We start from the raw sequence: 144,179 nt of genomic DNA on the forward strand, positions 1-144,179 counted from the left end.
AGGAAGTCAGAGTGAAATCTAAGATGCTAATGTAAGCCACAAAAATACATATTTGAAAAATGGGCAAAGAAACCACACCAGGTGGGGGTCCCAGTATGATGGTGAAACTGAATTTGAATTAACTTAGGGAAGCAGATGAGGAATGGCTGGGACCAGAGTCTGGAATATAATCAGGCCTCTTTCCCTGCAATTCTTTCTCCTGGTGGTTCCATATTCTCTTATTTAATATCCGTTTTCTTTGTGTGGCAAGGAACAGTTTCATCAGCAAAGAGGAAAGGGCTTCTTTCTTCCAACTTATGAAAAGGGGAGACGGGAGCATGTTTCCATCCTTGGACTAAATACGGTGGCTAGGAAAAACAGGATAATGTAAAAAAACAAAACAAAACAAAACAAAAAAACAACAAAAACCCACCTGGGTGTGGTGGCTCTTGCCTGTAATCCCAGCACTTTGGGAGGCTGAGGCAGGTAGATCACAAGGTCAGAAGTTCAAGACAAGTCTGGCCAAGATGGTGAAACCCCATTTCTACTAAAAATACAAAAATTAGCTGGGCATGGTAGCGGCGCCTGTAATCCCAGCTGCTCAGGAGGCTGAGACAGAGAGTTGCTTGAACCCAGGAGGTGGAGGTTGCAGTGGGCCAAGATCATGCCACTGCACTCCAGCCTGGGCGACAGAGCGAGACTCCATCTCAAAAAACAAAAACAAAAACAAAAACAAAATCCCGCCCCCCCTCCCCGTGCCCCGCCAAAAAAAACCACACACATGTGGTTGGAAGTGAGAAGGGCGAGTCTCCCTAATTAGGATAACTTCTATAAACAGATGATGGTGATAGATAGTAAGGGGGTTGGACAAAATAATCGACATCCATTACAAAAAAAAAACCAGCTAAAAATATATGTTTACATAAACTATTGTACACAGATGCTATCCAGCAAAATGCTTATAGCTTTAATTTTTCCCGTACTTTGAAAATTTCCAAGTGCTTTCTTATCTTTTATGAAATAAAATTAGTAGGATACCTTTCTTTCTTTCTTTTTTTTTTGAGATGAAGTTTCACTCTTGTTGCTCAGGTTGGAGTGCAATGGTGCGATCTCGGCTCACTGCAACCTCTGCCTCCCAGGTTCAAGCGATTCTCCTGCCTCAGCCTCCCAAGTAGCTGGGATTACAGGCGCCCACCACCACACCGGGCTAATATTTGTATATTTAGTAGAGACGGGGTTTCACCGTGTTGACTAGGCTGGTCTTGAACTTCTGACCTCGGGTGATCCACCCACCTTGGCCTCCCAAAGTGATTGGATATCAGGCGTGAGCCATGGCGCACAGCCCCTTTTTTTTGTTAAGAGTAAATGGGCAGAACAGAATGTTGTTGGGTCTAGAAATTATACTCTATAATCATCAGTGGAATTGGAGAGAAGACCTAGGAAGAGACAGGCCAGCAGTCTTCAAATATCAGGCAATCATAGAGAGGAAGGACTGAATCAGCCTGGTTCTAGAGGGTGGAAGTGGGACTAGAAGGCAAACATTACAGAGAGGTGGTCTTCAGTTCAAGCCTAGACTACAACTGGACTGTTCTGTGACATAACAGATAACGCTATTAGTAGAAGTACAGGATTTGAGCTTGGGCTGGCTGACTGACAGTGTTCCTATTGAGAAAATTACTGAATAGTCCTGGAAACTTGACTGCCTGATTTTCAAGGAATCTTCCAACTCTAAGAAGATAGTAGGAGACAATTAATTATCTACTGCTCTATTCAACATAGGGAATTTGCATATAATGGGGGCATCTTTCTAATATTTGCCTATTTGTTAAATATTACTTTTCTGGATTCTTATATTTAATGCTATAGAGAACAGTTTTTAAGAAGAAAACCCCACACTAACTAAAGCCTAACTAAAGCATTTTGTAGACACTTTTTACTATGGTGGTAACCACAGATTCAGAATAAACAATTTGTGATAGTGAGTAGTATATCATGTTTTATGAAAAAAGAGAAACAAAAGTTTTAAAAAATTAAAATAAAGATTCCTAAAAAGTTATACACTTTAACAAAGACAAGTGTTAAGGATTCTTTAGAATAATAGTTTTTAATATGGAGAAAACAAAAAGGAGCTGTAAGCCCTTTGTCTTGGTATCTAAGAATAGCACACTAGATGGTGCTATAAGGCTGTCAGAAAGAGAGTTTTACCAGGCTAGTGTGGCATTCTGATGGTAGTTAAGTGTTCTGGAAACTTTCCACATACTTTCAGCTCCTGAGAGCCATTCCAGGTTTATATAAAAGTAATGGGAATCTCAACTGGATAAGCTTTAGCCCTAGGATGACATTAACTTAAAACTAAACCACAGGCTTAACACATTTAAAATAGTTTCATTATTTGACATTTCAATCTGATTCCACTGAAATAGAAATGTTAAAGTCATTAAAATGCCAATGTATTAATTTAAATGTATTGCTATTAATTTCACTTAGCTAGTCTTCCCATAAGCCAAGTTATATCCAACACTTAATGAATCTTTAAGTCAGTCTCAAGTGGCTTCCTGAAATTTTGAATTATCATTAAGCTGAACATACAAATCACTCTTTCATTTAGTATTGCGAATATATTAACACAAATACACGAAACATTATATTTGGAAATCACTCTATCAGTATACTATTTCTTATAAAAATAACATTTCATGATTTTTCCACATTACAATAAAAGCAGAAAAATTTTACTAAAGTGCAAAACAAAAATAAAGCTTTACTTTTATATTTCCATTTCACTTTCTTTTAAAAAGGTGAACAACAACAAAATGAACGAATAAAGATATAGCTTTTGCAACCTAAGACTCATTTGAGTTTTAAATTTTCAAAGACCTGAGATTTGTTTGTGATTTTTTTTCCTCCTTATCTTTCCAGTTCTGCTTCTAGAATTTCTCCCCATGTATCTGCATCCATTGGGTACATGGTTTTTTCTGGTAGGCTAATGGGAGAACAAATGTTGCTGTATCTGCCACTTAGCCATTCGTGTTTCACTTTACTCTTCTGGTAATTCCTCAGCAGTATTACCTGAAAGAGGTAAATCACCGTTAAAAAAGACTGTAGTTGGTGGTTGGTTAGTGAATGTGTTTAAAGCAAGAGAAACAGATTGACAGGGCTGAAAAAAAGAGTAAGTATTTACATTGATATACACATATTTTAATAAATGTATGTGTCTGTGTACGTGTGTGTATGTATATGTGTATTTATACAGAGTGCGCCATACAGTTTACTGGGGGTTTGGGATATGGTGAAGTGAAAAGAAGGAGCTAATTCCCTTCTGGTTAATAGAGGAAAATTCCCGAATTTAGAATTTAAGAAATGCAAAAGGATAAATGAAAGATAGTGTGGAAACAGTGTGGTTAGCAGGAAAAGGCTAATAACTTTAACTCATTTCCAAAAGTCAACACAGTTTATGTTATTCTGCATATGCAATTCTGTCTCCTCCAAGCATAAGTTACAACTGACTCAAACCTGCTATCCTAACACTGTCAACCACACCGCAGATCGCAAAGATTAAACTTACCCTCCAGGAATAACCACTTTCTAGATCATCATCTATTTCTCTTCGGCACACAGCTCTTACAGTCATGCAGTGAGGTTTCCATAAAGAGTCACTGTTTCTTATTGCGTAATTCCAGCTCCTGCATGTCAATGAAGCCCTGCACAAACTCCGAATGTCCAGCTGACTGAAAATTTTAAAAGTGAGTTCTTGAGGCAGCAGTTCAACAAAGTTGTTTTCACTCTCATTTTTTTCCTTCTCAGCATCCACAGAGTTCGCTTCTGTGTGAGAAACTCTTGGATTACTGTTTCTCTTGGAGTTTTTATGCATAGCTTAATGTTTTAGTAAACTATCCTCATATGTAACCTAAAAGGCAAGATTTAAACATGCTCAGTCTCCAAATAGGAGTAGAAATCCTACTTTGAGTCAGATGCTTTTTGGGTATAATTTAAGAACTCTTTCTTGACTTTTGGTTCTCAGTCTGTAAAATGGACCAATGCTGCCCCTTTCCTGAAAGTTCTTGCAAGGATTAACAGGGATAGTGTGTAAAACATCTAGTCTTGCTACATCTGAATTGCACATGGGAGGTACCTCAACATATTAGCTTCACTCTCACCCAGGCTGGAGTGCAGCTGTGTCATCATAGCTCACTGCAGCCTCAAACTCCAGCCTCAAGTGATTCTCTCGACTCAGCATCCCCCCATTTTTTTTAAACAAACAGAAAACCAAAAACTGTTTTTTGGAGAAATGGTTTTTGCTATGTTGCCCAGGCTGGTCTCGAACTCTTGTCCTCAACCAATCCTTCTGCCTCAGCCTCCCAGAGTGCTAGGATGACAGGTAGGAGCCACCACACCCGGTACTTTCATACCTTTGAAAATATGTATGAGTCAATCCTATTAAACTCCTGAATACTTGTTGTATATAGGAACTGATGCCTCATCATTAATTTGTAATTTGTGACTTAATCATTAACTAGATGGACTTCTAGTTGTATAAGAATTTTATCTACTTGTATCTAATGGGTAGGTAGGTGCTTACATTTGACACAAATACTATCTGAAATGGACAAGAAGATGAGATCTGGACTATGAAACAAAGTCTTAAATATTCAACTCAGTCATAAGAGTGGTGTTTTAAGAAATGGCCCCTTGAAGCTATCCTATATGCATAGTTAATTATGAGCTAAGGATAACAGTCACTGAAGACATCAAGCAACAGTGAGTGAAAACTGTAAACAATGCTGAGAACTCAGCTAGGTATAGTATGTGACTATTTGAAGCCCAGATATAAAGTCAGTTTCAGCTAATTTACCTAAGGTGAATGGTGTAGGCTTCCCAAATCAGTTGAAAGCATGACTGGGTAGATCACCACCCTTGAGTTACTTTTGTATATAAAGACAGCTTGTATTCACTTAAAATCAGTTTATTCCATTTTGCACTTCCTTTTATAATGGGGGTTGGATGTGCAAGAGGAGGGGTTTGAGATACAGCTAAATACTTCTTTTAACTCAGCTGAACACAAATCTCTTTTCTAGATGAGCTACTCAGCTATGTTTCTGGACTTGACAAGACCACGGTGGTTCCCATTCATGATCCAGATTAGCTGTGGTGGCTGGAACTGTAGTCTGTGTTCAACAGAGGTCGTCTTCTTGAGGGTTTGGGGAAGTAAGAAAGCAAACTGGTAAAAACGAGTGAGTCAAGAGCAAGTTTTTGCCATGCACCTTGGCCCCTTCCACCACCAATACAAACCAAAGCTAAACCACAAGGTTCTTGAAAAGAATCTCACATTAGGAAAACGTTACAGTGTATTTAAACGTTACTGTGTGTTTATCCACTTCTCCCAGGATCTTACTGGGAGAATAAAATGCCTCCCCTTGTGGAATTCCTGCAACGGGAATGAAGGTTTTTGAATTTCACAGCAGGGTATGCCTTCGCGAGGTTCTAAAATCCCACTAGGAATCTTTCTTCTACGTCCAGGTTCGCCTGGATGCCTGGAAACGACCCCTCTTCTGCCCTTTCTCCTTTATGAACCGAGTTTTGCTGAATTCTCTCTCAAGTGAGGTAAAAGCTCGTCTCCCTTTCAACTATCACTTGGAGGGATAGATTGGCGGCAGCGCAGAAGGAGGGGCGGGGAGCCCCACTCCGCCCACATCCCGCGGGTCAGGGCTAATCACCCCGCGTCCCATCTGAGCCACCCTCCTTGTGTCCCGCGCGGGTTGCAGCTGCTGGAACCCAAGAACACGGAGCACTGACAACTGACAACAACAACCGTCAGCGCTGTCACTGCGGCTCCAGGCCGCGGAGGGAAGGCTGAGCTTGCGTCAGGGCCGCGTCCCCGGGAGCGTAGACACCTAAGCCAACCGGAATGGAAGATCCTCCTACCTACTGGGCCGCGGTGGCTTCTCCTCCCGCGATTTAAATCCTCCGGAATTCGAATCTTTCCCCATAGCTCTTCTCTTCCCGCCCACCTGAGCCTCACCCTGCTGGCTCGGAACTCGCGCAGGCGCCGAGAGGGGCGCGCAGTGCCTTTAGGGATTGGTAGTTTTTTCCAGGGCGTCTGAGCTCGGGAAAGGAAGTGAAGAAAGGCGCCAGGACTACAAGGCCCGGCGTCCTCCAAGATGGGAGGGAGGTGAAAAGGGTGGTGGGGAATAAGCCGGGGTTTTTAAACAATAATTTTGAGGCGGCGTGACTGGGGAATCCCCGAATGCGTCATCAGTAGGCGTGGAGGTACGGGACTGCGCTGGGGCCGGGCTCTGACAGGACCGGCGCAGGCGTGTGGAACCTTTGCGGCCCTCTCCAGGTCAAGTGCTGGGCTTGCCCCGCGGAAACAGCGGAGGGGCCAGTCTCCTGGCGAAGGGGCCTAATCCTTGCCCGCCGTGTCCTGGGGCTTCGAGCTGCAGCCGCGGGACGGCGGTCCCCGGGTGGCCCTGGCGCCCGGGGAGACTGTGATCGGCCGCGGGCCGCTGCTGGGAGTAAGTGTGGGCGGGGGCTCGGCGGACCCCGAGAGCCGTGGAGGTCCGCTTTGGCTCCTGAAGACCGGCCCTAGTCCTAGTCCTATTCCCCACCGCGCTGGTCCGCCGGTCTGGATTTTATAAGTTTGGGGCCGCAGGTTTTTCAGTTACCTTTAAGCAATTCACAAGCATTTCTTTATGTTGCTTTAAAAACACTGACTGTATTACCATTATTATCTTATCCAGGGGTTGGCAAACTAGAGTCTGGGGGCCAAATCCAGCCTATGTTTGTATGGCCCCGTGAACTAAGAATGATTCTTAAATTCTAAAATGTAAAATGTAAACAAAAAACCCACCAATTTTTCCGAGAGAATATTACTGCAAGGGTTGAGGGTATTGTGGCTTGTCCTGTAAAGCCTACAGTATTTACGGTAGTCTCTGGCCCTTTACAGAAAAGTTTGCCAAATCGTGATATTATGCCTTCTAGGCTAATTTCTTTTAAGCTTTGGTCTCCTTTGCAGAGCTGTGTGGACCTTATTTATTTATTTGTATTATTTATTATTTCCAGTAAAATGAGTAGCTAATCCTTAATAAGGAATGTGTATAGCGTTCCAGTCATTGGTCTAAGGAGACATTACCTATACCACCATCTTTAACTGTCAGGTATTTTTATTATCCTCATTGTTCAGATGAGAAAATTGAGCCATACATACGTTATTTAAAGTCCATGCATAAGCTTTTGGACACATAATGCCACAAAACTAAATATTCTCTACCTTCTTTGGGAGGTTTAGGAATGAGAACATTTGCATATTGCATTCCAGAATTCTATAGAGCTCTTCTTAAGTACATCTAGTTTTTTATTTTTTTCTTTAACATTCAACATTTCTTGTTTAGTGCTCACTGTGTAGAACATTTTGCAGATTCTAGCACTGTGGGGCATACAAAGATGAATGGAACATGGGTCCCTGCCCTCTAGGAGTTTTCTCTTGGGACTGGGGAGACACCTGTGTCAGTGAGCTAACACCAAGGAGTAAGGAGTGTTTACTGTTATCCTGGTTAACTTCCAGAGTCTAAATGGAACCATTGGTACTTGCCTTAGGTCCCTTCTGGGAGCAGGGAAAGGAGTGGTAGTTTAAGGTTGTGTTATGGAAATTGGTCCTAAAGGGGTGTGTGTGTGTGTGGTGTGTGTTGTGTACATACACGTGTGCATGTAGTACGGTTATTGAGAAAGTAGATTCATTGCTGTTCTTTTTTTTAACTGGACAAGTGATTATTTAAATGTTTAACATCATTTCAATTTTTTTTTTCGTCGTTTATTAGCCTATACAAACACTGGAAGGAACTGTCTGGAGGCTTTATTTTTCTGTTTTTCTTTTAAATTCGTAGGTTAGAAACTTAGAGTATGTGTTTCATCTAGTAATCATATGTCTGATGACTAATGAGTTTTGACTTGCTTAAGAAATTGTCACCAGTAGAGTACCTGGGTCTGGTTAAAAGATGGATAAATTTTAGGGCTGTGTTTTATAAACTTGGCAACAGATTGCAGACCCTTTCATTATTTGTAGCTTGTTCTTTGTGTTGTCGACTTGCTAATGTGAGATGAGCCTATTTGGTATCTGTTTTTTAAAATGGTAGGGAGTGAAAGCTGGGCAATTATCTGGTTAAGATCTTGCTTTTCCTTTTAAAGTAACATTCAGGGATGAGATTCTATTGCCAAGGTTGGCAGGTATCAGAAGTGATTATGAATGACATCCTAAGTGAGTTAAAGGAAAAATTTGGAGAACAAACAAATCACCTTGTAGTTTCTTCGATTTTGGAGCTGACAGATGCACTCGATTCTTCTCTGCAGTGGTTAAAACACAATATAAGGGCTCCTGTTTCCAACAACAGAAATTCCAGTGAGACTTATTTTTGTATTGTGAGAGAGTGAAGACTGAGTTCTAAGTGGAAAACTCAGTAAGTTCATTGTAAATTGGTATACATTGGAAACGATTAATATAAATAAGGATGATTTTGAACTTTCTTAATTGGGCACATTTTTCTGAGACAAGCTTCACAAACCTTCATGGCCACACAAACATAAAAGTTTATAATCCCACTGTGTAAAATAGTCTTGGTAGTAAAACAGTTTGAGAATGAGAATATTTTTGTATTTTTTCGGTGGTAGGAAAACACAGAGAAACCTGTCACAAACAAAGGACAATGAAATTTAATCTTTCTTGTGCCCTTTGCTTTCACGTGAGTCATCAGAGAACCCCAGCTCTTTGTTTACTAGATTTTGATTCTGCTGCATGATTGGCATCAGTTAGATGGTTTTACAGCAGGATTTATCTTCAGAGAACTTAAGTTAAAACAGCCAATCCAAAAGATTACATATTGTGTGATTCTATTTATATAACATTATTGAAATTGCAGATTGCGACATTTCAAAAATAGAGAACAGATTAGTGGTTGCCAAAGGTTAAAAAATTAGGCAGGAGGGCAGAAGGGAATGGATATGGCTATAAAATAGCAACATGAGGGATATTTGTGGTGATAGAAATATGCTTTGTCTGGACTGTGTCAGTATCAATATCTTAGGTTGATGTATTGTACTGTAGTTTTGTAAGATGTTACCATTGGGGGAAACTGGATAAATAGTACAAGAGATATTTCTATGTTATATCTTTCAACTACATGTGAATCTACCATTATCTTAAGAAATTTTATTTAAAAGGGTTTTATAGACCAACATGTCAAGCACTGTTAGGCCAAAGTATTTGCTTTATGATTTTTAATTCAAGCTGTTACACTCTTAAATGAAATCTACTATTTTTGATTTCAGATTTTTCTTCTTTTGTTTTGACAGCAGGGATTATGAGACACATTTCCTTATGATCGATTTCCCTTCTAGGGATATCTAGTGAGACTTTCTCAATGTAGATGTAATTAAATTGGCTGCTTTGATTAAAAAGAGAAGAGTCCCCAGTTGGGGGAACAGGGAAGGTCGTAGGCTTCAGTATAGACTCTTCAGGTGGCATCAGTTCACCACTTCTAAGAATGTTGTAAATGTTCTACAAAGTTTACACAAAGTAACCATCCCCTGACCTGACAGCTCTATACTTGAACTGCTTATTGTAGAATCCTCCTGGCTGTCCTGGAATGCTGTTCCTACCTGCTCCAACATAGGTGTCTTCCCTGATACTTCTTTATTTCTAGATTTGCCCTTCCCTCATTTTATTATTTAGCCTACAACCAGTACCTAGCACATAGTAGGCCTTCAACACATGATTTCTTCTTCCTTCCATTTCTGCATCTCAGCCTCTCATTCACTCTACCCTCAAAAAGAGCCTATTTGTGACTTAGATATGAAAAAGGGTTATCATTCAGTTTTGAAGTGAATTTAAATATAGTAAAGATGCAGTCCTACCAACTGCTGAATCTTAAGGAGTAACATTCACAATGAATTAAGTTTTAACATTTTTCCTATTTTGTTGATTGATAATTCGCTAAATTCAGGAAATAGTTAATAAATAAATATTATGGTTGGATGGGAGGGAGTATAGGAGAAATAATGATGAATGAGAAACAAGTCCTTGCTCTCAAGAAACTTACAGTTTTGTAGGTTTGAGAGACAAATAAACAAGTATTAATAACTAAACAAGGTTACAACCTCACACGGGGACTGGAGCCAGGCTGACACTTGGAGTGAGCGAAATGGGAGGGAAGAAGAAGACAACATAGGGACAGTGATAAATGACAACAGTTCTGCCTCAGTGTTGGGAAGGCCACAAGGAGAGGGTCTCTGTGCAATCCCTGCTACTTTCCCCTATTCCCACTTGGTAACAGCGTGATATTGTTTTTTTAAGAATAGTAAGAAATTTGAATTTTTAGATATAATCCTTGATTTTTAAAAGGTCACATTTTATTAAAAGTTATGTTTAAATACCATGAGTCTGTTGATGAAGAGTTAAATTCTATAAAATTTTTCCAGAGATTTATTCGGAGCCAAATATGAGTGACCATGGCCCGTGACACAGCCCTCAGGAGGTCCTGAGAACATGTTCCCAAGGTGGTCAGGGTACAGCTTGGTTTTTATATATTTTAGGGAGGCATGAGACATCAATCAAATACATTTAAGAAATACATTGGTTTGGTTCAGAAAGGTGGGCCAACCCAAAGCAGGGGCTTCCAGGCTATAGGTAAATTTAAACATATTCTGGTTGACAATTGGTTAAGTTTATCTGAAGACCTGAGATCAAAGGAAATGTGCAGGTTAAGATAAAGGCTTATGGAGACCAAGTTTTATTGTGCAGAGCTCTCAGATCGCAGACTTTAGAGATAGCAGGTTGCAAAATGTTGCTTATCAGACAGGAAAGGGTTCCTGGCTCTTAATTGATTATCTCCTGGAACTGGAAAGGAAGGAAGAGAAACAAGGGGGAAAAGGGGATTCCCTGTAGAATGTGGATTTTTTCCCACAAGAGACTTTGCAGGGCAATTCCAAGATATGGCAAAGAAATATATTTTAGGGTAAAACATTTTGATTTTCTTCCTTGTTATGCCTGAGTCAGACTGGAAAGTAAGTCACGTTATACAGGGTTAAATAAAACTCATCTGATGAGAATTTATAGTTTGTAGGGCATGACTTCCCAGACCCCTTAGAAAGGAATTTGGGCAAGATTTAAAAAAAAAAAAAAAAAAAATCAGAGCTTAGTCCTCAAGCTAGACAGAATGATGTCACAGGGTACAGAGAAGTATAAGAAGGAACCTGAAGTTAAGAGGTGGGATCAGGGAAAGAAAGCTTCATGAACTTGGTAGCATGTTGAGTTTGACTGTGGTATGTTGGGACAGTTAGAATTTTGGTAGGTAAAGAGTGGGTGGTGTAAGGAAGGGCTTGTGTGGTTTAAGGCTCTAAGATATGGCGTGTTGGATAATTGGGTAAGTGTTGACCAGGCTTGTGGGATGATCATATTATGTCAATGATCCCATTTAACTTTTACAAACATTGTTTTTTAATATATTAGTTTTTAAAGTAGACTTTATTTTATGGAGCAGTTTTAGGTTCACAGCAAAACTGAGTGGAAAGTACAGAGAGTTCCCATATACTCTCTGCCCTCTTACATGTACAGCTTCCCCCACCATCAACATTCTGCACAGTGTGGTATATTTGTTGCAATTGATGAATCCACATTGACATGTCATTATCACCCAAAGTTCATAGTTTACACTGGGGTTAACTCTTGGTATTGCACATCCTGTGGGTTTTGACAAATGTATAATGCCATGTATCTACCATTGCAGTATAACACAGAATTGTTCCACTGCCCTAAAATTTTCTGTGCTCTGCCTGTTCATCCCCCAGAGGCTCCCTGGGATCCTGGAAACTACTGGACTCTTTTACTTTCTCCATAGTTTTGCCTTTTTCAGAATGTCATAGAGTTCTAGTCATATAGTACATAACTTTTTCAGGTTTCACTTAGTAATATGTATTTAAGGTTCCTCCAAGTCTTTTCATGGCTTGATAGCTCATTTCTTTTTAGTGATGAATAATATTCCATTGTCGGTTTATCCATTCACCTACTAAAGGTCATCTTGGTTGCTTTCAAGTTTTAGTGGTCGTGGATAATACAACTACAAACATTTGGGTGCAGATTTTTGTGTGGACATAGGTTTTCAGCTCATTTAGGTAAATACTAAGGAGCACAGTTGCTGGATTGGATAGTAAAGTTGTATAGTAATAGTATGTTTAGTGTTGTAAGAAACTGCCAAACTGTCTTCCAGAGCGGCTGTACTATTTGCATTCCCACCAGCAATGAATGACAGTTCTTGTCGCTGGACATCCTTATCAACATTTGGTGTTATCAGTGTTTTAAATTTTGATCATTCTAATAGATGTGAGATAAATAACTTTTCATATATATATTCTGAGTGGACAAAAATACAACAGTCAACACAGATGACTTCTGTGTCATCGAATATGTGGTGATTTCCCCCTACCAATGAGCAAGCAGTCACTTTTGCAGCAGACATCAACTGGGTGTCCTCTAATTCAATTTAATTCTGACACCATCTATCTGGAGATAGCATCAGCTCCCACAGGTTGAGGGCTCAGTTCCCAAGATTTCCCCCCACTTCTAATGCCAATTACAAGCCCCAAGTTGTTTTACCTGTGCTTCTGAACCACTGGCTGTAAACTGGGGATCCCATGGCCCTTTCCTTGGGCTCTATTAATTTGCTAGAGCAGCTCCTAGAACTGGTTTGTTATAAAGGATATGACAAACGATACAGATGAGGAGATGTGTAGGGTAAGCTATGGAAAGGGGTACTGAGCTTCCATGCCCTCAACAAGTGTGTCACCCTCCAGAAACCTCTACATGTTCACCTGTTTGGAAGCTTTCCTAACCCTGTCCCCTTTGGGTTTTTATGGAGTCATCATTATTTAGTCTTGATTGATTAAACCGTTGGCCATTAGTGATCAGCTAACCCTTCAGCACCTCTCATCTCCCTAGAGGAGGCTGGGACTTGGGGCTGAAAGTCCCAATTCTCTAATCATACCTTGGTCTTTCCAATGACTGGCTCCCACTCTGAAGCTATCTAGGGGCTGCTAGCTGTCACCTAACTCAGTATACAAAAAGACATCACTGGGGAGATTCTGAGGATTTTAGTGGTTATGCCAGGCAACAGGGACAAAGACTATATTTTACAATTAAATATATCTTCCCCTGAATTAATGCCTTCAAATTTTCATCCCCCATTTACTACTTATCATGAATATGCTATCTTCTCACATGTCTTCATACTTTTGTGTGAGTTCCTTTCTTTGGTAATTTGATTCTGTAGGTAGTGTCTGGGTATATGTATTTTTTTGAGATGGAGTTTTTTTCTCGTTGCCCAGGCTGGAGTTCAATAGTGTGATCTTGGCTCAGCACAACCTCCGCCTTCTGGGTTCAAGAGATTCTCCTGCCTCAGCCTCCCAAGTAGCTGGGATTACAGGCATGTGCCACCATGTCCGGCTGATTTTGTATTTTTAGTAGAGACAGGGTTTCTCCATGTTGATCAGGCTGGTCTCGAACTCCTGACCTTAGGTGATCTCCCCAGCCTCCCAAAGTGCTAAGATTACATGCGTGAGCCTCTGCTCCCAGGTGGGTATCTGTATTTTTAAAAGCTCTGAAGATGATTCTACTGCAAAGCCAGAGTTAAAAACCACTTCTAGACACACTAAGTAGAGTACTTGGCACAGAATGGGTCTTTAAGAAATGTCTGCTGAACCGAACTGAATAAGCAAAATAGCTACTTAGACACATTAATTTTCCAAAGTCCCAAGTGGTGCTTTAAACCCACTTTTATCTTCTTAAGCTCTCTTTATGTCTTTATTTACTGCGTTGCCTCTGTCATCATCTATTAATGATGAGGATGATGTTCTCACACTTGTGCAGCATTCACTGTGTAAGCAGCATTGCAAGCCAAACAGGTAGGATGAGTTGAAATTTCAGTGACATCTTGATAGTCAGCACAATTTCGTCATATTGGCTAACAATTCAGCAGCCTTGAATTCGAGCTTAAAAAGCATTGGATTTACTTTTTAAAATCTAAATGATCCATATTAATCAGTATTGTGAATTAGACAGGTGTTTGTGAGGTTGCCTGATAACCTACCATTTATACCATTATTCATATGGGAAAGCATATTCACAAGTTCCAAAGAACATTTCACATCAAATATATTAACCTTTTAAAGAGAACTTGATTTCTGAATTGAAGTGTGTATGGAGAGTCTCTGGACAAAATCAAGTCTATTTCTTCATACTTGCCCCTTTTTAACATCAGGAAGTTGGACTTTGATACATTCCAGATGCAATAATGTTAAACATCTTGTATCAACTACTTTTGCTCTATTGAGGAATAAGACTGACCTCTCATCAAATATTATGGCAGAGTCTCAGCATAGATGACTGAGCTCTGGAATGCATGCTTGACTTGGCACTGGGAAGATCACTAGATAAGAAAATTTTATGATTTGTAGACTTCTTTATAGTAACCAGTCTGGATTCAGTTTGAGTCTTTATATATATATGCTTTTTTTTTTTTTTTTTTTTTAGGTTTGTGCATTTCACCATAATACTGGCTCAAATCCTATACTAGATGACTTTCTGTTTTTCTCTACCATGAAAATTTGAATTTGTCTTTTTTTGTCTGTTGTTGATACAGAAACTAGATAATCTTTTGGGAAAGTACTGTAAATTGTGAAGTATTGTGTAATTTTTTTTTATGTATTATGCTCTTCCTCAATTTTGCAAGATTATATAGTCAGTGTAGAAAATGTAGGACTTTCGGCTGTAATCCCAGCACTTTGGGAGGCCGAGGCGGGCGGATCACCTGAGGTCAGGAGTTCGAGACCAGCCTGATCAGCATGATGAAAGCCCATCTCTACTAAAAATACAGAGATTAGCTGGGTGTGGTGGTTCACGCCTGTAATCCCAGCTACTTGGGAGGAGGAGGCAGGAAAATCGTTTGAACCTGGGAGGCAGAGGTTGCAGTGAGCTGAGATTGTGCCATTACACTCCAGCCTGGGCAGCAGAGTGAGACTAAAAAAAAAAAAAAAAAAAAGTAGGAATTTCACCAAAATCAAGTAAGCAGGAAGACAAAATAAGCACTTCGAAGTCAATTACCAAGCGATAAACACTGTAAACATTCAATGTAGTTCTTTCATATATTGAATCTCTGTACATAGGTATATATATTTTACTCAGTATATGTATTGTGCAATAGTTACCAATGATTTTTCATTAATATTATAACATAAATTTTGTTATTAATATTCTAAATAGTATTTTCAGTGCAACCTTCCAGTGGCTTACTGTCACACTTAAAACCCAAAGTCCTAATGGGTATGAGGTTTCCTTTTGGAGTGATGAATACATCCTGGAAATAGAAGTGATGGTTGCACAATTTTATGAATACAGTTAACCCTGAACAACATGGGTTTTGAACTGCATAGGTCCACTTCTATGCAGATTCAACAAATATATTGGAAAAGTTTTTGGAGATTTGTGACAATTTGAAAAAACTCACAAATCTGTATTTAAAAAACATTGAAAAATTAAGAAGATATGTAATGAATAAATAAAATATATGTAGGTAGTAGTCTAGCTTGTCATTTACTACCATAAAATATATTCAAATATATTGTAAAAAGGTAAAATTTATCAAAACATACACACACAAACAGAGTGTACATAGTGCCATTTGCAGTTGAGAGAAATGTAGACAAATGTAAAGCATAAAATTCACTGTAGTACATACTGTACTTCTGTAATAATTTCTAACCACTTCTTGTTGCTGTTTTGGTGAGCTTTACTGTTGCAGGTATCTGCTTACAACAACATGTGATGTGAATCATCTCAGCATAAGCAGTTCAACTCTCCAGTAAATTGTGTATCATAATAAAAATAGATCTCAGCTGGGTGTGGTGGTTCATGGGTGTAATCCTAGCACTTTGGGAGGCTGAAGGACTCCCAAAGGACTGTTTGAGCCTGGAGTTCAAGATCAGCCTGGACAACATAATGGGATTCCATCTCTACAAAAAGTAAATTAAAAAAAAAAATTAGCTGAGCATGGTGGTGCATGCCTGTAATCCCAGCTACTTGGAGGCTTAGATGGGAACCCTCACTTGAGCCTGCGAGATTGAGGCAGCAGTGAGCCATGATTGCACCATTATACTCCAGCCTGAGTGACAGAGTGAGACCCTGTCTGTATTAGTCTGTTCTCACACTGCTAATAAAGACATACCCAAAACTGGGTAATTTGTAAAAGAAAGAAGCTTAATTGACTCACAGTTCCATATGGCTGAGGAGGCCTCATAATCTTGGCGGAAGGCGAATGGGGAGCAAAGTCAAACGTCTTACATGGCATCAGGCAAGAGAGCTTGTGCAGGGGTGAGACTTATTTACTACCCTGAGAACAGTATGGGAGAAACTACCCCCTGATTCAGTTATCTCCACCTAGTCCTACCCTTGACATGTGGGATTATTACAGTACAAGGTGTGATTTGGGTGGGGACACAGCCAAACTATACTATATCAATGTCTTTAGAAAAAAAAAGGGGGGGATCTCTCATGAGTCTTATATTTTTCTGTTGTGTTTACTGCAATATCGTAAACCTTGATTAACACACCATGGGACCATGGGACCTATATGAAATACCACTACTGATGCTAGAAGTTCTCCCAAAAAGCAGAGAAAAATAATGGCAGAAAAAAAAAAAAGCAGAGAAAAATTAAGTTGAATTCCTTGATACATACAATAGATTAAGGTCTGCAGCTGTGTTGCCTGCCATTTCAAAATAAACGAATACAGTATATGGATGATTGTAAAAAAAAAGAAAAGGAAATTCATGAAGCTTTCACTGCAGCTATGCCAGCAGGTGGGAAAACCTTGCACTTTTTGTAAAACACCTTTTAATCTTGTACTGAAAATGCAATTTTTATGTGGATACAGGCTTGCTATAAGAAAAACATACCTATAGACTCTAATATGATTCAAGAAAAAGCAAAGTCATTATATGACAACTTAAAGCAAAAGGAGGGTAAAAGATCTAAAGCTGGAGAATTTAATGCCAGCAAAGAATGGTTTAATAATTTTAAAAAGATGTTTGGCTTTTAAAATGTCAAGGTAACAGAAAATGCAGTTTCTGCTGCCCAGGCAGCAGCAGATGTATTCCCAGATGTCATTAAGATAATCATTGAGGAGAAAGGATGTCTGTCTGAACAGGTTTTTTAATGTGGATCAAAGTGCCCTACTCTGGGGAAAAAAAAAAAAAAATGCCGCAAAGGACAGTTATTAGTAAGGAAGAGAAGTGAGCACTGGGATTTAAGGCAGGAAAGGATAGGCAGTTCTACTGTTTTGTGCTAATGCAGTTGGGTTTATGATTAGTACTGCCCTTATCTACAAAGGTGCTAACCCCTGAGCCTTGGAGGGAAAGGATAACCACCAGCTGCCATTCTTTTGGTTGTACAAAGAGAAAGTCTAGGCATGAAAATCCTTTTTCTGAATTGGTTCTATCAATGCTTTGTCTTTGAAGTCAGGAAGTACCTTGCCAGTAAGAGACTGCCTTTTAGAATTCTTTTGAACAATGCCTCTGGCCACTGAGAGCCCCATGAGTTCAGTAACGAAGGTGCTGAAGTGGTCTACTTTCCCCCAAACACAGCATCTCTAATTCAGCCACTAGATGAGGGAGTCATAAGGGCTTTTAAGGCTCATTATACACAGTACTCTATGGAAATGATTGTCAGGGTTATGGAAGAGAACCTCCCTAGAGAGAACATCACGAGTCCAGAAGGATTACACCATTGAAGATACCATTGTTGTTACAGAAAAAGTCATGAAAGCCATCAAGCCTGAAGCAGTGAATTCTTGCTGAAGAAAACTGTCCAGGTGATGTGCATGACTTCACAGGGTTTACGACAAAGTCAAGTCAAATAAATTATGAAAGAGATTGTGGATATGGCCAAAAAGTCGGGGGTGAAGGATTTCAAGGTATAGATATTGGAGAAATTCAAGAGCTAATAAACACTAATTAACAGAAGACAACTTGATGGAGACAAATGCTTCTGAACCAGTGCCAGAAATGAGGAAGACGATGTAGTAAAGGCAGCAGTGCCAGTAAACAAACCGACACTAAACACTCTGGCAGAAGGGTTATGTTTATTCAACACTGCTTTTCTTTTACAACATGGACCTTTCTATGATACAGACCCTGAAACTAAACAAATGGTAGAATAGGATTGGAAATGTATAAAAACTTCATTTTTTTTAAAGAAATGGAAAGCAAAAAAGTTAGGCAAGTAATCATGTATTTTCATAAAGTTACACCAAGTTTGTCTGCCTCTTCTTTTTCTTTTTTTTTTTTTTTTTTTTGAGATGGAGTCTCGCTCTGTCGCCCAGGCTGGAGTGCAGTGGCCGGATCTCAGCTCACTGCAAGCTCCGCCTCCCAGGTTCACGCTATTCTCCTACCTCAGCCTCCTGAGTAGCTGGGACTACAGGTGCCCGAGTAGCTGGGACTACAGGTGCCTGCCACCTCGCCCGGCTAGTTTTTTGTATTTTTTAGTAGAGACGGTTTCACCGTGTTAAGCCAGGATGGTCTTGATCTCCTGACCTCGTGATCTACCCGTCTCGGCCTCCCAAAGTGCTGGGATTACAGGCTTGAGCCACTGCGCCCGACCCCGTATGTCTGCCTTTCTTGCCTTCCCTTCTACCTCCTTTACCTTTTACACCTTTGCCACCCTGAGACAGCATGAGCAGCTCCTCCTATTCCTCCTCCTCAGCCTACTCAAGGTGAAGACAATGAAGATGAAGACCTGTATGATGATCCACTTCCACTTAATGAATAGTACATATATTTTCTGTTCCTTATGATTTTCTTAAAACATTCTCTTTTCTCTAGCTTACTTTATTATAAGAATACACTGTAAAATACATATAACATGCAAAATATGTGTTAAGCAATTATTTATAATTGATTAAGGCTTCCAGTCAACAGTAGGCTATTGGTAGTTAAGTTTTGGGGGAGTCAAGGTTGGTTCCCCTAAGCCCCATATTGTTTTAAGTTAAAGTATCCTGTAAGTTTATTGAATTTGTTTATCAGTTTTAAGAGTTCTTTTGGTGGAGTCTGTAGGTTTTTCTAGATGTGAGATCATGTTATCTACAAGCAGGGACAATTCAGCTTCCTCCTTTCCATTTAGATGCTCTTTTTTTGTTTTCTTTCTTTCTTTTTTTTTTTTTTTGAGATAGAGTGCTGGAGTGCAGTGGCATGATCTTGGCTCACTGCAACCTCCATCTCCTGGTTTCAAGCAGTTCTCTGCCTCAGCCTCCTGAGTAGCTGGGATTACAGGCACCCACCACCATGCCCAGCCAATTTTTGTATTTTTAGTAGAGATGGGGTTTCACTATCTTGACCAAGCTGGTCTTGAACTCCTGACCTTGTGACTCACCCGCCTTGGCCTCCCAAAGTGCTGGGATTACAGGTGTGAGCCACCATGCCCGGCTGATTTTTTTTTTCTTACTTAATTGCTCTGGCTAGGACTAGTAGTACTATATTTAATAAGAGTGGTAATAGTGGGGCATCCTTAGCTTGTTCCAATTCTTAGAAGAAAAGGTTTCATCTTTTCCCTTTTCCATATGATGTTAGCTGTGGGTTTGTCATATATACCCTTTATTGTGTTGAGGTATGTTTCTTCTGTACCTGATTTGTTGAGTGTTTATCATGAAGGGGTGTTGAATTATATCAAATACTTTTTCTGAATCTCTTGAGATCATATGGTTTTTGTCCTTAATTCTGTTGCTGTGTTATATCACATTTATTGATTTGTGTATGTTTGAACCATCATTGCATCCCTGGGATAAATTTCACTTGATCATGCTGTATAATCTTTTTAATGTGTTCTTGGATTCAGTTTGCTAGTATTTTTTTTTTGAGGATTTTTGAATCTATATGTTCATCAGGGATGTTGGCTTGTAATTTTCTTTTTTGTGTGTTTGTGTGTCCTTGTCTGGTTTTGGTTTCAGGGTAATACTGGCGTTATGTAATGAACTTGTAATAGTTCCTTTCCCTTTAATTTTTTGGAATAGGTTGAGAAGAATTGGTGTTAGTCTTTTTTAAAAATTTGGTAGAATTCAGCGTGAAGCCATGTAGTAACTCCTTTAAGTATTTCTTGTAGGGCTTGTTGAGTGGTGATGGAATTCCCTTTATTTTGCTTGTTTGGGAAAACTTCATTTCTAAAGGATAGCTTTACTGGGTATCCTACATCCTGGCTGGCAGTTTTGTTTTTTTTTTTTTCCCCTTTCAGCACTAAATATATCATCCCATTTTCTCAGCCTGTTAAAGTTTCTGCTGAGAAATCTGCTGTTAGTCTAATGGGCATTCCCTTTTATGTGACTTGATGATTTTTTCTTGTTGTTTGTAGAATTTTCTCATTGTCTTTGACTTTTGAAAATTTGACTATAAGTGCCTTGGAGAGGACCTTTTTGGACTGAATTTATTTGAGAACTTCTGTGCTTCCTGCATCTGGATGTCCTTCTGTCTCTCAAGACTTGGGAGGTTTTCAGCTATTATTTCATTAAGTAGGTTTTCTATGCCTTTTCCATATTTTCTTTTCCTGGAATTCTCATAATGTGAATATTTGTTCGCTTAATGGTGTCCCATAAGTTCAATCGGTTTTCTTCATTCTTTTAAATACTTTTTTCTTTGGTTTGGGTTATTTCAGAAGACTTAATCTTTAAGTTCAGAAGTTCTTCTGCTTGATATAGTCTGGTGAAGGCTTGATTTTATTTTTTCTTATTCTCTGAATTCCTCAGCTGTAAGATTTCTGTTTGGTTCTTTTTTATGATGTTTCTCTCTGTTGACTTTCTCATTTAGATAATGAATTATTGGGTTATCTACATTGTCTTCTATCTCGTTGACTTTCTTAAGGTTATTTTGAATTCTTTTTCTGGCATTTTATAAATTTCTTTTTTTTTGTGGAGTCTGCTGTTGGAGAATTAATGTGTTCCTTTGAAGGTGTCATGTTTTTTTTCATGTTTCTCGTGTCCCTATATTGATATCTGCTCATCTGGTAGAATAGTTGCCTCTTCTAATTTGTTGGAGTAGCTTTCACAGGGAAAGACCTATTCCTTTAGATGGGTCTTATGGTGTCTGATGGGTAGAGTGCATTGGCTTCGGTTCTGAGTGAGCACAGTAGTATGGTCTCTGTGCAGTTTCCTCAGCTGTAACCCATATTAGTAACGTTTGCAAGTTCCTCAATGGCCTAGGCTGTGGAAGTATGCGGTGGTGGTGGTGGTATGACTTTGCCAGAGATGGGCTCGCCAGGCTGGTTGTTGGGCCAGGGGTATGCATGTACACATAGTCAGCTGGCTTGGAGATTGGGTCACTGAGGGCAGGTCTACTAGGCTACTTCTCAGGCTGTGGGTGCTGGTGTGCAGCTGGTTGGTCAGCTCAGGGACTGGCTCTCTGGGCTGTTTATCAGACTTAGGGTGCAGACATGTTGTGGTTTGGCTGCTCAGGGTCTGGCTCACTGAGGAAAGAGCCACCAGGCTGTTTATCCAGCTAGGGCTGCAGGGGTGGGGCAGTTTGGCTGGTTTGTGGAGTATGTCCGCCTAGGGTGGTTCCACCAGACTGTGTCCTGAGTTGGGGGTATGGACACCCAATGATTAGGTCAGTTTGGTGGCATGCCCCCTGGGGGTGGACTGCTGTTTCTCTGGCTGGGATGTGAGCTCACAACTGGTTTGGCTAGCTTGGGGAAGGGCGTACCAGGGGTGGGCTGCTATGCTGTTTCTGCAGCTGGGGGCACAGGCATGTGGTGGTTTGGCCAGCCTGGGCTTGGCTTCCCCATTATGCAGTACCAGAGTCATGACTGTCCCTGGGCCCAGGCTCTCAGTAACCGGAGTCATTGCATTGCAGTCCTTCATGTGGTCTTTATGGAATGATGGTAGAGCCTCAAAGCTAGAGAGACACAGTGGCTACTGGCCCCCAGAGCAGGACACCCTCCAGCAGTGGCTCTGGTTTCAAGAAGGTGCTAATGCTGTAGCAGCTTAGGTTATGCAAGGGTGAGGAGTGCATAACATGAGCTCCTACTGTGGAGTAATGTAGCTTTGTAAATTCCAGGTAGCTCTCCAAACAGCTCAAGGCTTGTAAGGACTGTGGGATTCTCCTGCAGTAAGGACTGCAAGTTTCTGTGGTTGGGGCCCTGTGCTTACCATTACCCTGTAAGAAGTCCCTCCTGGCTCCCAGCCAGTGTCACTGGGGAGATGGGACAGCAGAGGCAGGGTGCATTGCACCTCTTTTCATCCGGCTTTTGTGCTCCACGGGGATCTTGCCACTCCCTTGCTGCACTTCAGCGCTCTCCCTCAGACACTCCAGTTGAATTGTAGTTGTTAATTCTGTGTTTGGGTCCCTTTTTGGGGGGCAAGGGCATGCATCGGGCACCTCTAGTCAGCCATTTTTCTGATTTTATTCATACAAGATAATTTTTATAAAATTAAAGTATAAAGTATCATATAATTATCTTAACCTTTCCTGTGTAATATAGTTTATACTGAAAAACAATTTGTACTATAATATACATCCTGTGTACTATATTTGTACTATAATAATATCCTGTGTAATATAGTTTATACTAAAAAACAATTTGTAATATAGTTTATACTGAAAAACGAACTATTTTCTGTTCTTATATTTACAGGAACCAAGTTACATGAGAACCTTGAATTAATATGATATATTATAACTGTCTATGATGTTCAGAAACTTGTCTAGAAAAACATTTTACAAAAAATTAACTTGTGTTGTCTATATTGTATATAGACAAAAAATGAAATGAAAGGTACCACCCTATTCTATTTCAAGATCCAGTAGCTTTTCTGCTTTTACCGTATTCAGGGTTGTTTCTTTAGTTTTTAGAATTTTGAGAATTGCAGTCAAACAAAGAGATCACAGACTTTGATTCAAAATAGCTAAGTATTTCTGCTCGTCACATCATAAGATAATTTCCATTTTGTTTGACTTCAAAAAATACATATTTGGTAACAAACAGATCATAAACAGTTCTTTTATGTTTTCATGTGTTTATCTTTTCTTCTGGTATAATCTTCATATCTTAAAACTAGAGAAGGGGCCTGTATGTATATTATAGTGGATGAAGTATTCTATTAATATTTAAAACCAGAAAGTCAAATATAAAGGATCCTCATGGTATCACTACAAAAGTGATGTAAGAATAGACAGACCTGTTCACATTCAAGAAACAATATTAAGAATTCAGTTTAGGGCTGGGCACGGTGGACTCACACCTGTAATCCCAGCACTTTGGGAGGCCGAGGTGGGTGGATCATTCAAGGTCAGGAGTTCGAGACCAGCCTGACCAACATGTTGAAACCCTGTCTCTACTAAATGTAAAAAAAAAATTTGCCAGGCATGGTGGTGCATGCATGTAATTCCAGCTACCTGGGAGACTGAGGCAGGAGAATCGCTTGAACTGGGGAGACGGAGTTTACAGTGAGCTTAGATTGTGCCATTGCACTCCAACCTGGGCAACAGAGTGAAGCTTAGTCTGAAAAAAAAAAAATAAAAAGAAGGCAGTTTAAGACCAGGCACAGTGACTCATGCCTGTAATTCCAGCACCTTGAGAGGCCCAGGTGGGCAGATCACTTGGAGCCAGGAGTTTGAGACCAGCCTGGCCAAAATGGGAAAGTCCCATCCCTAAAAAAAAATAAATATAACAATGGTTAGAGGAATGTGTATTAATCATAGTTGCTTTTGACTACAAGTAACAGAAATTTGACAAACAGCAATTTAATCAAATAAGGCATTGATTTTTCTTCTGTAATGTGCGTGTGTGTGTGTGTGTGTGCACGCGCACATTTTTTTCTTTCTCCTGAACACAGTTGAAAGTACATACATGCATTATGGCAGTTCATCACTAAATATGTCAACATGTGTCACCTAAGAATGAGGACATTTCTATATAGCTATATTCTGTTATTATATTCTAGAAATGTGTAACTGTGCCATAAATTTTAATGTTCCATACTCAGTTTTGTACATCGTTTTCAATAATGTGCTTTTTGCATTTTTTAAAAAAAATCATGATCCAGTTAAATTTTTTTGTATTTAATCTAGAATGGTTTTCTTGCCTTTTGTCTTTAATGACATCAGTGCTTCTGTGGGTCCAGGCCAATTATTCCTAGAGTGTCCCACAATTTTTGTTTGACTGTTTGTTTGCACATAATTTGATTCACATTAAACATTTTTGGTGAAAATATTAAGTAGGTGATGTTTATTCAGAGTACCGCATTAGGAAGCACATCTATCAGTTTGTCCTGTTGTGGTGATATGGTAAGTGTAATCACCTTGATAAGGTGGTATCTGCCGGATTTCACAGTTAATCTGCCATTTCCTTTGTCAGTAATCTGTGGAGTGATACTGAGACTTCATGAGTATTTTTTCCCAACAAACCTTTTAATTGTTAGGAAATAAACATCCTTTTATCCTTTCCTAACTTAATTTTTACATTGATAGTTTAAAAATAGTGATTTTTTTGGTTCTACCATTTTTTTCTACTTTAGCTGGCATTCTTTTATAAAGAAAAGCATCTCTCCCAGCCTTACCCTCTGATAATACTCGAATACAGCACATTGAATCAAAAAATAATCCATGATTCATATGGAATCTTTTTTATTATCTTTTTTTTTTTCTTTTTTTGAGACAGGGTCTCACCCTGTCCCCCAGGCTGGAGTGCAGTGGCATGATCATGGCTCACGGCAACCTTGACCTCCTGGGCTCAAGCAGTCTTCCTACTTCAGCCTCCTAAGTATTAATATTTGGGACTATAGGCACATGCCACCCTGTCCAACTAATTTTTTACTTTATGTGGATTGGTACGGAATCATGGATTATTTTGCGATTCAATTTGCTTGCTGTATTCCAGTATTATCACTATTTTGGTGCTCAAATCATTCTAAATTTGGTCAGTGAGAGTTTTTTCGCACTGGTTTCTCTGTCCTTCTGACATGCACCCATCAATTTTTGAGCATTTCTTTGTCCTCTGGCACAAGAAGATATCCTAGGTCCACATTATACTTTTTGTGCCTCAGACCTGGAATATGACATTTCTCAAAAGAGCTCTGGTTTCTTTTAGTGGGGAATGGTATTTTGAAGCCAAAATCTATACTATTGGATTTATTTTTTTCTTCCAAGTATCCTTCTTCTTTCTGAGAAGTGGTGTCTTTACTGCGCTTGCTATACCTGGTTCGACATATTTTTATGCCTCTCTTTTGGATTCTCTATTAGCTTGGCCTCTGTAATGTTGGATCTGAAATATGTTTTTAGTATTTCCCACTAAAAGTGTGACTTAATTTTTCTGAGAGTGATACCTGTGCTTCAGCACCCCTAGATTCCCACTCCCTCTCTCCTCCTTTTTTTTTTTTTTTTTTTTTTGAGACAGAGTCTCGCTCTGTCGCCCAGGCTGGAGTGCAGTGGCCGCGATCTCGGCTCACTGCAAGCTCCGCCCCCCAGGTTTACGCCATTCTCCTGCCTCAGCCTCCCGAGTAGCTGGGACTACAGGCGCCCGCCACCTCGCCCGGCTAGTTTTTTGTATTTTTTAGTAGAGACGGGGTTTCACTGTGTAGGCCAGGATGGTCTCGATCTCCTGACCTCGTGATCCACCCGTCTCGGCCTCCCAAAGTGCTGGGATTACAGGCTTGAGCCACCGTGCCCGGCCCTCTCTCCTCTTTTTCTGTCATTTGCCACCTGATTTTCTCTGCTCCAGCATAGGTTCTGGGGCTTGATCTTCTGAAATTGGCATTTCTCATCTCTCTTACATGTAAGTTAAAGTTTTTAGTAATCTCCGTCTCCTAGTTTTGCATTAGATATGGGATGAGATATGGGTAGTTTTATTTGCTCTATTTGTTGATTTATTTGAAGAATGTGTGTTGTGATTAGAATGTAGGTGACTATAATTCTATAAAAATTGGAATTCCTCAATTTAACTATTTTTATGGCTTTCTAAGATGTGAAATGTCTGACTTTCAGTTGAAGTTTTAATTTAAACTTGGTGATTAGTAATCAGTAAGTAAACTTGGGCAAGCCTTCAGTATATTTTGAAGTAATTTATGCCGTTTGTCCTACCCTAATGACCTCTAACCAGTGTATTCTTTTTGAGTCCTTGGGTTTCTTTGCTTTTTAGTAGGCTTTCTCTTTCCACTTGCAGACTAACATCAGTCATTTTCTCCTATTGTCAGTATGCTGTCTACTAAATCCTATCCACTTTACGAATAGAGAATTAAGAATTTGGATGACATATCTTGTTAGACTTAGGTATACCATTAGATAAGCAGGACCAAATGAAAGTCTGAGGTCCTCTTGGAGCTTTATTTAGGATCTGAATCTCTTCTGAATGTCTATTTGATTATTAAATAGCCATTTCTGCCTTATTTTCAGTTATTTACTATGTTCTAGTTTGACAGTTAAACTGGGTGAATCATCTTAAAAACTGAGGTTTTGCTTCAGGTTTCATGTAATGATATTGAAGGATGAGATACAACATTTAGAGCATGAATGGTTCTGGAATCTGATTCCTTAGGTGCAGATCCTGGCCCTACTACTTATTGGTTGTGTAACTGAGTAGTTACTTAAACTCTCTGTACTTCCATTTTCTCACCTATGAAGCGAAGTATAATAATAGTATCTTCTTCACAGGTTTTGTGAAGACTGAAAAAGATGATACATGACAAGTCTAGAACGGTGCTTTGCTCTGATAATTGATTGTTATTACAGTTGATATATTAATAAATAATAAAAATGTGTTGGATATTCACTCTGTATAAGGAGCAGTGATAGGCTGTTAAAGCAGATAATCAGATCTTTAGGATAATCTGTTTGTCACTTGCTCCCCACCTCTCTCCGTATATCAATCCTGAAATTAAAATGTTTTAATGATAATTTATTAAACCTTTACGCTTCCCATTGAGAAAATGCAAATGATTATTTTATCACGTATTCACTATTTAGGGGTTTACTTTAAAAGGAACACTATAAATGAGTGATGTTAATTTCAAAGACTGTTTATAGCATTCTTTTTGTATTCTATAAAGACACATAGCTTGTAGTGAAATTACACTGTTGTGGAGTTATGTGTCCACTAGAGGTCACATTATACTTTTATATTACTTAAAATGTCTTTATCTTCGTAGTGTCAGTGATGCCTACTTCAAAGAAAGACAGAGATAGGAAAAGTTCATTTATTGCTTCCTGAAAAAATACAGTTTAAAAGAGGAAAGAAGAAAGAGGAAAGAAAGATGGTGGACTGTTAAAGGAACCATCTTTATATGCCATAATTTTATATTTGATAGCTTATTACTCTGTTGGTTAGAAAATTGGTTTGTAGTATTGAAGTAACAATGAGATTTTGGTACCCAAGTCAGAAATAGGAACTGCTTACTCTCAGTCACAGAATAATGTGCATATTTTGAAATTACTTTTGAATGATTGCATGTAGGTATAGTCATGTATAAATGTGTTCTCACATTTATTACTTTTTTTTTTTTTTTTTTTTTTTTTGAGACAGGGTCTCATCCTTTCCCCTAGGCTGGAGTGCAGTGGTGCCGATCATGGCTCTACAACCTTGACCTCCTGGGTTCAAGCAGTCTTCCTACCTCAGCCTCCCAAGTATTAATATTTGGGACTATAGGCACATGCCACCCTGTCCAACTAATTTTTTACTTTATGTGGAGATGGGGGTCTCACTGTTTTGCCCAGGCTAGTCTTGAATTCCTGGGCTCAAGCGGTCCTTCCACTTCAGCCTACCAAAGTGCTGGGATTGCAGCCACCGCACCCTCCCTATTACCTATTTTTATTAAAAAGAGTGTGGCTTTGGAGTACTGCCTACTTGGAGAGTGACCTACCCAAGTTACCTAAATTCTCTGGACTTTGAATTTCTATGTAAAGTGTGAATAATAGCTATGTCAATGTTATGTTGAATCATAACATTTAAGCGAAAGTTCTGTGCAAATGATGCAATAAGTCATCAGATAACTGCTGTTGTTTTTAGCCTGCTAAGGTACATTCTGGGAAAAAAAAGGAATCTTTAAATTTTTAGCCTCTTTTTTTCTGAAAGAATAGATATTAGTTTGTACTTCTTGGATAGCCATTGTGGCTAACAATAGATTATGAAAAATTTATTCATGTGATACTCATTGTGATGCTTGATATTACTGTCTGTATGTCACAGCCTTAAGTGTGGAACTGCTATCTGGTTAAAAAAATGAGTACTGACTCCTGGCAGTTTCACATTTTTGTGGAACTAATAGGTTTAATTGAGTTTATGTGTTGGCATGGTCTATTTTTTACTGATGATTTTGGTCCTCATGCGGATAATGCCAGCATTCAAGTGCTAAATACCAAGGTTACCAAGAGATGGGGTCGGTAGTTATGGTGTTAGTGAAATTGGGGCTTAACATGTTTTCATTATCTATCAATCAACCATAAATAAAAAAGGCAGTTTTAACTATTGTGTTTACAGTGAAAAGGGAAAGCTTTGATTGGCACTGTCAGCATATAAATTGCAAACAATTTTTGAACTTTGGTATGCAGAAATTATTGTGAGCATAAGCAGAACACTGTTGGCTCAAAACAGGAAGCAAATAGATGTTTTTTAAAAATGCTGATTTCTTTCTTACTGCCAATGTTTGTTATTCACTATTCCGCTTCTTGCCTTCCTGAACTCGTAACTGCTGCTGATGGCCCCAGAGTTTGCATGCCGTTCTGCCTGATCTGGGTCTTTTTGACCCCAAAGCATACAGTCAGACTCTTTTACACTTACCAGATCCTTGAGCATGGGAATCTCTTCCTTTGAAAACCTTTATCATCGTTACATACTATATGTTTCTTGTATTTGAAATGTTTTCTGGTAAGTACATATTATATAGATACTTTTCCTATTTTTGAATTTTCTTGGTAATAATCTCTAGTAGATGTCTGTCATGAATGGAAACTATCATGCAAGGTTTTGAGATCTGTTAGATTCTAGGCTTGAGGCTCTGTTGTTGACTCTTCCATGACTTTGGGCAGAGTTTTTTAATCTCTGAGTTTCATTATTTGTTAAATGAGGACAATCATTTCAACATATAGTTATTGAATGAATGATGTATTTCATAGCTAGGCTACTGATTTCAGAAACGTTGACAGGGATTTTGTTTGGCTTTTTGTTTTGTTGCTTTTTAAGAAGGTGGCTATTCTTAATCTTTTAATTTTTTTACTGCATAGATAACAGACAAGAGAGTATCCAGAAGACATGCCATTCTTGAGGTGGCAGGTGGTCAGCTGCGAATCAAACTGGTAAATATGTTATTAATGATTCATTTTAACTTTTGTCTCTTACCCTTTCAGTTCCCAAGCAGAGGTGCCTATTTTCTAAGGTTATGGGAATAGGGAATTAATGTCAGAATATATCCTTCTCATTGCCAGAAAATAATTAGGAGATAAAGATCTAAACTATGAGTAAAACTATATATTTTCTCATAGGACAATGCCACATTTACATAATTAGAATTTTAATGAAAGATGACTGCCAGTTCATGTGTACATTACGATTTGGTTTAAAATTGAATACGCCAAATAATATCCAATAAGAAAGCCCGTAACTATGTAATGGTTGTTTTTTTGAGCTGGGGTAGTGACCAAAGTGACTTAAATGTTATAGGGATATTTTAACATATTCTCTATCACTGTGTGTAGAGTTGAATAGTTCTGAAATTTAGACCTTGTTCAACTTTGAGGTTTGAAAAATAATTTTAATTTGAAAGCTTTTGTTGAGGGCTAGAATTTTAATTGTTTGCTTTATAATTTCCTGCTGCAAAATCACTGATGATATGCGGTGACAGCCAGTTTCTAAGAATATACAATGTGATCATTCCTTTTCTTTTGCAGAGTCTATTGTGTAAGAGAATGAAATATGTGCATGAGGGTCCATTTATTTTAGACTAGATCGTATGGTGGTAAAATTTCATGGAATTAAATTCATTATAACCTTTTTAAACCAATTTGTATTTTCATATTTTATATACAACTGCCTGTTATAGCATTAGTTCCTTCTTTTACACAGATAGTACTTGCTTTTTTATCCTATGTTTAACTGTTTCCAAATTTGGAAAGCATCTTTTAAATTTTAGTACTTGGAAGTTTTTTGAATAAAAAATTATTCAATGTATTCACCTTATCACAGCCTTGAATAAATAATCTGTAAAAGGGTTTATGTCTCATCGTCATTCTGCATTATCTTAGTGTCTTGAAAAAGTGTTAATATCTGGAGTCAATACTCCTGTAGGAGCCACTTTATTTACCATTAGTTATTCATCTCTGTATCCTCTCCAGATAACTTATTCTTCTGAGATGACATACTGGATCACAAGGTCCTTGAATATAGGAACTCTGACTAATCTTTGTATCTCTAGTGTTTATAATAGTGCCTAAGACATAGTAGGTATTTAATTAATATTTGCTGAATGCATGAGTAAATGCTGTGGTGAGAACTATCTATGGCATATCTAGGAGTGGGAACATGATAGATTTTTACAAAAGTATGTTATTCTCTATTGCCCAATTTCTAACACCCTGCCAATGGACTACCATGGCTTAAAATAAGTTTTTTTTGTTGTTACTAAAGTATATTAAAGGAAAGAATAGAGAGATCTTGAAATTCTTATCCTACCTTTTCTAATAGAACGTGTTTATTAGATTTACTTTTTTCAAAATAGCAATTCTGGCTTAATATTACCCTTGGCTCCTCAAGTGAAGGAACCATTACTTACCACTGATTTTCTACATGATTTAAATTTATTGCTCTATAATTCATATTAACAAAAAGAGGAACTTAATAGCGAGTACTTAATTTTTTTTAAGTAGATCATTTAAATAGTCCTTAATGAGTGGATTTCTAGTTATTTTTTATGCTAAACCAGAAAGTATCAGCTCCTGCAGTAGATGAATAGACTTTTCTGGTTTGTGTTGTTAATATTCAAATCCTGCTGATAACTATGCAGATGTTATAGGAAAACAAATCAATAAACTAGTAGTACTTTTCACTCTGCTATGAAGGCAAGCTCTTGATTAATACCTGTTAACTCTTGTTATAGCTTTTTTTTTTTTACCTCTGCTTTTGCTCCAATGATATCTGAAAAATTTATAGTAGCATAATATTTGTAAATGGTGAGTGATTCATTTTAGGAACTTAACATATATAGAAATGATTATTTTTTATTTATATAGATTTAGGGAGTACAGTGCAGTTTTGTTACATGGTTATATTGTGAAATGGTGAAGTCTGGGCTTTTAGTGTAACCATTACCTGAATAGTATACATTGTACCCATTAGGTAATTTCTTAACCCTGTCCCACCTCTCGCACTACCACCCTTCTGAGTCTCCAGTGTCTGCTGTGCCACTGTGTCCATTTATTTTGTGAGCAAATTAACCAGTGGAATTGTGGACAACTCAGTAGATATCAGGTTTTCTCTTTACACTCTTTATTTACTCAATGATAAGAAGAAACCCTTATAACAAAATTGACATGGCATTAAATTTTTTTATATCAAAAATAGGTCATTAGAAAACTGTCATATGTACTAATGCATGAATATTTTGAACATTTACATTTTTTCTCAGTGTTAATCAAGGACATTTATATTTTAAAATGTTTTATAAATTGGCTTTAATAAAGGTGCTTAGTTGGAGTTGTGTCTATACTTGACTGAAAATTATTCAGTTATATTTTGTACTTCTGTGGCTATTCAAAAGAATACTAATAATGTAAAATAAGTATGCCCACATTAAAGATGATTTTATTAGTTGAAAATCTTATCTTGAGTTAAATTTTATCCAGTATGTAGTGAGCCAAATTTCCATGTGGGATTTTAGCAGTGTTCAGTTATAAAAAGGCTCATTTTTGAAAATACTCTTCACTTTTACTGAGTCTTTAATTAGATGGTACTCAGATCATAAAACCACTATGTATTACATTACCAGGTGTCTTTTGAGCACAAAACTGTAGTAGAAATAATGCTAGAAGCTAGAGCATAAATTCCTCATGAGACTAGATATAAAACTAAAATTTGGAATGATTTATTTAAGTTTTACCTCTGTTTGTGATCATTTAAATATTATTTAGTGTAATTTTCTAAACTTTCCCGTAAGTGTGATGTTTAGACATGGGAGAAAGGTAGATCTTTTTTATCCTTTTTTGAGTAACTTTTTTTTTTTGACAACTTAGAATGTCACAGCCTTCTGCAGAATGTCTGATCTTAAATACTCAGCAAATTCTAGAATGGGAATGAGAGCCCAGGTTCTTTGAACTCTGTGTAGTATTTTCTTGCTGTTATATTTCTGAAGTCAGGATTCTCTTGGCATTGGGTGTCTCTTCTTTAAAAAAATTTCTTTAAGTTACAACTAATTGATGTTCTATCTTAAGAAGTTTTAGTGCCTTCAGTTGAATAAAATTTTAGAACTGAAAGCAACCTTAGATTTGGACTTATGTGTGTGGAAATTGGATTGGGCCAGGGCTAGCACTGTGTGTCAGTGGGGAAGAGGAATTTTTATCAGTAAATGGTACTGGGACAGTTATCTGTTTGGAAAAAAAAATTAGACCCCTACTGCAGACGCAACAATCTACTCCAGGTAGATTAAATGTGAGAGTCCAACTATAAAACTCTTAGAATATAATATAGGGAAAAACCCTTAAGGCTTTAGAGTAGGGAAGGGTTTTTAAACAAGATATAAAAAGCATGAACCATAAAAACAGTTGGAAAAAGCCAATGAAATTAAAATAAGAAACTTCATTTATCACATTTTCATTATCACTATAATGAAAATGATAACTACAACAGAGAGAAGATGTTTAAAATACATGTAATTGGCACATGTAATTAGGCCATTCATGCATTGACATAAAGAAATACCTGAGACTGGGTAATTTATAAAGAAAAGAGATTTAGGCTGGGTGCAGTGGCTCACACCTGTAATCCCAACAATTTGGGAGGTGAAGGTGGGCAGATCACTTAAGGTCAGAAGTTCAAGACCAGCCTGGCCAACATGGTGAAACCATGTCTCTACTTAAAATACAAAAATTAGCCAGGCTTGGCCAGGCACGGTGGGTCACGCCTGTAATCCCAGCACTTTGGGAGGCTGAGGCAGGTGGATCACGAGGTCAGGAAATCGAGACCACCCTGGCTAACACGGTGAAACCCCGTCTCTACTAAAAATACAAAAAATTAGCCGGGCATGGTGGCAGGCGCCTGTAGTCCCAGCTCCTCGGGATGCTGAGACAGGAGAATGGCGTGAACCCGGGAGGCGGAGCTTGCAGTGAGCCGAGACCATGCCACTGCACTCCAGCCTGGGCGACAGAGCGAGACTCTGTCTCAAAAAAAAAAAAAAAAAAAATTAGCCTGGCGTGGTGGTGGGTGCCTGTAATCTCAGTTACTCTGGAGGCCAAGGCAGGAGAATTACTTGAACCCCAGGAGGACAGAGATTGCAGTGAGCTGAGATTGCACCACTGTACTCCAGCCTAGGAGACGGATGTCTCAAAAAAAGAAAAAAGAAAAATGGTTTAATTGGCTCATGGGTAGGCTTTACAGGAAGCATGGTGCCATCATCTGCTAGGTTTTTGGTGAAGCCTTAGGGAGCTTTCAATCATGGCAGAAGGCAAAGGGGAAATAGGCACGTCACATGTCGAAAGCAGGAGCAAGGGAGAGAGAGTGAGGGGAAGGTGCTACACACTTTTTTTCTTCTTTGACTTTTAAGTTCAGGGATACACGTGCAGGGTGTGCAGGTTTATTACGTAAGTAAACGTGTACCATGGTGGTTTACTATACAGATCATTCCATTATCCAGCTATTAAGCCCAGCATCCATTAGCTATTCTTCCTGATGTTCTCCCTCCTCCCACCCTCCACTCTTCAGTAGACCCCACTGTGTATTATTTCCCACCCTGTGTCCATATGTTCTCATCATTCAGCTCTCACTTATAAGTGAGAACATGCAGTATTTGGTTTTCTGTTCCTGCATTAGTTTGCTGAGGATAATGGCTTCCAACTCCATCCATGTCCCTTCAGAGGACATGATCTTACTCCTTTTTATGGCCGCATAGTATTCCATGGTGTGTGTGTGTGTATATATATATACACACACATACATATCACATTTTCTTTTTCCAGTCCATCATTGATGGGCATTTAGGTTAACTCCATGTCTTTGCTATTGTGAACAAGCCACACTTTTAAATTACGAGGTCTCACGAGAACTGATGCACTATTCAGAAGATAGCACCAAGCCATGAAGTATTCCCACCCTGTGATTAAAATACTTCCCACCAGGCCCCACCTCCAGCATTTATGGATTACAATTCACATGAGTTTCAGGTGGGGACAAATACCCAAACTATATCATTCTTTCCCTGACCTCTCGCACATCTCATATCCTTCTCACATTGCAAGATACAATCATACCTTCCCAATAATTCTCCAAAGTCTTAACTCATTCCAGCATTACCTCAGAAGTCCAAAGTCTCACCTGAGACAAGGCAAATCTCTTCTATTTATGAGCCTGTAAAATCAAAAGTTATTTACTTCTAAGAAACAATGGGAGTATAGGCATTGAGTAAACATCCCTGTTTCAAAACAAAGGGTCAGTAGGCCCAACACAAGTTCAAAACCCTTCAGGGCGGCCGGGCGCAGTGGCTGAAGCCTGTAATCCCAGCACTTTGGGAGGCCGAGACGGGCGGATCATGAGGTCAGGAGATCGAGACCATCCTGGCTAACACGGTGAAACCCCGTCTCTACTAAAAATACAAAAAACTAGCTGGGCGAGGTGGCGGGCTCCTGTAGTCCCAGCTACTCAGGAGGCTGAGGCAGGAGAATGGCGTAAACCCGGGAGGCAGAACTTGCAGTGAGCTGAGATCCGGCCACTGCACTCCAGCCTGGGTGACAGAGGAAGAGTCTGTCTCAAAAAAAACAAAAAACAAAACAAAACAAAAAACCCTTCAGGGCAGTCAGTAAATGTCAAAGCTCCAAAGTAATCTGACTCTATGTCCATATCCTGGGCACACTGATGCAAAGGGTGGGCTCCCAAGGCCTTTGGCAGCTCCACCCCTCTGGCTTTGCAGGGTACATCCCCTGAGGTTGCTCTCACAGGCTGGAGTTGGTAAATATACTATGTTTGGGTCTGGAGGATGGTGGCCCTCTTCTCACCGCTCTACTAGGCAGTGTCCCAAGTGAGGACGCTGTGTGGGACCTCCCACCCCACATTTATTCTCTGCACTGCCCTAGTAGAAGTTCTCTTGTAAGGGATTTGCCCTTGCAGCAGGCTTCTGCCTGGATACCCAGGCTTTTCCATACATCCTCTGAAATCTAGGTGGAAGCTGCCAAGAATCCACCACTCGAAGATGGCAGAATAGGAACAGCTCCAGTCTCCAACTCCCAGCGCGAGCGACACAGAAGACCGGTGATTTCTGCATTTTCAACTGAGGTACTGGGGTCATCTCACTGGGGAGTGCCGGACAATTGGTGCTGGTCAGCTGCTGCAGCCCGACCAGCGAGAGCTGAAGCAGGGAAGCGCTTCAGCTGGGAAGCGCAAGGGGGAAGGGAATCCCTTTTCCTAGCCAGGGGAACTGAGACACACAACACCTGGAAAATCGGGTGACTCCCACCCCAATACTGCGCTTTAAGCAAACAGGCACACCAGGAGATTATACCCAGACCTGGCCGGGAGGGTCCCACGGCCACGGAGCCTCCCTCATTGCTAGCACAGCAGTCTGCGATCTAACCGCAAGGCAGCAGCGAGGCTGGGGGAGGGGCGCCCGCCATTGCTGAGGCTTAAGTAGGTAAACAAAGCCCCTGGGAAGCTCGAACTGGGTGGAGCTCACAGCAGCTCAAGGAAACCTGCCTGTCTCTGTAGACTCCACCTCTGGGGACAGGGCACAGCTAAACAACAACAGGGGAAGCAGGAGAGGCCTGTGCAGACGTGAACGACTCTGTCTGACAGCTTTGAAGAGAGCAGTGGATCTCCCAACACAGAGGTTGAGATCTGAGAAGGGACAGACTGCCTGCTCAAGTGGGTCCCTGACCCCTGAGTAGCCTCACTGGGAGACATCCCCCACTAGGGGCAGTCTGACACCCCACACCTCACAGGGTGGAGTACAACCCTGAGAGGAAGCTTCCAAAGTAAGAATCAGACAGGTACACTCGCTGTTCAGCAATATTCTATCTTCTGCAACCTCTGCTGCTGATACCCAGGCAAACAGGGTCTGTAGTGGACCTCAAGCAATCTCCAACAGACCTACAGCTGAGGGTCCTGACTGTTAGAAGGAAAACTATCAAACAGGAAGGATACCTATACCAAAACCCCATCAGTACGTCACCATCATCAAAGACCAGAGGCAGGATAAAATCACAAAGATGGGGAAAAAGCAGGGCAGAAAAGCTGGAAATTCAAACAATAAGAGCGCATCTCCCCCTGCAGAGGAGCGCAGCCCATCGCCAGCAACGGATCGAAGCTGGTCAGAGAATGACTTTGACGAGATGAGAGAAGAAGGCTTCAGTCCATCAAACTTCTCAGAGCTAAAGGAGGAATTACATACCCAGCGCAAAGAAACTAACAATCTTGAAAAAAGAGTGGAAGAATTGATAGCTAGAATAATTAATGCAGAGAAGGTCATAAACGAAATGACAGAGATGAAAACCATGACACGAGAAATATGTGACAAATGCACAAGCTTCAGTAACCGATTTGATCAACTGGAAGAAAGAGTATCAGCGATTGAGGATCAAATGAATGAAATGAAGCGAGAAGAGAAACCAAAAGAAAAAAGAAGAAAAAGAAATGAACAAAGCCTGCAAGAAGTATGGGATTATGTAAGAAGACCAAATCTACGTCTGATTGGGGTGCCTGAAAGCGAGGAGGAAAATGGAACCAAGTTGGAAAACACTCTTCAGGATATCATCCAGGAGAACTTCCCCAACCTAGTAGGGCAGGCCAACATTCAAATTCAGGAAATACAGAGAACACCACAAAGATACTCCTCGAGAAGAGCAACTCCAAGACACCTAATTGCCAGATTCACCAAAGTTGAAATGAAGGAAAAAATCATAAGGGCAGCCAGAGAGAAAGGTCGGGTTACCCGCAAAGGGAAGCCCATCAGACTAACAGCAGATCTCTCGGCAGAAACTCTACAAGCCAGAAGAGAGTGGGGGCCAATATTCAACGTTCTTAAAGAAAAGAATTTTAAACCCAGAATTTCATATCCAGCCAAACTAAGTTTCATGAGTGAAGGAGAAATAAAATCCTTTACAGATAAGCAAATGCTTAGAGATTTTGTCACTACCAGGCCTGCCTTACAAGAGACCCTGAAGGAAGCCCTAAACATGGAGAGGAACAACCGGTACCAGCCATTGCAAAAACATGTCAAAATGTAAAGACCATCGAGGCTAGGAAGAAACTGCATCAACTAACCAGTTAATATCATAATGGCAGGATCAAGCTCACACATAACAATATTAACCTTAAATGTAAATGGACTAAATGCTCCAATTAAAAGACACAGACTGGCAAACTGGATAAAGAGTCAAGACCCATCAGTCTGCTGTATTCAGGAGACCCATCTCACATGCAGAGACATACATAGGCTCAAAATAAAGGGATGGAGGAAGATCTACCAAGCAAATGGAGAACAAAAAAAAGCAGGGGTTGCAATCCTAGTCTCTGATAAAACAGACTTTAAACCATCAAAGATCAAAAGAGACAAAGAAGGCCATTACATAATGGTAAAGGGATCAACAGGAAGAGCTAACTATCCTAAATATATATGCACCCAATACAGGAGCACCCAAATTCATAAAGCAAGTCCTTAGAGACTTACAAAGAGACTTAGACTCCCATACAATAATAATGGGAGACTTCAACACTCCACTGTCAACATTAGATCAACGAGACAGAAAGTTAACAAGGATATCCAGGAATTGAACTCATCCCTGCACCAAGCGGACCTAACAGACATCTATAGAACTCTCCACCCCAAATCAACAGAATATACATTCTTCTCAGCACCACATCGCACTTATTCCAAAATTGACCACATAATTGGAAGTAAAGCACTCCTTAGCAAATGTAAAAGAACAGAAATTATAACAAACTGTCTCTCAGACCACAGTGCAATCAAACTAGAACTCAGGACTAAGAAACTCAATCAAAACCGCTGAACTGCATGGAAAATGAACAACCTGCTCCTGAATGACTACTGGGTACATAACGAAATGAAGGCAGAAATAAAGATGTTCTTTGAAACCAATGAGAACAAAGATACAACATACCAGAATCTCTGGGACACATTTAAAGCAGTGTGTAGAGGGAAATTTATAGCACTAAATGCTCACAAGAGAAAGCTGGAAAGATCTAAAATTGACACTCTAACATCACAATTAGAAGAACTGGAGAAGCAAGAGCAAACACATTCAAAAGCTAGCAGAAGGCGAGAAATAGCTAAGATCAGAGCAGAACTGAAGGAGATAGAGACACAAAAAACCCTCCAAAACATCAATGAATCCAGGAGTTGGTTTTTTGAAAAAATTAACAAAATTGACAGACCGCTAGCAAGACTAATAAAGAGGAACAGAGAGAAGAATCAAATAGACACAATAAAAAATGATAAAGCAGATATCACCACGGACCCCACAGAAATACAGACTACCATCAGAGAATACTATAAACATCTCTACGCAAATCAACTAGAAAATCTAGAAGAAATGGATAATTTCCTGGGCACTTACACTCTTCCAAGACTAAACCAGGAAGAAGTTGAATCCCTGAATAGACCAATAGCAGGCTCTGAAATTGAGGCAATAATTAATAGCCTACCAACCAAAAAAAGTCCAGGACCAGGTGGATTCACAGCTGAATTCTACCAGAGGTACAAGGAGGAGCTGGTACCATTCCTTCTGAAACTATTCCAATCAATAGAAAAAGAGGGAATCCTCCCTAACTCATTTTATGAGGCCAACATCATCCTGATACCAAAGCCTGGCAGAGACACAGCAAAAAAAGAGAATTTTAGACCAATATCCCTGATGAACATCGGTGCAAAAATCCTCAATAAAATACTGGCAAACCAGATTCAGCAGCACATCAAAAAGCTTATCCACCATGATCAAGTGGGCTTCATCCCTGGGATGCAAGGCTGGTTCAACATTCGTAAATCAATAAACGTAATCCAGCATATAAACAGAACCAAAGACAAAAATCACATGATTATCTCAATAGATGCAGAAAAGGCTTTTGACAAAGTTCAACAGCCCTTCATGCTAAAAACACTCAATAAATTCGGTATTGATGGAGCGTACCTCAAAATAATAAGAGCTATTTATGACAAACCGACAGCCAATATCATACTGAACGGGCAAAAACTGGAAAAATTCCCTTTGAAAACTGGCACAAGACAGGGATGCCCTCTCTCACCACTCCTATTCAACATAGTGTTGGAAGTTCTGGCTAGGGCAATCAGGCAAGAGAAAGAAATCAAGGGTATCCAGTTAGGAAAAGAAGAAGTCAAATTGTCCCTGTTTGCAGATGACATGATTGTATATTTAGAAAACCCCATTGTCTCAGCCCAAAATCTCCTTAAGCTGATAAGCAACTTTAACAAAGTCTCAGAATACAAAATTAATGTGCAAAAATCACAAGCATTCTTATACACCAGTAACAGACAAACAGCCAAATCATGAATGAACTTCCATTCACAATTGCTTCAAAGAGAATAAAATACCTAGGAATCCAACTTACAAGGGATGTAAAGGACCTCTTCAAGGAGAACTACAAACCACTGCTCAGTGAAATAAAAGAGGACACTAACAAATGGAAGAACATACCATGCTCATGGATAGGAAGAATCAATATCATGAAAATGGCCATACTGCCCAAGGTTATTTATAGATTCAATGCCATCCCCATCAAGCTACCAATGAGTTTCTTCACAGAATTGGAAAAAACGGCTTTAAAGTTCATATGGAACCAAAAAAAAAGTCCGCATTGCCAAGACAATCCTAAGTCAAAAGAACAAAGCTGGAGGCATCACGCTACCTGACTTCAAACTATACTACAAGGCTACAGTAACCAAAACAGCATGGTACTGGTACCAAAACAGAGATATAGACCAATGGAACAGAACAGAGTCCTCAGAAATAATACCACACATCTACAGCCATCTGATCTTTGACAAACTTGAGAGAAACAAGAAATGGGGAAAGGATTCCCTATTTAATAAATGGTGCTGGGAAAATTGGCTAGCCGTAAGTAGAAAGCTGAAACTGGATCCTTTCCTTACTCCTTATATGAAGATTAATTCAAGATGGATTGGAGACTTAAATGTTAGACCTAATACCATAAAAACCCTAGAAGAAAATCTAGGTAGTACCATTCAGGACATAGGCATGGGCAAGGACTTCATGTCTAAAACACCTAAAGCAATGGCAGCAAAAGCCAAAATTGACAAATGGGATCTAATTAAACTAAAGAGCTTCTGCACAGCAAAAGAAACTACCATCAGAGTGAACAGGCAACCTACAGAATGGGAGAAAATTTTTGCAATCTACTTATCTGACAAAGGGCTAATATCCAGAATCTACAAAGAACTCAAACAAATTTACAAGAAAAAAACAAACAACCCCATCAAAAAGTGGGCAAAGGATATGAACAGACATTTCTCAAAAGAAGACATTCATACAGCCAACAGACACATGAAAAAATGCTCATCATCACTTGCCATCAGAGAAATGCAAATCAAAACCACAATGAGATACCATCTCACACCAGTTAGAATGGCAGTCATTAAAAAGTCAGGCAACAACAGGTGCTGGAGAGGATGTGGAGAAATAGGAACACTTTTACACTGTTGGTGGGATTGTAAACTAGTTCAACCATTATGGAAAACAGTATGGCAATTCCTCAAGGATCTAGAACTAGATGTACCATATGACCCAGCCATCCCACTACTGGGTATATACCCAAAGGATTATAAATCATGCTGCTATAAAGACACATGCACACGTATGTTTATTGCGGCACTATTCACAATAGCAAAGACTTGGAATCAACCCAAATGTCCATCTGTGACAGACTGGATTAAGAAAATGTGGCACATATGCACCATGGAATATTATGCAGCCATAAAAAAGGATGAGTTTGCATCCTTTGTAGGGACATGGATGCAGCTGGAAACCATCATTCTTAGCAAACTATCACAAGAACAGAAAACCAAACACCGCATGTTCTCACTCATAGGTGGGAACTGAACAATGACATCACTTGGACTCGGGAAGGGGAACATCACACATCGGGGCCTATTATGGGGAGGGGGCAGGGGGGAGGGATTGCATTGGGAGTTATACCTGATATAAATGATGAATTGATGGGTGCTGACGAGTTGATGGGTGCAGCACACCAACATGGCACAAGTATACATATATAACAAACCTGCACATTATGCACATGTACCGTAGAACTTAAAGTATAATAAAAAAATAAATTAAAAAAATTAAAATTAAAATTAAAATTAAAATTAAAAAAATATATTACCTTTCCTGGAGATAATGGGTAGTTACTGGAATCTGGAATGGGGAGATGGGTGCAGAGGGCTGTCTGACACAGCTCGAGTGGTGATATCTTCAGGCTGTTCCAGGTGTTGTATTTAATTTTGCTTTCACCTTTGTAGGTAGTCTCTTTCTTAGTCTGTCTTCAAATGAACCTATTTGGGTGCATCGTATGGGTCCTACCAGGACCCTACTTGATACAGAGTTAATCACAGTCTCATCTATGCCCCCGATATGATTTGGCTCTGTGTCCCCACCCAAATCTCATACCAAATTGTAATCCCCATGTGTTGAATGAAGAGCCTGGTGAGAGGTGATTGAATCAGGGGGATGGCTTCCCCCTTGCTGTTCTCGTGATATAATTCTCCCAAGATCTGGTTGTTTGGAAGTGTGTAGCACTTCCCCCTTCGCTCTCTCTCTCTCCTGGTCCACCATGGTAAAATGTGCTTGCTTCTCCTTTACCTTCCAACGTGATTGTAAGTTTCCTGATGCCTCCTAGGAGGGAAACTTAAAATCAGGCCTCCATGCTTCCTGTATAGCCTGCAGAACTGTGAGTCAATTAAACCTCCTTTCTTCATAAAAAAAAAAAAAAAAAAGAATCCACCACTCAAGTACTCTGTGCACCCACTGACTTAACACCATGTGAGAGCTGTCAAGGCTTATGGCGTGCATCCTCCAAAGTGGCAGCTCAAGCTGTATGTGGGTCCTTTGAGCCATGGCCGGAGCCAAAGCAGTGGGAATGTGGATAGAACTGTCCCAAGGACATGCAGGGCAACCGGGCCCTGGTACTGTCCCATGAAATCATGCTTCTCTCATAGGCCTCTGGGCCTGTCATAAGAGGGGCTTCCATGAAGGTCTCTGAAATGCATTTGAGGCCTTTTCTCCATTTTCTTGGATATTATAACTTGTTTGTTTGTTTTTTGAGATAGAGTCTTGCTCTGTCACCCAAGCTGGAGTGTAGTTGCATGATCTCAGCTCACTGCAACCTCTGCCTCCTGGGTTCAAGGTTCAACCTGCCTCAGCCTCCCAAGTAGCTGGGATTACAGTCACATGTCACCATGCCCAGCTAATTTTTTTGTAGTTTTAGTGGAGATGAGGTTTTGCCATGTTAACCAGCCTGGTCTCGAACTCCTGACCTCAGGTAATCCACCCGCCTTGGCCTCCCAAAGTACTGGGGTTACAGGTGTGAGCCACTGTGCCTAGCCTGACTTTTATTTTAGTTGTGCACATATCTCTAGCAAGTGGTTGCTTCACAGCCTCCTTGAATCCTTCTCCTGAAAAAGCTTTTTATTTCTCTGCCACATGGCTAGGCTACAAATTTATCAAGCTTTTGCACTCTGCTTCCTATTTAAATATGTGTCGCAACTTTAAGTCATTTCTTTGCTTATGCATTTGAGTGCAGGTTGTTAGAAGCAACCAGGCCACTTCTTGAACACTTTGCTGCTTAGAGGTTTCCTCTACCAGATTCCCTAAATCATCTTTCTTTAGGTAAGACTTCCACAGATCCCTAGGACATGAACCAAATGCAGCCAAGGTCTCTGCTAAGGCATAACATACTTGACCTTTGTTCTAGTTCCCAATAAGTTCCTCATTTCCATCTGAGACCTCCTTAGCCTGGACTTCCTTGTCCATATCACTATCAGCATTTTGGTCACAAATTTGCTGATCATTTGGTCATTTAACCAATCTCTTAGAAATTCCAAACTTTCTCTCATCTTCCTGTCTTCTCAGCCTTCCAAACTCTTCTAACTGCTGCCTGTTAGGCAGTTCTGAAGTCACTTCCACACTTTCAGGTATCTTTGTAGCAATGCCCCAATTCCAGTCCCAATTTTCTGTATTAGGCCATTCTTGTATTGCTATAAACTGAGACTGGGTAATTTATAAAAAGAGGTTTAACTGGCTCACAGTTTTGCAGACTTTACATGAAATGAAGCATGGTGCCGGCATCTGCTCGGATTCTAGGGAGGCCTCAGGAAGCTTACAATCATGGAAAAAGGCAAAGGGGGAACCAGCACATCATATGTTGAAAGCAGGAGCAAGCAAGAGAGAGTGGGAGGGTGATATGGTTTGGATTTGTGTTCCTGCCCAAATCTCGTGTCGAATTGTAATCTCCAGTGTTGGAGGAGTGGCCTGGTGGGAGGTGATTAGATCATGGTGGCATTGGATTTCCCCCTTGCTGTTCTCACGATAGTGAGTGAGTTCTCACGAGATCTGATTGTTTAAACGTTTGTAGCACCTCTCCCTTCTCTCTCTTTCTCCTGCTCCAGCAATATAGTATTTGCCTGCTTCCCCTTTGCCTTCCACCATGATTGAAAGTTTCCTGAGGCCTCCCCAGCCATGCTGTCTGTACAGGCTACAGAACTGTGGGTCAATTAAACCTCTTGTTGTGGTTGTTGTTTTTAATAAATTACCCAGTCTTAGGTGAAAACAGACTAATACAGAGTGGGAGGTGCCCGCTCTGTATTAGTTAAATGACCAGATCTCACGAGAACTCATTATCTTTAAGACAGCACCAAGCCATGAGGCATCTGCCCCTATAATCCAAGCACCTCCTGCCAGGCCCCACTTCCAGCATTATGGATTGCAATTCACCATGAGATTTGGCCAGTGACACATATCTGAGCTATATCAGGAAGGCTATCCAAAACATATGACAGATGCCTTTAATCAGTGAGAAAAAAATAAAGAATCCAGTAGAAAAATGGGCTAAAGACTTGAGTTGCACATTAGAAACCTGACTAGCTAATAACCTAGTTTATATTAATATGGTTTCAATAAAATGCCCATTATCTTGAAATAGATTGATATATTTATTCAGCAGCTTATTGTAGCTGCACTGTCTACAAGGTGCAATTTAAAGACATTTAGAGAATTTCTAACACTGATTTTAATTGTTAGTGGAAGTTTAAAGATCTTGAAAATCAGAATGAGATGGACAAGTGACTTCTAGTTCATTCATTTTATCTTAATGTTTGTCAAAAATCACTTATTCTCTGTTCCCTCATCAGTCACAAATTCTTTGATCTACTAAAGCAAGGTATCTATACAAGTGTAATGAAATGTCAAGAGGGAAATTTTAGTTAAAAATATTTGTAAAATTACATAAATGAATATAGCAAATGTTTTGTTATGATGATCCCATCTGTATACTGCATACCTCAAATTATATTTAAGTGATTAAATGTTTTTCTACTTTTCTTTAACTTGGAAATCCAAACTTACCACCAAATAAAAAAATAGCTTTGACAAGGAGAGTTGAATGCAATAGGGCAATTACTAATTTGTACTTTTACATTGGATGACTTTCTGCCTTTTTCCCTCTAATATGTCTCCTACAAAAAATGCTGTAGCTCTCCAGCAGTTCTTGGAAATGGTGCATGAGGAGATGGTGCTAGCTCATGAGGAGAGGATGTTAGCTTTTTTATATGTCATTTAAATTTAATCTACAGCCTAGTATCAGCAGAGAGAAAAGACATTACAAAGGCAGACTGATGATGATGTTCTTTGTAAATGACTGTATCACCAGTGATTGGTTATGCCCTCAGGGTAAATTCCTAGCTGTCGGTGCTTTTATTTCATTTTAATAAAATCTTACTCACTTGGGGTCTTGGATGATTGAGGCAGTAGCTCTATAACTACATATAAGTTGCAGTTTTTCTTTTTTGCCTTTTGTTATTGACTCTCAAAATATACGTCTTTGGGTGCTTGTTATTTTTTTTATTGCACAAAGTTCTTGAATTGAGATTGTTTTTCTTCTCTTGAAATTAAAAGTGTACTTGTGAAATATCTGGAAAATCCTATAATAATAGCCTTCCTCAACTTATTTTGTTAAAAAAAAAAGCTATCCAAATTAAAAAAAAAAAAACACTGAAAATAAGGTGCTTTTGGGGGGTATACATCTATCATTCTTTAATATTTAATGATAACTCTAAGAGAAAGCTGTAGGAAATTGATTTGTATTTTAGTTCCTTTTTGCAGGGATAACGCATCCTTTGCACCACTTCTAAAGTTATAGCATAACCTATTGAAGTTTGAATTTATAATCTCATGAATTTGTTAAAAGGCACACACCAACATTATGTCTCTCGTGTAGGTAGTTATATCTTTTAATCACAGTAGGGTTGGGTTTGCCAATATTTTTCTGCCCTTGTTTGCTTTTAGAATCAAAGTTAAACTTGTCTCATGAAGCAGTTGGGGATCCTTAACACTTTTGTGATATGAAGAAAAGTTTGAATATTCAGAAAAAGGGGTTTTGGCAGGGATTGAAAAGATTTTTAATTATTGATTGTACTTTTGAAATATTACAAGTCCAATTCAATCGCCTTTCCATAATAATTAAATACTCTCAAGCCAGGTGCAGAGGCTCATGCTTGTATTCCCAGCACTTTGGGAGGCCAAGGCAGGTAGATCACTTGAGGCCAGGAGTTTGAGGCCAGCCTGGCCAAGGTGGTGAAACCCCATCTCTACTAAAAATACAAAAATTAGCCAGTTGTGGTGGCGGGCGCCTGTAGTCCCAGTTGCTCAGGGGGCTGTGGCACGAGAATTGCTTGAACCTGGAGGCAGAGGTTGCAGTGAGTAGAGATCATGCCACTGCTCTCCAGCCTGGGTAACAGAGTGAGACTCTGTCTCAAAAAAAGAAAAAATAAATAAATACTTTCAAACAGGCTGCACATACATACACGTAAACATACTTTTAAAAAATCTATTTGGTGTTATTAGGTGATTGTCTATTTTGGCCATATTTACAAATGTATTGCTATGAAGTATTTACAGTATTCTGTTATTTTTCAAAACTTTTATTTTTTATGTAATTATGTCATTGTTTTCATTCCTAATTTTTTGGTGTGTAATCTTCCTTTTTGTTTATTAATATTGTTAGATTTTTGTATACTTTGTAACTTTTTAAAAACTACCTTTTGGACTTCATGTACGTGTAGCATTTTAGTTGGAGCATATGTAGTTTGACACTGATTTTTTAACTTATTCAGTGAGTAATACAAATTTAGGGTTTACGTTAGATGATCAAACATTAGACTTTAATGTCATTTTTACTCTTCATTTTGGAATCTCCTGCATGAACAGTATTAGGAAAAGGAAAAGATGATCATGGACCATACTCATGGGTTCACTTTCTTTGTGGCTGGATTTGCTGACTACCAATGTTTAACCAACTATAATTTAAATATTAAGTGCTTTCCACTGAGGAAAATATACTCAAACAGAATATTGCGTTATCTTTGGGTTTGTGATACCTTTGTAAAGAAATGTAGTTTCCTTAAGCCTTTTACCTTTTCCACTTTTACAGTTTTATGCCTTTGTATTTAACATTCTAGCCTTTGTAAGTTTGGGACTATGTCAGTATTTAACGTTGTTTAGAGACTCATCTGAATTTTTTAAATGCTCATGAATAAAAACATGGCCTTAGCCTATAATCAGAAGCAAGCCTCACTTAAAGAATATTCAGAGTTCAAACCAGAGCTATGTGGATTCCTGTTTTGACTCTTGCTTCTCCTGTTAGTTCAACATTCCTGACTCTGATGACCATGACATACTCAAGGAAAGGGAGCCTTTGCCCAAAAGGATGAGGAATACAGGGCACGATTCCCAAGTTCAGCAGTAGACACAAGCTCAGAGCCTGTGGATTTGTTATGTGCTTGTTGCACTCAAAAGCTTAACCTGCTAAGAGCCAGAGGACAGCTTTGAGAGAGAGAAATTAGGAGTGGCTGTTAGCATGGTGAAAGATTTCTAAACATTGTTAAAATTATAACTTGAATTTAAATATCAAACATTCACTACTCTTTTTAGGAATACAATATTGCATAAATCACACTGCATCTCCATTCTTATGCAATCTTGTGTATAGTTTGACTAATAAAATAATGGCCGACCAAATTTGTGTCATCTCTGTTTTAAATTTCTACCTCTGCTCTTTATCTTCAAGTTTTATTTTACTGCTTTCTTGTAACACAGATTTAAAGGATAGAAATATGATGTATGGCCAAATTCTCATGAAATTGAATGGTCAGAACCAGGTGGATTATATTCATTCTAGCTTCAGAGATGTGTCTTTTTTATTGTTGTTATTGCTCAGCATATGTCCATTCCCAGGGTGGTAATTACTTTGCTGTGATATCTCCAGAAAAAGTCTCATTTAAACTGATGAAATAGATAGAAGGAAGGGTAATAGAGATAGGTGCTCTATATAAGATTGTGCTTAAAAAAAAAAACAACAACACAAAGATCTGCACTATGTAGATTACCTTGTCATATCCTAAAGCTTATTTATTATAAAAACCCAGTGATATTGATGACAAAAAGACTATTTGACTCATGGAAATGGTCAATTTTAGCTTGAATCTGGTTAGAATTTTTAAGGCACCTCGTAATAGGTCTTTTTTGTTTTTTGAAGCAACTCTTGTTATCTTTGCTAACATGGAAATAGTGGCAAACATAATTTAAAATAGTGGATATTGCAATAGTTCTAACTTTGAGATCTCTTTACTACACTGATTTGAATGTGGATGATCTTCATAGTGGGAGTTTCATTTAAACAAATAAGATGATTCCTCTTTCAGGAGGTAGAAAGAAAGCCATGTTGTTTGTTTGAGAGATTTGATTAGAATCTTCCTTCCCATATGTCTTAGTTCATTTTGTGCTGCAATAACAGAATACCCGAGGCTGGGTAATTTATAATGAACAGACATTTATTTGGCTCACCGTTCTGGAACCTGTGAAGTCTAAAATGCCGGGGCCGCATCTGGTGAGAGCCTTTTTGCTGCATCATAATGTGGTGGAAGGCATTACATGGAGAGAGAGCATGCATGAGACAGTAAGCAAGAGAGGGCCAAACTTGCATTTATGACAGACCCGCTCTTGAGATAGCAAACTTGCTCCCAAGATAATGAATCCACTCTTGTGATAATGTCATTAATCCATCCATTCGTGAGGACATTTCCCTTATGACCTACATGTTAAAGGTCCTACTTGTCAGCACTGTTGCCTTAGGGTTGGAGTTTCCAACAAATGGACTTTGGGGGACACATTCAAACCATAGCATTGTAGTTTCTTATTTTTTAATTGTAGTAAGAAATTAGTAGGAGAAAATAAATGGTAAGGAAACTAGCCATTGTCAGGAAATTAGTACATTTTGGATATGGAAGTTGGGGGACTCAGTTTTTCCATACTAAGAATTATTTTTCATGTTTCTTCTTGTGATGTCCAGTTGTCTCTATTAAGCAAAATAGAAGACTCTTTTAACCAGTTAGTTGGTAACTTTGCTTTTTTTCTTTGATTCCTGGAGAAATGGGAGGTATACCATAGCTTCTTTTCTCTTTTATATATAAATAATAATTATGATACTCATAAGAGTTAGATTTATTAAACTTTTAAGTCTAAGTTTATGCTTAAATTGTTTTGATACCAAAGTTGTGAATTCATATTTAATTGTATTTTTGTCGTAATTTTGAGTTACAACATTATTGTATTATGTTCTTTTTAACATTTAATTATATTCTTTTTTAATTTGTTAGATACACACAAATCTGTGTTTTTATCAGTCTTCAGAGAAGAGTCAGCTCTTACCATTGAAGACAAATCTATGGTGCTGTTTGAATCCTGGAGACAGTTTTTCTTTGTTAGTTGACAAATACATTTTCCGCGTTCTCTCCATACCCTCTGAAGTGGAAATAGAATGTACCTTAAGGTAAGTCTTGATGAAATGAGAGTAAGAATGTTATTTTTAATCTAATTCCTCAGCCATCACAAATCCTTCGGTAGGAACCAGTAGAAACCGTTAAACTGGAGATAGAGTAGGTGTGTAATGTATGTGTTCACGTGTGTGTGTGCATGTATGTGTGTTTTGTGCACACGCACATGTGTATCTATTTCTGGAAAACATTTGACTTTGGAAACTTACTATGCCTTGATAGCAGTTGCTCCCATAGGTGGTGTCTTTTACCGTCTTATTCAGAATGTATTTTCCATCTAACAGTATTCAATATAGTTAATTTGAAATTGACTACCTTTTCCTCATTTTTTTACCTTTTTGAATTTTATTAAGGTATTAACTTCCGACTTACACTTGTCTAACTCCTCTTTCTTATAAAAATAGCAGAAAATATAGAACAGAGAAACTGAGGAAATGTATTAGAATAAATATACTGATGTCTGGCTTACAGTTAAAATTCATACACTAGGTTTTTTAGTTTCATTAGAAGATCACTTGGCTTCATTTCAGCTTTTAAATTATAGAATGCATAAACTAGACTTATAGAAGTAGATGGACAGAATTATACGGAGTATGTTCTCTGATAGCAATGGTATTAATTCAGAAACCATTAATAATAGCTACACAAATATACAAATATTTTGAAATTAAATAACACATTTCTAAATTACCCTTGGGTCAAAGAGAAGTCATAGGGAAATTGGAAAACATTTTGAACAGAGTGATATTGAAAACAGCATAAAAATTTGTGAGATGCAGCTAAATTGGCCCTTAGGGGGACGTTTATAGTCGAATGCCTGTATTAGAAGAGAAGACATCTATAAAACCAGTGATCTGTGCTTCTACTTTGGGAGGATAGACAAAAAGCAAATTAATCTCAAAGAAAATAGAAAAAAAGTAAGAAGTAGAAGTCAGTGAAATGGAAAATGAACAAAAAGCAAATCAGTAAAGCTATGGGCTGGTTTGGTGAAAAGATTAATAAAATTGATGAAACTGTAGTAAAGCCTCCCGAGAAAAAAGTGAGAAAACATAAATTATCAATATCAACAGTAGAAGAGGGGATATCATTACTGATACCATAGACCTTAGAAGAATAATGAGGAAATATTATATAAAACTTTATGCCAATGAATTTGGCAGTTGAAATGAATGGGTACATTTCTTAAAAAACAAAATGGATTCAGGAAAAATAGACATCTGATGAATTCTATATTTATTTTAAAAATTGAATTCATAATTTAGGTATTTCCCGTAAGGATCTTCACTGATGAATTCTGTTAAACTTACAAGGAAGAAATAATGCCAATGTTATTCTTTTTTCTCAAAAAATAGAAGAGGATATACTTCCCAGCTCATTTTAGGAAGCTTCTATAATTTAGACACTAAAATCAGATAAGATTTTACAAAAAACCCTCAAAACTGTGGACCAATATTCCTCATAATAAAGTATTTACAAATCAAATCCAGCAATATGTAAAAAGGATAATACTCTATTACCAAGTGGGGCTTGTCCAAGGGATACAAGGTTAGTTTATCATATAAAAATCAAAGCAGTTCACCATAACAGACTAAAGAACTATCATTTTAATAGATGCTCAAAAATAATTTTGACAAAATTCAACACCTCTTCATGATTTTTAAAATTTTTGAGAAAACAAGGAAAAGAAGGAAACTTTTTTCCTACAAAAAACCTATTAGTGAAATGTTGAAAGTTCTCCCCCTAAGATTGGGAATACAACAAAGATAAAATATGTCAGATTTGAAAAGAAGAAGTAAAACTGTGTTTATTTGCAGATGACATGGTTGTGTGTTTAGAAAATCCTGAGGAATCTACCAAAAAGAAAAGCAAGTCACAAAACGGTGTCTATTATATGATTACATTTATATTAAATTCTGTAATAAGTAAATTAATCTGTTAAATAGAAATTTAATCAATGGTTGTTTCCAAGGGGATTGACTAGTAAGAAGCTACAAAGGAACTTTGTGTTTGGCTTTGTTTCAGCTTTTAAACAAATATGGACATATTCTGTGTCTTGTTAAGGGTGCAGATTATGTGGGTGTATGCATTTGTCAAAACTAATCAAATTTCACACTTCAGATATGTGCATTTCTTTTTTTTTTTTTTTGAGACGGAGTCTTGCCGGGCTGGGGTGCAGTGGCCGGATCTCAGCTCACTGCAAGCTCTGCCTCACGGGTTCACGCCATTCTCCTGCCTCAGCCTCCCGAGTAGCTGGGACTATAGGCGCCCACCACCTCGCCCAGCTAATTTTTTGTATTTTTTAGTAGAGACGGAGTTTCACCGTGTTAGCCAGGATGGTCTCGGTCTCCTGACCTCGTGATCCGCCCGTCTCGGCCTCCCAAAGTGCGGGGATTACAGGCTTGAGCCACCGCGCCTGGCCCAGATATTTGCATTTCATATATAAATTATATCTAAAAAATGCTTAAATGTAAGTGGAAAAAAATGTCAGGAAGTTGCTTTTTAGTTAAATGAAATTCATTAACCATTGATTACTACATTAAAATACATGTCTTTTTCTCTTATACATGTATGAAGCATGCTATTTTAAACTAGCTGTTGAAATGAGACATGTAAAGAAGTGATTTTTTTGTTACAATAAACTTTCATAATAGAATTACATAATTTTTTCAAAAATTAGGAAAGCGTGCATCCTTATGAAACACAGTAAGGTCATTGCCTGATAACTTATTTAAACTATTAAATGTCTATTTAAATTTCATTTATATTGATTCAAATTAGCTTATTCCCTTAGCATGAAAGACCAGTGTCTTTAAGGCCAGTGTCATACTTTAAATGTATCAGGTTATGGGATTAGTGAATTTTGTATTTTTTCGTATTGGTGAAACTGAAAATAAACCCACTTTCACAGCACTGTGCTTTTCTCAGGCTATTTAAACCTTGGGTTCTGTCATTTGCTAGAAGGGCTCACAGAACTCAGGAACAGTTTACTTACTAGATTACTGATTTATTACAAGTGCTATATTACAGGATCTGAATTAACAGCCAGGTGAAGAGATACATAGGGTGAGGTCTAGAAGGGTCCCCAGCACAGAAGCTTCTGTTCCAGTGGAGTGTTGGGTTACACCACTGTCCCAGCACATGGACACACTTTGTCTTTTTGGGTTTTTATGGAGGCTTCATTACAAAGGCATGATTGAGTAAATCATTGGCCAATGTGATTAAGTCAATCTCCAGCCCCTCTTCCCTCCCTGGTGGTGAGGCTGGGAGTTCCTACCCTCTAATCATGATTGGTTTTCCTAACAACTAGCCCTTCATCTTTAGAGGCTTTCCAAAAGTCACCTCATTAACATACATTCAGGTACAAAAGATACACCTTTCATTTGTTTTGGAGCTCTAGCCAGGAACCAGAAATGAAGACCAAAATATGCACTTCTTACTGTATCACACCATTACAGGCACATTCTTGTGGTTTCTGTGAGTAGCTAGGTCCTGTAGCTTCTTAATGAGTATTTAGTTTCCTATTGAAGCAAGGACAGTACTTCTGTAGTCAGGTAATGATGAGGTAACCCTGGTTATTAGACTAGAAGCCATGAGGGAAGGTGGGGGCAGATCTTGAATTTGAGTATCATCATGAGAGATGTCTACCCAGGGGAGGCAGCTGCCTGATTTCCAGAGAGGGAGAGTCCATTGTATGCTAGCAAGGGGAAGTGGTATTAGATATGTATTAGATAGGAAGCATTGAAATACACTTTTAGACGTTTCTTGATATCATTGGGATTTTCCCGTTTTTTGAACTAGCTCTGTTTTGCAGGGTCGACCACATAAAAACACTGCTTACTGTTGTACAAGCTTTACATGTATGAACTTTTTATTCTCCATAATAATGTCTATGAGGACTAGGTATTGTTAATATCCCTATATGACAGATGAAGAAATTGGGACACAGAAGGATTAAGACTTGCCCAAGGTCACAGCTTAATACATGGCAGAGGTGGGATCCAAACTCAAGCCAACTGTTTCCAGAGTTGATGCTCTTACCAACTACCCCTTGCTGTATGAGAATGTTTACTATAGCACTCATTTGAATTGTGAAAACACCTGCAGAAAGGCTAAATGAATTTGGTGTAGTCCTATAATTATATGAAAGAGAATGAACTAAGAGAGAGCTCAGGTTAAAACATGGATAAATCTCCCCACCATAATATTGAGGTAAAAAAACCAAAAAGGTTATGAACATATAAAACATACGTAATTTCTATAAAATAATGGATGCATACATACAAATAATGAAAGTATAAAGACATGCATGGGAATAATAAGCATCAAATTCAGGTTAATGTTTACTTTTGGAGAAGGAATGGGAGGGAAAGGAGCAAGATTGAAGCTGGCATGGAGAGGGCTTGAATTGTATTTGTAATTAATCTGGGGCAAGTATGAGAAAATGTTTCTATTGGGGTGGTGGATACACAAGTATTTATATTCATAGATATGTAGATAGACTACATATATTCTCTGTATTTTTGCATGTTGAAATATTTAAGACATTAAAAAAGAATAGAAAAAAAGTTTATATGCTTTGTAGAAGTTGTTAGGACTCCTTTGCCGTAATTCTTTTCTTCCAACCGGTGTGAATTTAAGAGAGGGATCTGAACCATAAACCAACCGTAGAAAAGCTTGTCATTTCTTTAGTTTTTCCTTTTACTCACATTAAAATGTTTTTTATATGGTATTTAGATTCTGTATAATTAGTCCTACTCATTACCTATTTTGAAGGAACATTGAAGTCTATACATGTCAGTTCTAGTTTGTTCATTTTTCACTCTTTTCTCTACATATGTATCTGTGAAATTATTCTGCCAGGAGTACCAAAACCCACGCTTTTTTGAGAAGTCAAAGAGAAAACCAAATAAGAAAAAAAATAGTTGGTTTTATATTTTAGTAAATTAAATTATAGCACATTTCACTTAGAAGCACTAATATTAATTCTTCCTCCCCAATAGTGGGTGCTTAGTAAGTGTTGGTTTTTTGAATGCATTAATGAAATATCTGAGGATATTAAACTGAGTGATAATGTGATAAGTATAACATTTTGTTTTCAGAGCTGAATTTCATTGCTGATGAGGAAGTATGACCTTTTCACTCTAGGGAGATTATTTATTTTAAGACACTTATGAGGAAAGTAAAGTAAATCCTTTGCTATACTTAATTAGTTTTTTTTTTCAAATTGTTGAAAATCTAAGTACGTAGATTCCATATAAATACTAATTTTGATCACTGATATTGAAGAAACAACAAAATGTTAAGGAAAATGTCATGATAGTATGATAATATGCAAGTTTTGAATTCATTTATGATTATTTAAAATGTATTTTTAGATCCAGCTCATTTGTAATAGTAGCATATTTTATATTAAAGATATGAAAATGCATAACATATTTAAAAAAAATTTGGAATATATTTGAAAGACTTAAGAGTAACTTAATTGCCAAAACAATCTTAGAAAAGAAGAAAAGAGTTGGAGGGTTCACACTTCTTGATTTCAAAACCTACTATGAATCTACAGTAATCAGGACAGTCCTGGTGTAAAGAAAGACGTATAAATCAAGGAAATAGAATTGAGGGTCCAGAATTAAATCCCCACATTTAGGGCCAGTTGGTTTTTGACAAAGGTGTCAAGACAATTAAATGGGGGAAATAATAATCTTTTCAACAAATGATGCTGGGACAACTGGATATCCACATGCAAAAGAATGAAGTTAGACTCTCGCTGCATACTATATAAAAATTAACTTAAAATGGATCAGAGGCCTAAATATAAGTACTAAAACTATAAAACTCTTAGGAAAAAACAGGTATAAATCTTTGTGACCTTGCATTAGGTAATGGTTATAACACCAGAAACACAAGCAAACAAAGAAAAAGTAGATAAATTGGACTTCATTACACTTAAAAGTTCTGTGCTTCTAAGGACCCAGTTAAGAAAGTGAAAAGACAACCACAGAATGAGAGAAAATGTTTGTAAATCACATATAGCAGACTTACATTCAGAATATCTAAAGAATTCTCAACAATGCAAAGGCAAACAACCCAATTTTAAAATGCATAACTGATTTGAATAGACATTTTTCCAAAGAAGGTATACAAATGGTCAATAGAACATGAAAAAATGTTCAACATCATTAGTCACAGGGAAATGCAAATTAAAACCGCAGTGAGATACCACTTCACATCTACTAGGAAAGCTATAATCAAAAATGTAATAACAAGTGTTGGTGAGGTTGTGAAGAAACTGAACTATTATACATTGTGGTGGGATTATAAAATGGTATAGCCTTTTTGGAACATATTCTGGCAGTTCCTCAAAAGTTTAAACATGGAATTACTATGTGGCTCAGCATTTCCACTCCTATGTGTATACCTAAAAGAATTGAAAACCTATGTCCACATAAAAACTTGTGCATCGATGTTCACAGCAGTATTATTCATAATAGCCAAAAAGTGGAAATAACTCCGCTGTCCAGCAACTGTTGAGATAAACAAGTATTATGTAGTCATACAGTAGAATATTATTTGACCATAAAGAGGAATGAAATATTTACATATGCTACAACACAGATGAATCTTGAAACATTATGCTAAGTGAAAAAGCTAGACATGAAAGACCACATACTGTATTTCATTTATATGAAATATCTAGAAAATGCAAATCTATAGAGACAGAAAGTAGATTAATGGTTGCCAGGAGCAGGAGGAAGAGGCAATGGGAAGAGACTGCTAATGCATGTGGAATTTCTTTTTGAGGTGATGAATACGTTCTAAAATTAGATATTGGTGATGGTTGCACAACTCTGTTAACATACTAATAACCACTGGATAGTACACTTTAACAGGATGAATTTTATGGCTATATGGATTATTTTTCAATAAAGTGATTATAAAAAAGGATAACTCAATTACCTTTATTAGACTACATTTAACTTTCCAAGTTTTAATTTTTTATTTAAAACATTCTGTAATGATGCTTTATAAATCCTGTGATAGTTGATTACTCATACAAGTATTTGAAGATAAAATAAAAATATGTATCACAGTGACAGTGTTCGATATTTAAATAAATGTGTAATAGAATAATTTGTGCTTGTGCTTTTTTGAATGAAATGTTAAATAGAATTTTGTTCTGAGTTTTTTTGTTATTGCATTTATTGTGGGTAACTATTAATACAAGTTACATATGGACTATAGAGTGTGTATGAATTTATCTCAGACTTATGCCAGAATAGAAAATAAACTAGAAATGGAGTTGACAGTGTTACTTAATTCCTAATACTATAAATTGTGAAAAATCATTACTACTCTTGAATGTTTATTAATGTTTTTCATGTTAAATATTAAGAAAACTTGAAAAAAATTATAATTTGGAAGTACATATGTAACCTATGAGTAAAATAAAAATGGGTCTGGGTATTGTAGTGGAGTGAACTTTCATAGATAGGACAATCAGACATTTCCAAGATATGTTTCCAGCACCTGGCACAGTGTCTGACACATAGTAGAAGTTTTAAAAATATTGATTGAATGAACAAAAAATGTGATGCTGCATAGTAATTTACTCTAAGTAAATTTGCTCTTTTGGCTGATTCTTGCCATTGAAATTGAAGGCTGCCTTTGAAGGAGATTATTCCCTGTGTAAGAAATACTAAAATGAACAAATAAAACAAGTGGTTAATTAGACTCTTCTCAGCTAGACACACTTCTAAAATCTTATGTCTTTAGTTTTTAAAAATTCACATTTAATGAGGACAATTTACACACAGTAGAATTCATCCCTTTTAAATGTGCAATTCAGTGCACTAAAAATGACAATATAGTCATTTAAAATACTACTAGAGTGAGATATAGAACATTTCCATTTCCCCAGATGTTCTCTCATGGCTCTTGGTAGTCTGTCCCTTCACTCCACCCCTAATGCCTGGCAACCTTTAATATGATTTCTGTCCCTGTAGCTTTACCTTTCAGGATGTCATATAAATGGAGTAATACAATATGCCTTTTGTGTCTGCCTTCTTTCACTTAGCAAAATGCCTTTGGGATTCATCTATATTCTTGCACACATCAGTAGTTCACTCCTTGTTATTCCTGAGTAGTATTCATCTGTAGTTTCAAATTTTCAAGAAGACAAATTTGTTGGATCATGTCTATGCATACCTAAGTAATAATAACCCAACAACTTTGGATGATCTTACTGCATATTGCAGGAGTATGAGGTAATTGGTTCTGCTGGCATGTCCCACATGTGACCATGGATGTTCCTGTTCCAGAACATTTAGCTTGCAGCCATACTACAAGTTTGGGGATATCTCATAAGTAGCTCTTTAATACTTCCCTGAACTTCGGTAGCAGTTATGTGTCAACTTAAACTCAGAATTTTATTTATTTTTTCTCCAAGCGTCTAACTAGCTTAACTGATGCCCTTGCAGTTTACATTTTCTCTCTAGAGGCTGAGTGGTGATCTTAATTTTTGTGGGCCATCTAGACAAATATTAAATAAAGAGCTCTTAAGCCTTAAGAAAGATGGCTGACACACATCTCAAAAATAATTGTGGTTTCTAGGCCCATGATTTGGAAAGATTGATGTATTTTATGGCAATACAGCAGGTAGGAAATAAAGAACATATTCTAGTCTATATACTTTATTCTAATATACTATAATCTGCTTTTTTGTTTTTGCTAAGTTTGAGAAAAGGGACATAGCTTAGATATAGTTCTAAGGCAGCAGAAGAGTGTTAAAATTAAAGACAGGTTTCTATTTTATCTTATAGAAATAGTCAAATGCTTGATGAAGATAATATATTGAATGAAACACCAAAATCCCCCGTGATTAATTTACCTCATGAGACTACTGGTGCCTCACAACTGGAAGGAAGCACAGATATAGCCAAGACCCAGATGACTCCCACAAATAGTGTGGTGAGAAATTTGAGATCTCATCCATTTATAACATGTTCTTCAAATTATGATGAAGGCAGAAAAGACAACTGAAATTAGGCCTATTATGATAATATTGCTAGCATTTATCTACTTTTGCTGATTTTAAGTTAAGCTCTAGAGAATATGGCAGTAATCCAACACTTAATAGAAATAATTTCTTTGTTCAAGAAATTTGATGAACTCAGTCTACAGTTGCATATGGGTATTTTAATGGTAGTGTTCTGCAAAGCAAGTATTTTGCAAATTCATTAAAGACGTGTTTATTTTTAGTAATCTATAGGTGCCTGTTTAGTCTTTCCTAGGTGAAAATAGAGACTTTAGTAAGCAGCAGCGAATCCTTGCCGAGAGGAAAAGAATCCTTCCAGCTTGGATGTTAGCAGAACATTTAAGTGATCAAAACCTTTCAGTACCAGCAATCAGTGGAGGTAGGTTTTTGTTTCTACTAATGCTGACTTTCAAGAAAACAGTAAATAGAATTTGAAAGCTTTTCTGAAGAAAAACTATAAACTATTTCTATGGAGATAGAGGTTGTGTAAATGTATAGCTTAGCCTAGTTGTTTTTAGTTGTGAACATGAAGTCTAATTTAAAACATAGGCTATTACTTTATGCCATTTATCAAATACCACCCTATTTTTTTTTTCATTTAACAAGTGCTATTATGTGATATATATATCACATATATATGTGTGTGTATATATATATATTTACACACACATATATATCTCAGTTTCTTTTTTTTTTTTTTTTTTTTTTTTTTTTTTTTTTTTTTTTTTTTTTTTTTGAGACGGAGTCTCGCTCTGTCGCCCAGGCTGGAGTGCAGTGGCCGGATCTCAGCTCACTGCAAGCTCCGCCTCCCGGGTTTTACGCCATTCTCTCGCCTCAGCCTCCCGAGTAGCTGGGACTACAGGCGCCCGCCATCTCGCCCGGCTAATTTTTTGTATTTTTTTTTTTTAGTAGAGACGGGGTTTCACCATGTTAGCCAGGATGATCTCGATCTCCTGACCTCGTGATCCGCCCGTCTCGGCCTCCCAAAGTGCTGGGATTACAGGCTTGAGCCACCGCGCCCGGCCATATCTCAGTTTCTTTATCCACTCATTGATTGATGGGCATTTGGGCTGGTTCCATGTTTTTGCATTTGCAAATTGTGCTGTTATAAAAGTGTATGTGCAGGTGTCTTTTTCATATAATGACTTCTTTTCTTCTGGGTAGACACCCGGTAGTGGATTGCTAGATCAAATGGTAGATCTACTTTTAGTTGTTTAAGGAATCTCCACACTGTTTTCCATAGTGGTTGCACTAGTTTACATTCCCACCAGCAGTGTAAAAGTGTTCCCTTTTTACCACATCCACACCAACATCTATTATGTTTTTGATTTTTAAATTATGGCCATTCTTGCAGGAGTAAGGTGATATCGCACTGTGGTTTTGCTTTACATTTTTCTGATAATTAGTGATGTTGAGCATTTTTTCTTATGTTTGTTGTCCATTTGTATATCTTCTTTTGAGAATTGTTTATTCATATCCTTAGCCCACTTTTTGATAGGATTATTTGTTTTTTTCTTGCTAATTTGTTTTTTTTTTTTTTTTTTTTTTTTTGTAGATTCTGGGTATTAGTCCTTTGTCAGATGCATAGTTTGCAAAGATTTTTTCCCACTCTGTGAGTTGTCTGTTTACTCTGCTGATTATTTCTTTTGCTGTGCAGAGCTTTTTAGTTTAATTAAGTCCCATCTATTTATCTATGTTTTTATTGCATTCGCTTTTGGGTTCTTGGTCATGAAGTCTTTTCCTAAGCCAGTGTCTAGAAGGGTTTTTCTGATGTTATCTTCTAGAATTTTTATAGTTTCAAGTCTTAAATTTAAGTCTTTAATCCATATTGAGTTGATTTTTGTATAAGGTGAGAGATGAGGATCCAGTTTCATTCTTTTACATGTGACTTGCAAATTATCCCAGCACCATTTGAATAGGATGTCCTTTCCCTACTTTATATTTCTGTTTGTTGTGTCAAAGATCAGTTGACTGTAATTATTTGGCTTTATTTCTGGGTTCTCTATTCTGTTCCATTGGTCTATGTGCCTGTTTTTATACCAGTACCATACTATTTTGCTGGCTGTAGCCTTGTAGTACAGTTTGAAGTTGGGTAATGTGATGCCTCCAGATTTGTTCTTTTTGCTTAGTATTGCTTTGGCTAGACTTGCTTTGGGCTGTCTTTTGGTTTCACATGAATTTTGAGATTGTTTTTTCTAGTCATGTGAAGAATGATGGTGGTATTTTGGTGAGAATTTCATTGAATTTGTAAATTGCTTTTGGCAGTATGGTCATTTTCACAGTATTGATTCTACCGATCCATAAGCATGTGATATATTACCATTTGTTTGTATCATCTGTGATTTCTTTCAGCAGTGTTTTGTAGTTTTCCTTGTAGAGGTCCTTTACATCCTTGGTTAGGTATATTCCTAAGTTTTGTTTTTGTTTTTGTTTTGTTTTGTTTGTTTGTTTTTTGCAGCTATTATAAAAGGGGTTGAGTTCTTGATTTGATTCTCAGCTTGGTCACTGTTGGTGTATAGCAGTACTACAGATTTGTGTACACTGGTTTTATATCCTGAAACTTTGCTGAATTCATTTGTCAGTTCTAGGAGCTGTTTGGATGCATCTCTAGGGTTTTCTACGTATATGATCATATCATCGGCAAACAGTGACAGTTTGACTGAGTGATAGTTTGACTTATTGACTCTTTACTGAGTTGGATGCCCTTTACTTTTTCTCTTGTCTGATTGCTCTGGCTAGGACTTCCAGTGCTATGTTGAATAGAAGTGTTGAAAGTGGACAGCCAATATAGTTCTAATTTATTTTATTTTTTATGTCTCAGGTACTAGCTCTTAGATGTTGTCATGAGTTTCTTAGGCCTGGGCTGAATTTTTTTAAATGTCCATTAGTGATGGAGGAGTAAATATATTTAGGCAAAGGTTTTCAAAGTCTCCTCTTTCTTGATCTCCAGTTATCTCTGTTCCTTCAGCCTTCCAGGCCACAAGACTAATCTTAACTCTTAGGTTAGGATACTCCTGGTAGATTGAAAAAGGAACTTTTATATTTTCACTGGTATCATGCTATTCTATACAGCTCCTCTTCCTGCATCTTCTAAGCTACTAACATGAAGTTGTAAAAAGTGGCACATGCTGATGAAGATTGAACTAGTCCCCCAACTGTTTGGTTTGCATTTAATTTTGTACTGTGAATATTTTCATCATGGCAATTTGATGCATATTATAAATATTGACCATTTATACATTATTTTAATTGGCCTACAGTTCAAACTGTACTTACATTTACGTAAAGTGCTAGTTAATCTGTTTACTTTGTTTCCAGCAACTTGGCCAAGTTATTTAATTTTAGTAGTTTTTGAACCTTATATTTTCTAGCTGTAGAATCATATTATCTATAGAATTAGGGTAATTTTGGCTCTTCTGATCTATCTACTGCTTTCTTGTCTTATTAGCTGAACCCTATAAACTTTAAATAAAAATGGTTAAAATTGGTCTGTTCTTGTTCATGATTTTAATAGAAATTCTCTTAATATTTTAGCATTTTTATATGGTTGGTATTAGATTCTGATAAATAGTTATATCATGTTTAGTATAGTTCACTTTATTTTTACATTTTATTTTCAGGAATAACTGTTGAATTATTTAAAAATGTATTGGTATAGAAATAGTTCTGCATTTTCATGTGTTAATGTAAGTAATGATATTGGTAGATATCCTAATGTAATATACTATGCTTGTGTTCCTGGAATAAGTTCAGTCTTTTGATAACTTTTTATTTTTATACATTGTTAGATTAAATTTGCTAATATTTGGTTTAGGACATCTCTTATCTATATTATGGTTAGTCTGTATTTTTCTTTATGTGTGACTTCTATATGAGATTTTAATGTTAGAGCACTGAATTATTTGCATATATGGTCAGGGACAATTTGAATAATTGAAAAATTATGTTTCTTCATGGAACTCTCCTGATCTGGGCCTGATGCCTACTTTTAGTAGTTGATAATTCTGGCAGAGGAATAGGTAAGTTAGACCAGAAAAAAAGAAAAAAAAAAAGAATGAAACATGCAGAAACAGATTAAAAAATACATTTAATTTATAAACATATACCAGTTCAAACTGATGGAGAAAGGGTATATTATTCAATAAATGACGTTGAGAAAATTGTCTTTCCATTTTGAAGAAAATAATGTTAAAGTACTACTTTATACCATATTCAGAAACAAATTTCTATTGAATTAATAGTCTTAATATAAATATTAAAACAAGGCATTTGAAGAAAGTATGAGAAAAATATTTTGATTACTCCTGTACACTTTCTTAAGATGATAGGGAACCTGGAATCCTAAGGGAAAAATTAGATAGATTTACCTAAATAAAAAGGAAAAATACTTCTATGCAAAAGACACTATAAATAAAGTCAGAGGCAAATAATAGCCTGCCAAACAATATACTGAGATACATTATCTACCACACTTACAAAAGAAGGTTTTTAGAAAATTGTCTACTTAGTAACAAAAAAGATAAAACTCAGTAGAAATTTTGGGCATTATGTGTGACATACTACAGAATAATAAATACACATAGTAAATGTTATGACTTTACTATCAGGTAGGAAAATGTAAATTGAAAACAACTAGTTACCATTTTTTGTTCATTAACTTATCAACATTTAAGCAACTGATAATATCCACTGTTGGCAGAAAGGAGTATTATCGAACATTACTTGTGGAGGTATAAATTAATGTAGCCTTTCAAAATCACTTGTATCTCTTAAATTTTTAAATATACAATACACTTTGACCCAGAAATTGCAATCCGAGGTATGTAAACCACAAAAATAATAACATTTGTACTTTTAGTCCTGTATATGTTTATGCATATGTATTTGTAGATACATTTGCTTAAACACAGAAAAAAATTGAGAAGTATACACATGCAATAGTTAACATAGCTGTTTGAGAGTAGTTCCTCTAGAGGGTAAGATTGGATGGATGTATTTTTAATGATACATATATATATATAAATAATTGAGCTATCATTCATGTAGTATTAGTGTAATAGCTCATATAAGTGCCATTGGTAATAGTTAAAATCAAGCTGTTTTGTATTAATAGTTAATTTCTTTTATATTTCTATCATTTGACTGTACCTATTTTGGATTTCAGAAGAATATTTGCCACACCAGATATAAAGATTGTTGTTAGCCATTTTAAGCTATTTGTTTTTTATACATTCTTTGTGAAGAGCATTTTAATAATACCAAAATGGTTTCTTGTGTAGGAAAAAAAAAAATTAGCTCTAGTCCCTAGAGGCGGTTTGTAGTAAAGAATTTGGTGTTTTGAAGAACTGAGTATTTTAAATATATATATGTTTTAATTTAGAATTTTGGGTACATGTGTGACACTTGGAATGTATTAACTACCATTTGTATAGAAGCTGTATCTTGTTTAATTTACTATAGTTCTTAGCATAATCAGCAATACCACTAGTTCAATATGTCACTTGGTTTAATTCATAACTGTTACAGCATTTGGTCATTTGTTGTACCAAGCTACACAGTCCTATTAAGTCCTGTTTATGACAGTTTCCAAAAATGATATGAACTATTTTCTAATTTAGATTCATGATGAATGTTTAAATAATTTAGTTAAAATTTAGTTATTATAATAGTTTATTCCTCAGTTTCATTTGATAAATATATTATTTTTATATTGGTTCAATTGATTTTCCTGTTTGATAATATGGACAGTATTCTATTGGCATTTCTTTCCTGAACTGAATGAGGGAATGTTATTTCAGGCTACTTGAATGTCCTTTAGAACCGGACTAAGCAAACTACAGCCCATGGGCCAAATTTGGCCCACTGCCTGTTTTTGTAAATAAAGTTTATTGAAACATGGCCATGGTCAACCATATGTGCATTGTCTGTGACTGCTTTCATGTTACAAAGAGAGAGTTGGGTAGTACTGATAGACACTGTATGGCCTACAGAGCTTAATCTGTTTACTTTCTGGCTTTTTACAGAAAAAGTCTGCTAATCCCTGCTTTAGAACATTAGAATAATGACTACAGATTGCTTTACATACCTATATCCTGGCTCTTAAGGGAATCTTTGGACAAATTGTTTATGTTCAAAATTCATTTAGTCAGAAATATTTATTGAGCATCAGTTTTGTGCTAGGCACAGTTGAAGGTACTGGAGACAAGGGAGGTACAGTGAACAAGGCATGTAAAGTTTCTGCCTTCATGAAGACATCATTCTCAGGTAGAGGAGAAGGACAATTTGCCATGGACAATTATGAATTTGTTAACAAAATATGATAGTGACTTAGGTTTGCCAACTGCATTAAACTTTGGGTAAGTATTTTATGGGATACAATGTCCATTGTTATTGAGATTTATTTACTTCTTCGGCAGAGTCTGTAGAAGTCACTTCCCTGTTTGGGTTATTTTGGGTTTGCCTGTAATCCCAGCACTTTGGGAGGCTGAGACAGGCGGATCACCTGAGGTGAGGAGTTCAAGACCAGCCTTGCCAATGTGATGAAACCCCATCTCTACTAAAAATACAAAATTTAGCCAGGTGTAGGGTAGTGCGCACCTGTAATCCCAGCTGCTCAGGAGGCTGAGACAGGAGAATTACTTGAACCAGGGAGGCGAAGGTTGCAGTGAGCTGAGATCGTGCCACTGCACTCCAGCCTGGGTGATAGAGCAAGACTCTATTTCATTAAAAAAAAAAAAAATGAGCTTAAGTTTAATTCCTCACTGTGGATGTGGATGTTAGGGTTTAATAAGTAGTATATGTACAATAGCAAAGACTTGGAATCAACCAAATGTCCATCAGTGACAGACTGGATTAAGAAAATGTGGCACATATATACCATGGAATACTATGCAGCCATAAAAAAGGATGAGTTCGTGTCCTTTGCAGGGACACGGATGCAGCTGGAAACCATCATTCTCAGCAAACTATCACAAGAACAGAAAAACAAATTCTGCATGTTCTCACTCATAGGTGGGAATTGAACAATGAGATCACTTGGACACAGGAAGGGGATCATCACACACTGGGTCCTATTTTGGGGGGAGCGGGGAGGGATGGCATTAGGAGATATACCTAATGTAAATGATGAGTTAATGGGTGCAGCACACCAACATGGCACATGTATACATATGTAACAAACCTGCATGTTGTACACATGTACCCTAGAACTTTTAAGTATAATAATAAAAAAAGTTCATTGGATAGCTATAAGTCAGATTTTCTGTTAGAGAAATTCAATTCTACAATTAAAAAAAATAACATGTATCAGGTACTCTGCTAGATGGTTTACATATCTTCATTTACTTCTCCTAATAATTCCATGAATTATAATTCCCATTATCCAGATGATGAAACCAAAGTTCAGAAAGGTGAGATGAAACAGTTAAGGGATGGAGTCCCCGTTGGCATCTCAGCCTGGTAGAATGCAGGCCTGGGGCTCTTAGCCATTTTGCTGCTTAATACTTTCTGAGATTTGCACATAAGTGTTTCCAAGTTAGCATATTTTTTTTCTTTTAAGACAGAGGCTCACTCTGTCACCCAGACTGGAGTGCAGTGGTGTGATCTTGACTCACTGCAGCCTCCACCTCCTGAGTTCAACTGATTCTCATGCCTCTGCTTCCTAAGTAGCTGGGAGTACAGGTGCACACCACCATACCTGGCTATCTTTTGTATTTTCAGTAGAGACCGGGTTTCACCATGTTGGCCAGGCTGGTCTCGAATCCTTTTTCTTTTTTCTTTTTTTGGTATAGATTATTGACATTTGAAGATATAGAAGATAATTTTCTTCTTTTTCTTTATATGTGTTTAAGGTAATGTAATCCAGGGAAGTGGAAAAGAAGAAATCTGCAAAGATAAAACCCAACTAAACACAACACAGCAAGGAAGAAGGCAATTAATTTCATCAGGAAGTTCAGAAAATACATCAGCAGAACAAGATACAGGAGAAAAGTGCAAAAATACTGATCAGGAAGATTTTCATCATTTCATCCAAGGTGACTTTTAAAAATTCATTATTTGATTGTTTCTTCGTTAGGTGTTTTAGATAGAAATTAATAATATGCTATATAAGGAGAAATCAAAGCTGCCTTTTGTTGCTGAGTTTATGAAGACAAAAACTAGCCCAATTTTTTCAGGCTTAGTGAAACTAATCTTTAATATGGTATTGTTTAATACAGTATTTGTTGAAAATTTAGAAATTTTCAGACTGGAAAAAAAAAGGGGAGACCACTTCACTCTGGTCATAATTTGGCACCTCTGTTCTGAAAACCTGGCTTCTCTTATTCCATTGGTGGTGGTTCTCAGATTGCATTTAACCACCATTTTCTTGCTAAGTGTGATGAGGAAAACATATTGATGGGATAGTTCTTAAGAGCCTGTTTCAGGATCACTTCTGGGCTAACTGACAATATTTGTAGACCTTCTTTCCTCTTTCAGTTTTTGCTAACTCACTAGAATGGTTTGGCTGAAATACGCATTCTGTAACACTGGGTTCTTGAAGAAAATGAGAACTATTTATTGGAAGTACTTAAAAAGAGAGACAAAGATAGAGATGGCCCTAGGACAGAAGGTTCAGGCATGCTTCCTTTCTAGGGAGAGGTAGCTTATGATGACAGTTTTCATGATCCTTTTAGTCCCATGGCTGAGCTCTGTGGATCCCTGTCTCAGTCTCAGGGAAAACCAAAGGAACAGGATTGTTCATGGAAGACTGTGCACCAAAATGACTGAAATGCCAACATCTACCTTAGAGGTCAGTCTTCAAATATGTTCTCCTCACTCCTATCCTCTCTCCCAGAGAGAGGAACTGCTTCTCACTGGAGCCTGTGTTCCAGCTAGAGAAGTGGGGCCTGGTCACTATACACTCAATTCCTTTGCTTTACTTATGGAGGCAAGCTTAATAAATGAAAACAAAATGTTTTCTGGCTCAGATATATTTGCCATAAAACTTACTAAAACAAAATTTGTTTTGTATAAACTTTGGGCCCTCATATACTGTATTCTCCGAACTCTGAACTTGTCACTTGACGTTGCCTTTTTTCAGGAGAAATTATTGTGTTCAGAAGAAAATCTGTAGTATACATGTTTTCCTCTGTTTATCCCAACCCATAAGGTTTGATAGTCACAAGAAAAACTTTGAGAAACATCTAATTGATGGATTATAGAGAGGAGCAGATCCAAGATATTCAAGCTATTTGTGAGGTTTTGATGACATCAAGGGAGTATTACAACCAGGTCCGAGGAATGCCCAAGTTCTGTTTGGCCAATTGCTTTTCCTTCCCTTCCTTGTAAGGAAGATTTACCTCTTCTAGCACAGGAAAAATAAGGCTTAAATTTTCATGATTTTCATGATGCTTTATGCAGGGCTCTCTGGTAAAGCTGAGCCAGAGAATGTGACTTAGACTGAAAATCCCAGCAGAGCCTTTCCACACCCCACCCTCCATCCCTGCCCAGTTTGAGTCTGAACACTGAACCTTTAGAATAGCTAGTCTTAAAGGGATGGCTGTAGTGCAGAGCAGGTGAGAGAGAAAACAAGAGGCGAGGCTCACCTATCTAGTCTAATGGCAGGAGGTTGCCAGCTACAAAAAACCAATAACAGTTTGGTCAGGCCTACATTTGGATCAATGTACTTGGAAAAAATTACGTTCTCTTTGGGAAAAGTAGGAGAAGCAATGGAGAGAAGGAACAAAAATCACTTTTGCCCAACTAGACCCTGTTTCTGAGATTCTGATTCATTTGGTGTGTGGAGCCTGTGCATCAGTGGTATCTTAAATAAACTCTCCCAATTTTAGTGTCCCTTCAAAATTGAGAGCTACTGTTGTACCATCATTGAACATCTCAGAGGAAACTGAGGCCCAAGATCACATTTGTTAGGAACCTTGGCTTCAAATATAGGTGTATTTTCATTTTGGGTATAATGACTTTTTCTACCATACATATTAGACTATGTAACGAGTTTTGTGACTCTAGTAACTTCTCTTCATAAGACAGTTGTCAGAATAGTCTATATTTTTCATCAGTTCTTGTATGTCTTTCTACAACTCCTTCCCAGTTATGTAACTTTTTAATTTAGATGTGAAAATGAGGGTACTTGAATTGATTAACTTTAGCGAAAAGGATGGTTGCCATGGTTTGAGTGTTTTTATTTCCTCTAAAGATTTATGTTGAAACTTAATCCTCAGTACAACAGTATTGGGAGGTGGGCCTAATGGGAGGCTATTTAGGTTGTGAGGGCTCCGTGCTCATGAATGGATAATGCTGCTATAAAAAGGGCTTGTGAAGCTGGATGCAGTGACATGCACCTGTAGTCCCAGCTACTTGGGAGGCTGAAGCAGGAGGATTGCTTAAGCCCAGGAGTTTAAGGCCAGCCTGTGTGACATATGGAGACCTCATCTCTAAAAAAAGAGTGGGAGGCTTGGCTTGTAGAAGTGGGTTTACACTCTTTCGCTCTTCTGCCGTATAAGGACGCAGCATTCATCCTCTCATGCCCTTCCACCTTCCCTCATGTAAGAATGCAGTAAGGAGGCTCACACCAGATGCTGGTGCCTTGATCTTGAACTTCCCAGACCCCACAACTGTGAGATAAGAAATTTCTGTTCTTTATAAATTTTCCGGTTTGTGATATTCTGTTATTGCAGCTACAAAACAGACTAAGACAATGTATTTCCTTTATAATCTATATTATATTATAATCTAATGAGAACTCTTATAAATGACGGAAGGAAGCCTAACCGAAACGACATAAGTGAAAATAGTATGGTAAAGTGTTTTAGCTGTCTATTGCTGTGAAACAAGCTACCCCAACACTTAGTGACTTAACACAATATGATTATGTCAGTGATTATGATTATATTCTGTCTTATAATTGTGTGGGTTGGCTGGGCTCAGCTGGGCAATTCTTTTATGACATGCTTTTGGTGTCAGCTGGGCTTCATTCAGCTGAGAACTCAGCTGACGATGAAGCATCTGTGATAGCTTTACTCATGTGAATGGTGCCCTCAGCAAAGGTTGGTGGAATGGCTGGGCCCACCTCCATCACCATACCGTGAAGTAGCCTAGACTGAGCATCTTCACCTGACAGCTGGGCCCCAAGAGAGTGATGTCAAAGCTGTTAGATCTTTTAAGGCCTAGAACTAGAATTGTCGTTTAGCTGAATTCTTTTGGTCAGAGCAAGTTACCAAGTCTCAGATAGATGGCAGTGTGAGATGAGGGTGAAGACAGCATTGTGACCAGTTAATAGAGAGGGGTCCTTGAAATGTTTTCAATCACAGAGGTAATCCTGGCAGCTCACTAGAGGACAGATTGAAAAAGAACAAGATAAAAGACTTGGAGGTAAGGGAAGAGATTGTGGCATTAACACAGTGAAGAAATAGGGAATCTAAGCTAGGGCAGTGACTTTAAGGATAGTAAGAAGTATTGGATTATAAAAACATTCAGGCCGGGCGCGGTGGCTCAAGTCTGTAATCTCAGCACTTTGGGAGGCCGAGACGGGTGGATCACGAGGTCAGGAGATCGAGCCCATCCTGGCTAACCCGGTGAAACCCCGTCTCTACTAAAAAATACAAAAAACTAGCCGGGCGAGATGGCGGGCGCCTGTAGCCCCAGCTACTCGGGAGGCTGAGGCAGGAGAATGGCGGGAACCCGGGAGGCGGAGCTTGCAGTGAGCCGAGATCGCGCCACTGCACTCCAGCCTGGGGGACAGAGCGAGACTCCGTCTCAAAATAAATAAATAAATAAATAAATAAATAAATAAATAAATAAAATAAATAAGAATAAATAAAAACATTCAGGAATAAAATTGTAGCACTTCTTGCTTGGATCTGGGGAGAGAGGGCAAGAAAAGAGTAAAAGACTTCTAAATTTCTGGCTAGCACAAATAGATGAAATATGCTGGCAGAAACTTAATGGCAGAGAACACAGAGGCAGAATGTCAGTTTTGACATTTAGAGTTCGAGGAGCATAGAACATTGAGAAAGAAATGTCTAGCTAGTGGTTGAAAATATGAGTGTGAAGCTCAGGAGTGAAGTTGGGGCTACAGGTTAGGAGTTTTTAGTCTTTAGTACGTCAGTGTTAATGCGATTGAGGCAGGACTTTTAAGGTAATTTATCACCACAGACATTCTTGTCAGGAGCAGTTTGGAAACTGCAATACGTTACTTGATTGAAATTGTTCCAGGTGGAAGTTCTTTATCTTGTCCCTTCTAGTACATTAACACTCAGATGGTTGAGGGACAGGGGAAGGGCTTGTTTGAGAAGTTAACTGGCTATTTTAATAGCCTTAATAATACATTCCTGCCATCTCCAAACACCCAGGTCACCCTCTACCAGCTCATGCTTTTCCGTCCCTCAGGTTTCTAACGTGTGTATTTACATTGTAGGGGATTTGACCACTCTATCATGAGTCGCCAGCTTTCCACATTTAATCCTGCCCATTTTCTTTTTTTTTTTTTTTTTTTTTTTTTTTTTTTTTTTTTTGAGGCGGAGTCTCGTTCTGTCGCCCGGTCTGGAGTGCAGTGGCCAGATCTCAGCTCACTGCAAGCTCCGCCTCCCGGGTTTACGCCATTCTCCTGCCTCAGCCTCCCGAGTAGCTGGGACTACAGGCGCCCGCCACCTCGCCCGGCTAGTTTTTGTATTTTTAGTAGAGACGGGGTTTCACCATGTTAGCCAGGATGGTCTCGATCTCCTGACCTCGTGATCCGCCCGTCTCGGCCTCCCAAAGTGCTGGGATTACAGGCTTGAGCCACCGCGCCCGGCCCCTGCCCATTTTCATCTAATCTAAGAAATAAGCAATGTGGGATGCTTAGGAAATATAGAGCTCTCTGACTTTCTCCTACTTCTTCCAAGTACAGAGCACCTTCCATCTTTCCTGTTCCCTCACTTGCCAGTTCAGTGGCTTACTCTAGCTCCTGAGCTTTGTAATTGGCACAGTGCAAATTTATGTCTCAGCAAACTTACAAATTACTGCATGTAATGGATTTTGGGGTCATTTATAAATAATTTAAACCATGAATGTTAAATTCTTGAATGCCAAGGGTGTACTATGAATCAATATTTCATGGAGTTCCATAAAGAGCATTATGATTTCCAGCTTTTGTGCCTCTTAAAATATATTTGATTACTCTGATCCATAGTATTGATATTTGGGACTTTAACATTTCTTTCTCTTTTAGAATAAATTAACATGTTAAACTTACTCCTTGTGAGGATTTAAAAATAAAGCAAACTCTTTTCTAATTCATGGAAGTAGACAGAGTTGAAATATGATACTATGTATTTTATTTCTTATATTTCGTTTTCATCGGTTAATTTTTTATTTTTAAATGGCAACATAATAGATGCTTATTGTCAAAAATGGAAGTATCAGGAGCATTTGAAGTAAAGAATGAAAACCTCCATTTGCCTCGTCCTTCAATCTCATTGCCTTACTAATTTTTTGGTTTGTCTCCTTCTAATTCTTTTCATTTGGATTTACACAAGTGAATGCATACATACATATATAAGGAAGTTTTTAAAAGCTAAATGGCACCACAGTATAGATATTGTTCTTGTTTAGTTGAAAAACATCTTTAGATGTGTCATTATTATTTTAATGTCTGCGTGGTGTTTCATAGTAAGAATATAATATAATTTATTTAACCACTTCCCTAGTTGTGCTTTTTTTTTTTTTTTTTTTTATGTGATAAGATATTGAGTGGGATTGTTTACTTGTCCCAGAACTGCTGCTAAGGCTCAAAGCTGGGAATAGAAGTACTAATAAAATATCCCAGGTTAAGGAGCCCTCAGCAGTAAGAACTAGCCCTTTCCCTTTATGGTTTATTGAAAGGTATGAAAGCGATTGCCATCCCACCTCCCTAGGCTTGATACAAAGGGAATTGAGAGGCCGAAAGGTTTTAAGGTTAAGGGAAGTGCAGTGTTTATGGTAGAAATTATTTCTTCCTTTTCTGAAATCAAGAGAAGAGGGGCATTCTAAGATAATTACTTGTGGAGCTTGGAAATGCCAGCAGAAACAAGAGATATGTTTTATTGAACATCTGTTAGCCAGTGGATTTGCTGACCTACCCCACTGCTACCTGAACAAGGAAAAAGAAAACTGGGGAAAACTGACCTAGCGGGGACTGCCAAGTAGGGAGGTGGGTTAGGATTGCCCAATTCTCACTCGAGAGTTCCAGTTGCTGGCACAGGCCAGTTGGTCCTGTAGTTGGGGGGTTGAGATTAGGGTGTACCTGTGCAGCCTGGGAGCAAAGAGCGTATGTTTTAGATAGACATGACATGAATGTTGCCAGGGAGGGTCAGCTTCAAGAGATAGCTAAAGGATTGCTTTCCCCCTAGGTTATCTGTTACTAGACAAGAACCATGATAAGATCTAGGTTCCTTTTTTCAAGGCAATTTGTCAGTTTGGATAGCATTTTAAAGTTATGTACTATTTCTTAAAAAATGAAATATCTTCTTAAGAAATTTAAGCTATTGAATATTAGGTCATGTAAAACCAGCTTTTTTTCAGATGGCATCAAGCATACATGAGTCTTTAATTATAAGTGGAAGCAAACTGATGTGTATCTGGTATGTTGTTATCACATCCTAGAAATGGTTACCAGGAGGACTGGGGTATATCTGAGTATTGTTTCTACTCTGCGGGAAGTATAAGTAATTTTAAGAGGTCATTTTTAATGAATAAGACCAAGCTTATTGTTTGTGCTGGTGGTAAGTACAAATTATAAAGATTCTGCAGAGCTAATGAGACTATTTATTTGGTTCAAAGCACCTTCAGTTTGGTTAAACTCAAAACTTTATTAAGACAAATTTAAAGGAATCCTATCTTTTTCCAAGTTGGTCAGAACATAGCTTTATGCAAAATTTTCTGTGGGGGCAAAGCAATTTTGTTATTCAGCTATGGTAAAATCATGATTATATTTAGAGGGCAGAAATAAAATATTGCAGCAGCTTGTAAGAAGTTATAAGGAGCTAGGCACAGTGGCTCACGCCTGTAATCCCAACACTTTGGGAAGCCAGGGCAGATGGATCACCTGAGGTCAGGAGTTCGAGACCAGCTTGGCCAACATGGTGAAACCCTGCCTCTACTAAAAATATGAAAATTAGCTGAGCATGGTGGCATGCACCTGTAATCCCAGCTACTCAGGAGGCTGAGGTGGGAGAATCACTTAAACCTGGGAGGCAGAGGTTGCAGTGAGCAGAGATTCTGCCACCACACCCCAGGTTGGGGGACAGAGAAAGACTCCATCTAAAAAAAAAAAAGAAAAGAAATTATAAGGACCGTGCCTGTTAAGAACATGACACATTGTTGAACAGTGACTTTTAAGAGATTTTAAAGATTATGTTCAAATGAAAGCAAGTGTCTTATATTTTATTTGTATTTTCTGGTTATTTTTCACTGAATGTTTGACATGATTGTAAAGGTTTGATACAACTGTAAATTTATTTTCTTTCCTTTTTTTTTTTTTTTTTTTTTGAGATGGAGTCTTGTTCTTGTTGCCCAAGCTGGAGTGCAATGGCGCAATCTCAGCTCACTGCAACCTCCGCCTCTCAGGTTCAACCGATTCTCCTGCCTCAGCCTCCCAAATAGCTGGAATTACACACCCACCACCCTCAACTAATTTTTTATATTTTTTAGTAAAGACGGGGTTTCACCATGTTGGCCAGGCTGGTCTCAAACTCTTGATCTCAGGTGACCCACCTGCCTCAGCCTCCCAAAGTGTTGAGATTACAGGCATGAGCCACCACGCCTGGCCAAATTCCTTTTCTAATAACTAAAAATGTTTTAAGTTATTAAACTAAGCACATAGAAAATAGTGGCATTTGATAACTTTAAAATGTGAATCTTGAAGTTTTAAGTTTACATTTTGCATGGGTCTTGTAGTTTTGTGCTGTTATGCTCATATCTTTTAAAAAAATGTTTTCATTTATTTCTGATGTTTTTAATATTTGTTTTACAGGAAATGCCACAGTCATTTTCTACAATCACATTAAGTAACACAGAGATAAATAATATTAAGACTAGTGCACAGAGAAACAAACTTCCAATAGAGGAACTTGGTAAAGTTTCTAAACATAAAATTGCCACTAAAAGAACGCCACATAAACAAGATGAGGCAATAAGCTGTTCTGAAAATTGCTCGAGTGCCCAGGGCAAGTCATTCCAGGATGAGTCTCAAGGGTCTCATTCTGAGGCCAGCTCTAATCCCTCCAGTCCTGAAACTTTGCATACAAAGGCTACTGATTCAGTTCTACAAGGTTCTGAAGGAAACAAGGTCAAGAGGACATCCTGCATGTATGGGGCAAACTGCTATAGGTAAAATGAAATTACAGTAGCATTTAGTTCCATTATTTTGATAGCGTGTAGCTATGTAGATACATGCTACAGTGTGTTAAAAACCTAATAAAACCCACTGGCCTAAAGGTTAGGGGCTTTATCGTGTTTCTGCTGTTTGTACTTCGTCAGTATATCTTCTAGAAAATCCTTTTAAGGCTTTTAAGATACAGTGGGAGAATTAAATGTTTTATGTATAGACATGCTGACTAATGTGAGGATCTGAATACTGGGAATCCAGACATGAAAACTGAATCCCTCAGATCAAAATACCTGTTATTTAGTGTTTTCTTAAATATTAGAGAGATTGCTTCCTAAACAGTTGTTATTTACAGTATAACTATAATTTTAAGTTGTGTTTAGGTGTCTTATTTATACTTGTGCATTTTTCTTTATATTTTTCTAATGGTGTGTTGAATCATCATGGTACCCTCTAAAACAACTGAATATAATAATCCTGGATTGATGGGTTACTCCTATACTTGCTTCATTTATTTACACTGCCCTATATACTCTAATGTCTTATTTTGAGAATTCGAATTATAATCTCTTAGTTTTAGACTATACTTTCATCCATAGTGTTTATAGTAACATGTTTATAATTACGCGGCCCTATTTCAGAAAGATTTCTTTGCCATTCCAACTTGCCAAACCAAATATTCTAGCAATTCTTTCCAGTAGTTTGTCTTCTGTGTCAATGAGACACTAGTCAGTGTGTGTACATATAAAATATTCAGTGCCCCCATGTATCTTAAAAGCCTATGGCAGGATTTTCTAGAAGATAGATATCTTTATTGCAATAGTATATTTTAACATATTCTGTTAATTTCACATTCATATTCTCTTTAAAATGTTTTGCCATTTTAGCACTTGAATAACTCATATTTTTGAATTTCAATAGTTCTGATTTATGCTTTTTGAAACAACTTCGTACATATGCAATGGCTTTAGTTTCACATCTGGACCATAATGTAAAAACTTGCAGAATAGAAGTATATAAACCTTCTGTTACCTTGGATTGTATTAATTTGCCAGGGCTGCCATAACAAAATACCAGATTGGGTGCTTAAACAACAGAAATGTATTTTCCCACAGTTCTGGAGGCTGGAATTCCTAGATTGTGGTGTCAGCAAGTTTGTTTTCTCCTGAGACCTCTTTCCTTGGCTTTCAGACTGCCACTTTCTCACTGTGCCCTCACATAGCCTGTTCTCTGTACACATACCTTCCTGGTTTCTTTTCCACATCTTGTAAGGACACCAGTTGTATTAGGTTAGGGCCCCACCCTTATGACCTTTTTTGACCTTAATCATCTTTTTAAAGGCCCTATCTCCAAATTAGTCACACTGGAAATTAGGGCTTCAACATGTGAATTTTGGGAGGTGGGGAACAATTCAGTTCATAACACAATTTAAAAGAGAAAATTCATAATGGTCATCTCAATAGAGAAAAGTCATTCGATAAAATTCAACATCCCATTTATGAAAAAAATTCTTAATTATATAAGAATAGAAAAGACTTCTTCAGTTTAATCAAGAATATCTACAGAAACCAACAGCTAACTTCATACGTAATGGTGAAAGATTAGAGTTTCTCCCATGATGTTGAGAACTAACCAGTATGTCTGCTATCACCACTCTTATTCAACATTGTAGTAGAGATCATAGCCAGTACACTAAGGCAAGAAAAAGAAATAACTAATGTAAAGTGGAAAGGAAAAAATAAAACTGTAATTATTTACAGGTGACATGATTGTATAATTTTGAAAATTCAGAATCTTTTTTTTATTATACTCTTGAGTTCTGGGATGGATGTGCAGAACATGCAGATTTGTTATATAGGTATACATGCATGTGCCATGGTGGTTTTCTGCACCCATCAACCCACCATCTAGATTTTAAGCCCCACATGCATTAAGTATTTCTCCTAATGCTATCCCTCCCCTTGCCCCGACTCCCTGACAGGCAACAGTATGTGATGTTCCCCTCCCTGTGTCCATGTGTTCTCACTGTTCACCTCCCACTTATGAGTGAGAACATGCAGTGTTTGGTTTCCTGTTTCTGTGTTAGTTTGCTGAGAATGATGGTTTCCAGCTTCATCCATGTCCCTGCAAAGGACATGAACTCATTGTTTTTTATGCCTGCATAGTATTCCATGGTATATATGTGCCACATTTTCTTTATCCAGTGTATCATTGATGGGCATTTGGGTTGGTTCCAAGTCTTTGCTATTGTGAATAGTGCTACCATAAACATACGTTAGCATGTGTCTTTATAGTAGAATGATATATAATCCTTTGGGTATATACCCAGTAATGGAATTGCTGGGTCAAATGGTATTTCTGATTCTAGATCCTTGTGGAATTGCCATGCTATCTTGCACAATCGTTGAACTAATTTACATTCCCACCAACAGTGTAAAAGCATTCCTATTTCTTCACATCTTCTCCAGCATCTGCCGTTTCCTGACTTTTTAATGATTGCCATTCTAACTGGCGTGAGATGGTATCTCATTGTGATTTTGATTTGCATTTCTCTAATGACCAGTGATGATGAGCTTTTTTTATATGTTTCTTGGCCACATAAATATCTTCTTTTGAGAAGTATCTGTTCACATCCTTTGCCCACTTTTTGATGGGGTTGTATTTTTATTTTCCTGGTTAATTTGTTAAGTTCCTTGCAGATTTTGGATATTAGCCCTTTGTCAGATCCATAGATTGCAAAACTTTCCTCCCATTCTGTAGGTTGCCTGTTCACTCTGATGATAATTTCTTTTGCTGTGCAGAAGCTCTTTAGTTTATTTAGATCCCATTTGTCAATTTTGGCTTTTGTTGCCATTGCTTTTGGAATTTAGTCGTGAAGTCTTTGCCCATGCCTGTGTCCTGAATGGTATTGCCTAGATTTTCTTCTATGGTTTTTATGGTTTTAGGTCTTACATTTAAGTCTTTAATCCATCTTGAGTTAATTTTTCTGTATGGTATAAGGAAGGGATCCAGTTTCAGTTTTCTGCATATGGCTAGCCAGTTTTCCTGACACCATTTATTAAGTAGGGAATCCTTTCCCCATTTCTTGTTTTTGTCAGGTTTGTCAAAGATCAGATGATTGTAGATGTGTGGCGTTATTACTGAGGCCTCTGTTATGTTTCATTGGTCTGTGTATCTGTTTTGATACCAGTACCATGCTGTTTTGGTTACTGTAGCCTTGTAGTATAGTTTGAAGTCAGGTAGCATGATGCCTCCAGTGTCATTCCTTTTGCTTAGATTCTTGGCTATGCAGGCTCTTTTTTGGTTCCATATGAAATTTAAAGTAGTTTTTTCTAATTCTGTTAAGAAAGTCAATAGTAGCTTGATGAGAATAATTGAATCTGTAAATTACTGTGGGCAGTATGGCCATTTTCACGATATTGATTCTTCCTATCCATGAGCATGGAATAAGAGAAGATTCAGAATAATCTTAAGATAATCTGAATTAATAAATGAAATTAGCATAGTCATTTGATTCAAAATGAACATTCAAAAATAAATTTATTTCTATATCCTAATAATAAACATTAGAAAAATTAAAATGGGAACATTTACAATAGTACCAAAACCTTAGACACCTAGAACTAAATCTAACAAAAGATCTGAAAGACATATTTGGTAACATTATGGTGAAATTAAATGAGGCTTTAATTAATGGGGAGGAAGGGTATATGAGTTGCAAGAATCAATATTGTAAAGATATACATTTCCTCAAAATCGCTTTGTAAGTTTAAAGCAGTCTTTATCAAAATCCCAGTAGGGTGTGTGTATGTGCATGCGTGTGTATGTGTGTGTATGTGTGTGTATGTGTATAAGTTGACAAGCTGACTTTGTAGAGGAATTGCAAAGGACCTAGAACTCTGAATACAATCTTCAAGTGCAAACTTGAAAGACTTACATGACCAGATAGAAAGCCTTATTATAAAGCTACTATATATAATGCAGTTTAATATTGGTGCAAGGATAAACAGTAATCAGTACAAAAGATTAAAGAGTTGAAAACCAAACCTATATGTCTGTGTGTATGACAAAGGTACCACTGAAGATCTGTGGGTTAAACATGAACTTCCAGTGAGTGGTGTTTGGTAATTGGATATTCATATGAAAAGATAATGAATCTTAACTCCTGCCTTATACCTATCACAAAATAAATCTCAGATAGATTTTTGTGAAACATATAAAGTAAAGGTAGCAGAGGATAACATAGAATATATTCATGACATTGGGCAAAGATTTCTTAAGCATGTTATAAAATGAAGTAATCATAATCATGTTATCCAGTTGATCAGTTGCACAAAATTAAAATTAAAATTACCCTTTATGTTATATTTAAATATAGCATTAGAAGGGTGAAAAGGCAAGGCACCAAGTAGATGAGGATATTTGTTATGCATATGTCAAATGACTTGTATCCAAAATAAATAACTAGCAACCAATAAGAAAATGACAACTCAGTTAAGAAGAAAAAATGAGGCCGGGCGCAGTGGCTCAAGCCTGTAATCCCAGCACTTTGGGAGGCCGAGGCGGGCGGATCACAAGGTCAGGAGATTGAGACCATCCTGGCTAACACGGTGAAACCCCGTCTCTACTAAAAAGTACAAAAAACTAGCCGGGCGAGGTGGCGGGCTCCTGTAGTCCCAGCTACTCAGGAGGCTGAGGCAGGAGAATGGCGTGAACCTGGGAGGCGGAGCTTGCAGTGAGCTGAAATCTGGCCACTGCACTCCAGCTTGGGCGACAGAGTGAGACTCCGTCTCAAAAAAAAAAAATGAGCAAAAGGCATTGCACAAAAGAGAATAGTGAAATGGCCAATAAGCATACAAGAAAGGTTTAATGCTTGTTAGTCATTTAGGGAAACACATTTTAAAAAATACTACTACAGATCAGTGGTTGTCAAACTTTTAAAAGTGCCAGACAGTAAATATTTTTGGCTTCTTGGGCCATACAGTCTTTGTTGCCACTGCTTAATTATGCTGTCATAGTGTCCAAGCAGCCATGGACAGCACAGGCAGTGAAGATGTTAATACTACTACTCAAGGTAGTATTTAATGCAGTCTCTATCAAAATCCTAATGGTATTTTTTTTTTCAGAAATAGAAAAAAATTATTCTAAAATAATGTGGAATCTCAAGGAATCTCAAGTAGCCAAAACAATCTTGAAGATGGTCAAAGTTGGAGGCCTCACACTTTCTGATTTTAAAATGTATTACAAAGCTACAGTAATCCAAACAGTGTGGTACTGGCATAAAGATAGACATGTAGACAAATGGAATAGACTAGAGAGCCTATAAATAAATCCTCACATATATGGTTAAATAATTTTTCAACAGTGGTCTCAAGACAAATCAAAGAGGAAAGGACAGATGTTTTTTCAACAAAGAGTGCTCAGAAAACTGCGTATTCACATGCAAAAGAATGAAGTTGTCTGCTTGCCTTACACCTGTTTTCAAAATATAACTTAAAATGGATCAAATAATCTAAAATATAAAACTATAAACATCTAAAACTATAAGACTTTTAGAATAAATTAGGGGAGAAGCTTCATGACATTGGATTTGACAAAGATTTCTTGGATATGACACCAAAACACAGACAACAAAAGCAAAAATAGACAAATTGGACTTTTTAAAGTTAAAAACTTCTGTCCATGAAAGGACAAAATCAACACAGAGTGAAATGACAACTATGGAATGGGATAAAATATTTGCAAATTATATATCTGATAAGGATTAATGTCTAGAATACATAAAGAACTGTAACTAAACAACCAAAAAAAAATTACCCAATTTGAAATTGGGGAAAGAACTTAAATAGATATTTCTCTAAAGATAATGTACAAATGACCAACAAGCATATTAAAAAATGTTCAACATCACTAAACATTAGGGAAATGCAGACCATAACCACATTGAGATATCACCTCACACCTATTAGGGTGGCTACTTTCAAAAACAAAATGAAACACAAGTAACAATTGTTGGTGTAGATGTGGAAAAATTGGAACCTTTGTGCATTGTTGGTAGGAATGTAAATTGGTGTAGCCCCTGTGGGAAACAGTATGGTAGTTCCTCAAAAAATTAAAAATAGAATTAATATATGATGTAGCAATTCCACTTCTGGGTCTATATCCATAGGAATTGAAAGCAGAATTTCAAAGAGTTCATAGCAGCACTATGTTCACAATACCCAGGAGGTAGAAGGAACCCACAGGTCCATCAATTATTGAAGGAATAAAGAAAATTTGGTATATACATACCATGGAATATTATTCAGCCTTAAAAGGAAGGGAAATTCTGACACATGCTCCTATGTGTATGAACCTTGAGGACATTATGCTAAGTGAAATAAACCAGTCACAAAAAGATAAATACTTCATAATTCTACCTGTAGCAGGTATCTAGAGTAGTTAGATTCATAAAAGCAGAAATTAGAATGGCAGTTACCAGTGGCTGTGGGGAGAAACAGAAATCAGAATGGTGGATTCCAGGGGAGAAGAGGAGGACTGGGAAGTTGTTGTTTAATGGGTATAGAGTTTTCAGTTTTGCAAGATGAAAATATTCTAGGGATTGGTTGCACAACAATGTGAATATACTTAACATTACTGAACTGTGCACATAGAAATTGTTAAGATGGTAAATTTTATGTTATATATATATTCTTAGCACAGTTTAAAAAAAGCAGTGGGCCAGATTTGGCCTGCTGTTCATAGTTTGCCAATCTCTGATGTAAATACTGCCACAAGAAAAAAAAAAAAACACAACCTAACAGTGCTAAATGTTGGTGAGGTTGTTGAAAAACTGGAACTCTAATAACCTTCTACTAGGAGTGAAAATTAATACAGTCATTTTGGCAATTTGGCAGTATTTATCAAACCTGAGCATATACGTACCCTGTGACCATTCTTAACTATATCCCCAGGAAAATGCATATAGATGTGCATCAAAAGGCTTATACTAGAATGCTCATTGCAGTATTATTTATAAAAGTCAATACCTGAAATGAACCCTAAAGTTTATCGGTAGTAAAGTGGATAAATTATAATACCATCATCAAATGGGTGATGCTATTACTGCATGGTATTGAAAACGTACTTACTGCTACATGTAACAACATGAATTAATCATATAAACATAAAAGGGCTGGTTCAAAGAAGTACATGCTAGTATATATTTTCATTTAAGTTCAAAGTCAGACAATACTGATCTGTTGTTTTATAATATCACTTCTTAAAATATGATCCAGAGATCCCTGGATGTCCCCAGAACACGTTTAAGAAATCTGTTAGGTCAATTGTATTTTATTTATTTATTTATTTATTTTTGAGATGGAATCTTGCTCTGTCACCCAGGCTGGAGTGCAGTGGCACAATCCTGGCTCGCTGCAACCTCTGCCTCCTGGGTTCAAGCAGTTCTCCTGCCTGAGCCTCCTGAGTAGCTGGGACTACAGATGTGCGCCACCAAGCACGGCTAGTTGTATTTTTAGTAGAGATGGGGTTTCACCATGCTGGGCAGGCTGGTCTTGAACTACTGACTTCAAGTGATCTGCCCGCCTCAGCCTCCCAAAGTGCTAGGATTACAGGTGTGAGCCACCACACCTGACCCAAAAGTATTTTCATAATAATATTGTGACTTTTTGTGAATGCCTTTTTTTACTGTCATTCACTCTCTCACATGTGTACAGTGGAGTTTCCCAGAGGCCACACATTATGTGTTGTTGTTAATGATTGAATGCAGAAGCAGGCATGAGAAGCCAAATGCTTTCTCTAAAGTAGAGATTAAAGAAATTGCCATAGTATAAAACAAGAATTTTTTCTTGGAAGTTAATATTTATGTTAAGACATGTTATGATAGTATGTAAAGGGTTTATTATTGTTCTATTTAAGTCAATAAATGTACTTTTTCAATTTCTCATTTATAATTTCTAATAGGGTAAATATCCTATATAAACAAAAGCTCTCTGGAGTTTTAATCTTTTTTTTTTTTTTATAAACGAGTCTTGAGACCGAAAAGTTTGAAACACACTTTTAGAAGTTAGGATAGTTACCTTTGGGTACTAAAATGGATTTAGTGATTGGAAGAGGGCACATGGGACCTTTCTAGGATGTTGGAAATGTTCTGGTTTTTTTTTTTTTTTTTGAGTCGGAGTCTTGCTCTGTCACCCAGGCTGGGGTGCAGTGGCCGGATCTCAGCTCACTGCAAGCTCCGCCTCCCGGGTTTACGCCATTCTCCTGCCTCAGCCTCCGTGTAGCTGGGACTACAGGCGCCCGCCACCACACCCGGCTAGTTTTTTGTATTTTTTTTTTTAGTAGAGACGGGGTTTCACCATGTTAGCCAGGATGGTCTCGATCTCCTGACCTCGTGATCCGCCCGTCTCGGCCTCCCAAAGTGCTGGGATTACAGGCTTGAGCCACCGCGCCAGGCCAGTGTTCTGTTTTTTATCTTAGCGAGGGTACAATGTATGTGTTCATTTTATTAAAAGTTTTGAAAAGCTATATATGTTTATGATATTTATGTTATATGCTTACATACATATGTGTCATATATATAGTACTGTTTGCAAGTTGTCTATTGATATTCATGGCTTATCACATGACACCAGAAATGTCTTATGTTACTGTGAGAGTCCTGTACTGAGTTGATGTCATCAACTTTATGTCATCAATTTAGCATGTTGATGTAATCTGTGCTTATGTCATCAATGTAGCATGTTGGTTTATGTTCAGGAATAGTCAGATGTGGATTGCCTGGTTTCCTGCTATATCCACTAAAAATCTAGAATATCCTATTTATTTTTTCTGACAGTATATTTGTCGCCCTCCTAGGAAGAATCCTGTTCATTTTCAACATTTTAGCCATCCCGGTGATAGTGATTATGGAGGTGTACAAATCGTGGGCCAAGATGAGACTGATGACCGGCCTGAATGTCCCTATGGACCATCTTGTTATAGGTATAGAAACTGAAATGTTTGACTGTACTCCTTTTCTTTCTTATCTCTGTTACTTATCTAGGAGAAACTGACTTGTTATGTCAAGTTACTTATCTCTTATCTCTGTTACTTATCTAGGAGAAGCAGCTTGTTATCTCAAGCCTTTTAATTTTCATTTTTAAACTTCTGTAGATTACAGGTTTTCATATTGGTAATAGGTAGGATTATATTTCTTTTAGCTAATTCTAAATTACTGAAGTTACACATCTATGAGTGTCTGAAAGTTTTCCTTATTTCCAACTTTCTCAAATGCAAATTAGATCACTTAAAAGCTGTTGATGCTACCCCAACATACACTTAATTCACTCTATATGTCCTAGGTGTGACATATACATCCATTTGGGATGTTATCTCTGCATCCCTCTGCTTCCTCAACTTTTACCACTCCACTATTCTTGCCAACACAGAAAGTCCAATTCTAAAAGAAGAGTAAAAATACTTCTCCTCTCAGTTTTCATGGCATCTTGTCTTTGTCTGTATCATGCACACAGTAGTATTTATCTCATGAGATTATGTTTGTTTCTTTATTAGAACATCTGTTCCTACAGGCAGCAAGTATCTTGACAGCAAGGACTCTCATCTTTGTATCTTGCAACTTTGCTTAATAAATGAATGAACTTGAAATGAAACAAACTACCAAAGAAAGAAGTAGTGATTTCAGCTTTAGAGAGCTTTAATTCCAGACAGCCATCTTTCTTAGATAATTTTAAATACAGATTGCCGAACCTACTGGGCTATTTGAAGTTGTTTCTATTTCTATGATTGTGGTTTTTAATGAGAAGGCAAAGTAAGTTTCTGAGACCAGACAAAACAGCTTATACATTTTTTTGAAAAGTAAGTGTTCATTATGATCAACTTTACCAATAAACTTGACAGTTTTTGGAGAAATTAACAAATTCCTAGAAAGATACAAATTCCTAGAAAGAAACATATACAAGAAAAAAATCAAAAATTGAGTTAATATAAGAGAAATTGAATACACAATTTAAAGCTTTCTACCAAAGAAATGATAGATCTGTTTGGTTTTAGTGGCAAGTTTAAAAACATTTAAAGAAGAAACACTTCATTTTTACACAAACTACTCCAGAGAAAGTAAAAGAGGGTGTATTTCCCAATTCATGATGTGAGACCAGCACAAGCTTGATACCAAAACCCAGCAAGAATAATACAAGAATGAAAAATTACAGGATAAGCTTACTTTTGAACATAGTTTTAAATATCCTGAGGGGGGCAAAAGTTATGAGAATCAAGTGATAAATAAAAAGGAAAATATAATATGACCAAATGGGGTCTATCTAAGGAATGCATGTTTTAATATTAAAAAATAAATTCATTTACCATATCATCAGAATAAGTAGAAAAACTATCTCCATAGATGACTAGAAAGAAAAAACCTGACAAACCAAAAGCAGCATTCATTTATGAAAAAAACTTGTTATAAAGTAAGAATGGAAGGGAACTTCTTTAATTTCAAAAAGATTATCTACAAAAAATGTATAGCAAATATCATACTTAAAGTAAAATATTTAAAATTTCCTTTTTGAAATCAGAAATGAGGCAAGAATGCCTGTTATTGCCACTTTGGTTCATCATTATGTGGAGATTCAAGACAGTATACTAAGACAAGAAAAGGAAAATGGATAAGGATTGCAAAGGAAGAAATAAAACTTTGTACAGATGGTATTATTGTATATGCAGTAAATACAAGGTGGCCCACTGATGAGTTATAAATTTAAACAGTGCTTAGGATGGTTATTGGATACAAAAATCAATATACAAAACTAACTGTATTTCTATATTCCCACATTAACCAGTAAGAAAATAAAATTTTTTAAAGATTATAACATCAAAAATAAAGAGTCCTTAGGAATAAATATAAAGGCATAGAAACCTCTATGAAGAAAACTGTAAAACTTTAAATGTAAAATGAGAAAATATTTTTCAGAAAGACCTAAATAATTATGAAGATCAAATTGTTCGTGATTGAATTATTCGATAGTGTCAAAATACCAGTTTTCCTCAAATGGATTTGTATACAAACTGATTCAAAATCATATTAGCTTTTATAAAGAAATTTATAATGTGATTCTAAAATGTATATGGATTACAAAGGATAGCAATAGTCATGACAGTTGTACATAATGAAGAATAAGTGGCAGGATGTGTTATACTTTACAGTTACTAAGGCAGTGTGGTATGGGCACAAAGATAAAGTAACATGACCAGAACAGAATGGTACTTCAAAATAGACTTATACATGTAAGTGACATATTTATGAAAGGGGACATTGCAGGTATTAAGAAAAATGAATTTTTTCAATTAATTATAAGGGAATAAGTAGATATTCATCTGAAGAAAAAATAAAATTTCACCCTTACATAACACCATAGTCAAAAACAATTTCAGATGACTCATAGTACTAAATGTAAAAAACAAAGTAAGATAGCTTTAAAAATAAATATAAGGGCATTGTTTCATGATCTCAGAGCAGGGATTATTTTCTAAAACAAGAAACAAAAAATAATTAAAATGGAAAACATTTAATTATTTGACTACATTAAAAGTAAGGTGTTTTTAATCCATCAGTACACAACATTAAGAGAATAGAAAAGTGCAGAGTAAGAAAAAATACATTTGCAACCCACATAATTGACAGTAGCGTCTATCTACCACACGTGAAAAAATATTTTAAGTTGCTATTGCTTTTTGCTTAGTTACATACATAGCCTTTTTGCCCAAAAGGAAATCCAAATATTAAAAACATATGAAGAAGTACTCAGTGTCATTAGTAATCAGGGAAATTACACACACATGCACACACACATAAACATACAACCTTGAAGTAACTGTTTTCTCCTATGTATTCATTCAACAAATTCTTTTCCAAAGAATCATCAAATGCCAAGTGTAGATGAAACAGTGTTGAGATGTACTTGTAGAACAAACATACTTGTATATATTTATTTATGTTTTTGGAACAAAGCCACCTTTCATAACTCATGTCGTATATAATAATTCATGGCACTGTGGTGATAAGCCTTTTCATTTGTTAAAAAAAACTTTCGTAATGGAGAATTTTATCCATAAACACCAGTGGAGAGAATGTAGAATGAGTTCTAGTGAAATCCACCACCTAGTTTGTGCAGTTATCGACTCATGACCAATATTGTTTCATCAACCACCAAACCACTTGCTACCCCATCCCTGTATTATTTTGAAGCAAATACCTAACCCCATATCTTTTCATCCCATTTTATCTATGAGTATCTTAGGGTGTATCTCTAAAAATATACTCTACAAACCTACCACAACACTGTTATTAAGTAAATCTTTAATATTATTCAGTATCCTGTCAAGTATCTACATTTCCCTATAGTGTCTTTTTTTTTTTTTTTTTTTTACAGTTTATCTGAATCAGGATCTGCTTAAATTCTATATGGCAAAAGATGGCCATGTCTCTTAATTTATTTAATGAATAGTTTTCTGTTCATGTTTTTCCTTGCTATATATTTGTTGAAAATAGATAATCATTTGTTCTGAAGAGGATTCTATCATTTGCATTTTGTTGATCGTATTTTCAAGATGTCATTAATCGCATTCTCCTGTATTTCCTAATAATTTATAGTTTGAACTAGAGGGTTCATCAGATATCGGTTCTAAAAATTGTGAAAGTTGCCTGGTCCTTTGAATATTATTTCCCTCTTAGTCTCTAAAATGTTTTTACCTAAAAGTCTACTTTGATATTTATTAATGTTTGAGAATTGCTGTAATATCTACTATAATTATCATTGTTGATTTATAATTTAATTCCATGTGGTTATATAGCAAACGCTTTGGAAATTAAATCTTTGGAAATTTATTGAGATTTGTTTTGGCCCAGCATATGGGTGATTTTTATTGAACATATGGTGTGCACTTACATGTGTATTCTCTAGTTGCTGGAATGGAAGTAAGGTTTTATAAATGTCGATTTGGTAAAATGGTTATAGTGTTGTTCAGATTTTTTTATATATTTGCTAGTTGATTTTTTTTCCTGTGGTTGTTCTACTAGTTACTGAGAAAGGAATATTAAAACCTTCACTATGATTGTAGGTTTGTCTATTTCTCCACTTAATTCTGTCTGTTTTTCTTAGTACTCCAGCTGTAAATTTGTCCTCAGTGAAAAAGCCATAAAAGTGGGAAATTTAATCAGAGCTGTATCTTTCTTCCACATGTTGACTCTCCAGTTTCTGCTTGCTTTTGGTAGCTATCCACTGCCTTCCGATTATTGTTTTTAATATTTTTTCCAGAGTGTAATTGTTACCTGTCGGAGTGTTGGTCCAATACAGTCTATTCTGTCATTATTGAAAGTGGAATCCTTGTTTTGTCTAATATAATATAACTACCCAAGGTTATGTGGTTAGTGTTTGTGTAATGTCTTTTTAAATTGTTTTAGTTTCAATTTGTGTTCTTATATTTAAAACATGTCTTTTATAAAGAGCATATAGTTGGTTCATTGGTTTTTATTTTTAATCCAGTCTTATAGTCTCTGCCTTTTAGGTGGAGTATGGAGTCCATTTACATTTTTTTTTTTTTTTGAGATGGAGTTTTACTCTGTTGTCTTGGCTGGAGTGCATTGGCACAGTCTTGGCTCTCTGCAATCTCTGCCTTCCAGGTTCAGGCAATTCTCCTGCCTTAGCCTCCCGAGTAACTGGGATTATAGGCGCCCACCACCACACCTGGCTAATTTTTGTATTTTTAGTAGAGATGGGGTTTCACTGTGTTGGCTAGGCTGGTCTCGAACTTCTGATCTCAAGTGATCTGCCCACCTCAGTCTCCCAAAGTGCTGGGATTACATGCGTGAGCCACCACACCAACCCCATTTACATTTAATACTATTAGTGATATATTTTAATTTTTACTTTTTGGTATTTGTTTTCTATTTATCCTACATATTCTTTGTTTTTTATTCTCCTCTTTTTGACTTATTTTGGATTAAATGTTTTTCATTCTATTTTTTTCTCCTCTGTTAACTTTTCAGTAGCCACACTTTATTTCCATAGGCATCTGTGACTTATTACAATCTACCTTACTGTTGGTGCTTTTACCATTTCCCAAACCATGCAGGAACTTTACATCACTTTAATTTCATTTACTTTCTCTTTTGTCTTTTTAAACCATTGTTATCATATAGTTATACCTTTGTGTATTAACTCACAAGACTTTGTAATTATTGTTTAAAAATTGTTTTAAGCATCAACATTCCCCTTATTTACATATTTATTATTTTGAGTGCCCTTTATTTCTTCCTAAACATCTATCCTTTCATCTGGGATCCTTTTCTTTTAGTTTTAAAAACTTCTTTGGGTTTTTTTTTTTTTTTTTTTTTTTAATTTTTGAGATGGAGTCTTGCTCTGTGCCCAGGCTGGAGTGCAGTGGCGTGATCTCTGCTCTCTGCAAACTCCGCCTCCCGGGTTCATGCCATTCTCCTACCTCAGCCTCCTGAGTAGCTGGGACTACAGGTGCCCGCCACCACACCTGGCTAATTTTTTGTATTTTTTCTTTTTTTTTTTGAGGCGGAGTCTCGCTCTGTCGCCCAGGCTGGAGTGCAGTGGCCGGATCTCAGCTCACTGCAAGCTCCGCCTCCTGGGTTCACACCATTCTCCTGCCTCAGCCTCCCGAGTAGCTGGGACTACAGGCGCCCGCCACCTCGCCCGGCTAGTTTTTGTATTTTTAGTAGAGACGGGGTTTCACCGTGTTAGGCAGGATGGTCTCGATCTCCTGACCTCGTGATCCACCCACCTCAGCCTCCCAAAGTGGGTTTTTCTTATAGTGAAGATCTACTAAAAACAAATTCTTTACATTTTTGTGTGTCTGAAAGTGTTCTTATTTTAAATTTTTAAAGGCTCTTTTCACTAGGTGTGTAATTCTAGCTTAGCATACTTTTATCATTTGTGTCATGCCATGGACTCTTGCATCCATAGTTCTTCTTGAAACTCCGTTGTCTATCTTATTATTGCCATTATATTTTTAAATCAATGTGCCTCTTCTTTCACCACTCTTAAGATTTTTATCTTTGCCTTTAGATTTTAACAGTTTAACTAACATGTGCCTAGGTATATTTTTCTTTGCATTCATCCTATTTGGGGGTTCACTGAGCTTTTTTGCAAGTTAATGCCTTTTATTAGTTTGAGGAGACTGCTTTGCTATTATCTCATCAGATATTGTGTCTATTTTATCTTTTCTCTCTTTCTTGTACTCCAACTAAACATATATTAAATGCTTTGACCGTGTCGCACATGTTTCTTCTAGTCTGCTGTTAAACCCATTCATGGAGTTCCTAATTTCAGATACTGTATTTTCCAGTTCTAGGATATTTATTTAATTCTTCTTCTTCTTTTTTTTTTTTTTTTTTTTTTGTGAAACTATCCATCTTTTAATTCATTTTCCCCAATTTTCTACTCTTTAAAAAAAAACATATTAATCTTAGTTGTTTTAAAGTTCTTATTTGTGAGCCAATATTTCTGGTTCCGCTTTTTTTTTTTTTTTTCTTGATTGTTGGGTCATATTTTTCTGCCTCTTTGTCTCTAGCAACCCTTTATTGCAATTCTAACATTTTTAAATAAAAAGAACTATAGGTACCCTAGATGTTATCTTCCATCAGTAAGGATACCACCTCTACTTGGCAGGTAGGGGCTAGTCATCTCTGTCCAGTCGGAAATTTAGACAGATAGTAGCTCTTTTGGAGTTTTATTAAAACTCAATACACTTTTGTTTTACTTCTGCTTGTTTGGCAGGGCTTTCCCGACTTTTATGTGACAGGCAAGTCTCTGTATCCTTAGCTATAAAACTTTGCCTGATTTCAAACTATGCTATAAGGCCATAGTCACCAAAACAGCATGGTACTGGCATAAAGATAGGCACATAGACCAATGGAATAGAATAAAGAACCCAGAAATAAACCCCTATTACTTACAGCCAACTGATCTTCGATAAAGCAAACAAAAACATGAAGTGTGGAAAGGATACCCTTTTCAACAAATGGTGCAGGAATAATTGGCAAGCCACATGTAGGAAAATGAAACTGGATCCTCATTTCTCACCTTATACAAAAATCAACTCAAGATGGATCAAGAACTTAAATCTAAGACCTGAAACTATAAAAATTATAGAAGACAACATTGGAAAACCCCTTCTAGACATTGGCTTAGGCAAGGATTTCATGACCAAGAACCTAAAAGCAAGCACAATGAAAACAAAGATAAATAGCTGGGACTTAATTAAACTAAAGAGCTTTTACACAGCAAAAGCAACAGTCAGCAGAGTAAACAGACAACCCACAGAGTGGGAGAAAATCTTTACAATTTGTATGTGTGACAAAGGACTAATATCCAGAATCTACAATGAAGTCAAACAAATTAGCAAGAAAAAACAAACAATCCCATCAAAAAGTAGGCTAAGGTCATGAATAGACAATTATCAAAAGAGGATATATAAGTGGCCCACAAAAATGAAAAAAATGCTCAATATCACTAATGATCGGGGAAATGCTAATCAAAATGCTAGTGATCAGGGAAATGCTAATCAAAACCACAATGCAATACCACCTTAATCCTGCAAGAATGGCCATAATCAAAAAATGAAAAAATAATAGATGTTGGTGTGGATGTGGCGAAGAGGGAACACTTCTACACTGCTGGTAGGAATGTAAACTAGTACAATCACTATGGAAAACTGTGGAGATACCTTAAACAACTGAAATTAGAACTATCATTTCATCCAGCAGTCCCACTACTGGGTTATCTACCCAGAGGAAATGAAGTCATCATATAAAAAAGATACTTGCACACGCATGTTTATAGCAGCACAATTTGCAGTGGCAAAAATGTGGAACCAACCCAAATGCCCATCAATAAATGAGTGGAAAAAGAAACTGTGAGATATATCTATATATGTGTGTGTGTGTGTGTGTGTATGATGGAATACTACTCCACCATAAAAAGGAATGAATTAATGGCACTTGCAGTGACCTGGATAAGATTGGAGACTATTATTCTAAGTGAAGTATCTCAGGAACTGAAAACCAAACATGTTATGTCTCACTCATATGTGGGAGCTAAGCTATGAGGATGCAAAGGCATAAGAAAGAAAGACACAGTGGGCTTTGGGAACTCAGGGGGAGAAAGTGGGAAGGGTGTGAGGGATAAAAGACCACAAATTAGGTGCAGTGTATACTGCTCAGGTGATGGGTGCACCAAAATGTCACAAATCACCACTAAAGAACCTACTCATGTAGCCACATACCACCTGTTCCCCAATAACCTATGGAAATAAAATTTTAATAAAAAAGAAGATCTTGCCTGTCAACTAATTTATTCTTTTTGTTCTGTCCACTGCTGTTTATCAGAAGAGTCAATTTAATGGATGTCATTAGTTTAAGGCACTTGTCTGAATTAGAACATTGGATATTTAATGTCCAGTGATTGCTGTTCCTACCTCTGACTCATTCAGTTCCTCTGATGAATAATAGGATTTTATGCAGGTGTATTCCTGTTCTTACTTGTTGAAGAAAGCACTTATCTTAGAATATAAACAGATATGAATGGAGTCTATTTTCAGCCAACTTGGTGTAAGAATGTAAAGTCACACTCATGTACATTGCCTTGGATTACAAAACCTTAGGCTGCCATGTGTCATGCAGATGAAAATGTTGGTGTCTTGATGTCTTTCAGAAGCTAGTGTCGTTTTTTAAATTATAATGTCTTCTGAGAGGGAAGGCCTTGGGAGATGTGTCAGTTATCAACTGTAAGTGCTCTCAGTGTAATATTGAATCTGCAACATGGCCTGTGTATGTGAAAGAACGCAATGTTTTACCACAAGCACAATATCATTTTCTCAAGACATATAGGTGATAGTGAGTAAATTATTAATTTTTTATTTGCTGATCCTGGTATGATCTAAAATTTTTTACTAGTTCCTCTTCTATTTTTGAAAAGTGTTCCAAGTCATCATAATGTTATCTTAATTGACAGAAAGTACAATCTGTTCTTGGTATCTGCAGGGGATTGGTTCCAGGACCCCAGGACATACCAAATCTGGGGATGCTCAAGCCCCTTATGTACAATAGTATAGTATTTCCATATATCCTACACACATCCTTCCATGTACTTTAAATCATCTCTAGATTCCTTAAAATACCTAATAAAATGTAAATACTATGTAAATCGTTATTGTACTGTACTGTTTAGGGAATGATGACAAGAAACAAAAGTCTATACATGTTGAGTAAGGATGCAATCATTGTAGGCCTAACTACATTTTCAATCTGCAGTTGGTTGAATCTGCAGATGCTGAACCCCACTGTGAGGGCTGACTATATCTGCAGATGTACACTTCAAGCTGCAAGATCGTGATTTTTAGAAACCACTTAACAAAAAATAAGAATGTGTGTTGTTTATTATAAATCCAGATTATATTTCATGAAGCAAAAATAGATCTTCATAAGGAGACCTCTAGTTGTCAGGTAGTTAAGATTTTCAGAATCAGTCATGTGATGCTATCAATCTATTTGTAGTTAAGAATAGTCAAAGTTGGCTGGGCATGGTGGCTCACGCCTGTAATCCCAGCACTGTGGGAGGCTGAGGCGGGCAAATCACCTGAGGTCAGGAGTTCAAGACCAACCTGTCCAACAAGGTGAAACCCCGTCTCTACTAAAAATTAATTGATGTGGTGATGCACACCTGTAGTCCCAGCTACTCGGGAGGCTGAGGCAGGAGAATCACTTGAACCCAGGAGGGGAGGTTACAGGGAGCTGAGATCGCACCACTGCACTCCAGCCTGGGTGACAGAATGAGACTCCATCTGAAAAAAAAAAAAAAAAAGAATAGTCAAAGTTGACAGCACCTTAATCCATTTTAATAGGTTCTGCATATATAGAAAGTAACTTATCATCATTTGCCATGCTTACAGTTCTTTAATTGTGTATAAGAATATGATCTTGGAAAAAAAGTATCTTAAATATTAATCACTTGCTACACAGTTTTATATATGAGTTGGCTACAATTTTTTTAAAACTTCATTTAGAAATAACAGTAACAGGCCAGGCGCGGTGGCTCACGCCTGTAATCCCAGCACTTTGGGAGGCCGAGGCGGGCGGATCACAAGGTCAGGAGATGGAGACCACGGTGAAACCCCGTCTCTACTAAAAAAAAATACAAAAAAAAAAGTTAGCCGGGCGCCGTGGTGGGCGCCTGTAGTCCCAGCTACTCGGGAGGCTGAGGCAGGAGAATGGCGGGAACCCGGGAGGCGGAGTTTGCAGTGAGCCGAGATAGCGCCACCGCACTCCAGCCTGGTGGACAGAGCGAGACTCCGTCTCAAAAAAAAAAAAAAAAAAAGAAAGAAATAACAGTAACAACATCAATTATATTCATGTAGGCTTGACAAAATTTGCTGGAATGTCTTCTGTGGTTTTGTTTTTCTTTTTCATTTATTTTAATGTGCAGTCATTTTCATAATAATTTGTTCTTTGTTATATTTACTGTTAATTACACATATATAAAAATTTTCAGAGTTCTTTTTGCATACATAGTAAATTGTAGTGATTATCAGGTAACAAAGTGAGTACTTTTTACTGTTTTATGCTGGTTTACTTGTTTTTTATTTAATAAAGACCGTATTTAAACATTTTCCTTTTTCTTCTGAATTTTGAGACCTAGATATTTGATAATAATGGGATTTATGGTTTTACTTTAGGTTTTAAAATACATACTAAATTTTAAAAATGCGAGATAAGCTATTTTGTTTTGATGGGACAAAAATATAGTATGTTCATGTCTTCAGTGGGTAAATATTGAGCATCTAAAATGTTCTAGTCACTGATCTAGGAGCTGGTGTAAAACAGTTCTTTTTGTTTTTCTCTTCAGCTTTTATTTTGAGTTCTGGGGTACATGTGCAGGATGCACAGCTTTGTTACATAGGTAAACATTTACCATGATGGGTTGCTGCACAGATCAACCCGTCACCTAGGTATTAAGCACAGCATCCATTAGCTATTCTTCCTGATGCTCTCCCTCTGCCTATGCCCCCACCAGCCACCACTGACGGGATCCAGTGTGTGTTGTTCCACCCAATGTGTCCATGCGTTCTCATCGTTCAGCTCCCACTTGTGAGTGAGAACATATGGTGTTTGGTTTTCAAACAGTTCTTTAGGTTCATTTACAATCATGGTGTTAAGTTAGCAAATCTTTGGAAGTAAATAAAACTAAAAACTATTATTCTGTTGTTGCTCCCACTGTCTAGTTAATCTTTAGGTACTCCTTTATGACAAAGTGATAAAGTGTTTTTAAATTAGCAGACTTAGGTTCTAGTTATGGTTATGCTAATTCTGTAACATGACTTTGCATCAGCTAGTTGATTTTCCTGGGTTTCAGTTTCTTGTGAAAACATGAAAAATACAGAGGTAGATTGCTTGTGCTCTGGGGGTCTTCAATTCACTATGGAGAAATCTAGAGCAGAGAGCAGTAGCTTCATATTCATAAAGTCAGCTCAGTTATGTGCCTGGCTACCCTTCCTTAGCCTTCTTTTCTGTCTCCTCTTTTTCTTCCCTACTTGTAAATATTACAGAGCCACAGGGCTCAGGTTCTCAGATCTCTTCCTTTCTGTTCTTATTTCTTAGGTGAACTAATTCAATTTAATGGTTCAGATTCATATGTTTAAATGCCTCCACTTTGTATAATAGGTAGATCAAACTTACCACCTCTAAGTCAGAATTCTTGATTTTTATCATGAAAACAACTCTTTCACAAGTGTTCTTTACCTCTGTAAATGACTCCACCATTCACATAGTACTCAGGTGCTTCAGCAAGAAGCACCTTTGACTCTTCTCTTTCCTTCACATCACTCATTCAATCTATCAGCAGTCCTTGCCATTTTAACTTTTGAAATATAGCAGGAGCCTGCTCATTTCTTAGGTCTCTACCTTTGCACTCTACCACCCCAGTCATAACCACCATCCTCTCTTGCCTGGAATACTGCAGTAGATTCCCGATATCCCTGTTTTCTCTTTTGTCCTCATGTAGTTCATTATCCTCATAGCAACCACAGAAATTCTTTAAAGGTAAGTCGTTTCATGTTGTCTTCTTACTCATAACTTTCCAGTGGCTTCCTGTAACAAACTTTATCGTGGATTACAAGTTCTCTGACTTCATTTCCTACTATTTTCCTTTTTACTCATTCCCCTTGAAGTGTACCAGTCTTCATTATGTTTTTGTGTTTTACCCAATATCCTAGCTTGTTTTCACATCAGGGCCTTAACAACCTCTTCCTGAAGCATTCTTCCTTCATATATGTATGTGATATACTTCCTCAGAAATGCCATCTCTGACCTCTCTACCTATATGTTCAGTCACTCTCTATGTCCCTCTCTTTATTTTTCTTCATAGCAATCACTTCCTGAAATTATATATACATATTTGTTTCCTGTCTTACCCACCAGCATATAAACCCCGTGAAAGCAGAGACTCTCTGCTTGTTTGCTACTAACTGAGTCTCTGGAACCTAGAACAGTGCTTGGCATATAGTAGGTATTCAGTGAATTTTTATTGATAGAGTGAAATGGATGGCAATAGGACTGTTTTATTTATTTATATTTAAACATTGTTTGTAGGAGCATCATCAGGAAATATTAGAAAGGGTCAAATTTTCCATTGGTTCATTATAATTACAAAGATTTATAGCTGTCATAATGTAAAAATTTATAAACCACTATGTCCTTACAGTATTTAAATATGCTGTTATCTAAATTTTTGTTACTTAGGCACCTACATCATTAAAATCAGAATAATGTTTTTGAAAATACATATTTTAAAATATAACAGCTCACAAAAATCTGATGTGGTTATGGTTGTATAGCTTTATGTTTAGATCTCAAACTGTTAATAATTAACAACAATAAAAAAACAAAAAGGACTTTGAGACAGACTGAATTACAGAAAATGCCATTTGAGAAAAAGGTTGATGTAAATCTTTTATGAATGAGCTCTGATTAAGTAATCCCCTTCGTTGTTAGGAAAAAGATCTTGTGGAATTTGGCAATGCCCTTGAAAGTTCAAATGCTCATATTCCCCTGAAGAGCTGTATAGAGTTGCCATTTAGCTTTGACTTAGGGTTACATGCAAAAGGTATTTTGCCTTGTTATGAAATAACTGACTTTTGAAAATGGAATATGCATAGACAGATGTTAGAAAATATTATATAAATGTGTGAGATATGACAGGGAAAATATTTAACAGGAATTTTATATATTATTGAAGGAAAAATTCAGCTATTTAATATTAATTGACAGTGACTTTTACTAGCACATAGGATTTCTAGCCATTGTTGGATATCTTAAAGTAAAATTGATTTTTATGTCTAGCTGAATAACTGGTATCTCTAAAATGCTTAATACATACAGATTTTTATACACACTACTTTAACCCTTGGAACAATCTTATTTGGGGTAGACAGTGTTATCCACTCCTTTTCAGATGAGGAAAGAGAGTTGTTTCAAAGGAGTTGCCCTAACTTGTACAACAATAAATAGTGGAATTTGAATTAGGCTCAGCTCTTCTGATCCTAAAATCTGAGCCCCTTCCACAACAAAATGGTGGTGATCCAAAGTTTAAATTGCCAGATGAGAACAGCCCCAAGACACTGTGGCATCTATGTCTTCAGCATTCGTGAAGGACTCTTGGTGTTTCTGGTTGACCTGAGTGATTGATTGACTAGAGCTAAGTGTCTTACAATGCTGAGCAGTCTGTATCTCAGGAATCTGATTGCAATAGAGTCTGATTAATATGAGTGTCATATTTTCATTGTTTCCTGAGGAAGTAATATGCAGTGTTAATGGCAGGAAATTCTGACATATTTTAGTCTTGGGTTTGTGTAAGATGATTCAATGAATACTTTGATTATTAACTTTATAGGTGTGAGTGCAGAGCAATTTCAGCACATTGACAGTATATTTAACCTAATGAGAATAGCCATTTTCTGGAATATATCCCACAGAAAAACTGTTTTTCAAAGGGTAGATTTCTGAAAATCATTAAAATCTATAGATTAGGGTTTACTAAAAATAAAAAATTATAAGTGTTAGCATTAACTCGAGAAAGTTTTAGTCCAGAAATTATTAGAAACTGTTTTTTTGTACTCCAACCAATGAGCATTTTAAACTTCTGGTTTGTATTGCAAATGATGGAATCCATGTAAGTGTCCATCAGTGGATGAAGGGGTAAAAAAAATGTGGTATAGATACACAATGGAATATAATTCAGCCCTTAAAAAGATGGAAATGGTAACATTTGTGATAAGGTAGATGAACCTAGAGAACATTATGTTAAGTGAAATATGCCAGGCACAGAAAGGCAAATACCACATGGTATCACTTACATGTAGAATCTAAGAACTTCCCACTCATAGAAGAGGAATGGTGGTTACTATAGGCTGGGAGGAGGGGTGGGTTGGAGAGGTATTGGTCAAAGGATACAAAACTCATTTTGAAAACTCATGTGTAAGCTTAATTTAAAACATGTTTTTGAAGGAAAAATGTTGATTATATTCTAGTAGATGGATTGATCTGTGAAAACTATAATTGAAAACTGGCTGGAGAGAGATACATTTGTAGGTGCTATGAAAGACATTAAAAAGTTTAAGAAAAATCTCATGCCCTCCAGCTGCTCATTTGACAGATGATAGAGATAATGCATACATGTACAAGTGTGTGTTTGTGTGTGTGCTGAAAATTTAGATGACAGGACAAGAAATGGCATGGTAGGTACCAAGTGGTAAACATAGACAATACATTCTGGAGCTATTTCCCAGTGATTATCAAAGTTACTTTCATGAAAGAGATATGATTTGAACTTAGGTAGTAGTACAGAGTCAGAAGAATATACTTGGCAAAAAAAGCTATGAACAAGTTCCTAAAAATGGGAAAAAATCACAAAGTACTCCCCTAGAGTAGAAACAAAAGATTGAGCTGCTAATAAAAGTTGGCACTGAGATTATGAAGGACCTTGAAGGAAAAGATAATTTAAGAAATTTAACTTTCAGAAGACTCAATTTATCATTTAAATTTTTATGTAAACTAAACATATCTAAAATTTGTTTTTGAGTGTGTGATTTTGTGTGTGATAAACTTTTCTGTTTGGGCTCATTTTCTTATTAAAGTCCATCTATTCTGTGAGTTCTATTTATCATCAAAGAGAATAAATACCCCAACAGCAAATTTTTGAGCCTGTCATAGATATTCTTTTCCTTCAGTTTCGGTGAAATAGCTGGCAAAGTTTTATTAATATTATTTCTTTTGCTTTAGGTTGGAAGTTCATTGTCCAGTTGAAAAACACCAACTCAGCTAGTTTCTTTGGTCTGCATTACAGTCTTTTACCTGTCTTTTTATGAAAAGAGCAAGTTCTAGGAAAGGATGGAAGATTCTCAAAGAAGCAATTTTCCCCTTCTAAGGCAGATGAAAACCTGTACTTGTACCTGAAAACTTTTTCTCATTTTTAAAATATAAAATTTCACATTACATTTTCTGTTCTTCCTTTTTGGAATGATTAAATGTAACACTTCTTTCATAGTTTTTTGTTCACTTATTCTGAAATGGCTTGCCTTTTCCTAAGTAGTATGTGAGGTTGGCGGATGTAGATGGTGCATACGAGTGCAACTGTGAATGTTTTCCAAGGTAATAGAGAATGAGGAACTACCTTCTGAAACTTTAAGTTGAACCCCAGTCCCCCACTTTGTGATACTCTGTCTTCACTTTCTCTTTTTAAAAAGTTACTCTCCTTTTTAATCTTTCTAGCCTGACAACTGATGTCAGCAGTTGTTTAGTTGGTATTTGGTGCTTAAACCATACTTGAGTCTCTAACTCCTTAGGTTTCATTACTGTACTTTATTTAAAAAGCGTGACATTTAGTTACTTGAGCATTTCTAAAGCAGCTTTTGAAGTAGCAAGCAATTAAGACTATATTTAACTTTTCAGTTATCCTACTTAACTGTTAAGGGCAAAGCAGGAAAAGAGAACTGCTTGGTACCTAAAGCAAACATATTAAAAGAAGGAGGAAAAGCCTTATTCTGAAATGATTATAGATAGATAATAACAGTAAGACAGCCATATAGAATGTTAACTCTTGAAAAATCTTGATGAAGTTTTATGGAATTTCAGTGTACTAGTCTTGGTTGCTTTTTAAAGTAGGTATGACATTTTTTCAAAATAACATGTTACTGGAAATAATCTCAAATGAGTAGTAACCATTTTTTCTAAAGTAAAGATGAAAAATATCTTTGGTATTAATGTTCCCCATTTTTATCTTTCTCCATTCCTGATGCCCAGCATTAATTATACTTTAATAAAGACTGAATTTAATTAAGTCAGTGGCCTGCACTAGCATGGTCAGTGTAGGAAAGATCTTCCCACAAATCATCACCATAACTTTGTTCATTTGCAGCTGTCTTCACAACTAAGTTGTCCATCTTATTTTTTTCAAGTTTAAATTTCTTTTTCATCAAAAGGTCAAATTTGGGTTAATTATGCTCAACACACAATCTTATATAGAATCTTTTTTCCACTTTTCAAAACTGTTGAATTAGGTCCTTAATTAACTGTGGAGTTACACTTTTGCACTGTGTTTAATGCTCGCATTGTAGGAAAAGTTACCAGAAAGAAGAGAGATTAGGGATGAGTGTCATACTGACACAAGGCCTGGCATGTAATAAGTATTCTGTAACTGTTTCTTGAACTAATAATGAAGGAGTCAAAGGCTGACATTATTTATTTACCACCTACCAAGCCCTTAGATTAAAGACTATTGTGCATTATCTCATGAATCCTCACAACAGCTTCATGTGAGTGTGGGTTCTGTTGTTATCCCCCTTTTACAAATGGGAAAACTGAAGCTCAGACAGCATGCAGGAAGATGGCTGAGTTAGGATTCTAATGGGGTCTCTGACTATAGTCACTAACCTCATACTTTCAATCATAGCATTTCTACCTATAGAATGTTTTACTTCGTTTGAGAGTCACTTCATAAGAAAGAGGGTGTTTAGTTGTTGGTTTGGGGAGGATTAATTGTAATTAATCTTGGCTGCAGAGAGAGGATCTCCCTTTTCTTGGTTTTTGAATTGAAACTGTTGTTCAATATGATAGCCACTAGCCACATGTGGCTGTTTACATTTAAATATGGATTTACTAAATACAATTTAAAATTCATTTTCTCAGCTTTATTACCCATATTTCAAGTGTTCATCAGTCACATGCAGTTAGTGGCTTTATTGGACAACACGGAGCAAATTTCCCTCATCACAGAAAGTTCTGTTGGATAGCATTACAGAGGCTCCAGGGTTATCAGTTGAAACTCTTGAAAGTAACACTACTTAAAACCTATCTTGGAAAATAGATTTCATGATTATTACAGCTCTCAAAAGCAGTAACACTCTATTTTTCTTGGGTTTTATCAATTAATTTAAATTTGTACGTTTGTAATTACTTTCTATTACCCAACAAATTATGATGGAGGGGCAGGAAATTAGGATGGGCTGAGTGACCCATACCTGCAGTCCTAGCTGTACTCAAGAGGCTGAGATGGGAGGATCACCTGAGCTCAGGAGTTTGAGGCTGCAGTGAGCTATGATTGTGCCCTGCAGTCTAGCCTGGGTAACAGAGTGAGACCCGTCTCTAAGATAGATGGATGGATGGATGGATGGATGGATGGATGGATGGATGGATGGATAGATAGATAGATAGATAGATAGATAGATAGATAGATAGATAGACAGACAGACAGACAAAGGAAGTTAATATTTGGAGCAAATATAATAGGCAATGCTGGAAACAAGAAGACAAATATTTTTCAAGCAGATGGTTCTGTGTTGTTAGAAATTATTTTACTTTGTTTACTGATATCACAATAGTGTCGAAGGCACAGAGGAAATACAATTTTTTTTTTTTTTCCTGAGACAGAGTCTCTCTCTGTCGCCCAGGCTGGAGTGCAGTGGCCAGCTTACTGCAAGCTCCGCTTCCCGGGTTCACGCCATTCTCCTGCCTTAGCCTCCCGAGTAGCTGGGACTACAGGCGCCCGCCACTGCGCCCGGCTAGTTTTTTGTATTTTTTTTTTTTTTTTGGTAGAGACGGGGTTTCACCATGTTAGTCCAGGATGGTCTCGATCTCCTGACCTCGGGATCAGCCCGTCTCGGCCTCCCAAAGTGCTGGGATTACAGGCTTGAGCCACCGCGCCCGGCCACAATATTTTTAAAGTATAATTTTTATTATGAAATATTTTAAACACACTGTACTTTTTTAAATGGTGAAAAAGAGCAGTTGGATACATTTTTTTACAATAGACTCATGAAGGAATTTATAAGTGGAACATTTAATCACCTGAGTATTTCAGAGATATTTTGAGAATGTAGTCCACAATTTTGCCTGGACGTCTGTCTTAATATGGTCATCACCCAAGTTGGAAAGCACAGACCCTGGGCATGAACTTCATCTCCTTAGGCTCACATTGCTCATCTGTCACCTGGAGGAGGCAGAGTATCTGCTCTGAGATCATTCCTAGGACATATTTACATCCTATGACTCAGACTAGGTTCAGGGCTAGAGATCCACTTCCTGAGACTGGCCATTTTTCTCCATTGCAGTAGATGTGGAATTATAGGGTTGAATGGGAGGATTTATAGAAAAATTTAAAGTCATATTTTACCTGTTATATAATTTTTTAAAAATTGCCTTACTTGTCCTATGAAAAGATTTAAAAAATGAAGAACAAATGTTATTTCACCTGAGAAAGGGAAGATTTAAGGCTTAACTTAGTTCCTATGCCCTAAAAGATATAAGGAGTATTTCCTGTCTTCACAGAAGATGTTCTTATTTTTCAGTGAAGAAAATGCTTGTTTAATGTCTACCTTGCTCCTGCCCCCAGACTCTGTCTCCTTAGGGGCAAGAATGTGTATCTGGTTAAATATTTTATCCTCAGTGTCTACTTAGAGCCAGAATATAGTGAAACATTCAGCCAATATTTGCTGAATGAACAAATGAACATTTGTCATGTAAAAATAATAGCTCCTGACACAGGTATATTCAAAAATTGTCACCTCAGCACATATCTGTTGTTAGTGTACCCCAGCTCTGCTTCGTCAGTTCCCTAAGAAAGGGGTACCAGACAGTTTGGTCATGATGAACCTGTTGCCTTGGATTTTACTGCTGGGACATTTGGAGAATGTCTTGTACATATAGGGTACCCAAACATTTGTTTAACAAAATAATAGAAGGGATCATAAGTACGTGTAATCAAAAATAGATCTTCAAACACTAATTTTTGTTTGACTTCAGAATATGTTATCTGAATTTATCAACAAAACTAACTTTTGTGTTTTTTTCATGACAAGTAATTGGTGTTCTTTTGAAAGAATACTGCTTTCTTTAGATTCAAGAAGAGCCTTCGAATTTTTTAATACTGTATGCACATACATACTTATATGCATATTTGATATTTGTGTCATGAGTCTTGGATTCTGTTTTATATTTTAATATATGTAATACATGACAGTTTAGAAATATGATATATTTTGGAAATACATATTTTGTCTTTTCCATCTTTCTAGAGTATAAGTTCTTGAGGTAAGAACTTTGTCTTCTTCATCACTCTATCTTTGCATCTAGAAATGTGCCTGGCGTGGAGTAGGCATACAGGAAATATTGTAATTAAACAACAAATGCTTTTTCATAAGAGGTCTATTGGATCCTAAGTTCATTTGTAAGTTAGTCAGTGTTCTAGTTTAGTGTAAATAGTCATAATTTTTAGTAATTGGAAGACTAGCTCTTATTTTTGCATTCTTCTTTCAGGAAGAATCCTCAGCACAAGATAGAATATAGACATAGTACACTTCCAGGTAAGTAATTTTACTTCAGGAAATTCAAAATGAAACCTTTAAGTGGTTCTCCTATTAAACCTAGATAGTTTCCAGTTATTATGAAAATATTTTAAAATCTCTGCTTCTGTGAATTTGTTGAATTGCTGATTTTAATGATTTTTCTTAAAAAAAATAAAAAAAAAATCTGCAACCCTTTGATATAGCAAATGCTTTCCCCATTGTCCACAATATATATTTGCCTTATATCTCTGAGGATTCTTTTGTTTGCAAGTACCTGAAAACAAAATCTTAAACTGGTCTAAATGATAATTGACTTCTATAACTAAAACATCCAGAGCTAGGGCTGGATTTATATAAGCTATATTGCTTTGGCTCATTAATAATGTCAATAGTGTACCCTAGGACCCAAATGTTTTCCTTTATTCTGTCTTTAGAGGGGTCATTATCATCCTAAGGCTGGCTCCTCTTCCAGTGAGGGACTTTATGTATCCTTATTCAGCTGGGACGATAATCACCCGTAAAGAGCATAAACAACTTTGACCCTCATGATTCCTGGGAAAAATCAGAAGATTCACTTTTTATTACTGGATTAGATCACATTCTTAACCTTGATCCAATCACCATGGCCACTGATTAGTTTGTACCACTCCTAAAACCAGAGTGGAGTCACTTTCATCAGAACCACAGCCATCTCCAATAAAAGCTAGAGCTTTGAGGAAGGGAGGAGGGGGGAGAGACACCAGAGAAGAAACCATCAAATGTCCATCTGTCCTACTTACCTCAATCTGTTTTACCTTCTGTTTCTTATGCTTCTAAACTGTAACATTTTTCTTCTTTAATAAAATCTGACTTTTTCATATCATTCATATAATACAGAGGCTGATTCAGCACACATAATATTTCTGCTCACAGAGTGAGAAAATAAAATGCATACTATCAAGGCTGTGCTCACTTGATTTATATGTGCATACAAACAGCTGACTTGTAATCAAGTAAGTGATGAAAGTAAATGATTTCACTATACAGGAATTCCATTTGATGTTTCTTATTGAAACACACTTTAGTGCTTTAGTACTCCAGACATAAAAATATTCCCTTTATCTGAGCTAACATAGTATGGAGGTTACATGTTATATATTATACTTTCTTTACTGTGCTCGTATCTCATGATGTGGCAGTTATGGTAGTTTAAGTGTCTTCCTTTCTAGCAATAATGTAATTGTATTTGATTAAAAGTATATATTGTTCACAAATTGTAGCATTGTCCCATGCAAGAGCATTTGACACATTTATATAACTTTATAGAAATAGGAAATATTTACCTAAAAACTATGAATACACATCATATAGCATAAAAATATCTGAATTTTTGTTGAAAATTTCTTGAAATTATTGAAGTATTTTTTGAATGAAGAACATATTTTAAGACACTTAACTTTTTAAAGAAAAACTTGATTTTATTGAAAAGATCATTTTTAATAGAAGTATATATATTTTAAAGGAATAAGTTTAAGGCTATAGGTTTAGTCTTATATTTTTAATATATTTTCAAAAGTTGCTATGTGGCAATATAGTCAGAACATCTCTTACCCTACAAAATCTAAAAATTGGGGATTTTGAGTATTTCAAATATTAAATGTTGAGGTATCATTGTATTTTTCTGATTTAGAGATACCTAATAAAGAATTCTAACATACTTGTTTTTCTTTTATCCCAAATCATTAAGATTTAACAGTACCCCCAAATCTTAATCTCAGCTGTGTATTGATTCATTTACTCACACATTTACGTATTCATTTGTTGAATGTCTTCCACATGAAAAAAGCTACAGAGAGATGAGAACCAGCTCATAATTGTGGTCATGGGAACCAGCTCTGGCTCTCCCCACTTGTGGTGAGATGCTCTGAAGTCTCTGGGGAAAGAGAGGGAGTACTATCTGCTGGGGATTATCAGGTAGACTTGATATGAGAATTTTAAGTAAAAGTTGGCCTTTAAGAGGGTAGGATTTCAATCACTTTTGTTTCTTTGCTGTGTAGGAGGTTGGTATAGGACATCACAGGCAAAGTGAATAATAGATCAATCAAGGACATCAAGGTAGAAGTGTTGTAGTTGGAGTTAGCAAGTGGATCATTTTAACTGATGTGGGAAGTCTCTATAGCTGCTTTGGATGTTGCTAAAAGGGTGTATTGAAGTTAGATTATGGAAACTCTCTACGGCCAGACCAAAGACATGGGCACTTTGGTACATAATGATGAGCCAGTATTTTACCAAAATCAAACTGGTGATAAACAGTTTGAATTAGAGAGGGGGAAGCCTGGAGATTAGTTAGGTAGAATAAAGGGCTAGAACTAGGGCAGCTATCATGAACATGGAAAGGTTGGACTGGATATAAGAGGGATTTTTGAAGGATGAATCAAGAGGATTTACCAACTAATCAGTTGACTATGATATGGGGATGAGGTAAATGAAGTCAGGATGACTCAGGATTATAGTACACATTATCAGGAGACTGGACAAGGCACACGATAGAGAATAGGGTGAACTAGGGAGTTTTGTTGTTTTTGTTTTCATTTAAACATGTTGAATTTGAGGTGGGGGTATCATAAGAACATATATAACAAGATAATGCAATTATTAATATAGTGCCAGCATTAAAATAACTACATTAAACTGTTACTATTTAATTTCTGATTTGTAATACCCCTAAAACACTTTCATCTATAGAGTGCTTCTATACATGTAACAGTTTATATAGTACATTCTGTTTCTTGTAGGTTTGACTCCTGTCATTTGTTATGTTTCTTGTATATATAATTGGTTTAAAATTTTATTTAACTTTCCACACTTTTTCAGAGTGCTACAATGTTTGCACAAGTTATTGAATGCTAAAGTAACCAATGCCAGGAAGATTTTGTTTTATTCTTTTTTAGCTGCCTCACCTGTTGACAACATTTAAAGGAGATTATCATCAATATTTTTTTTTTTTTTTTTTTGAGACGGAGTTTTGCTCTGTCGCCCAGGCTGGAGTGCAGTGGCCGGATCTCAGCTCACTGCAAGCTCCGCCTCCCAGGTTTGCGCCATTCTCCTGCCTCAGCCTCCCGAGTAGCTGGGACTACAGGCGCCCACCACCTCGCCCGGCTAGTTTTTTGTATTTTTTAGTAGAGACGGGGTTTCACCATCTTAGCCAGGATGGTCTCGATCTCCTGACCTCGTGATCCGCCCGCCTCGGCCTCCCAAAGTGCTGGGATTACAGGCTTGAGCCACCGCGCCCGGCCAATATTTTATCTAATTATTGGGGTCCTCCTTTCTGGCCTCTATTATTATGTGATATGTATTATTCTAGGTGATTGATACCATTCATGACTGAAAATTTAGAATGGTCCCCTGATAGCTACTTTAATGTTTCTCTATGTCTACAATTGTATACATGTATGTGCTTATATATACTTTTTTATTCAGAAGGTAAAACTAAAAGATCTAGAAAGAAAGCTATTAAGGAGGCTTAGTGGGATTTACATGAAATTCTATAAACTGCTACTTAAAGTGTAGAAAGCTAATGTACGGAATATGAGAAAGCCTGATGCAATGGAATTATAAAAAGAAATGAACTTCATATATAATAAAGTAGATCAAAAATATACAAAAGCTAAAATATAAATACCAACTAGTTGCTTAGTGCACTTTAAAAAAATAGTCTGTAATAGTAAAATGAAGCATTATTAAAAATGTTTGTTCTTGTAAATATAGTAAATTTTCAGCTTTAGGAATATTGAGCCGAAATATTTATTTGCTTAATAAAAATTAACATCCTAATTAGTCCTAAGATTTAATAGAAAATTAAAGAAAATAAAACATGGAGAATTAGCAATGTTAAACTATTAATCTGCCGTGGAGCGCCTGTCATCTTAGACCTAACACCAAAGAACTATTGGTAAAAATCTGCAGTTTGGCTGGGTGCAGTAGCTCATGCCTATAATCCCAGCACTTTGTGAGGCCAAGGCAGGAGGATCGCTTGAACCTAGGAGTTCACTACCAGCCTGGGCAACAGAGTGAGACCACATCTCTACAAAAAATAAAAAAAATTAACCAGTTGTGGTTATGGGCACACCTGTTGTCCCAGCTACTTGGGAGACTGAGGTGGGAGTATTGCTTGAGCCCAGGATGTCAAAAATGCAGTGAGCCATGATTGTGGCACTGCACTCTATCCTGGGCAACACAGCAACACCCTGTCTCAACAAAACACTGCAATTTGAAAAGATTTTTCTCCATGCAAAATCAACATTTCTTGCGGCATGTATGTCACACAGTATGCTCTTCAATAGTTTGAAGATTTAGTTCTTGAGATAAGAATTAATGGTGAAATTTTAAATTATAAAAGAAATATTAGACAAAAATGTGTAATTGTCATTCTCATATTATAAATTCCTCTGCATATAAAAAATCAGAAATTACCGTATTCTAATTCCATATAGTAAATAATGTGTTGTTTTAAATATGTTAAAGATTTTATTATTTTTTCTAAAAGTTATTTTTCATAATGGTAGTTCAGCATTACCCATCAGTGTTTACAAACCAGTGACAGCGTATTTCACCAGTTCTGGCTTTAAGTAGTCAAGCTGTCAATCCCTGTCCACATTTCATTTTACTTCACTGATTTGTAGAGAAAATGAAGGTTCCTATTTGGGCCTTAAAATTAGAACTCTGGAGTTAGAAATATCTTTGTGATCGTTTAATCGAATGATTTGCAGTTTAAAAAGTAATTTCTGGCCAGGCGCAGTGGCTCACACCTGTAATCCTAGCACTTTGGGGGGCTGAGGCGGGTAGATCACCTGAGGTCAGGAGTTTGAGACCAGCCTGACCAAAATGGTGAAACCCCGTCTCTATTAAAAATACAAAAATTAGCTGGTTATGGTGGCGGGCCCCTGTAATCCCAGCTACTCAGGTGGCTGAGGCAGGAGAATTGCTTGAACCTGCGAGACAGAGGTTGCAGTGAGCCAAGATTGTGCACTCCAGCCTGGGCAACAAAGCGAGACCTTGTCTCAAAAAAAAAAAAAAAAAGTAATTTCCAGTAGGTTAAGTCACTTGTTCATTGTCATGAGCTTGTTTATAACACAGATAGTTGGACTTCTAACCCCTGATCTAGTCCTCTTTCTCTTAAACTATACTATTTTAAAGAGTCTTTTTGTTGGGTAAGATGTGAATGCACATGATCACATAACATGTGCTAATGATCTCTCAATAAACAGTTTCCTTTCAGATTCAGAAATCACTTAACAGCTTTAAAAGAAAAACAGATAAAAAGCCGGAACAACTTCTGGTTCTTATAGACAATCAAATGAGATCAGAGGTAACTAGCAGGAAGAAATTTGTAAGCATTCTAGGCAAAAATAGAGAAAAGACTTATGTCTTTCAAGTTTACCTTAACTTAGAAGTGTTAACCCAAATTAAAAAAAAAAAAAAAAAAAAAAAGCTTTCTAAGATAAATTTACTTGGAAATATTGTAATGAGAATACGTGTGTCATTGTAAAAATCAGTATTCAGAGTATTTTCCAGGTAAGTAAAGTTTAATTTTTTTTTTTTGGCCCAGTTACACTGAAAGGCAGAATTGGATATTTCTCTAAAAACACCTTCAGATTCTACCAGCAATTTTTAAAAAAGGAAAGTCATCTAGGTAGCATTTGTTTTATATAATATTTAAAGTTATTAATTGAATTTTCCACAATATAATCTATTAAATAATTGGTCCCACAAAGATAATCACATATCAGCATTTACAACCCTGTTATGAAGGATCTGTGTGACACCACTAACAAAGGACACAGTGCTGAATTCTAGAGCTGACTTCGTGCTCATGTCATGACTTGGCTCTTCAGGTGTCTTCACTTAAAGTATAAAGTACCTATTCATATGAGTTAAGGTGGATTAAATTTGACTACTAGCTACGTTGAGTTCTGTTACAGATGGCTTTGTTAGATTCTGGACTTCTTGTTAAAAGAACATTAATGTGTAAAGGTAAACATAAAATGTAAGTGATGATAGATAGGAGCTTTTTTTTGAGTAAACAAACAAAATTATTCCGATTAATGTGGCCTTACTGCCTCAACAAATGGGGCTTCTTAATAAGTTGCTAAACATTTCCAGGGTTCACTGAGGCTTCATTTAGCAGAATTAAGGTCTTTTACATAATTCATTATATTGACTGGCAGGCTAGTGATCAAAAGTGTAGGCTAAAATAAGAAGGGTTTCTGTAAAACTAAAGATGTTCAGTAGTTGATTTGCAAATGGTTCACTTATTCATATTGATACATTCAACAAATATATTTATTAAGTGCTCCCACATGTTAAGCACTGTTGTCTGAGCTAAGGACACAATAGAAACAAAGCCCTGCTCTTGCAGAATTGTACACAGATGGGCAGTGCACACATAAGCAATTATTTGATGTCATGTGTTGATAATTAGAAGAAAAATAAACTGTGTAGGAGGACAGAATAGCAAGGGTGTGTATATGGTATGGGGAGTGCCATGTCAGATAGGATGGTAAAAGAAGCACTCTGATAATTTGACATTAGAGCCAAAGCTTGGAGGAGGGAGCAAGCCAGGTGATTATCTAAGGAAGAATATGCCAGGCATTAGGAATCATGAGTTTAAAATCCCTGGTGATGACCATGTTTGTACTGTAGGAATAGCAAAGAGCAAATACAATTGCAACAGTGCGAGTAAACAGAATGGCATAGGATGAGATCTGAAAACTACTAGTGGGCTAGTTGAGTACAGTCTTCAAAGCTGAGACGTGTAAATAAAGACTTTAGATTTTATTTAGAGTGAGACAGCTGTTGGAAGGTTTTCTGACTTTTTTGTGTGTGTGTGTGTGAAGAATAGACTAGAATGGAAGCAAGGTAGACAGTTAGGAGGATATTGTATCCAGGAATAAAGTGGTAGTACTGGGGCCAGGGCATTAGAGTGGATGTAATGAGAAGTGGTGGATTTACTTTGCAGGTAAAGCTAACAGGATCTCTTGAGGTATTAGATGTTGGGTTCTCAGTAAGGGATATTCAAGGATGACTACAAGATTTCTTGCTAAAACAACTAGAGGTTGGATGATTAGAGAAGTCATATATTCAAGACTATAAATAGAATGACCAGATCTGGGTGAAGCAACTAAAGAGTTATGTTCTGGAAATGTTATATTCCAGGTGCCTGTAAGTCATCCAAGTACAGATAATGCTTAGGTATCCAGATAAATGAGTCTGGAATTCAGGGCAGTAGGTCAGGGCTTAAGATGTGAATTTGGGAATTTAGGACATAAGACTGGATGAAATCATCTAAGGTGTGAGTTAGAGAAGAAGTTCCAGCTCTAAAAAGTTAGAGATTAGGATGATGAGGAAAATCCAGCAAAGAAAACTGAGAAGTAGCAGCCAATGAAGTGAGCAGAGAACCTGGAGTTGTTTCAGCTTTGTATCTGTTTTTCTTGAAAAGCTGCTAAGTGATTTCTGAATCTGAAAGGAAACTGTTTATTGAGATATCATTAGGACATGTTATGTGATAATGTGCATTCACATCTTAGAAAAGAAAATTATGTGTATAAGGTACTTCCAAGAGGAAAATTGACAAAAATAGAGATATTGATGTTCTTTCCTTCTCACTCCCTTTCCCAACTGCAAACTGCCTTCCAATTTTTAAAAAATGCATGTTATTATTTTAAAAATATGGGTAACTGAGATTAGACATAAAACATGCCCTCAAGATGTTTACAGGAGCTGTGTATACAGATAAATGTAATGCAGGATTTTCCTTAAGGAACTGGTGAGCTTCCTACTATAATGAGAATTGTGCAAGTTATTATATTGCCTTGTTAGCCGTGGCTACCAAGAATCTTGAGGATAAATTTGATGCTCTGTTTTTAACAATTGTGTTAAAAAATGAGATTATCATATGTGTATTCTGCTTTGTATGTTTTTGATTTCTACCTTTATTAGCATTTTATTATTATGAACTGTCTCAAATCCTTTCTGGAATGAGTACTGATATTAAGAAAAATATAAATGTGGCCGGGCGCGGTGGCTCAAGCCTGTAATCCCAGCACTTTGGGAGGCTGAGACGGGCGGATCACGAGGTCAGGAGATCGAGACCATCCTGGCTAACACGGTGAAACCCCGTCTCTACTAAAAATACAAAAACTAGCCGGGTGATGTGGCGGGCGCCTGTAGTCCCAGCTACTCGGGAGGCTGAGGCAAGAGAATGAGGTAAACCGGGGAGGCAGAGCTTGCAGTGAGCTGAGATCCAGCCACTGCACTCCAGCCTGGGCGACAGAGCAAGACTCCATCTCAAGAAAAAAAGAAAAAAGAAAAATATAAGCATATTGGGCTATAAGGGTTAAAAGGACAGGTATATTACTTCCTTTGTCATTTTTCCCAATTCATTGACTTTATTTTTAAAATTATAACTGTATGTTGCATGTGAACATTTTAGAAAGATATTAACCAAAGTATATACTAAAGTACAGACATTAATATTTTTAACCTATACATTTGCTGTTCATCAGGGACTGTCCTCTGCTATTCAGATTTCTAGATACAGTCTTCTTAATTGTTTCTTGAATGTTCCACACTGTCCTAGAGTCTTTCACTGCTTTATTTTAAAGCAACTCTGTAGCTCACTGTGGAAGGAGTAGGATGAGGGAAGAAATGAATTTGGAGACAGAATAATTCTAGTATTATAATATTACTTAGAAATCTGTAAATTATAATGTCTGTTATGATGGCAATCCTAGTCTTATTAATATCTTAGACCTATAAAACTAAACTTTCCAAAGTATCTAAGCTAACGCTCTGATGTGTCAATAAGCTTTTGCTAGGTTTGCTGTAATAACAAACATTTCTAAATTTCAGTGCCTTATAACAATAAATACACTTATTTCAGTGTATTTCTCCTTATTGCAGCTGTGAATTGGCTATGGCCCTGTGCCATGTGTATTCTCATCCTGGAATCCAGACTGAGGGATCAGCCTCTATCTGGGACATGCTATTCTTGTGGCAGAGGGGAAATGGCAATAGCAGAACCAGAGAAAGAGTCTTAAAGCATCCTTTTGGAAGTGACACACACTATTTCCACTCACATTTCTTTGGGCAATCACTGAGAAGTGAGGAAGTATAATCATATCACAGGAAGGGGCAGTGAATAACTGGGACAAAGATACATTCTACCACATGGGAAGATGGGATGCTGTGAATATGATTATGAGATTAAGGAACCATTATTATTAATCTCATGGGCCATTTTAGTTTCAGGAACCTCATGGTAGGAAAAGTTAGAATAATAAATAACAAGCATCATTTTAGTGCCCTTTCCAGAAATTTGTAGTTGTAAGCTATGCATTAGTAAAATTAATTCTCTGGATGCAGAAAGACATTTTATAGGTAGATGTCTGTCATCCCAGGTTGAGTGGTGATTGATGTGTTGTGTACCAATCTTCTGTTTTTCAGTGAGAAATGTTTTAGATGAAGATAATGATAATGTTGGGCAACCCAGTGAGTATGACCTGAACGACAGCTTTCTAGATGATGAGGAAGAAGACTATGAGCCAACAGATGAAGATTCTGACTGGGAACCAGGAAAGGAAGATGAAGAGAAGGAAGACGTGGAAGAGCTTTTGAAAGAAGCAAAAAAGTTTGTGAAAAGAAAATAGTAGCTAACTTCTGTAGTCATATGTGCCTTACATTTACTTTTTCTTTGTGGGAAAACATTTATGAACTAAGGAGGTACTTAAGTGACAGTTATTTCCTTCTTTTGATAGTTAATGACTTCTACTACTGACTCTTTACAAATGAGACATTGAAATGTCAGCCTTCAGTATAATAGATGGAATTTTTTGTTGCCTTGCCTTTTCTTTCCTACTTAAAGCATCTGGAAATAGGAAGACAGAGAAGGTAGAGTAAAAATGGATATTTTTGATGTACTTTGTATATTGGTAATAAAAAGTGAAAGCCATAGGTTGCGCAAAACTTTGGTCTTTGTAAATTTTTTTCCAAAGATTATCTTTATGGAGTACTCCGCAAGTATAACCAGGCAAATTACATGAAAACATGCCTCTTTTCATTGTTACTGAAGTAATTCTGTAAGCAGAACCAGGATTTTAAAAATGCAGCCATTACATAATGGCTGTTTTTTCTAGTACCTTAGATGTGAGCTTTGCAATTTCACTTACTACTTTTGTCCTTCAAAACTTGGGAAGATTGGTTCCAAATGGATACTGAAAATAGATTCAACTAGGCTGTAGAAGAGAAATGTTCACCATGCAGGGAATGTTATTTTGTGTTCCACATCTGCAATTTACTGTATGTTTGAATTTAAAAGTAAAAAAACTCAAAGAATTTGACCTTTTTTTCAAACTAAAGTCCTACCTGATTATTTTAACTCTCAATGTGCTGTCTTTATATTAAGAATAGAGAAATGACATAGCTTTCTCAAATGGCATGAATTTTGCCTTAGTTTTTTTGACCTCTGATGAAAGTAGCAAGTTGTTTACCAGTTGAAAGTTCAAGATTCTGGCCTCCCATATCAAGAAGAAACCACTTATTCTTCAGTTTCATGACATATCTTTCTGTATTTCTGTTCTAAAACTACTTTAAGCCCTATAATGCTCTTCATTTTAAGTGACTTTGAATTGTTAAAATGTAGTTTAGAATCTTTAATAACAGTTGGGTTGCGTACACAGAGCAGGAGATATTTATTGAAATACTAAATCACTAAGCCAAAAGAGTCTTTGTTAAATACTAATATTTTCTACTCTAAAGGAACCTAAAAATTTATATTTTAAAAGAGCAAAACATATTTATAATATTATTTCTCAGTGCTTTTAAATATATCTCCCAGTAATTGTATAATATTTAATATTTACTTAAACTGGAATAAGAATAAGATAAACATTTCTCTAGACTATTACGTATTATTCTGATTTTATCTCTTACTGTTATTTGGGAACTATTTTTCCCCTTATAATGTCCCTGTAACCTTGGTAGTATAACAAGTCTATGAATGTTAATATTTAACTTATTTTCATCCCTGTCACTAACTTAACCCTTGAAGTGTTACTTAATCTACTCCTAGGTATATACCCAAAGGAATTGAAAACATTTCCATATAAAAACTGCACACAATGTAGATAGAAGCATTATTCTGAAAAGCCTATTAAAATATTCCTTCCTTTTCAACTACATATCTGTGTAAGGCCTGGTTTTCTCCATGTAATTCAAGCAAAACAACATATGAGAGCAGACATAGGAATCTACCTGTCTTCTAGAGAAGACAGACATTAAAGAGATTTGCAGAAATATAAAACAATGCCATTCATCTCACTAAATTCTTTAAAATACATAATTTTTAAATAAAATATATATTTGTGTTAGTGTGTAATGGGTTTACTCTTCTTTTTAAGTGAGTTACTAAATATTTTTAAAATTTCTCAATTAAAATCTCCCGTATGGTAACTATCTACAAATACGACCCTCATAAACAAAAGCTTTTTGGGTTTCTCAGTAATTTTTAAGAGTGAAAAGAGTCCTGAGGCTGAAAATTTTGAGAACCACTCCAGTAGGTCACTGTACCATTCAGTTGGACTAGTTATGCTAGGGTAACCCCAAAATCTCAGTGCCTTAACACAAGGAACGTTTTCTTATGCCAAGATTTTCTGTGTTGGGTGACCCTCTAGGCCACTGTCTTCCATGTAGCAACTCAGCATTCCAGCATTTTAGAGTCTCTGCCTTCTTGTAGTTGTGTCATCTGGATCATGAGACCTTCTTAATCATGACTGCAAGGGGAATACAGAAAGTAGAGGGTTATAGTGTAATTAAAGGCTTTAAGCTGAAGAGACATCACTCCTCTTTGCAGCCCTTTGGCCAGAAGTAGTTACATGGCTTTATCCACTAGAAGGGGCATGGAAAGTACAGTCTTATGGATGTCCAGAAAAGATGAGAAACAGAGTGAACACTAGTAATGTCTACCACAGTCGCCAAAGGAGTAAGTGGTAAAAGAGAGTTGAGGACAAGATCTTGAGTGTGTCTAAGGGATAGGAAGATAAATAAAAAGATTCTTCAGAGGAATTAGAAGAAGAGGAATGTTAGGAACTTTCTGTGTCACAGGAGCTGAAAGTAGAATGAATATTAAGAAGGAAGAAGTAGGCCGGGCGTGGTGGCTCAAGCCTGTAATCCCAGCACTTTGGGAGGCCGAGACGGGTGGATCACGAGGTCAGGAGATCGAGACCATCCTGGTCTACACGGTGAAACCCCGTCTCTACTAAAAAATACAAAAAACTAGCCGGGCGAGATGGCAGGCGCCTGTAGTCCCAGCTACTGGGGAGGCTGAGGCAGGAGAATGGCGTAAACCCGGGAGGCGGAGCTTGCAGTGAGCCGAGATCGCGCCACTGCACTGCAGTCTGGGCGACAGAGCGAGACTCCGTCTCAAAAAAAAAAAAGAAAGAAAGAAAGAAGTAGTCAATATTGTCAGTTGCTATAGAATGGTTACACGCCTAAGAACTGAGATTAGATTTAGCTTCCTACTTCACCGAGATAATTGAAGCTATTCGATGAGAACTTTTACAAACTCTCACCTGCATCTACCCACCTACCAGCTATTCTCAAATTCTTTATCTTCTCCCCCGGTATTATAGATAAATTGTTTATTATTTTATTTAAAACCATTTCCCTAGATCCAGGCATCTCTTACGTGCTTAAGAACATTACACTGGTAATTCCTCCCCCCCATCTCATCAGTTTTTTCCTATGTACTGATTCATTCCCATCACCATGTAAACTTAATGGTATTTCTTCCATCTTAAAGAAAAAACAAAAAACTTCCTTAATTCACTCCCCCCAACAGTTTGGGGGGAGTGAATTTATTTATCGTCTCCCCTTAACAGCAAAATTCCTCGAAAGTGTTGTCTATACTCGCGGTCACCAGTGCCTGTCCTTTAAGTCCTTCAAATAGTAACAGAAAAACATCAAAAGAACTAACATAACTAATTCCATTTTCATTTAAGGGGCCTTTACCCATTGCTACACATAGGCTGGGATTTCAGAGCACTGACATTAAATGTAAAAACAGGAATCATGTAGTTTTTGAAACTAATTCTGGGATTATATATGTAAACAACTATATTTTATTAAAGATTTATAGATGTATGGTGACCTGAAAGCACAAAGAAGTTCCCAACCCCCTTGGACCCTTGCTGGTGCCCAGATATTTGTACTCATTGGTGACCTCTTGGTCCCAACCCCCTCCTCTTCCTTTTGCCCTTAACATAAAAACAGCCTGAAATTTGTTCTGATTTAAGATGGTACTTTAGGACGTTAGTCTGCCATATTCTCAGTTTACTGCCTTTCCAAAATTAAGTTGCTTTCCTTGCTCTAACTCCTTGTCTCCCTACTTATTGGCTGTTGTGCGGTGAGCAGGATGAGTTTCAACTTGGTTACAAAATCAAGCCTTTCCTACCACCTTTCCATTGAAACTGCTTTCGTCAGGTGCATCAGTGATTTCCACTCTCCTGAATCCTGTGGTCATTTCTTAGCCCTCTTCCTTCTCAACCTTTCCTCAGCATTTGAAACAAGCAAGATGTCAGGGTGTTCAGGAAGAAATGGTGGAGAAGAAATAAATATATTGATTGCAATCACTCCAGGGAAGTTTAGAGATGATAAAATCAGTAGAGGTTTGTTTTGTGTGGCATTGTTTTTATGGTGGGAGCACAGAGCATGTTTTACAGGCAGAAAGAAGGAATCTGTAGAGAGAGATTACAATGTTGTGAAAGTTAAGGAATAGGTACTTGTACTTCTGTTAGCATTTTTGTATTAGTTAAATTTATTAATACAGTGATCCTTAACCTAGCTGTGCATCAGAATCCCCTGTGAAGTTCTTTAAAAAAAATAGGTACTGGGTTCCCTGAGAGACCGACTGAGTCAGAATCTCTCAGATGGGGCACTAGTATTAGTACTAAAATATGCACACATACACACGCGCGCACGCGCACACACACATACACTCTGTTTCATGGATTAGATGCTGTTGAAGGACAGCTTTGGAGAGCGGGCAGTATAAGCCCACTTCTATATATCTCTAGTGAGCAGTTCAGTCCAGCCCCAACAATGAAATCAAGCAGAGTTTGCGACACCTCAAAAGAAAATTAATCATTCTGAAGTTTGAGATTAATCTGTGAGATTTTCATTTTTCATAAAGCATAAAAGATGGAAAGTCAAGAATAGAATTAGCCAATACTCTTCGAAACCATAAAATTATACACACAGTAATTCCATCAGTGACACACATTATTCTTGAGATTTTAACCTTCATTAGCTGTGAGTTTAGCAGCTCACATTGGTGCTAACTACACTGTCAGGAAACTTCCTTGTATGTGCCATGGGTGTCATTTTGTCTGTGGAGCCCACAGTGGAAACTTCCTATGGTGTAATGAAATTAGAAACGAACAACCACAGGACAGGAAATATAAATCTAATGGATGTGACATTTTAATCCATCCTTCTGAATAGATTAAAATCATACCTCTGGAAAAAAAGGCATCAGGTTGAACTTGTAAACTGTTTAAAAATAAGCAACAGAGTATTATGTTACTATTATGTAGCAAGTAATGTATTTGAAGAAAAATAATATTGTCTTACATGTATATATTAGAAAAAAGACTAATAATAAATCAACTAAGTATTTTAGAGCTAGACAAAAGCAGAGCATCACAGTTAGCCAAGGATAGGACAGAATTTGTAAAGTAAAATCTCGAGATAAAAGACTAAAAAAAGAAAACCCAACAGACTTGATCAATAAGACAAAAAATAGAGACAACTCTTAGCAAAAAAAAAAAAAGACAAACATTAAAAATAAAAAGGGTTAGAACTACAAAAAGGGATGTTTTAAAATTTTGTAAGGGAGTATGTACAACTTCATGTCAATTTATAAATTTAGATGAATGTATGACTTTCTAAAAAAAAACTTTCCAAAGTATACTTTATAAAACATTAAAAAGGGTGAACAGATTAACAGCCACAGAGGAAATGGAAAGTATTCACATTTCTACTCCTAGGATAGTACTAAACATTGGGAATTACAAATGAATTATATAAAACTTTTATTCAGCAAACAATTTCTCTGTTACAAGAATTACTATAGAATGTGGAAAAACATGGAAACTTTCCAATTCTTTGAATTAGCCAAAGAAAACTTACAAAGTAACCTCAATATGAACATGGATATTAAAATCCTAAATAACTACTCAATTGACTTTAACAATGCACTAAGATATCCTGACCTAGAAGGGTTTCTGTTGAGAGTGTAAGGGTAATTCAGTGTCAATAAATCTATTGCTGCAATTCATCACATCAGCAAATTAAAGGAATGACTTATGATCTCATGAAAGGCCAAAAAAGGTATTGATAATTCTGTATTGTTCACCTTCAAAACACAAACTAATAAAAAGAAAACTCGTGGTAAGATAGGAGTAGAGTGAAATTGTTTTGACTTGATGAGTACCTTTCAGAAATCCACAGTAAGCTTCTAAGCTCACAGGGAAAGATTAGAAGTGTTCCCAGTGATGTCTGACACAAGACAAAGATGTCCACTATCACCTCTACTCTTTTGTTTTCTTCTGAAATCCTTAAGAAATTATGTATTGAATAGGAAAAAAAAAAAAAAAAAAAAAAAGATCCTAGTACTATGCATAACATGTTTAACTAAGAAACACAAGAATATCAACTGAAAAATTATTAAAACAAGATTTTTTAAAAAAAAATTGGCTAAATACAAGGTCACCCCAAATTAAGTTTTCCTATATATCAGCAATAAACGGTCAGAAAAATGTAAAGAATAAAGATCTTATATAGACGATCCACAACCCAAAATGCCTAGTAATAACCCTAACAGAATTGTGTTACCGGTGGAGGGTGTCCAGGTTCTTGGCATTTTGAACAAAGAACTGAACAAAATGCACAAACAAAGCAAGGAAAGAATGAAGCAACAAAAGCAGAGGTTAGTTGAAAACGAAAGTACACTCCACAGTGTGGGAGCTGGCTGAGCAGCAGGCTCAAAGACCCTAGATACAGAGTCTTCTCCTGTCCAAATACCCCCTAGAGGTTTCCCATTGGTCACTTGGTGTTCACCTCATGCAAATGAAATGGTGGCCCGCAATCAGTCTGATTGGTTGTGAAAAGCAACCAACCAATCAGAGGCTGAAGTAAAGTTACAAATGTCACACTCCTATGCGAATTCCTATGCAAACACTGGTTGCTTCCTGCAACCAATCAGAGGCTAAAGTGAAGTTAAAAAGTTGCATGTCTATGCAAACAAAGACTTGGCCAGCAATCAGTCTGACTGGTTGTGAACAGCAGGCCTCAGTCTGATTGGTTGCAGACAGCAACTAATCAGAAGCTGAAGTGAAGTTACAAAGTTACACTTCTATGCAAACCAATCAGAGATACTTTCTGCAACGAATCAGAGATACTTTCAATTTTCCATCTGCTGCCAGAAAAGGTGGGGGTTTGCAAAGGGAGTAGCCTCTGGTCCTTTTGTTACTTAGGCATGGAAAGTTAGGGTTTTCCTTTTGATTTAGTTCTAGGAAGTCAGTGTGAATTGGCCTTAGGTTCCCTGCCTCCAGACCCTATTCCCCTGCCTCAATTGCACAAGACCTACACAATTAAAACATTAAAACTTTAAGGGACATGAGGGCCTGACACAAATGGAGATGCACACACCATATTTCTAGATAGAAAAATGCAATGTTGAAAGATACAAATTCTCCCCAAATTATAAATTTCGTGCAGTGTCACTCAAAATTCCAAATGGATTATTTATATATAAAGTTCTATGATCTAATTCTAAAGTTCATTTTAAAGAAAAATGCACTAGGCAAATCAATAATCTTTGAACAAGAACATTGGGGAGACTTGCCTACCTTGTTAAAATGTCTATAATCAAAACAATAGAGCTATATGTCCTTTTTTTTAAAAAAAGGGATATTGGTGCAGAAAAAGACAAATAAATAAAACAGAAGAGAGACTCCAGAAACAGACCAAGTTCTATATAGGATAAAAATGCAATTTTAAACCAATTGGGACAATTCAAAAAATAATGAAATTATACTCTTGCCTCATATTCTGAAAAATAAAATTTAGGTGAATTAAAAAGCAAACATGAGGAAAAATTAAAATATGGGAAGGAAGTGCTCCCTAACCTATGAGGAAAGTGCTTTTAAGTAAAGTATACACCTCAAAATCTATAAAGAAAAAAAATTGGTCAGGCGTGGTGACTCACCTCTGTAATCCCAGTACTTTGAGAGGCCCGGGGCAGTGGAACCCCTGGGCCCAGGAGTTTGAGACCAGCCTGGGCAACGTAGTGAGACCTCATCTCTTTAGAAGAAAAATTAAAAGTAAAAACATTATTCAGGCCTGGTGGTGCATACCTGTAGTTTCAACTACTTGGGTAGCTGAGGCTGGAGGATCGCTTAAGCCTGGGAGGATGAGGCTGCAGTGAATCATTGCGCCACTGCACTCCAGCCTGGGTGACAGAGCGAGACCCTGTCTCAAAAAACAAGAAGAAGAAGAAGAAAAATGGATGTATTTCATTTATAGAAATTAAGGAACTTTTGTTTTAATGAAGCAACAGACTGGGAGAAAATATTTGCAGCACATATAATATATACATATAAAAAGCTCCTAAAAATGTAAAAGAAAAATGGATGAGAGGTAATTTTTCTCTTTTCGTAGAACAATTCATAGAAGATAAACAGTTTGCCAATGTATATGTAAAAACATGTTCAGCCCCTCTTGTAACCATAGGTACAAATTAAAATGAAGAAATATTTCTTGACCATCAAGTTTAGAAATCTAAAATATTTATAATTTTCAGTGATAACAAGGAAGTGTTCATTGGTCAAACCTTCCTGGAAGGTAACTGAGGCATAGCTATCAATATTTAAGGCGCATGCCCTTTGACCTGGTTGTTTCTATTTTAGGAAACTGTTCTATAGAAACATTTGTGAATCAGTGTAAAGAATATATTGGGAAGTCCAGCTGTGTCTGTAATAAGAGGAGAAAGAAAAATTAAAAAAAAAAAAAAGAACCCAGATTTCCATCATGGGGAAGTAAACATGTTGCATCCATAGTGTGGAATATTATGCCATCCTGAAGAAAAATGAGGTTGACTTATATGCTGATGTGAAGATCGGCAAGAAACACATTTTTTAAAAAAGGAAATAATTGAATAATGATCTTAGTGTAATTCTGTTTACACAAAAAAGAAGTATCAATGTGTATTTATTTACCTGTGAATAGAAAAATCACTGGGAGGGTACAGAGATAACTGTTATAGAACTTACATGTGAGAATGTGAATAAATGTGAGGAAGGAAAGGGGAGGAAGGGTGGACTGTCAAATTCAATCTACACTGTAATGTATGGCCCGAATCTTTTAACGAGAATGTATTCAGGTACTGCCTGTGTCAAAACAAACATTGCTAGAGATACAATTGAGGCTCTCAGTGAAAGAGACCAGATGTAGTCTCAAGATGAATCTCACAGAGGCCTGGTAGACAATCCTTGTGTTATTTCAGATACTATCAGTAACATTTCTGTCAATGAAAACTATTTTGGTGACCAGAACTGATCCTCTTAGGTGAGGCCATGTCCCATGGCGTTTTTCCAAAACATAAATTAGAACTAAAACCATTTAACTGGTAGAATCTTAGATTTTGTGGATTTGAGGCATATCCCATGCCATGGGTGTTAAGCAATGAATGCCCTAGTCCAAATCTGATGGTTGAACTTTCCCAGTATCCTCCAAATTCCAGGCATTTACCAACTTAACCCTGTAAGGCAATGTTGGGTGGGGAGTTTATGGATGATGCAGGTGCAGGATGATTATAAGGTAAAATAGGATGAACCAGCTCGGTGCTGCATCTTCACTCTTCACCTTCTCACCCTCTTCTGGACAACTGCTGACATTCTGTGATATTCAGCATTCACCATAAACATTGCATGATCCAGTTCTCCTGGATATCTTAGTGCTTGGACTCTTCACTGTGTTGGCATCATTAGGTCAGCAGGTGAACTCTCAGGATTGTTTCTATTCTGTTAGCAGAGCACCAAAAGGTCAGAAGCCAGGAGGCTTTCTCCTCATGGTTCTCATCACTGGATAAGAAATGTGGGTTGAAGAACTTGAGCTAATTAGGACTCCAAACAACCTTTGCCCCTTCACCCCAGTGCTTAAGTGGGAGGTCCAGAATCTTCCTAATTGTGTTAGTGCTAGCTTAAGGAAAGTATATCATTGGAATTCATCTCTTTTATTTTGAAAGAGAAATTTGTTGTTCCAAAACTGAGATTAAGCAAACTGTATGCCCAGCACCCTTAATTCCATGCTGATAAAAGTCACTTTCCTTTGACAATTTTGATTACTAAGAGCTAACTGACAGAAGATCAAATCATGTTGCTTGGTAGGTCTAATTAATAGCCACAGATCAATCTGCCTGTTATTTTATTCTTAGATATAGCACTTGTTATTTTTAATTAATGGTTGACATCTCAAAATGGCATTAGTCATCCATACCTAAATTTTTTTTTTTTTTTTTTTTTTGAGATGGAGTCTCGCTCTGTCGCCCAGGTTGGAGTGCAGTGGCGCGATCTCAGCTCACTGCAAGCTCCGCCTCCCAGGTTTACGCCATTCTCCTGCCTCAGCCTCCTGAGTAGCTGGGACTACAGGCGCCCGCCACCTCGCCCGGCTAGTTTTTTTTTTTTTTTTTGTATTTTTTAGTAGAAACGGGGTTTCACCGTGTTAGCCAGGATGGTCTTGATCTTGTGACCTCGTGATCCGCCCGTCTCGGCCTCCCAAAGTGCTGGGATTACAGGCTTGAGCCACCACGCCCGGCCCATACCTAAATATTAACACACGCCTCCTGCTAAGGAGATGTCCATTTTTTGACTTAGCAGGCTTGCTGGCCTGTGAAATAAACATCTGTGTGGAATTAGCAGCCTGAATGTTTATGTAGATATTCCCTAAGGAAGGATACAGGTTTGTTTTCCCCAAACTTTTTTTTCAAACTGGCACACTGACTATTGTCCTCCTAAACCAGTACAAATCACTGGCACTTCACCTTAGAAATGTTAACAAAATAGAGAGATCAAGCCTTTTGGAGTATCAGTGTTGAGTTAATGATATTCCCTGCATCTCCTCTCAACACGACTTTACACCAACAGAAGCCACCATTGGTTCATTTTATTCTTTTTAATTTAATTTAATTTTTTTAAGACAGGGTCTGGCTCTGTCACCTAGGCCAGAGTGCAGTGGTACAATCACAATTCGCGGAGTCTCAAATTCCTGGGCTCAAGCAGTCCTGCCTCAGTGTCCCAAGCAGCTGGGACTACAGGCAGGCACCACCATGGCCAGCTAATTAAAAACAATTTTTTTTTTTTTGTAGACATGGTGTTTCCCTGTGTTGCCTAGACTGGTCTCAAACTCCTGGGATCAAGAGATCCTGCCACCTTGGCCTCCCAAAGTACTGGAATTACAGGCGTGAGCCATTGCACCCCACCTAGTTGGTTCATTTTAAAGAAGAACATTTGCGCTTCCCTTGGTGGAGACCCTGGGGAGCTGCCTCACTGGCTGATTTGCTCTCTGGAGACAGTGCCCGCGCACAGAAGAGGGCCTCCAGCGGCCACGGCCCAGGCCCACGAGCTTACCCGTCTGGCCTCAGCAACTGCTTTGGGGTGACCCCTTACGCTAGCAGGGCCAGTCGGGTGCTTTTTCTAGGGTCTTTTTTTTTTATTGGATAAGGACAGGGACAAGGAGTCGTATCAGAGGCGCTGTCTACCACAGCACTCCGGAGAGCAGGTCCCCAAGCCTCCATTGCTGAGGCCTCGGAGCTGTCTGGTTCTCTGGCTGGTCAACTCTTTCTTTCATCAAACGACCCCAGCAGCTTTTCATATTTCCCTTAAGCTAGTCAGACCTGTCTGTTACATACAGCATAAGGAGAAACAAACCAACTTTTAGTTATTACACTAGAGTTTAGATTAAGTTATATAATGAACACTACAGTTGTCATTTAATTAAGGAAATTTTGGTCATTGCTTCTTATGATCTTTCTTTTCCTGTCCTTTCTCCAAAAGTTAGTAATTAAGGAGTCAGGCTGACATAGAAATATTGCAAAGTTAATGTTTGTCTTTTAAAAGTCTGACCAGGCTGTAACATGAAATTCTGGCATTGTGCCAAGAAATGAGTCTATTCTGTTATACAGGTGCTATATAAATGCTTCCTGAGCTAAAATACATATAGGGACTAAAAAAAATGTTCTTCAGATCTTCGGACCACAGAGTGCAACGTGTCGCACCAACATATATTAGCTTATTATTAGACAGTTAAGTATAGCTTTAAACTGCAGCAGCTGGGAATGGAGTTTTAGGTAAAGAAATAACATTATAGGTGAAGAAATACCACCACCAAAACTGGGAAGCAGAGCAAGGGCCACACAGGTCACACCCATTGGCAGGCTGAGGAGCTCCTTAACCTTTTCTCAAGGTTGTCCTTGGCAGTTCCTACAGCATGAGAGGGACAGATGAGGCAGAGCAGCCTGGGACCTTCCTAGGGACTGGGGGCAGGACGTGCTCCCTGCCCACCACTTTCCACACTGGCTCCATGAGGAGAAACAGGGCCGAAGACAAGGTTGGAGGTAACTTTGCAGAGGAGAAGCTGCAAGCAGAACTCTCAGAACGTGGGGTACAGCAGCTTACACCTGTAATCCCAGTATTTTGGGAGACCAAAGTGGGTGGATCACTTGACATCAGGAGTTCAAGACCAACCTGTTCACCAACATGGTGAAATCCCGTCTGTACTAAAAGTACAAAAGTTAGCCAAGTGTGGTGGTGCCTGCTTTAATCCCAGCTATTTGGGAAGCTGAGACAGGAGGATCGCTTGAACCCAAAAGATGGAAGTTGCCGTGAGCAGAGAAGATGGTGCCGCTTCACTCCATCTGAGCAACAGAGCAAGACCCCGAATCAAAAAAAAACGGAGTAGAAACAGAGAGGGGCAATTCAACCTTCGTCCTGGTCAGTGGGGTGGGGGTGTCAGCTGAACACTCAGAAGCCTCATATCTTTGTGCGACGTCTCACATTCTAACATCGTCTTCTAAGTCACTGAATGCCTCCCAATGCTGCAAAGGAAGGAAAGCAATTGATATTTGGGAGCTCTGGACAATAGGGGACAGCTCAGCTTGAGCCTGTTTGAATTTGTTAACTCATTTTCAGCACAGGGCATGATCTGTGCCTTTGTGATCTGTGACCATTAAATGCCAATGCTATGAAGTTGTACTGGCCTATGTAACTCCTAGCATTCACTCATTTGTTCAACAAATAAATATTTATTGAGCTCCCGCTTAGTGCTAAGCTCTGCTCCAGGTACTGGGATGATAGAAATCCAGGCCATCCAGGAACTTCCTTCTAGTGTATGGATTTGTTCCTTCTAGTGTATGATTTGTTCAAACCAAGATCTAAAATCATGTTTGTGGGAGGATGGTTGGTTGTCTTTCCTCCCACAACTTTTGTTTTTCAACCCTGCCATGTACACAAATGCATTAGCTAGTCTCTTGGGCAAGGATCTAAGACTCAGAATAGCAAAGTTGGGCTTTTAGGGGGTAAACAGCCCAAAGACAGGCAGAAATGAAGTTCTCAAGCAGATGAGACAAATGAGCATGGAAGACAAGGCTAGCGTTCTCTGTACGCAGGGGCCAGCTCTTCTCATGTCTTCTTTCTTGACCTGTCGACAGCTGATAATACCTGGAGCTGAACTTGGGAGTCAGCTCAGAGCTACGTAGGCTACAAAAGACTCCGTTAGCTCCTCCTTACTTAAGGTGTATTTCTCTTAAGTAGCTAATTGCAAAGTTTCTGATACTCATTTTATTTCTTCTTTTCCCTGGTCCTCAATTTTAAAACACATTCAGGGAAAGATCGCAATTTTTAAAGCATTCCACCTTCCTTCTCAGGACGAGCAAATTGAGGACTGGAAATCAGATGGATTTGGGCAGCACTAGGCTAATGCTGAGAGTTCTAGCCAGAATACAAGCTCACAACTTTGGCCTCCAGTAGATGAGGTGGTTTACATTATTTCTCCCATTTGCTTTAATTTCTAAAATCCAAAGTGTTTCTTTCTTCTACAACAGTTTTAGTACTGTGAAAGGCAATGCAATTTACCATTAAATGCCAGTGGAAATGGCATGTCATTACCCAGTATGGTGCAGTGCTTCATGACCTTCAGCTCTGAGGATTAAACTTTGCAAGACAGACAAATAAGTATGTCAACACACGCCAGCGTCTTCCTATGCCTACAAACATTCTGTTGCTCTGTGGATTTACATTCCTGCCTCATTCCATGAAGGAACCAAGGCAGCTTACAGAAATACACAAGATGAAAAAGAAATAGATGAAGAATGGAACACAAATGGAGTTTATAGTACAACAGAATAACAGGAAATACACCAACAAAGTAGAGACTATGATATGCGTAATAGGTGCTATAGAAATAAAGCAGGGAAAAAGCATAGAGAATGATGGGGTGGGAGCTTGTGGTGGGTGTGAGGGGTGGTGGCTGTTTTAAATCCTTGGTCAGGAAAGGCCTTCCTGAGGAGTGATATGTGAGTACAGACCTGAGTGAACAAGGCAGTGGCCAGGAGAAGGTGTAGGAAGAGAGTATACCAAACGGAGCTGACAAGTACAAAGGCCATGGGCAAGAAAGAGCTTGTGGAGTTCCAGAAACAGCAGGAAAACTACAGTGCTTACGGTAGAAGGATCAAGGTGGAGAGGAGGGGTGGGAGAGGGCTCCCTCTAGCAGAAGTAGGCAGGAGCCAGATTGTATAGGGCCAGATCATGGGACTGTTCAGAGAAGAGGTGAGTATTTAAGGGATTTTGCAAATGACAGGCTGTGAGTTACAAAGGGCAAGAGTTTAGGGTTGTGAAGGAGTGAGAAACTGAGTCATATTTGTATAACTGTTGAACACACAGGTATAAGATATTAGATGATGAATAAGTGAACTGGCATCTTGGATTCTGGTGGTGACTGAAGCAAACAGGCATGACAGCATGTTGGGGTAAGTTGTGATACAGGGTACTACTGAGCTCTCATTGCAGCTTCCAACCTGGATTTGTCCGTGGGCAGCCAAGGCTTGTGGCATCCGGAAGGCGGGGAAGAGGAAGTATTATCAAGGACATCTAGAGCTCTTTGGGGCTCCCTTACTTCCAGCTGACAGCCCTATCTCAATAGGGAAGAAATGGTCATGTTAGAAGTGTCACCGATGGTCTACTTTTCTTGAGGGAATGGGCTGTGTTCTCTTTTTCTCACATAATACCTAGCCCAGTGCTGTATACAAGTCTGATTATCTGTGAATATTTGTTCTACTAAACTAAATGTATATCTTGTGACTTTGAGAAAATGAATATTCTAGAATATTCTAGAAGAGAAAGTGAGTTACACTACAGCCAACAAAATCCAAGCCCATGTCAGCTGAATAATAAATCCATACATGGGAAGCATAAACATTTCTATCATAACCATTAATAGCACTCAAATTATTCAAAAGTTTAAAAAGAACTCCAAGTGGAAATGATGAAGATTGTGCATGCATGTTAATGAAATGTGTCATTACATACGCTGAGGAGAGATAGAAACTTAAAAATAAGACTTTCTTTGGTTTTAGGTATACATTTGCATCTTTGTTTTCCATTTTTAGTTTTATCATTTTAATTTAATTCAATATAATTTTAAAAATCATTTTTTTCTTTATGACCATCATTGTCCTGAAAAAAAATTAAAGACTATTCAAAATGTAATTAATCATGACCTTTAAGTAGTCTCTTGAATTGATGAACTTTTCTATATTGTTCATTAACCCCATGTCAGACATTAAGCCCTGATGGTATTTCTGTACCATCATGGTCACTGGAAAATATGTATGGAAGAAAGTAATAAAGGTGTCATAATCATTTTATTTTCCTGCTGGAAGGAAGCTTTAGAATTCATCGAGAAGCAATGTAGACTGTAGATGAACGTTGACTACAATTTGAGTCAATGATGAATTCCTTCCCCTATTATAAACCCATATGTAAACATGGATTTTTCATCAAAACATTCATCAGTAGCTAGTCCATAACTCAGTCTTAAGGAAACTTTGATGTATAAAAATCAAAGAATATTTAAATTTTATAACACGCTTTAAATTCTATGTTGGAAAAACCGAAGAAAACAGAAAAGCAGAAAGAACAATATAAAAATCACTTATAACCACTCATAACCACCACCACCTTCAAACCATTACTAGTAGCTTCCTTTTTGAGTGTCCTATTCCTGTTTTACAACTGGTAAATTAAAGATTCAAGAGTTTACGTGAATTCACCAAAGTTACAGAGGAAAAATTAGTTGCAGTGGTTGTTCTAGAGGCAATGGCAGGTGTTTGAGGCCTCTTCCTCATTCACTCTCTATCAATCCAAGTACTCCCTTCCCATCTATCAATCTTGTTTTTTCCCCACACACTCCTTTAGTTTTGGAAGCCACTGCTAGTTGGCAGTGGTGGATTCAGGGTATAAAACCAGTTCTTCTGTCTGGACCAGTCACTCTCATGCCTCAACTTATAAACAAAATGAATTGCCATTGGTATCTCATGTTTTGATCTTGCTTCAGGGCACTACTTTAGAATGTGGACCATTAATGACAAATTAATACAATTGTGTTAGCACACTGAAATCCATCAAATCTTAGTAAACCAGCGTCTTGTTTGCTAGATTTGCTATTAAAAACAACAACAACAAAAACAAGACACAGTAAGGGAATAAAATAGATCCAGCTTGGCATTATTCTTTCAGTGATAAATAAAATATTCTGACAGAGGAGTTCCTGATTAAAGATGCAAGGACCTTGTCATACTAACTGCAGTTGATTTCCTGCCTTGAAATGTCTTCCTGCTTGTGTCACTGCCAGTGACTGACAGCTGGCTTAATAATTAAATTCAAGCAGTGTTTGCTTTTCTTGACCTTTACCGAGAAACAAATTTTCGAGCTCTGGACATGAGTAGAGTGTTTTAATTTGGGGAGAATAATGTGTTTGCATCATTTCCAGCAACCCGTGTCTGTGATTACCTGTGTTATTTCACATTCCACTTCACAGTGGACTTCTAGAGGATGGCTGGTAGTTGAAGTCACTCAATAATTAATACCCAGCTTTGGCTCCCTGCACATGTGTCACCCAAAAGAGGGCATATTTGTTTCTGGTAGACTTAATAAGGTCTCTAGCAGCCCACTGTTCTCAAGTGTATCCAAAGCCAATTTATTTTGAACATCTAGGGTTTTCATAGTCTGTTAAGGTCTTTAGTCATTCTTGCTTATAAGAACAAATCATTTTCTCCAGTTGTAACCTTGATTTACTTGCCTTTCTTTACTTAAGTGCTTTTCATTTTGTTTTCTTTTTGTTTTCTTATGTGCTTTCCACCGCCCTCTACCGGGGCAGACGGGGTGGTGTAGCAGCAAAGAGCTCCCAGACGTGGGTGAGCTTCAGATTTTTATATGGAAAATGGGGATAACGCACCCATCTTGCAGAAGTGTTGAAAGGATGAGGAGAAAAAATGTATGTAATGTGCCCATCAAGTGCTTAGCACATGGTGTGGTGGCACTAAATACATGTAACTGCAGCTGTTATTTTCTTTTTCTCTTTTTTTCAAGTTCATCAGCATTTATTTATTTTTATTTATCAACGTTTATTTTAAGTTCCAGGGTACATGTGTGGGATATGCAGGTTTGTTACATAGGTAAACGTGTGCCATGGTGGTTTGCTGCACAGACCAACCCATCACCTAGGTATTAAGCCCAGCACCCATTAGCTGTTCTTCCTGATGCTCTTCCTCTCGACAGGCCCCAGTGTATGTCGTTCCCCACCGACCCCATGTGTCCATGTGTTCTCATCATTCAGCTCCTACTTATAAGTGAGAACATGTGGTGTTTGCTTTTCTCTTTCAGCATTAGTTTGCTGAGGATAACAGCTTCCAGCTCCATCCATGTCCCTGCAAAGGACATGATCTCATTCTTTTTTTTGGCTGCATAGAATTCCACGGTGTATATATACCACATTTTCTTTATCCAGTCTATCATTGATGGGCATTTGGGCTAATTCCATGCCTTTGTTATTATGAATAGTGCAGCAGTTACTTTCTTCTGTATTCAAAGTCTTCTTTGTAACCTTTCTTTCCCCTACTTTACCGGCTCTGCAGGTTGACCTCTTCTTTGAAATCCCAGTGTCCTTTTCTCAGATCTTTCAAAGAGAACCAGTTGCTTGGGAGGAAATTTGCCTTCCTTATCAGGATCAGTTTGGCTATTGCAGAACATGCTGGGGTTCTTTTTTTGTCTGGTTGGTACCTAACTTGGATTTTCTCCAGTACTCCCACATTAGTGGAGGGTGCAGCCTTCAATAATACAGCTGCCTATAGGAGGCAGCCTCATCTTTAAATAAAATTTCTGAGTCTAAGGACAAAGTAAGGACGAGCCTATGTTTAGCCTATGTTTAGGGATGTGCAGATATGTTACGAATAGTGAGGGTGACCATATAATTCAACACCACATTGGAACACTTCTGAAAATGAAAGAGAACACTACAATCCTTTAAAATGCTTTTAAAATATGTATTTATTAAACAACAAGTTGTTTTTGTTGTATTAGCAGACCTGCAAAATAGTTTTATTCAAATCATTTTTCAAAAATGAAATGTTTTTAAAAATATAAATACATCTGTGTCTAAAATTAACCAAAATTTAAAATTTCATTATGTTTTTAATTTTTAAAAAAATATAAGCAGAATATTTATTCTTCATACATATTCTTATACTTGGATCAGTTTCTTCACCATATTTGTCTCTAATTCTATGACAGTAGCATTTTACTAAATAATGTATTTTTTAAAATGTTATCTAATTTTTAATTTTTTCATAAAATTATCTGGTCTTGTTCACAGTTGTCATTGATGGTTGATCAATTTGAAATTGTTTATGCCTTGATTTGTTTCTTCTCTGCAGAACATAATATCATTAATGGAGAAAATACTGTCAGTATAGATATTGAAGTACCCAGTAAGCTTAAAGAAAATTCTTCTAAATGGAAGCTATTCCCAAATCTATTTGGTTTTATGTTGAAATGAAACAATATGTCAACCCCAGCATTTTTAGAGGTACTATCTTTTACCTGTATTCAGAATATCTTTTCTTAAGGAATGTTTTTACATGACAGACGCATCAAATATAAGTTGTCTGTATATGCTTTTGGAGCCTTTTAGCAGAGTTTCAGATGTTATAAAAATCATAGGCCTATTCAATTTCATTTCATTCCAGCACAGGGTATACAATTATCTATTTATAAGTAGGAGCTCCATCAGAAAATTCTTTTCTGAGGAACCAAAAAGCTATAAGACATACAGAAAACAATTAACAAAATAGCAATAGTAAATTCTTTCCTATCCATAATTATATTAAATGTAAGTGGTTAAACTCTCCAATCAAAATACATAGATTGGCTGAATGAATAACAAACCATGATTCTACTATATGCTGTCTCACTTTAGAGACAAAAAAGACTCACCTTTAGATTTAAGGACATGCATAGGTTGAAATTAAACACATGGAAAAATATATTCCTTGCAAATTGTAACCAAGAGTGATGGAATAGCATACTACTAGTATCACACAGAGTTGACTTTAAGTCAAAGACTGTTACAAGAGAGAAAAAGAACATTGTTAATGATGAAAAGATATCCAAGAGGATATAACAATTATAAATATATATGCACCAACATCAGAGCTCCTAAATATACAAAACAAACACTGAAAGAATTGAAAGGAGAAATAGACAGATCTACAATGATAGTAGGAAACTTCAATATCTCAATTTCGGTAATGGAGAGAACAGCTTATAAAAGATCAATAAGCAAACTAAAGGACATGAACAACACTATAGAACTATTGGTACTAACAGACATATACAGACCATCAACCCAAAAGAATAAGATACACATTTTTCTCAGGTGCACATTCTCCACAACAGACCATATGTTAGTCCACAAAATAAGTCTTAACAAATTTAAGAAAATTTAAATCATGCAAAGTATCTTTTCCAATTACAATGGAATGAAATTAGAAATTAATAGTGAAGGACAAAACTTCAGCTTAACTAAGAAAAAATGAGAGAAGACCCAACTAAAATAAAAAATAAAACAGGGGCCATTACAGCCAATTTTACAACAATAAGGATTATAAGATAATACTATAAACACTTGTACATTAACAAATTTTGTAACCAGAATAAATGAGTAAGTTCCTAGAAGCACACAGCCTACCAAGACTGAATCATGAAGAAACAGAAATTGTGAACTAGTAAAGGAGATTGAGTCAGTAATAAAATCCTGCCAACAAAGAAAATCCCAGGATCAGATGCCTTCAGTGGCGAATTGTACCAAACATTTAAAGAAGAATTGACACCAATGCTCCTCAACCTCTTCCAATACGTTGAAGAGGAGGGGCCGCTTCCAAACTCATTTTGATACCAAAGCCAGACAAAGACACTACAAGAAAAGAAAACTACAGGCTAGGATTCCCGATGAAGATGGATGGAGAAAAAGCATTTGACAAAATTCAACACCCTTTAATGAACAAAACACTCAACAAAATAGGAACAGAAGAAAACTACCTCAACATATAATGGTCATAAATGAAAACCACACAGCTAACATCATACTCGGTGGTGAAAGACCAAAAGCTTTTCCTCTAAGAACAGGAACAAAATAAAAATACTTGTTTTTAGTACTTCAGTAACACAGTACTGGAAGTCCTAACTGGAGTAATCAGGCAAATTTTTTAAAAAGCATCAAAATTGGAAAGGAAGAAGTAAAATTATCTATGTTTACAGTCAATATGATCTTACATGTAGAAAACCCTAAAGATGCCACAAAAACTATTAGAACTAATGAGTAAGTTCGGCAAAGTTGTAGGATATAAAATCAACACACAAAAATCAGGTGTATTTCTATACAGTAACAATACACAATCTGAAAACAAAATTAAGAAAACAATTCCATTTACAACAGCATAAAAAATAATAAAATATTTAAGAATAAAGTTAAAGAAGTAAACACTGAGAAAAATTAAAGAGAAAATAAATGCTGAGAAAAATTAAAGAGGACAAAAATAAATGGGAAAATATTCTGTGTTCATGGATTGGAAGACTTAATATCATCAAGATGCCAACACTCCCAAAGGGATCTACAAATTTAATGCAATCCTTGTCAAAATATCAATGATATTTTTTGCAGAAATAGAAAAATCCATCCTAAAATTCATATATTTCAATTTTCAAAGCATCTCAGATGGCCAAAACAATCTTGAAAAAGATCAAGGCTGGAAGTTTCACACTTTCTGATTTCAAAACTTACTACAAAGCTACAGTAATCCAAATAGTGTGTAAATGGCATAACACAGACATACAGACCAATGTAATAGACTAGAGAGCTCAGAAATAAATTATCGTATATATGGTCATATAATTTTCAACAACAGTGTCAAGACAATTCAATGGAGAAAGAATAGTTTTTTCAACAAATAGTGCTGGAAAAATGCAAAGTAATGAAGGTGAGTGCCTACTTCATACCATATTCAAAAATTCACTTAAAATGATTTAAAGATGTTGTACTTATGTTATTCTGTGTATACATGTAATATTTATAAATGGTGCCAACTATGGCTTCTATTTGTTTTGTAGAATATTGCAAGTTTGATTATAATTATGAATTTGTGTGCAAAAACCTAATTTTGTATGTTTCTGCTCCATAAATTTCTTAACTTAATAAGAACATTGTTTTTACCATAATACTAAGCTTCATTAAAATTTAGATGGAAACACACAACAAGTACTTCTATTTTCAGTGTTTAACTTATTACTTGGATTTATAATAGCATTTACAATAATGTCAAATGTTTTCCTTTGCGAGAACAAACTTCCAAAAACTTTACTGTAATTCCGAATGTTGAAAAAAAAAAGATTAAACCTTTGTTGGAATTAGCTCAACTGAATTGCAGTTGGACTCATTTGAGGACACCAATATAAAATGTTTATAAAGAATTTTTCTTTTATAAATGGAGCCAATACATTAATAGCTATTGTTTTATTTTTTGCACACACCAAAAAACTTTAAATTAAAGCAGAGTTTAATTAACTTAAAAGAATGGTTATTTGATCTAAATGAAAAGTCATGTATCATAACTGTCCAATTTGCCACTTCCAATGGTAGAAGATGCTTTAGTCACCATAAACACTAACACTAAATACTTCTATCCTCACCAGAAGACCTGAGGCATTTGATAAACCTCAAGTCTAGTTATCTCTTACTGCTTAACCTATTTACATTGCCTTCTAGGCAGACATGTAGGTTTGAAACTCCTGGTTCTAAAATGTTTTATGGCATCCAGACTTGTTAAGGTGAATATTTGTTTCTAGTGGGTTTCTCTAGGTGATTTCAAATACCTCTAATATGCATCCACTTACTTTCTCAAGTACCTGTAATGAAAGTAAAGTGATGCTCCCCTTCCTGCAGTGGAAGTTAAAAGTACTAAATGACAGCATAGAATGTGAACCTACATTTGTCTGATTCCAATGTGTTGGCGTGATCAGACCCAACACCAGATCATGGGGGTGATGAAGTCTGGCAGAGTCAAAAGAACGAGAAAAAGACAGTTTGAGAGAGAAAGTGGGAACCAGGGGGCCATCGCGAGTGTGGAGGCTGTGGAGGCCCCAAGTTCTGGGACCCCACGCTATTTATTGCTGTTCAAACAAACAGGTGGTGAGGATGTGTGGGTTGAAAGGAAATGGTATATTAAGTGAATGAGAAATATGGCTGCTTGAGATAATGGGAGTGCTAGAAGCAAGGAACCAGCAAGTCTAGCAGACATGCAAGCCCTGCCTCAGCTTCTCTCCCAACAGTCAACTTTTCTCCCAACATGCCCCTTTCTCTTTTTTGTAAAATCGCCACAGCTATCATTATTACTAGCATAAGGTGGCCTCTTTTTTAAATTAATTGAGCAAAGCAATTGCAGGCTGTGCAGCCCTTAATTGCTGGTTGGTGATTCAGCTTCAATTTTCTTAAGCCTTATTCAAAATGGAGTCACTCTGGTTTGAATGCTTCCCACATATCTCCCCTTTCCCTTTTACAAGAGGACCCTTAATCCTAGGGGTTGCAGAAAGATGAAGGTCCGTCTTCTGTAACTTCTTCATGCTGAATAGGGGCAATGATACTCCTGCCTACCTGTTAGGGTCTCTTGTATTCAGGGCAGAGAGGAGTTCAGTCAGAAAGCGTTAGTCCGTTAAGCACCTATAGGTAGAACCCTGGTACTTCAGCAGTTTCTCAGCATGGCTCATACTGGAGGAACCTAGTCCATGGTTGGGATCCATGGGTCCTTCCAGTCTCCTGTTTCATGGTCATACACATCTTGAGGGTACCCACATGGTTTGTTCATCTCCTGCAAAAACACAAGCATACCCTCACCCCCATGTTAGTAAATCTACTGAAACAGAAGCAAAAACTTTTGTGGCTGTAGCCAGGAGGCATGCCATTGCTGAAGCATTTGTGACTCAGCTTCTGCCTCTTTGGTTAATTATTGCAGTGTAAAACTTATCATCGATAATGAGAAGCAGGCACCTTCTAACAGAAGGCACAGAGAAAGCAAATTCAAGCTTAAAAGCAATCCTTAAACCTTCAATTTGCACTGTACAAGTGGGTCCACTAGATGCTGTGGTTTATGATAGATCTTCAGATGTTTGGTGGGCACCCACACAGTCACCTGATTGTCACCTGGAGAGACATAAGCAAATCCTCTTCCCCATAAAATTATCTGTCCTTTTCTCCAGCTCTTTGTATGTGCATCCCTCACCATATATCTTGTCCAGGCTTTTTATTTTCCTTTTGTCCTGTGAGGTGTTTTTCAGCTGCAGTCATGGGCTGATCTTTTTGTAAATTTAAAAAATTTATTGTCAATAAAGCTAAATGCAATTGTATATGCGGTGTCTTATATTACTAGTCCCCTCCCTTTTGCTTTTGTATTTGAGTTTTTAAAGTATGATTAGCTCTTTCCACTATTGCCTGTCCTTGCGAGTTATATGGAACACCTGTAGTATGGGTAATATTCCACTGTTGAAAAAATGTTGCCATGGCTTTACTACAGTATCCTGGGCTGTTATCAGTTTTGATTTTTTCTGGGATTCCCATAACTGAAAAGCAAATAAAAGATGTCTTTTAACATGAGCTGTAGCCTCCCCTGTTTGACATGTGGCCCAGATAAAATGTGAATAGGTATCTACTGAAACATGAACAAAGGACAATTTTCCAAAAGCAGGAATATGTGTTACATCCATCTGCCAAATGGAATTTGGAGATAAACCTCTAGGGCTAACTCCTGTTCCTTGATGTGGCAGATGCACGACTTGGCAGGCAGAACAGTGTTGCACAATTTCTTTAGCTTGTTTCCATGATAGACCATATCTTTTTCTAAGGCCTGTGGCATTAAGATGGGTTAAAGAATGAAATGTTTGTGCATCAGCAAAGACCACAGACACTAATGCATCCGCCCTTTGATTAAGTTTAGTTAAAGGGCCAGGGAGGTTAGTATGTACTCCCATATGAGTGATATAGAAAGGTGAATGCCTTCATTGTACTGCTTGCTATAAAGAATGAGATAAAAGATTAAGTTGTTCATCAGTCACATTTCGAATTAAGGAACATTCAATATTTTGCGTGACTTGCACTACACAGGCTGAATCAGAAACAATGTTTACTGACTGTTTAAAAGTTTTTAACACTATTATCACAGCCATAAGTTCAGCCCTTTGAGCAGAAGTAAAGTCAGCTTGAAAAACCTGCTGTTGAGGTCCTGCAAATGAGACTTTTCCATTAAAAGAGGTGAGACATAGCATAGGTAGGAATGCCTAAAGTTGGACGAATCTAATTAATGTCTCTTAATAATTTTTGGAAATCATTTAAGGTTTACTTATGGCGGGAACAGTAAAAGCAAATTTTTCATAATTTTGGGCAGCTAAAGGAACGGTAAAAAAGCAATCCTTTACATCTATCACTATGAGAAGCCAGTATTTTGGGATCGTTGTTGGGGACGGCAGCCCTGGTTGTAGCATGCCCATGGGTTGAATCACAGCATTAACAGACTTTAAATCTGTTAACATTCTCCATTTCCCTGATTTTTTCTTAATGAAAAATACAGGAGAATTCCAAGTGGAGAAAGTAGGCTCTATATGTCCCTTTTGCAATTGTTTCTGTGCCAGTTCTTTTAAACCCTCCAGTTTTTCCTGTTTCAGTGGCCATTGCTCCATCCAAACCAGTTTGGCAGTTCATCAAACAAGAGGAATGGGAGACAGAGGCTCAACAATAGCCGCTCCTAAAAATGACACTCTTATCTAGTCCGATCTGTTTGCCCTTCTAATTCTAAAGGTTCTGATTGGCCATTTAAATCTTTTTCTAGTTCTTTCCCTGGGTGATATCCCATATTTTTCATCATTTATCTACTATTATTACTATATTGATCTGTAGGAACAGATATTTCAGCATCCCATTGTTGCAATAAGTCTCTATCCCATACATTGAGAGGAATAAGTGTAATGATAGGCCGAATTGTCCCTTCCTGACTATCCAGCCCTTGACGTGGTAAAATCAAAGAACTTGAAAAACTTCTGAGGCAGCTCCTACTCCAACAATACCAACGGATGCCTTTTGCTTAGGCCAGTGCTGGGGCTGTTGATTTATAACAATAATAGAGACATTGGCCCCAGCCTCACCAGCATCTGTTGTTTTTTGACTTTTTAATAATAGGCATTCTGACTGGTGTGAGATGGTATCTTGTTGTTGCTTCAATTTGCATTTGTCAGATGATGAGTAATGATGAGCATTTTAAAATAGATTTATTGGCCACTTGTATGTCTTCTTTTGAGAAGTGATTGTTCATGTCTTTTGCACATTTTTAAATGGGGTTATTTTATTTGTTTTTTGCTTGTTGAATTGTTAAAATTCCTTATAGATTCTGGATATTCCACCTTTGTCAGAAACATAGTTTGCAAATATTTTCTCCCGTTATGTAGGTGGTCTATTTGCACTGTTGACAGTTTCTTTTGCTTTACAGAAGCTCTTTAGTTTAACTGTCAATTTTTGGTTTTGTTGCAACTGCTTTTGAGGACTTAGTCATAAATTCCTTCCCAAGGCCCATGTTCAGAATGGTATTTCATAGGTTTTCTTCCAGAATTTTTATAGTTTGCGGTCTTACACTTAAATCATTAATCCATCTTCAGTTTATTTTTGTATATGGTGAAAGGTAAGTGTCCAGTTTCATTTTTTGCATATGGCTAGCCAGGTATCCCAGCACTGTTTGTTGAATGGGAAGTCATTTTCCCATTGTTTATTTTTGTCAGCTTTGTCAAAGATTAGACGGCTGTAGGTATGCAGCTTTTTGGCTGGGTTCTCTATTCCAGATTTGAGATCTTTCTAACTTCTTGATGTAAGCATTTAGCACTATAAACTTCTCTCTTAACACTGTTTTTGTTTTTGTTGCATTCCAGATATTTTGGTAGTTTATGTGGCTGTTTTGTACCAGCACCATGCTGTTTTGGTTTCTATAGCCTTATATACTTTGAAGTTGGGTAATGTGATGCCTTCAGCTTTGTTCTTTTTGCTTAGGATTATCTTGGCTATTGAGGCTCTTCTTCGGTTCCATATGAATTTTAGATAGTTTTTTCTAATTCTGTGAAAAATAACATTGGCAGTTTGATAGGAATAGTGTTGACTCTGTAGATTGCTTTGTGCAGTTGGACCATTTTAATGATATTCTTTCAATCCATGAGCATGGAATGTCTTTCCTTTTGAGAGTGTCATCTGTGATTTCTTTCAGCAGAGTTTTGTATTCCTCCTTATAGATATATTTTATCTCCTTGGTTAGAGGTATTTCTAGGTATTTTATTTTTGTGTGGCTATTGTAAATGAGATTGTATTCTTTATTTGACTCTCAGTTTGAACATTATTGTTGTCTAAAATGCTAAGGATTGTTGAAATTGATTTTGTAGCCTGAAACTTTACTGAAGTCATTTATCAATTCTAGGAACTTTTTGGTGGAATCTTTAGAGTATTTTAGGTATAGAATCATATCAGCAAAGAGACATATTTTGACTTCTTTTTCTATTTAGATGCTTTTTATTTCTTTCTCTTATTACTCTGGCTAGGACTTCTATTACTATGTTGAATAGGAGTGGTGAGAGAGGGCATCCTTGTCTTGTTCCTGTTCTTAAGGGGAATACATTCAGCTTTTGCCCATCCAGTATGATGTTGGCGGTGGGTTTATCATAGATGGCTCTAATTATTTTGAGATATGTTCCTTTGATGCCTAGTCTGTTGAGCATTCTTATGAAGGGATGTTGGATTTTATCAAAAACTTTTCCTGCATCTATTGAGATAATCATAGGGTTTTTGTTTTTAATTTTCTTTTTGAGTTGAAGTCTCGCTCTCTGCAGTGGCGTGATCTTGTCTCACTGCAAGCTCCACCTCCCGGGTTCATGCCATTCTTCTGCTTCAACTACCCGAGTAGCTAGGACTACAGGTGCCTGCCACCATGCCCGGCTAATGTTTTTGTATTTTTTTTTTTTTTTTTTTTGAGACGGAGTCTCGCTCTGTCACCCAGGCTGGAGTGCTGTGGCCGGATCTCAGCTCACTGCAAGCTCCGCCTCCCGGGTTCACGCCATTCTCCTGCCTCAGCCTCCCGGGTAGCTGGGACTACAGGCGCCGCCACCTCGCCCGGCTAGTTTTTTTTTTTTTTTTTTTTGTAGTTTTTAGTAGAGACGGGGTTTCACCGTGTTAGCCAGGATGGTCTCGATCTCCCGACCTCGTGATCCACCCGTCTCAGCCTCCCAAAGTGCTGGGATTACAGGCTTGAGTCACCGCGCCCAACCTGTTTTTGTATTTTTAGTAGAGACGGGGTTTCACTGTGTTAGCCAGGATGGTCTTGATCTCCTGACCTAATGATCTGCCCGCCTCAGCTTCCCAAAGTGCTGGGATTACAGGTGTGAGCCACCGCGCCCAGCCAGTTTTTAATTTTGTTTATGTGGTGAATAACATGTATTAATTTTCATATGTTAAACCAACCTTGCATCCCAGGAGTAAAGCCTGCTTGATCATAGTGAATTAACTTTTTGATGTGCTGCTGGATTCAATATGCAGCACATTTTGCTCAATGTTGTTGAAGGTTTTTGCATCTATCTTCATCAGGGATATTAGCCTGTAGTTTTCTTTTTTCATTGTGATTTTTTCAGATTTTGGTTTCAGAGTGACAGTAGCTTTATAAAATAAGCTAGGGAGACATCACTTCAACTCATTTTTTTGGAATAGTTTCAGTAGAATTGGTACCAGCTCTTTTTTGTATTTCTGGTAGAATTCAGTTGTGAATCTATCTGGTCCAGGGCTTTCCTTGGTTAGTACTTTTTAAAAATTTACTCAAGCACAGTACTCAATATTGGTCTATTCGGGGTTTCAATTTCTTCCTGATTCAATCTTGGGAGGTTGTATGTTTCTAAGAATTTTTTCATTCTCTCTAGATTTTCTAGTTTATGTGTGTAGAGGTGCTCATAATAGATTCCAAGAATCTTTTGTATTTCTGTGGGATTGGCTGCAATGTCACCCTTATTTCTGATTGTGCTCATTTGCATCTTCTCTCTTTTCTCCTTTTTAAATCTATCTAGCCATTGATCTTGTTTATCTTTTGAAAGAACCAACTTTTGGTCATATTGATCCTTTGTGTGGATTTTTGGGTCTCAATTTCATTCAGTTCTGGTTTTGTTTTGTTTTATTTTATTTATTTTAAAAAATAATTTTTTTTGAGACAGAGTCTTGCTCTGTCGCCCAGGCTAGAGTGCAGTGGTGTGATCTCGGTTCACTGCAGGCTCCACCTCCTGGGTTCAAGTGATTCTCCTGCCTCAGCCTCCCAAGTAGCTGGGATTACAGGCACCCACCACCGCAGCCGGCTAATTTTTGTATTTTTTAGTAGAGACTGGGTTTCACCATCTTGCCCAGGCTGGTCTCGAACTCCTGACTTTGTGATCCATCTGCCTCAGCTTCCCAAAGTGCTGGGATTACAGGCATGAGCCACTGCACCTGGTCAGTTCTGGTTTAATTTTAATTATTTCTTTTCTTCTGCTAGCTTTAGGGTTAGTCTGTTCTTGTTTTTCTAGTTCCTCTAGGTGTGATGCTAGATCATTAATTTGAGATCTTCCTAACTTCTCGATGTAAGCATTTAGCTCTATAAAATTCCCTCAACACTGTTTTTGCTGCATTCTAGATATTTTGGTATCTTATATTTCTATTTTCATTTATTTCAAAGAATTTTTTTGACATTTTCTTTAATTTCATTGTTTATCTGAAAGTCTTGTAGGAGCAAGTTGTTTAATTTCCATGTATTTGTGTGGTTTTGAGAGATCTTATCATTGATTTCTATATTTATTCCAAGGTGGTCTGAGAATCTGGTTGGTATGATTTCAATTTTTTTGAATTTATTGAAACTTGCTTTATGGCTGAGCATGTGGTTAATCTTAGAGTATGTCTTGTGTGCCGATGAGAAGAATGCATGTTCTGTGGTTGACGTGGGGAGTATTCTATAGACGTATGTTAAGTCCAATTTGTCAACTGTTGAATTTAAATCCAAATTTTTTTTGTTCATTTTCTGCTTCTGAGATGCTTTCTAGTTAGATAATATTTTCTGCAAACAATGCCGTTTTGCTTATTCATTTTCAATACTGGAAATTAATTTCTTTTTCATGTTGCATTAAATTGTCCAGAAGTCCCAGGAGAGTGTTGAATGGACCAAGACTGAAGAAGCAGCCATTCTGAGACATGTTGTTCTCAAGCGGAAGGAAGGAATTCAGATGGTCAAGCCAAGCCATGCAAGTGGTCACGCAGAGAATGTTCACTCTTTTGCTTGGCCAAAGTGAATAATATGATTAATCCCAAAGTTGGCTGAGGAGCGAGGCTAGAGGGGTTAGAAAAGTATACTCTACCTATAGACAAGTATGAACAAAGAATTACTAACAAATAATACAATTTACTCACAGCCCCATGCTTGAAAGAAGCATTGTGGGTTTTTTTAATGACACAAATATATACTTGATCATATATTTTATAATCAAAATCCAGGGAGATCATGGTGGATGGGAGGCAGGACTAGACCGCAGCCCCAGGGAAGAGCAGCAGGCAGCGATTTACATTGTGAATTTTAGCTCCAGACCAACTGCAAGAACACACCAGCAGTCCTGAGAGGACCCACAGACCCGCTGAAGGAAGCGGGATGCTCTTGTAAGACCCAGGAGATCCCCTGCCAAAAAATTGTGAGTGCCCCAACTGTGAAAGTGTGAAAGGGAGACCCTTCTCTCCCTAACATATACCGCCACTGGAGAAGCTGAAGGTCTGTTTGCAGGAGAAGTTTCCAACTTTACCTGGAGCTGAGTCAATTTTGGAGAGCCAAGTGAAAAACAGGAGTAGATGAAGCAGCAGAAAAACCCTGAGAGCTCGCTGGGTCCCCTAGCAGGCCACTCCTGCCTGGCACCACAGGGATCCAATGGGAGAGGAGCAGTGGGTAAAACTACACAGGGAGAAGCAAATCTATAGCTGACCTTTGTAACAATTTGAATGGGGTGAGAAGTCTCCTGGGTAGAACGCAGGGGAGTGTGCAAATCTGGTGGGCAGATTCCACAGGCTGGGGAAGAACCAATCCCTTTCCTTTCACAGTTAGGAGGTAGATAGCCTAGGGCAGGTTTTCAAGGGCGGTGGAAGTGAGACTGGCCCTTCGGTTTGTATGGGAGTTGGGTGAGGCCTGTGCCTGCTGGCTTTCCCCAACTTCCCTGACAACCTGCATGACTCAGCAGAGGCAGCCATAACCCTAGGTACACAACTCCAGTGACCTGAGAATCTCATCCCCAACCCACACAGCAAAAGTCTGAGCTCAGACACTCCTAGCCACGCCCCCACCTGATGGTCCTTCCCTACCCACTCTGGTAAGGGAAGACAAAGGGCATATAATCCTGGGAGTTCTAGGGCACTGCCCACCACTGGTTTCTCCCCGTAATAACACAACTGATGCTCTCTGCAAAGCACCACCTACTGGCAGGAGGCCAACCAGCCAAAAAATAGAACATTAAACCACCAAAGATAAGAACCCTCATAGAGTCCATTGTATCCTCTCCCACCTCCACCAGAACAGGTGCTGGGGCACTGGTATCTATGGCTGAGAGATCCATAGACGGTTCACATCAAGGACACAACCCCCAGTACCAGCCCAGAGCTGGGTAGACTTGCTGGGTGGCTAGACTCAGAAGACAGGCAACAATCACTGCAGTTTGTTATTAAGCTAATAACAAATTAAGCAGGAGAAGTTTATTGTGAGTTATTAAGCTCACAATATTGATTAGTTATTAAGCTAATCAGAGAGGGA

General features: G+C 37.4%; 2 protein-coding genes across 3 annotated transcripts; one reads left to right on the top strand and one right to left on the bottom strand.

Annotated features, from left to right (window-relative positions):
- Window positions 1-1,030: 1,030 nt before the first annotated feature.
- Window positions 1,031-6,098, bottom strand: FBXO48 (F-box protein 48). Of its 2 annotated transcripts, none has more exons than XM_010380641.2 (3): window positions 5,902-6,096; window positions 3,545-3,886; window positions 1,031-3,048 (listed from the first exon to the last, which is right to left on the bottom strand). In XM_010380641.2, the coding sequence occupies exons 2-3, from the start codon at window positions 3,848-3,850 to the stop codon at window positions 2,887-2,889; spliced, it is 468 nt and encodes a 155-aa protein (XP_010378943.1). In that variant the 5' UTR covers window positions 3,851-3,886; window positions 5,902-6,096; the 3' UTR covers window positions 1,031-2,886. The 2 variants fall into 2 exon arrangements, with proteins under 2 accessions (XP_010378943.1, XP_030776357.1); XM_030920497.1 differs by having other exon boundaries at window positions 2,745-3,048; window positions 3,545-3,707; window positions 5,902-6,098.
- A 285-nt stretch (window positions 6,099-6,383) lies between these two features.
- APLF (aprataxin and PNKP like factor) lies at window positions 6,384-113,608 on the top strand (the record flags this gene model as incomplete). The annotated part of the gene is given in 11 exon segments (XM_030921404.1): window positions 6,384-6,491; window positions 29,266-29,337; window positions 49,152-49,324; window positions 58,148-58,295; window positions 58,609-58,741; window positions 66,213-66,376; window positions 66,378-66,395; window positions 74,348-74,703; window positions 83,558-83,683; window positions 103,584-103,630; window positions 113,096-113,608. Coding segments are annotated over 11 exon segments (1,548 nt in total), but the record flags the coding sequence as incomplete, so codon positions are not given.
- Between the last annotated feature and the right edge of the window lie 30,571 nt (window positions 113,609-144,179).

Source organism: Rhinopithecus roxellana, chromosome 17, assembly GCF_007565055.1.
Source record: "Rhinopithecus roxellana isolate Shanxi Qingling chromosome 17, ASM756505v1, whole genome shotgun sequence".
In the NCBI taxonomy this organism is placed as follows: domain Eukaryota; kingdom Metazoa; phylum Chordata; class Mammalia; order Primates; family Cercopithecidae; genus Rhinopithecus; species Rhinopithecus roxellana.

Coding starts and splice junctions, on each gene's coding strand:
- FBXO48 (XM_010380641.2), bottom strand. CDS start 3,850: ATGCATAAAAACTCCAAGAGAAACAGTAATCCAAGAGTTTCTCACACA. Junction 3,049..3,544: donor AAAGTGGTTATTCCTGGAGG/GTAAGTTTAATC, acceptor TACCTCTTTCAG/GTAATACTGCTGAGGAATTA.